This window comes from Engraulis encrasicolus, chromosome 7 (assembly GCF_034702125.1).
Source record: "Engraulis encrasicolus isolate BLACKSEA-1 chromosome 7, IST_EnEncr_1.0, whole genome shotgun sequence".
NCBI lineage: Eukaryota > Metazoa > Chordata > Actinopteri > Clupeiformes > Engraulidae > Engraulis > Engraulis encrasicolus.
The window spans coordinates 14,201,747-14,328,459 of record NC_085863.1 but is presented as its reverse complement, the minus strand read 5'-3'; the positions used below and the strand labels follow the sequence as shown (position 1 = coordinate 14,328,459).

The 126,713-nt window shown below is 41.9% G+C and overlaps 4 protein-coding genes and 2 long non-coding RNA genes across 12 annotated transcripts; 1 reads left to right on the top strand and 5 right to left on the bottom strand.

Annotated features, from left to right (window-relative positions):
• Positions 1–6,788: 6,788 nt before the first annotated feature.
• Positions 6,789–26,259, bottom strand: erg (ETS transcription factor ERG). Of its 6 annotated transcripts, XM_063202911.1 has the most exons (10): positions 25,938–26,259; positions 22,118–22,341; positions 16,818–16,987; positions 14,272–14,475; positions 13,460–13,540; positions 13,097–13,171; positions 12,529–12,591; positions 12,231–12,287; positions 12,085–12,132; positions 6,789–10,196 (listed from the first exon to the last, which is right to left on the bottom strand). In XM_063202911.1, the coding sequence occupies exons 1-10, from the start codon at positions 25,953–25,955 to the stop codon at positions 9,670–9,672; spliced, it is 1,467 nt and encodes a 488-aa protein (XP_063058981.1). In that variant the 5' UTR covers positions 25,956–26,259; the 3' UTR covers positions 6,789–9,669. The 6 variants fall into 6 exon arrangements, with proteins under 6 accessions (XP_063058981.1, XP_063058984.1, XP_063058980.1 ...); XM_063202914.1 differs by lacking the exon at positions 13,097–13,171; XM_063202910.1 differs by lacking the exon at positions 25,938–26,259 and having other exon boundaries at positions 22,118–22,362.
• A 7,616-nt stretch (positions 26,260–33,875) lies between these two features.
• On the bottom strand, positions 33,876–51,720 carry LOC134452500 (uncharacterized). The gene is made up of 3 exons (XR_010035473.1): positions 51,593–51,720; positions 41,434–41,524; positions 33,876–33,957 (listed from the first exon to the last, which is right to left on the bottom strand). It is a non-coding gene; the product is annotated as an uncharacterized LOC134452500 (long non-coding RNA).
• An 8,506-nt stretch (positions 51,721–60,226) lies between these two features.
• On the top strand, positions 60,227–70,774 carry ets2 (v-ets avian erythroblastosis virus E26 oncogene homolog 2). Of its 2 annotated transcripts, XM_063202909.1 has the most exons (10): positions 60,227–60,435; positions 60,851–60,913; positions 61,547–61,664; positions 62,713–62,832; positions 63,484–63,684; positions 64,068–64,148; positions 66,009–66,236; positions 66,888–67,157; positions 67,732–67,850; positions 68,691–70,774. In XM_063202909.1, the coding sequence occupies exons 2-10, from the start codon at positions 60,869–60,871 to the stop codon at positions 68,904–68,906; spliced, it is 1,398 nt and encodes a 465-aa protein (XP_063058979.1). In that variant the 5' UTR covers positions 60,227–60,435; positions 60,851–60,868; the 3' UTR covers positions 68,907–70,774. The 2 variants fall into 2 exon arrangements, with proteins under 2 accessions (XP_063058979.1, XP_063058978.1); XM_063202908.1 differs by having other exon boundaries at positions 60,227–60,913.
• Positions 70,775–80,489: 9,715 nt separating this feature from the next.
• psmg1 (proteasome (prosome, macropain) assembly chaperone 1) lies at positions 80,490–90,042 on the bottom strand. Its single transcript, XM_063202377.1, has 7 exons — positions 89,813–90,042; positions 89,217–89,326; positions 88,658–88,815; positions 84,693–84,755; positions 83,304–83,502; positions 81,974–82,101; positions 80,490–80,644 (listed from the first exon to the last, which is right to left on the bottom strand). Exons 1-7 carry the CDS (start codon positions 89,935–89,937, stop codon positions 80,570–80,572), a joined length of 858 nt encoding a protein of 285 aa, XP_063058447.1. The 5' UTR covers positions 89,938–90,042; the 3' UTR covers positions 80,490–80,569.
• A 4,279-nt stretch (positions 90,043–94,321) lies between these two features.
• Positions 94,322–104,626, bottom strand: LOC134451716 (cytolytic toxin-alpha-like). Its single transcript, XM_063202118.1, has 5 exons — positions 104,611–104,626; positions 103,551–103,637; positions 97,009–98,427; positions 96,135–96,323; positions 94,322–94,359 (listed from the first exon to the last, which is right to left on the bottom strand). Exons 1-5 carry the CDS (start codon positions 104,624–104,626, stop codon positions 94,322–94,324), a joined length of 1,749 nt encoding a protein of 582 aa, XP_063058188.1.
• A 14,798-nt stretch (positions 104,627–119,424) lies between these two features.
• Positions 119,425–122,681, bottom strand: LOC134451988 (uncharacterized). Its single transcript, XR_010035326.1, has 3 exons — positions 122,655–122,681; positions 120,565–120,618; positions 119,425–119,981 (listed from the first exon to the last, which is right to left on the bottom strand). It is a non-coding gene; the product is annotated as an uncharacterized LOC134451988 (long non-coding RNA).
• Between the last annotated feature and the right edge of the window lie 4,032 nt (positions 122,682–126,713).

The following is a 126,713-nucleotide window of genomic DNA, read 5'->3' as shown; positions in this document are numbered from 1 at the left end:
TTCTTGGGCTTCTGGCTCAGGCCTCAAACATTGCTGTCAACCTCAAACATTGTTGTCCGAATATGTGTATGTATTTAGATTCATTTTCAAGGAAACATAAATCAAGTTAAATTTTAAGTTGTAAAATTCAAATGTCATTGGTTTAGAGGTCTTTGTTGTTGTTTTTAAGTAATGTTTAGGCATCATTCTTTATGCACATGTTCTTTACTTCTACAAGTGTTTAGGTAAGCCTACATTTCTTTACCTAAACAATAAACCCATGAAAGTCTTTGTAAAAATACTGACCTACCTTTACAACTCTTTCAAAGACATTTCCAAGCGACAAAACACCAGCCTCAGTCAGTGTGGAATATGAACCCTGTTTGGAAGAACATTACACAGAAAGAGAGAATACAAAGACAAAGTAAAGAAATAAAGGGCACAGCAGTACATAGTCTACTAGATTACATCACACTCAGCCAAAACTTTTAAGTGACTTGCTGTAATTTTAGCTTCAAATTGCAGTCCTGGAGCAAAAGCATGTCAGTTAGGGGTCTTACACACTAGGGCGGGAAAGCGTCGCGGAACGGCCACGTTTTCTACGGCGTCGGTGAAAATACATTGAAAGTTGAAACCTATCTGTCCTTACACACCAACCGGCGGTAGTCGGGCGTCAGCGGCGCGGGAGCCGGCTCCGCGCCGCGCTGCATTTGGAAAATAGAACTCGAGCGTATTTTTCACGCCGGCGACCGGCGGTGTCTCATTCAAATGAATGGCAAAGTAGCATGCTAGCTTTGGCTGTGGCTAGGGTTTTGAATAGGACTGGCCGCGCACGCCGACGCTGTCAGTGTGCAAGGCAGAGAAAAGCACGCCGGCCAAAACTAAGCAGAAAGACCGCGTCCGTCCTGCGACCGTTCCGTTCCGCCTTGGTATGTTTTGGCCCTTACTCTATGGATGAGCAGAGGGCTGGATTAATGTACAGGCTAGATATGGCTGCAGCCTAGGGGCCCCCACCTCCCAGGGGGCCCCCGATTGGCCAAAAGTGAAAAACTGCAGAATTGTGACAAGATGCAATATTGAAAACGTCATCTGTCTTGTTGAGTACAGTTTTGAGTCTTGTTAATACTCTTCCCCACAGTTGGTAGACATGGTATCCTTAATTCCTAGCTCATACTTATGTCTATGTAAATATGTATGTCTATGTAAAAGGGGGCCCCCACACCAACCTGTAGCCTAGGGGCCTCAGCTCAGGCCATCTGAATCCGGCCCTGGAATAGATAACCACCCACATTCCTTCTATTGACGTGAGCTAGGACTCGAGACAAAGTAAAGAAATAAAGGGCACAGCAGTATACTAGTCTACTAGATTACATCACACTTGGCCAAAACTTTGAAGTGACTTGCTGTAATTTTAGCTTCAAAATGCAGTCCTGGAGCGAAGGCATGCCAGTTACTGTATGGATGAGTACACTGTAAAACATTTGAAGTCAGTTCGACTTCCAAATCCAAGCTCCCGTGCTGCCTTAAGTTTGCATGTTAACTCAACAACAGGCTTATTTTTGTGTCAACTCAGAAATCAAAGTCTAGAAAGTTGATCCAACTACAATATTGTTGTTGTCTCAACATAATGTTCTTAGTCATCAAAGTTGATTGGACTTCGTAGCCATTGTTGGATGAAATTGATAGTGTAAGCTGAATTAAAAAGCCATTACAAATCATTTCAATTTAAGATTGGGAGTTTAAATAACATAATGATAGACATCATGCGATATATGACTTCAATTCCAAATTTATTTTAACTTTTACAGTACATTCAAGACGACTCACAGATTCAAGATCCCCTGCTGCCTTACATTTGTAAGTCAAAAAGTTGTAAGTCAAAAAGTTGATTCAACTACATAGTTGTTGTTCACGTTCAATGTCCCACATATTAATACATGCACAGACCATTAATACTTTATACCATCAAAATTCATGACAAATCAGCTAGCCAAACAGGGTACGGACGAAATTGTGGGTGCAGTAAGAAAACATTATGTTTTGACTTTTGGTAAGACTGATGGAGGGACACAGAATTTATGTAGAAAAAAACAAACTGTGGAGAGCTGTGGTCTAATGGTAGGGAGTTAATCTTGCAATTGGAAGGTTGCAGATTTGAATCTGTAACCATACATCAGTACCCTCATCCATGACTTCTGGGCCCTTAGGAATCTAATTCAAAAATTACTCCTCCAGGGACTATTTTACCAATATGCAGTGTGATGTCATTGAAAAGAGTATAGTACATGATGTAGTCCAAGTCCAAAACACTGTGTGGTCAACAGTCCATGTTTTGTGAACACACAAGAGATTCACAGTCTTTTTCTTCACATTGAGCCCAACTCGCCAGTTGGCATGTCCCTTTTGAAATGAATGATGACCTTGTGATGAATGATGATGAAGACTTGTAGCTGGCCTTTGTCTTTGATAAGCAGTCCAACTTGCATCCCTGTCAGCCTCAAGCTGCTCTTCACCATGAACCTGAAAAGATAAAAATAAGAAAAAATAACTTCTTATGTGTGAAACAGCTCTCTCTCGCTCTCTCTCTCTCTCACACACACACACACACACACGCACAGATAAACAGGACATCCCGAAACACTTTAAACCAAAGTACTGTATGTTTGCATTGTCTTTTTTTCAAAGTGTAAGAAAATGTGCACAGACATGAATTTACAGTTCTGTCTATTCTCAAAAATATGTCTAAGGTTTACACTGTGAGACCGGCAACAGTCCTTGGATGTGAATGCAACCATTGCAAATGAATGAATAATATTACAAATAGACCTGTATGTGGTATAGTGCGTTGCCATTAGTGCCAGGATAAGAGTGGATGTCAGTTTGAAAATAGATGGTGACTAAACAGTCACATGATATTTAATAAACACCTACTTAACGATGTAAAGTGTGTATGCATTACACCCCCCCAAACACACACACACACAAACAGTATATGGGTGGACTATAATTGTTGTTAGAGAAGAGAATGGCCTGAAAGAGCGGAGGTGTCAATTCTGGCAACACAGATTACCTCACCTACTGAATTTGCTTATCCAGGAGTTTTATCTATGTATGGAAAAAAATAGGAAAGCATTTGTAAATATGAAGACTTACAGCATACAGGAGGAATCCTCTGGAAAGTGTGGGAGTTGATGTAGAGTTGTGCAGTGGTTTTGGTTTGTGTCCTGCAAAAACAGATGAGTGTAGTTGGAAGAGATTATGATTACCTTGAATCCAAACCTAGGCACTAGAGTAAAACAAGAGTAAAACTGCCATTACGCTCTCTCTCTCACACACACACACTCTCTCTCTATCTCTCTCTCACACACACACACACACACACACACACACACACACACACACACACACACACACACACACACACACACACACACACACACACACACACACAGAAAATGGGCAATTATCTGTGTTATTGGGTCAATAGTATAACAGCATGAATGTTCACCAGAGGTGTCAATCCTGGCATAGGTAAAATACCCTACCACAGTTGCCTGTGCACCAGTTACATCCATAAGGTTATAGGACAGTATTTGTAAATTAAGTCTTACATCGTACTGGAGGATTCCTCTGAGTCAATGTAGAGTTGTTGTCCTCTGGTTTGGGTCTGTGTCCTGCAAAGACAGGTGAATGTAAATGAATTGTATGTATTACCTTGAATCACAATATCTGTACATAGTGATGGAAAACACTAGCATAGAACATATTGTATACATATTACATTCCATACAGTCTATAGAGTACAGTAGGCTACCAACCTGTTTTCAGTTGCTCTCTAACGCTGAAGAACCTCAAGACAACCCAGAAAGAACGGAAAGGTCCCATGAAGGTCTGCTAACAGTCTTGTGGAACACTGCAGTTAGCTGAAGCAGATAAATAACAGCAAATAAAAGAATAATGTATGAGATGGAGACATAAAAACAACTGTATGGATTACATTGCTCAAGTAACAAAATCCATGATTTGCATGTCATAGTCATTAGACAGATTTACCTGTATTACTCATTAAACAACACACTCCACGGCCTCAATGAGTGGTTCAGAATCCTCACAAATTCCTCTTCTGTGCGAATGTTCCCGTCAACTCCATCGTCAGACCCCATCATCCGTTGGTAGAAGCATGCATTTGCACCCTGTAGTTAAAACACAATATTTATCTTGTATTACTACGTTTTTACATGATTTTCATCTTGACTAATGTCGTCTACCGATTGTTATACAGCAGCATCGCGCTGAAAACATCGCTTCAAGAGGCATGTTGCCGCAATGGCTAACTGCACCTTTGAAATACAGCCAGCAATGTCCTTCAGCAGTAGGCCTACATGAGTTTGACTTCGATTAAAATGAAGTAAATAAACAGCCAAGATTATACACCAATATGTCCTTTTAGGGTAGTCTGAACAAAATTCCACAGGGTGACTTTCTAAATAGTAGTTCTAATGCTGCGTAAAAATGGTGCGTAAAAAAGGAGGGGGTCCCCTTTCGTAACGCTGCCGTGTTCGGACACAACCAAAGAACTAGCATAGCAATCTGACGATTGGCCATTTAGAACGACAAACTCGTGAAATGTGGATAACCTGCCATTTGCAATAAGCAATTACCATTTCGTTCACGACACGAGATTACACCAATAGACTACATTAAACATTTAATATTGTGCAAGCAACATGACTAGTGTTTTAGGTTACAGTGAGCCCACCACATCAGAGTTTTTTTTTTGTTTTTTTTTAAGTCTATCCTTTTGATTTTCAGTTCAACCGAGAGGCACATGTTACATTATCACTGATTCTGACGATTAAAACTACTTAACTTACCGGCGAAAGACTGCCTGCGACTGTGGCTCAATTGCCATGAAGTTTCCTCCTCGAGAGTACGAGTTTCCTAAATCCATTTGACGGTTGATGATGTTGAGGTCCTTCACTCGTAATTCCATTGCCTACGACAGTCTTCTTCCGCGGTTCAGTGCAGCTGTGATTCCTTATTTTTGCATGAGAATCGAGTTTCTCTGCGTTATTAAGCTATTATTTCTTCAGGGGTGGCTCATTTGACTCAGCAAACAAAAGTTCCAATTTCGTGCATGCGGTTGATGTTGCTTAGCCCCACCTCCACAGTTTCCCGGTTATTTTCATTCAAACCCATGACTTTCTAAACCAAGTTCAATCAAACTATGGCAGTTCAACTCAATGGATTTCTCAGAGTTTAATATTCCCGCCTTCCCCCCCCTTTCTTTTTTTCAACTGCTGACTTGCCAACCTAAGTTCATTCAACACTTCAAATCTGCCATAACTATCAAATAATCAACACAATAGGCATTTGTAAGTTGTATTAGAGGAAAAACTTCCTCTGTAAAGTTAAAGATCAGGGACTTATCAGAGCTCATTGTGTTGAGGAGACCTAGAAAGTGGTTTTAACTAAACGAGGCTGCAATGTTTTACAGTGTAGATAACCACCCACATTCCTTCTATTGGCGTGAGCTGGGACTCGAGTCTGCAAGTACCATTAGGCCATAGCTGTCCACCTACTGCAGTAATACCAGACAGAGTGTGTTCCAGAAATGTTCTCACTACCAATAATGTGTTTCTAATAAAAACAGCAGACCATGGTCTGAGCTGCCACAAACGTTTCTTAAAAAGAATAGTTAGGCTTACTTGATTTGTAATAGTAGTAATTGTCGGGGCATTAGGTGACCCAGAGGTGAATCCAACAGTTTTGCTTCCTGTTTAATATTGTTGATGTTTTCTGTTACATGCATGTTGTTTAACATTTTCTTTTATAAGACACTGTAGAGGAAAGTATTTTACATCATTCCTGAACGGTAAGATAAAATTAATTTTTCCTGAAGTTCACCTGTTTGCAAAAGCCGACACTCGAGTAAAAAATATTACACAATCTACGTATATCAGTCCATTAACTGTTGTTTATAGCCATTTTCTACATGTTGTTTTCACTCTTAAGTTAAACAATTCAAGGGAAAGTCTAATTGTGGAGTGAAAAGAAACCAAAACTGACGAACAAAAGGAAATATCATTATCTATTCACAGTATCCCCTTCAACATCACAATAGGATTTAGCAAAGCAGTTTTGAACATCAGAATTAACGTGGTAAACTAACAAGCGAGTGTCATCAAAGTTTGGTTGTGTTTTCGCGGTATGAACACAGCCATCATGAAACGCAGCACAGACAATAGTAATCCTCCATCCATTATAACCTTCAGAACAAGTAATGCTAACTCTCAATGCCCTTTAGTTCTTGTTGCTGCTGCTATTGTTATGGCAACAGCAGTATGTGTGTTGGGTGAACATGAGAGATTAGCAGGGCATGTTTGTGTGCATCACAACACTCAACATTCTTATACAATGACAAAATGAAAAAGCTTTTTGGCTTTAAATATTGTTTATTGGAATGACAATATTAAAAAAATCATATAATTTATTCTTATGAATACTGTCTCCTTGCTTTTGTAAAATAGCTGTATTTCTTTCCAAAAGTTAAACGTACAATTTTTTAATAAACGATGCTTCAACATAATTGTTTTTTTTTTCCTGAACATAAAAAATAAACATAAAATGTCTTCTTGGGCAGACTTACAAAAAGTACAAGAAAGAGAGTTTATTTCGTAAACATGTGTATAGAAAGCATCAAGTTCAAGTTGAGGGGGTACTCCAGAGATGTGGTTAAGTATCCACTAGCCTGCTGGTTAACTATATGTGTTCTCATGGGCGGTTCTAGACAGGGGCCAGGGTGGGCCCCTGTGGATTACCTCCTGGCCCCTGTTGTGGCCCCTGTGCTGAATATCCAATGACCACGACATGATACACATTTTTGTATCTTATATACTCATAACAGTAAAAATGTATCTCTTTGGCTAATTCATTCTTTTTGAGAAATGTGTCTGGGCGACGATACATATATAAGACGTTGTTTGGACTGTTTATCACTGTAACACTTTTATCAAGAGAACGCAAAAAAACTTTTAAAACAATTTCATCAGAAGATTTGGAGCCAATCATAGGTTCAGGATTTCTTTTCCTGCCAAGCCCCTAGTGTGCTACTGGGGAGATTCCTATTGGCTGAAACATGTTAACCTATCCAAGCCCTACCCCCCAAGCTTACTTTCTGGAATACCCCCCAGATTTCAGAGTCCAACTTTGGTCAAGAAGTTCACAACATTTATTACAAAATCCAATGGTCCTTGGCTGACTGAGATCAACTCATCATGTTAAATGCATAAGTTATATATTCCTACATAATAAAAAGGCTACATGTATACTCAGAACTGACAAACGCACAGCGTTCGTGACTCAGAAAACAACAATAATAGTGATAATAATAATAACAACAATAATAATAATAAAAAGTTGGCACTTTGGTCTACCATACGTATGTAGTGGGCTATATGGTGCTCTACAGATGGGTAATTTGTTTCAAACAAATCCTCACCTTCGGCCCTGCCCTGCCCCACCCTACCCCCACTAAAAAAAAGTTCTACATATCATTGTATAAAGCCTCCAAATTCAGATTCCAGTTGTTCTTTTTCCCAACCCTTTACTGTAGGTAGGCCTATACCTACTGGGATTGATATCTGTGTACATGTAAACTGCCTTCATATTTCATAATACCAGTAACACTGTAACATGGTACAAGGAGATCACATCATATAACACATCATATTAACATTGTGAATTCCATTGCAATAACGCTATAGTAACATTGTGAATGCCATTGCAATAATGCTATAGTCACATAGTAAATGCCATTGCAATAATGCTACAGCAACATTTTTTTTGTGCATTCTGTAATCCCTCATTTCAAACCTCCTGATCAGGGGCGGATTAAGAAATTATGGCCCCCTGGGCCAGACACTGTCTTGGCCCCCCATACCCCCCCAAAAAACGCACCTCTGACCCCGGTAATTGGTGACCCCGGTAATTGGACACTACGATACAACGACCCGGTAGGCCCGTTCATTAATCCACCCCTGCTCCTGACTTGTACTGACTTATAGGAAATACTGCAAAGCTTAGAGTTTATTTAGAGTTTATACTTGCCTCTCTATCCCTCTTAAAAACCGGCTATCACTTCACTGTAAAACCGCCGGAGTTATTCTGCATTTCAAAATAGCTTTTTTTAAAGAAGTATTTTTACACATACAATGCTGTGTAACTGTTCAGTTAACTGCTGAATTAATTGCCACATTTATATTTGAAAAACAACAGTCACCATTCTTTCAAAAGCATCCAACATACTTGTATTGCACAGCTTACATTCTTCACAGCCTTTGGTCTGATGATATTCTTCCAAAAATATGTTTGTAATTAATAAATTACTAAATGTATTAAATTTACTAAATTAATAAATTTGTTGTTTTTGGAAAGATATCTTCCTTCTCATAATGCTCTGGGCATTTCCAACACACCCCACATTCCTTTTCTTGTCTTTGCAACATCCTTTCAACCCCTACAGCGTTTTCCCATTCAATAATACTGTACAATACATTATACATATTCACATGATTGATTGCACACTTTGCACACTTAGAGGTTCAAAGAGGCTTCCCATGTTGTTTTGGCACAAGCCTCAAACTTGGCATACTGAGTTGCATGTTAAGGCCCTCATGAAGGCACTATGGTGGCCCTACGGTGGCCTAGCAGTAGGTCACTCGTCTGCTATGCGGTCGACCCGGGATCGATTCCTGGCCCAGGTCCTTTGCCGACCCTTCCTCGCCTCTCTCTCCCCACTTGCTTCCTGTCACCATCTTCACTGTACTATCATAAATAAAGTAAAAAATATCTTTTAAAAAAATGAAGGCACTACGGTCAGACACACACAGTTGTCTGCAATTAGACTTCTTTTCGGAGCTTAAGCGTCAAAAACAAGTCCAGTTGTTCACTTTTTACCTACAGGCCCTTTGGATTACCATTACCTGGATGAATGAGAGGGAATCTTAACAGAAAAAGGGCAGTTCTCCTGATGGTCTTGACCTCATTAGGCCTATTGCCATCCTTCAGTTTGAATATTATCCTATACAGTATATCCTCTGTATTCCAGATCCTTCCTGTGCACTCTCAAACCCACAACCTCACAGCAACTCCCATATTAAAGGCACTATTGCTACCAACCAGGCTAAACAGCTAGGCTATTAGCTCAGCTGGTAGAGTATCTTTTTGACGTGTCAGCAGGGAGGTTTACTAATGTTCAAGTTGGCATCTTACCTGCTTACATGCGCACCTGCCCAGGTGGGAGGCCATGACCTGGACGAATAAGAGAGAATGTTCACAGACATAAAGTAACCCCCTCTTGGTTGCCTTGCCCCCCTTAAGGTTAATAATAAAATGTCCTTAACACTGTTAATGTGCTGTTAACAGTGCCTGTTAATTTAATGTGCTATTAAATAACTGGGAGCATTAACAGTGTTGTGGACATCTATCATTCACTTTAAGTTATTTTGTTTTGTCCAGCACCTATGCCACTGATATGCGCGCATTCTCTGTTTTCTTGGACTTGGCCCCATGAAGCCCATGATGTGATGTCTCCTCCAGTGTTGAAGATGCCCTGTGTGCCCTGTAATGCGCAAGGTGCGCCTGCACCTCGTTAGTAGTAGGTGCCCAGGTGTGAGGAGGACACGTCGGCTAGTAGTAGGTGCCCAGATGTGAGGGCATGTGCGCGGCCGGGTGTCGGCTGTTGGGGTAGATGGGCCCCGTCGGCGAACTCCAATAAGGATTCGGGGCGGCGAAAAACGCTGACGAGGTGACGCCGGGCAAGCCCTGAGGGTGCGAGGAGACGAAGTTCATCTTCTGCTGGTGCGCGTGGTGGTAGGTGCTGACGTAGGACAGGTCGGCGGGGTACTTGTACATGGCGGAGTCGGGCGGGTGCGGCTGCAGCGCCTGGGCGATGCCGTGGAAGTCGAACTTGTAGGCGTAGCGCTTGCCGTGCACCTTGGTCATGATGTTCTTGTCGTAGTAGTAGCGCAGCGCGCGGCTCAGCTTGTCGTAGTTCATGTTGGGCTTGCTCTTGCGCTCGCCCCAGCGCCGCGCCACCTCGTCCGGGTCGGTCATCTTGAACTCGCCGTTGGTGCCCTCCCACGTGATGCAGCCCGCGTTGCCGCTGTCCGACAGCAGCTCCAGCAGGAACTGCCACAGCTGGATCTGACCCGAGCCTGAGGAACGACAAAGACAGTGCTTAATTTGAGGGGGAGCAAGGGGGAGCTAGCTCCGGAACCTCAGATCAGAGCTCCGGAACCTTGGATGGAACCTCATGGAAAGACCGCTTGACAAATTAAGCACTGGGCAGACAGTAAACTAAATCGGTGGTTTTTTTTTTTTTTGGGGGGGGGGGGGGGGGGGCTTTTTGGACTTTATTATGACAGGATAGTATGAGAGGAGACGGGAAACAATTGTGTGAGAGAGAGATAGGGTAGGGCTGGGAAATGACCCCGGCTGGACTCGAGCCGGGGTCCCCGTGGGCATGCACTGTAAGCCCAAATGTGGGGGGCTTAGTAAATCAATGGTTTCCAAAGTGGGGACCGGGGAACCCTGGAGGGCAGCGAGTGGGTGCTATGTTGGAAGGTAAAGTATGGCAAAACAAAATAACTAGTAATTAAATAAATTGAATAACTAATGCACACCAAAATAAAATAAAACAATATATAAGCCTAACAATATTCCCATTCGTTAACCCCTTAAGACACGGCATTATAAATTATCTGTTACCAGAATGCCAATGACCAAGTCGTAATGTATTTCTAAAGGCCCCGTGTCAAGTCATACTAGTTTAGTACTATAGTACTGTAGTTAACTTTCAATGTCTATTACAGCGTGCCACAGGAGGTACGGCGTGCATTAAGGGGCTACTAACTGCATTATAATAATCTATTGCAGGGGTGCTCAACTAGAAACTGAAAAGATCCACTCGCCAAATTTCGTATGTTTCCAGGGTCCAAAAAAGTCGCTACGGACCGATGCAGAAAATAGCCTCACTCGCTGGCTGCACTGGCCTCTTGCTCACTCACTGAGTTGTCAAAGTGATGATACTTTTATTTGTCATAAGACTGGCTTCGCAGAAATACACCTATAGATCGCATGGCAGCGAAATCTCATGTATAATTTATACATATTAAATACAGATGGATTTTGTCTTGGTCCGGATGACATTGCGTTTGGGTCCGCATCCGGACCTGGGTCCGCCAGTTGAGCACCCCATATCTATTGCATCTCTGAACATCATTGCATTACACTTGGCTGATGCTTTTATCCAAAGCGACTTACAGTTCTTACTGGGTATACAGTAGTACAGTCTGGGGTTAGGTCAGGTGGCTTGCTCAAGGGCACTTCAGCCGTGGAGAGAGGAACACACAATGGCTACCCCAATTACACAGTACCTGCCCCCGTCACCACATCACAATTATTATCATTATTATTTTATAAATATCCCAGTGAGGCAGTGACTCACAGACCTAGACTATGGTAGTGAAAGGCGTTGCGGTGCACAGAAAAAATTGTGAGGCACGACCCATGTAAGGGGGGCTTCGGCTGGAATCAACCTTTATACAGTATGGGGGCCTTGTCATGGCAGTGGTGTAGTCTACGTAGAACGCAGGTATACGGAGTATATACACTTCACAATTTCAGGGATTTCAGTATACCCACTTAAAATTGATTGATCCATTATTTAGAATGGCACAAATATATACAGTATACCCACTTCAAAAAATGCTCAAATATACAGCATACCCATCAGAAAAAATAAGACTACACCACTGTGTCATGGTAACGTTTATGATGGTAACCTCATGGTAACCTCTAAACTAAATTATCGGCAGTACTATCAGAATTGAATTAATCAATGAAGCAGTACGGAATAAAAAAAGTATTTCACCTTTATTTACTGATATTTTGATCCGGTTGATGATGATATCATGTTCATATCAATATTTTAAACCACTTTAAAACGGCTCTTCCAAAAACCTGATGAAACTTCATGGTATGCCAGACTTCGAACACACAATTAGCTACATGTCAGTCAAACTGTTTAAAAAAAAATCTTACCTGGATTGGCAAGCCTGCTGCTGGTGGGTCCCAGAATTTGATAAGGGTCTGGTGAAGAAATTAATATGCAAATATGAAATATATTATTACTATTCATGTCAAATATTATATCAATATTAATATCATTAGACTTGAAAAACACAAACCTAACTGAGGTCTCTGCTCCTCTGCTTTTGTCACGATGGCTGGTGGGTTTTGGGGGCCTTGAAGGGTTAAACATACGGCAGACACATGGACAAAAAATCAATCCCTGTCTTTATCACACTCATTCACACTCACACTCACACTTACACTCACACACACACTCACTCTCACTCTTGCTCTCGCGCTTGCTCTCGCTGTCTCTTTCTTTCAGGGAGAGGAGAGCCCAAACCGAGAGGCCAGGGTGACTCTCCAGACGGGTCTCGTATTCCAATAGGTCAACACTAAGGCATTTTGACTTACTTTTGGAGGTAGCTGCTGGTTGGGTGGGCCAAACGGACCGTCTCGCCACTTCATACGCCAGGTCTGTCACAAAAGGAAAAAAAAATAAAAAATCAAGAATATAGTTGCAGTTTCTTCAGTCACCCATAGAGGGTGCTCAGAAATCATAGTGGGAAACGAACTGCAATATTGGGTTTCACACAATAAAAATCCCTATGAAAAGTTGCATGTCTGCAAAATCTGGACACTGAGCTAAAGCATCCTCCAGAACACTGAACCAGGGCCGTAACCAGACATTTTCAAATACCGAGGTCAAATACTGCATGCTGTACTGCATACTGTACAATTAGAATGCTTCAAACTCTTCAATCAAACTCTTTCGTTTGTTTTCATGAATCACTGCCTTGAGGATAAATGGGGATGGAGTGGCGTATACAGACTGAATTTATCATTGTTGAACATATATCGATTTTCATCATAGATTAATTTACACTACTAAAAAAAAACCCACAGGACATGACCTCTGTGTCCTCAATGGTAGTTACGGCCATGCACTGAACTATGATGTAATGATAAAAGCACCACAAACCTGGCCTGGGGGGGAGCCTTTGGGCTGTGTCGCTGGAGTACACTTGAGAATTTGGAAACATAAAAGTCGCGCCTCCTGCAAAACAGATATGAAGTGTCTGTGTGTGCTGTGCAGTGTCTGTGCTTTGCTTAGAACACTGTTCAAATATTCACCCCTGAATTGTAGTTGTTATTGGTATGAATTTCAAAAAAATGATGAAATATACAAATCACTGTGCATTTACAGTGCAGAAAAATGTATTGCAACGTGTACTGTTGAGAAACCTAGTGCCAGAAATATATTGCCCACTGGGTTATTTAAAAATGTAACGCTGTATGTCTTTACTTCACAATTCTATTTTCAAGTTTTAGGATGTCAACTGACCTGTGTTGCGGGCGTGCATCATCCGTGGGGAGTTTTGCAGGGCCTTGTCAACATCATCTGAAGTCAAGTGAGGAAGGGGAGCTGACAAACAAAACACTCTTTTTGACATTAAATACTAGAATAACTAAAACACTAGACTAGACTAGGTTGACATCTTCGATAATATAATTTGCATGTCCGCCAATTATGCTAGCCAGTAGATATTAGCCATAATTATATCATTTTAGCCATAGATATAATTTCTATAGGCCTAATGAGAGCTTTAGAATTGCCCAATACTATTTTTTTCACCATTTCTGTTACTGCAACTGGACTCAGTAGTAATATCGAAACCAGGGGCGGGCAACTGGACTCTGATGCATTTTCCAAAAAAAATTCATATACATGTAAACAGCGTCTGAATGTTACCACTCTCTGAGATCTTAGTATAGAGGGGTCACTAAGGGGTTCGCTATAAGCCTGCTACATGCTGAATGCAAATGCACTCTGACTCTCTCTGAAGTAGTGGAGGGGTCACTGGGGGTTCCCTATAAACCTGCCATGGTACATGCTAAATGCAAGTGTAAAGAAATCCCTCACATTGTCCATTCCACCAACAAACTTTTAATACAGCGTTTTGGTCATCCGTCCTTCTTCGGTCGAAATGACCGAAATGTTGTAATAAAGTTTGTTGGTGGAATGGACAGTGTGCGGGATTTCTTTACACTTGAATGACAACCCCACTGGGATAATAATATCCTATGCATCTGCCCAACTACAGAGGTGTGCAAATTAAGCGTCTTCTTGAACATACTAAAAGCAAACACACTCACTCTCTCTGAGGTAGTGGAGGTGTGAAAGGAGGATCTCAGCGCTGTAGCTCTGGGTGAGCCTCTGGAAGTCCTCCTTGGTCATCTTGCAGAGCTCCTTGCCGTCCACGTTCTGGAAGAGGGAGATGTCCACCTCCAGGAGCCCATACTCCTTCACTGCCCACTCCAGCCACTGGCGCACATGCTCAGTAGACCACAGGCTGGGGTCTGAGGAGAGGAGAGGAGTAGAGGAGAGTAGAGGGGAGGAGAGGAGAGGAGAGGAGAGTAGAGGGGAGACAAAGCGAGGCGAGGCGAGGCGAGTAGAATAGAATAGAGTAGAGTAGAGTAGAGTAGAGTAGAGTAGAATAGAATAGAGTAGAGTAGAGTAGAATAGAATACAGTAGAGGAGAGGAGAGGAGAATAGAGTAGAATAGAGGAGAGGAGAGGAGAGGATAGGAGATGAGAGGAGAGGAGAGGAGAGGACAGAGTACAGTAGAGTAGAGTACAGTATAGCATAGTAGAGTAGAATAGAGTAGAGTAGAGTAGGGTAAAGAAGAGTAGAGAAAAGAAAAGCGGAGGATAGAACAAAGAGGAGAATGGAATAGATCAGAAAGCATTAGCTGCCATTGCACAACAGTGAGACGCACTACAAGGGCGATAATGTACTGTATGCTTTATTTAGTCATTTGTATTTATGTAACAGGACTTGACATGGAGCATTACTGAATCTCTCTTCTGACGCCTTGTACAGATACGGTACATTGATGATGTCTAATGATTAATGAAAGAATCCCAGCTTTTGGCTGTCCGTTGGTAGTGTGTACAAAAGATCATGAGTTGAAAACTGGGTTTGGTCTATTCAGGATAACCTCAAGATTCATTCTAAGAACACATGTTCAAGCTAATAGGGTTGCATGTATTGTGTTATCGTGCAAAGAAATGACATTGTAAGCTGTTGAATCCAAATCAGTTTAACACTCTCTATTTTGTAAAGGGTTGATGTGAGGTGTTGTCTGCTGTGCTCACTGATAACAATCCCATCCTCACCCCTTGGCTTGGCTTGGCTTGGCTCGGCGGCCCGCAGGTTCACACATTCTCCACGCCTGTTGTTGGATCTCCGCCATAGGAAACGGTCTAGACGAGGCGAGGGGCTCACATTTGCAACAAACACACTCCTGTGTGGCGCAGAAGGCCTCAGGAAGCCGTCCTCTGACAGCTGAATGCCGGCCGAGCAGGGAGGCACTGGGCCCTTATCAGAACCTTGCCCTTAAGGTGACTCGCCGCCGCATAAATTGTCGCCCCAAAGTTTGTGTTTTTGCAGAATGTTTCGCAGAATATTGTTCAGTATTGCTATGCGGCGTGCAATGCATACATCTGAAAAGATACTATCTATTTGGCTTCATTTACTTCCAGTGCAACAGTACATTACATTACATTACATTGAACTTAGCTGATGCTTTCAATTATTCAAAGCGACTTACAGTTATTATTTTTCAGGGCATTGGCTACAGCCCCTCTAGCAATGTGGGGTTAGGTGCCTTGCTCAAGGGCACTTCAGCTATGGATGGAGGTGTAGGGAGAGGTCAGGGGGGATTTGAACCGGCAACCCCTAGACTGAAAGATCAACTCTCTAACCACTAGACCAATGCTGCCCCAGTACATCCCAAAAAGTCTTGGGAGCTTAGTCCTGAGTCAGCCGATGCTTATTTGAGTCAATAGTCAGTGACCAATGACTCTCGCTACCACTTTCACACTCCTGTACTGCAGGCCTCAGGAAGCCGTCTTCTGACAGCTGAATGCCGGCCGAGCAGGGAGGCACTGGGCCCTTATCAAAACCTTGCCCTTAAGGTGGCGCGCCGCCGCATAAATTGTCGCCCCAAAGTTTGTATTTGTTTTTGCGCAGTGGAATGTTGTTCCGTATTGCTATGCGTCATGCAATGCATACAACGCCTGATACTGATAATACACAATATCTACTGTATTTGGCTTCAGTGCAATTGGAACTGTACACATTGTCCCTCAGCGTGCAGGTGCATCACAGTGGAACATCATTGGAAAGGAGAAGCTGGAGCACACGGCAGCTTAGTTTTCAAGACTTTATTCTGTGTAGACTCTGAAGAAGGTGTAGCAACACCAAAACGTTAGGCGGGTGTTTGCACATAACAAAGTCTTGAAAACAAAACTGCAGCGTGCTACAGAATCTTTTTGGCTTCATTTCACTTCAGGTAGTACGGTACACAGAAAGTGGAGAAGACGTGCTCACACTATCGCCTAAATAGGCTACTTAACAATTCTTAACTGGGTGCTGAATCCCACAAAAAACTTGAATGAATAAATGAAACGAAGGACAGCACTCTTCAGATTTCTTCTTTGTTTATTCGCCCACGAACGTTTCGGGCAGAGCCCTTCTTCAGCGTGTAATGGCGTTTGCCAAACGTTTGCCAAACTTCAGAAGAAATCTGAAGAGTGCTGTCCTTCGCTTCATTTATTCAGTACTCGGAGTAAAATACAGCAAACTGCCACAGTCTGCTTGGCCTGTCTGACTTGATCACAATTGTTTGTATACGTACCCGCGGGCACAATGACCCTGCGTTCGCCGGCAGCCATGTTTTGTGCATGAGGCATGTGCTTCTCCTCCAGGTAGCTGTTGTAGGCCACAGGTGCACCCTCGCCTCCACCTCCACCTCCACCACTGCTGCCCTTGGGAGTCTTACTCACACTGCTCCCATCTGGGGAACTCCTGCAAGGGGAAAAGAGAGAGAGAGAGAGGAGATGAGTGGGTCACATAGAGCAAGACGCAATGGCACACAATAGTATTATAGACTAGGGGTGCAAATAATAATCGATTTGTATCTATGAATCGATCCTCCAGCTGGTGATTCCAATTCATCGATTCATCCACAAGAGAATCGATTAATCCATTTTTATTATTATTTCACTTCATTTTGTGAGGCCTTTTATTTTGCTCATGCCCAGAGGAAAGACCATATGTAGTTGAAGCTGAAGATTGTGCACATCCCAGGAGAAGGCGCAGGACAAAGGCTGACTGTACACAGTAAAAAATGCAGTGTTAATTCAACACTTAGAGAGTACTCTGGGACCAAATACACTCTAGAAGGTGTTACATAGACTCTATAAGTGTTGAATTAACACTGGAAAAAAATCCTGTGTAATATTACAGTGAGGATCTGCACACTTAAAAATCCTTTTTTTTTACCTGTCTCTATTTTCTTTTCTCTAAATGATAACATTAATAACAATAATACACTTTATTTTACTGTATTTATGTTTATTATTTTCATTTTATTTTTTATTATGTTTATACTTTTGTTTTTCTCCCAACTTAAGCATGCACCAATATTTTTAATACTTTATTTGCTCCCTCTCAGTTACTTGTCAGTCAGTGTGTTGTTGTGTTTGTGTAAGAAAAATGAAAATTCAATAAATAAACAATTGAAAAAAAAAATCATTTTTTCTTTGTTATTTTATTCCACGGCAGGATAGGACTGTTGTTGAAACCTCATCCTATATAGGGCTGCACAGTTAATCGAAAAATAATCAAAATCGTGATAAAATAGTGAAATCGAACTCATTATTTTAATCGTGATTTAATCGTGGCAATAGTGACCTACTTTTGAGAGCGTCCTTGAAGCCAGAACATACAGACAGGCTGGCGTTTCTGGCCAGAAATCTGTCCACTTAAGTTTCATGCTATTGCCTTTACATAATTATTACAATTCATTTTATTTTGCTCATCCCGTATGTTATTCATTCTTGGTTATATTTCATGTTATGATTTTCAAAAAAATCAGCAAAAATCAATCGTGATTAATAATCGTGATTATGATTTTGACCAAAATAATCGTGATAATGATTTTTTCCATAATCGTGCAGCCCTAATCCTATATATCCTTTATATCCTGGAATAAAATAACAAAAAAAGGATTTTTAAGTGAACAGACTCCTCACTTTGAAAAGACCATATGTAGACAATAACCGTCACAGACAGCACAGCAGAGACCAGTTACACCGTAAAGGTCACATACATTCACACATGCACCAATGCTTAGTCATGGCTTCACGAAAGAGGAGTCACTGAAGATTTCTTTTTTTTTCTCTTTTCTCTTCTTTCCTCCAAAGCAGAGCCCGAGGACATTTTTATATCTGATGCACCAGCGAATCAAGATGATCAGGTTGCTATTATTATTACGGCTGGAGAGTTGCCCTCTGGAGAAGAAGAGACGCCAGATGTTGCGGATTCAGGATGGAATGTCACATAACTTCATCTGGTCCCGTCTTGCCACAGCCAGGATTATGGAGAATTGGAAGTCACCGGGACTGAGACGGGACTGGAGTCTGGACCTGCCGGGACTGTCATGTGCCAACCAACTGTTGCCATGCCATTGCCCCTGGCCTGTGGGGAATGTGCAGTGTGTGTGTGTGTGCGCGTGCATGCGTGTGTGTGTGTGTGTGTGTGTGTGTGTGTGTGTGTGTGTGTGTGTGTGTGTGTGTGTGTGTGTGTGTGTGTGTGTGTGTGTGCGTGTGTGTGTGTTTGCATGTGTGTGTGTGTGCGCGTGTGTGTGTGTGTGCATGTGTGTGTGTCTGCGTGTGTGTGCGCGTGCGCGTGCGCGTGCATGTGAATGAATGAATGAAACTTTATTGTCATTGTACAGGTACAACGAAATTGGTAAAGTGCAGATGCTCACGGTGCTCAAAATCAACAAAGAAACCTATATATATACTGCATAAAAATAATTACGTTTTTAAAAAGTCAGCTGTGCAAAATTAAGTGTGCAGATTGCTTTTGGATGAAAACTGCCTTTTAGCCTGTTTGTTTTTGTACCCAGAGCCCTGTAACGCCTGCCTGATGGCAGCAGCTCAAACTAGTGTGTGTGTGTGCGTGTGTGTGTGTGTGTGTGTGTGTGTGTGTGTGTGTGTGCAGGGCCGGTTCTGGCTTATTTGGTGCCCTAGGCGAGTTTGATTTCTGGCGCCCCCCCCCCTACCTTTGAAAGAAAAAAAAAATCTTTCTTATACCTCACAGAACACAAGACTAATATCCTTAGTAAGCTTAACTAAATAGCATCAAGAACAATAACCGTTTTTCATCAAATGGATTTGTGGTTCTTTTTGACAGGCGACCAACACATCAGATTGAGTCGCATGAAAGTAGCTTCACTGTGTGGTGTGTTGGATGTGATGGTGGTGGGGCCCCCAACCCCAGATGAGAGGGAGGTTATCAATGTGTTTGAATTGTAACGTGAAATTGAAATGCCAGGAGAGTGATACAGTACATTTGCATGTAAAATGCATGTGTAGACAATAAGCCTACCAAGGAGGTCTGCATTGATCTACACTATCTACAGCATCACAAAGCATGGCAGCATAACAATTTTAATAGGCTAAGCTACACATTTGTGCTGTCTTCCAAACCAATTTCATTTCTGGACTGGAAATAGTGGTGCATTTGTGAGTAGGAGAATGAGAAGGGGGCTATCTATGTGTTTGGAGGGACAGGGTGAGAGAAAGGGAGAAGAGCTGTCACGCTATTGAATTTCATAATATACAAAATATAGTAAATAGCCTCACTTGTCTGCTGTGCATGGTTCTGTTACATGATTAATGTAGGCTATGTCATTCTGGTCTGGAAATTAATGTTTTTTTAAGCTTACAACAAGCAGGTAGGCCTAATTCATGTGGATGGAAGGAGATATGGCAGCTAAAATTGTTTTAAACATTGCACCAGTCTTACTTTACATTGCTTGTCAACCTAAGCAAGTAGGCTATTATGATATCAGGTGGGTGTTAGTGAGTAGTGAGTAGGCTACTAACAGCTACTTTACTGGATTTCATTGCTTGGCATACTTGGCTAATGTTAGCATGCTAACTAGCGATTTCTCTGATCAAAAACAAAGCTCTTTTTCTCTCTAATTCCAAATAGTAACCTCATAACTATTAGGCTTTCCATAATCACAAACGGTTGCTGATTAAATCACATAGTTCCAAAACAACCTCTGAAACTCCTGCATCATGCAATGAGTGGTTTAATGAGAACATAATAATCTCCATCCAGCAGAGCAGCACTACTGTTTGCGCTTGCCCCCTCTGTCTCTCGAGTGAGTCTCCAAATTCAAAATAGACCGCACGCTGTCACTCGTCCCGCCCCCTTTCTCAGAACTGTCTGTTTATTGGTTCACAGACTTCCCAGAGACAGTTGGAAGAGATATTACTATTGGCTGAGGGGCGCTTTGCCGTGAGGAGCGCTTTCGCCACTCTTTGTTGATTGCGACTTCATAAAAAAACTTCATATCGCAAAATTACGCTTAGGAGAGCGCCATTTCGGCGCCCCTTCTTCACATGGCGCTCTAGGCGACCGCCTAGCCGGCCTATGCTAAAAACCGGCCCTGTGTGTATTGCACAGCTTATTAATCCCTTCAGGATGTTCCGTTACTGGAATTGGGATTCTGCTCGTTTCTCATGGTGCACGCGGCGTGCAGCACATGGTAGCCATCACAGCACTGGACAGCACATAGAGAGCAATGTGAGGGGAGAGAGCAATGTGAGGGGAGAGAGCAATGTGAGGGGAGAGAGCAATGTGAGGGGAGAGAGCAATGTGAGGGGACATATTCAGGTTAGGATGAATTGTCTTAATGTTGCCAAGCAACCAAAAGGTCACAGAAAGGGACTGCTCCTTGAGCTTTCTTGAGGAAAAAAAACCCACCACACGGCTCCTGGTGTATGTAGGTGCCATGCCAGCTGCATGGCAGCTCTTGTGAGGCATTCAATGAGAGCTAAATAGTGCAATCCCTTGTGTGGAGTGCAGGGTCAGTAGGAATAAGACATGACGCAGTCTCCAAAGTGTATGCCATGTAGAAGAGAGCAAAAAGTGCAGGGTCTATTTTAGAGATGTACCGGATCCAAGATCCGGTTCCGGATCCGGCAGGATAATTCATTTTCTCAGGATCTGGGTCCGGCAGGATCTTAAGCAGTGGATCCGGTATCCGGCTGTTACCTAAAAATCAGGATCTGGTGCATCTCTAGTTTTTACATAGCCTAGGCTTTTCAGTCAATTTTCACAACCCCAATCTCTGCATGGAGTGAAAGCCCTTTGGAAGCGGCCGTTGCAGGCAGTGTGGCAGTAAGCCAATTTGTCTAAAAAATAGTTTGAGCAAATGTAATAAAAAGGGCCCACGTGTTCGAGTAGGCTATGAGTTTCAACCCTTTCGTAGGATCTGGTATCCAGTTCCGGATCCGGCAGGATCTTAAGCAGTGGATCCGGTATCCGGCAGGATCCTAAAAATCAGGATCCGGTGCATCTCTAGTCTATTTGTTGGATAGCTATTGGATAGCTATTTATTCCTAGCTATACTTTGTAATTCACAAACGGTCTGATTACGCTTCTCTGGAGAGGGTTTTCAGTCGACCACCAGACGGGCGTTGTTACCCGACAATAAGCAAACGCACTTATTTTTTTATTATCTTTATTTTTATGTTTATTTTATTTTCTATTTTATTAGTATTTTTACCTTATGTTTTATCTTAATGTTTTAAATGTTTTTTTACTCTAATTTATTTCCTTCTTTCTTCCCTGTTTCCTTTCTTTTACATTTGTTAACTTTGTGAAGCACATTGAGTTGCACCTGTGTACGAAATGCGCTATATAAATAAACTTGCCTTGCCTTGCCTTGCCTTAGGAGCATAATAACATACATCATGAACATCAACTATCAGCGATTGGTCAGAGCTCATTTCAAACCAGTGCTGAGCTCATTCCTCCCACCCAAGTGCTCCAGTTCAACGAGGATCCAGACCAAAAATGAATTATGAAGTAATGAATGTGGTCTGGTAAAATCAAGCTATTACTGCACCATACCTGGAGCCGTTGACTTGGCTACTGCTGTGGCACTCCATCTTGATGGAGCTCCTGGCGGGCAGCTGGTTCATCCAATCAGGCGGTTGGACTGGGGGACTGATCTTGGTGCTCTGGCCGTACTCGCTGGCGGAAGAGGAGGCGGTCATGTCGGCTTTGGGATGGTGAGACACACCGTAGCCACACTCGAACAGTGACTGGTCCTCACTCACCACTGACAAGGCCTCCTGGGACAAGGAGAACACCATTCACAGTTTAAGGACATTAATGTATACAGAGGGTCCAGATAATGGCGCTTGAAGGTGCACTGTGTAGATTTGTGGCCAGAGTAGGTATTGAAACTGTGCTGCCCATCTTTTCATTAATATTTACAAAGTAATAAACTAATAATGTACTTACTAGTACTGTATGACCAAAGTACCAAAGTTTTGCTGCTAAAAATGTCTATTTCTGGAAATTCAAAATGGCGGACATGGAGGAGATCCCTCTTTTCATGTATGAAGAGTGCAATTTTCAAAGTCATAGCAAAACCTATTATTGTCAGTCTAACGAACCAACCTGGTTTAAGACAAGACAGCCACACCCCTCTAGAGGACTTCAAAATTGTTCATAGTCTTTTCAGCGTTTGTTAGATCTCTTTTGTGGCCCATTTTCCGAGAGGAGAACAAAGTTGCCTAATAATCATGCACAATAATTATGCCCTGATATATGGTATTAGGCTCCTTCTATCACACTGTCTCTTATTATACAAATATGCATGATCTGGAATGCGTAGATCCAATAGGTGTTCATGTCCATAAAGGGTGGAGGCGGACAATATGCATAAAATGGACAATATGGTCAAAAAACTTGCTTGCCTAATAATTCTGCACACAGTGTAGTTATTTAGCAAAACACTGAACATTAAATGCTTCATCACTGGGTTTCTCTTCTACAGCTTTCATACATAGTATGACACACAAAGATCATTCATGAAGAACAGGCCAGTGGCACCAGGTCCATGACTATCCCCATTCAAATATACAGTATTTAAAGATTAACAGAACGCATAAAAAAATGGCCAGACTCAACTCTGTTTAAGTCTCACAGATTTCAGAAAAGAGCCAATTCCCCTAAAACGTCAAGGCTTTAACAGGAATACAAACACAAGGTTCATTCATGCAGAACAGGCCTCTAAAAGTTGTGTCACATTGCGTTGCACCGAATGCCTACAGAGAGGAAGTGCTGCTCACGGGGCATTTCCTGCATCCAGAGTTCCTGGTGGAGCCGGGGGGATGGACGCTGGTATGGCGGCCGGCTGGCTAATGGAAAAAAGGAAGTCCTCGTCCATCGACAACAAAAATGTCTGATTGCGTTCTGCTGCATGCTGAAAGAGTCTTCAGAGTCACCGCTTGGCCTTCAGCTAATGGGGGTGTACCGTACGCAGGGGTGTCGTTCAGGGGGGTAACATGTGACTGAGTCACCAGGGCCCCATGCACGTAGGGGGCCCACATACAGTCCGATTTATGAAAATATATGGCTGGGGGGGGGTCCAGTGGAGCTGATTGTACATAGGGCCCAAAATGGTCTGCTACGCCCCCTGGGTGCACGGCAGGGGAGGGGAGGGGAGAGGGGGGTGAGGAGAGAAGGACACTCACTGCGGCACTTCCATCACAAAAAGTGAAGGGCATTAACCTCTTAGTAACGTCAACAGTGCAAGCTTGCCCTTACATTTCCCCCTTATCAACAGCATAGTGCTGCCGGTGTTGTTACAGCCAGCCAACTCCCCTGGCTGATTCCTTTACGGCGCTTTGTGGCTTCTACATCTGGCCAGCGCTGATTGCTTTCCCGCTATACCAGTGCTTCTCAACCTTTTTCGAACAAATACCCCCTGAACCTCATCATAAGCCTTGAAAAACTGAAAGAAAAGTCTGCGACATCAAGCTCCCGTTGCTCTTTTTTTAATGTGACGTTTCGGGCAGCATGCCCTTCATCAGACAATCTCATCATAAGCCTCCCAATGCCCCCTTGACCTCTACCACCTAACACCCCCTTAGTATTAAAAAAAAATGAAATGGACTAATGACTCCGAATGGCAAATAAGCACCACCCCCAGTCAGCTGTATCCTTCTCAACGCCCCCCTAGCGGTCCCCAATGCCCCCTGGGGGGCTGTATCACCCCCATTTAGAAACACTAGGCTATACTATAGGCTACTGTGAAACAGTGTGGTGTGGGGGTGATTGTGGCTGTGTGGGGTTGTGTGGGCAGCTTCTTCAAGTATGCACAATTAACTACCTATTACTGTAAGTGCACTCTCCAAGTCATGCTAGAGCACATGTTGACAGCACTGTGAGGGGGGGTTAAGGGCTTTGATTGGATGCTGATTACCTCAACGAGCTGTGTGTTGAAACCATTTACATGAATATATTCAAGTCAATGGCTGAAACATGTGAGGATAATTTAACAAAATGCTTTATGTTTCTGGGAATAAGACTGGATATAAACTATGCACACATGAATCAGTCATAACTAACCAATTTCTTTCAAAATAAATACATTCAAAAATAAATTAAAATTCTGTATTCAAATTCAATTATTCTCTATAACTTGTTAAGACAATGCATTACAAATTTACTGTTACCATAATGGCAATGACAAAGTCATTATTGAAGGCCCTGTGTATTGTCATACTGTAGCAGTGTAGTACTGTGGTAGCTAAATTTTCAATGACTATTACCGTGTTGCACTGGTGGGACGGCGTGCATTATTTATTGCAACAGAAGGTACATTACTACTGCTGTCATGTTTCCAAAACTCTAGTTAAGTGACTGTTTCCCCTGCAAGATTACCCAAATACTTTAACCCATTTTAGCCTGGAACGACATATACACTGCATTCAGGCTCTTGAGATTTGAGTTTATCATTAAAACTTTGGGTATGTTAGAGCTGAATGAACACAGTCTAATGCAAAATGCTTTTAAAAGGAACTTATTTCATATGTTTATGCTTCGGATGCTGAGATGTTTAGGTTTTAATAGGCAGAGGGCACCTTTACCCAAAAAGGGCTTAGGCTAAAATGGGTTAAAGGAATTAATATGACTGCTATTTTATACTTTTACGTCACAATGTATAATAGTGTGTATAATTTCACAATGAGTTACACCAGCAATAGGCAAACCACCAACTGCCAATATTGAAATAAAATAACAGATGCAGTGTTAGTTTGGAATGCTTGTCCCTTCAAGAATCAACTAAAAATGTTATGTCATACTGGACTGTCCACTCTACTATCATTGTTTGACATCTACAAGATTCTACAACACAAGACAATCTCCAAGGTCCTTACCACACTAATGATGAACTTAAGTAGCCAGGAAGGTAAATAGATATATAGTGTTTGTAATTGGGTATTTTCCCTAACATTTGGGATTGTAAAATGGTCTAATAATTATAGGTACATAGTTGTATTATGGTGTTTACAGAGTATGCTCCTTTGCGTAGTTAGAGAAAAATGTAACATTCAAAAAACATCACATTACAGGTACACATGGCAGAACAATGACACAAAACAGATACATCTTCCCTACTTCTCTGCTTCGGACAATTCACAAATAAGTCAACTAAATCTCCCAACATATGAATCCTCTGAAACAATGTTTTAAACCATTTTCAATTGTAGTTCGGACAGGGAAACAAATTTGTCCAGGGGACATCTTGCTTTACTGGCTTGGGTAGGGTGTTACCACCAGACCCACTCAATCTGATTGCGGCACAGTATTTGAAAATTCCTAACCCTCAAGACATCAACAAGTGTTTTAAAGTTTTACAAATCTTGTCTCTTACCTTGATGGTGCTTGCCATTGTCAAATAAGGACTGTCCAGTCCTTTTTATTTTTTTAAAAATTCAACTGCTATTCTGATTTTTCTCGTCTTTTTTCTAGTCAGACAGAGGGCAAGTTGGAGTTGTACGTACACACTAAGTGTTGTTTGGAGCGGATGAGATTGTGCTAACGTTGGGAAGTGGATTTGGCCAATGGCAGGAAGAGGATTCTATTGGTTCTGGCTAGCGGCGCTCCAAGAAACAGGATATTTGGGAGCGAGGAGATAAGGCCGCTTAAAACAATGTTGTTGTTGTGGATGATGATGATGAGTGTTAGAAGATTTCTGCTGCTCTTTCTGAGAAGGTGAAATTAGCAGGAAAACCTGCAAGAATGACACTTCAGGAGCACTTACGAGAGTATGATTCCAATAATGTGTGAACAACACTGGAAAAATATATATACTCGGAGTCGGACAGAAAACTGCACAAGTATGTGAATTTCGTCCTGATAGAAAAAAAAAACAGAGGAAGAAGCTAATAAATCTGGAAACCACCTGAAGTGGAAACTGACATCCTCCAAGAGCTCTAATGATCTGGTGCTCAGTATGACATTTGTTTCTGCAAATGTCAACTTTTCGGGGTTCATTTTCTTTCAACAGTCCTGGCAGCCCACCCTATTTGTATCATGTCTTAGCGTACATGTTATTCCTCTTCTCCTTCTATCAGTCTTTTCTTTCTGTCTGTCTTTCTTTCTTTCCAACACTGTCCTTTCCATCTGTTGTTGTCTTTGATATTTTATGACCTTGAGCAGGAAGCTGCAGGGAAATGGCCCCTGTTCCCCTTTCTCTCTCTCTCTCTCTGTCTCTCTCCGCTCTCTTTCTCTATCTCTCTTTCTTTTTCTATCTTGCTCTCTTTCTCTCTCTCCCCCTAGTTACTAGCTTGTCCCTCTCTCTCTCTCTCTCTCTCTCTCTCTCTCTCTCTCTCTCCCTCTAGTTACTAGCTTGCCCGTCTCTCTCTCTCTCTCTCTCTCTCTCTCTCTCTCTCTCTCTCTCTCTCTCTCTCTCTCTCTCTCTGTCTCTCTCAGGGTGACTTGGCCTCTGCTTGTGCCACACAATGGCCTACTGCACTGCACTGCACTGTTCTGTGGTGGCTGGACTGACTGCAATGGACTGACTGGGCAAGGAATAGGGCCCGGTCACTTTTGGCTTAAAGGGGTCCCTCATAATTAACGGCACAGAACTGACTCACCGGTGGGCCCTGCACTCTCGTGGGCCCCTATTTTCAGAAATGTAATTAAAAAAAAAAAAGTGTCTTTCTGAAAATAGGGGCCCAAGAGGGTGCGCAGCCCACCGGGAAATGCCCGCTATGCCAGATGGCCAGTCCAGCTCTGCTGACTGCTCTGCTCTGCTCTGCACTGGACTGCCCTGGCCTGGCCTGGCTGCACTGTGGGCTGGAAATGCTCTCTCTCTCCCTCCGCTCTGTGGGGTTCTGGGAAACTGGGCAGGGCCCGGTCGTTTGCACGCGCTGGAATGTCCTGGTCAGCAGCAACACACCTTTAAATCTCCGCTTGCTATAATTATTACGGCCGCCCGTCACCCTCGTTTCCTCTCTTTTCCTCTTTCGTCTGTCACTCGCTGCGGCCTGCTGGCTGCCTGCTGCTTGCTGCTGTCCTGTAACAGGGAGTAACACCCTCTAAACAAATACTCACGTAACAAAAACACAAAGATAAGAGCAGAGTTTAGTTATTTCTCCAAATATTTCCATCGAATCTGCCACCATTACCCTCATTATTTTGTTATCAATGACTGAAGAATAGTTATAGTAGACTTACAATCCAAGGTAAGAAATTAGCCACTCAACACAAACACCTTTAAGGACATACTGTAGTGGAACTGAGTTTCGATTCAATTTCCTGTAATTCAAATTCACTTCAATTCAACATCCTGTAGGATGTGAGGAACCAATTCGAATTAAAATTCAATTCCACTTCCTGCATTTAATTAAATTCAGTGAACAATTTTAAAATGTGAAAAAATGTAAAACATTACCACTGAAAATACCATTGAAAAATTATAACTCGGATGTTGTAGTCGGCAACAAGCTCTTTAACCCTAACTGATGGAGTAAGTCATGTAGATGGGTGGCAGCTACATACATGGCCTATGACTCTGTATGTAGCATAAATGGAGCATCAGCATCAGTTCAGACAGGCAACAATACTCCAGTGTTGGCCTCTTCTGACCTGGGCCAAACAATCAGGGGACTCCTCTGAACAGAGCCATACCTCCACATTTAAGTCATAACGTATTCAATAAAAATGTCATACCAAAATTGTATCTATTCAGTTTCTTGACTTTCCTGGACGTGACAGGACGACTTGTCCATCACCGATATATAACTAATTTATTGCAACAGGAGTGGAGCAGCATATGAGACCAATAACTCTGCATGAGAGTGAATCACCCTGGCTGGCCAGACGGACGGCTATATTAAAAGCAAGATTTTTTTTTCCGTCCATATTTCATCATTCTGGCCATCTGTTGTTCAGCAAAACACTTGCCCTGAGGACTAGCACGGGATGAGACGGCTCCTCGCTGATCCTCATATGGTTTAGCTTTCCAGCATCTTTGAGCATCTTGTGCTAGTACTGTAGGCCCTGTGCAAAATAAATGCTGCAATACCAAAGAACGGAGACGAAACACATTTTTCGACTTTGGGTTGTACCCAGTGGTGTAGTCTACGTAGAACGCGGGTATACGGTGTATACCCACTTCAGAATTTCAGGGATTTCAGTATACCCACTTAAAATTGATTGATCCATTATTTAGAATAGCACAAATATATACAGTATACCCACTTCAAAAAATGCTCAAATATACAGTATACCCACCATAAAAAAGTAGACTACACCACTGGTTGTACCTCTTCAAAGAATACACAGGAAAAAGCATAGATTTTGTAAAGAACCAGTGAATTACTATAATTTATTATACGATCAATAAAATTACTGTAACCAGGAAAATGTCACAATAAGACCTGAAGTCATTAGAAAAGTGGACAGAGATTTTTGTAGGGCAGAATCAGGGGCGTAGCAGCAAATTGTGGGCCCTATGTACAATCAGCTCCAATGGACCCCACAGCCATATACTGTATCTGCATAAATCAGACACTGTGTGGGCCCCCTATATACGTACATGGGGCCCTGGTAACTCAGTCACACTTTACCCCCCTGAACAACACCCCTGGGCAAAATTCACCCTTAAAGGGACACTGTGTGAGATTTTTAGTTGTTTCTTTCCAGAATTCATGCTGCCCATTCACTAATGTTACCATTTTTCATGAATACTTACCACCAGCATCAAATTCTAAGTATTCATTATGACTGGAAAAATTGCACTTTTCATACATGAAAAGGGGGATCTTCTCCATGGTCCGCCATTTTGGATTTCCAAAAATAGCCATTTTTAGCTGCAAAAATGACTGTACTTGGAACTTACTAGAAAATATTTGTTTATTACTTAGTAAACTTTCATGTAAAGATCAATTTTGGCAATAGGCAGCCCAGTTTCAATAAGCAGCATAGTTGCAGTACACTTTTTGACCATTTCCTGCACAGTGTCCCTTTAAGGGCCGTACACACACATCGCTGCTATTTGCTAGCTTCTCGCTTGCTCGCCTACTCGCCTCTCTTTCATGGAACGTTCGCTGAAAGTTCCCGCGGCTTTAACTGCCAATGTACAGGCGAGAAGTACCGAGCTCTGCATTCTAATTGGTTACTCGCCTCGCTCGAAGTTAAATATTTTCAACTCTGCATCGCTTGTACAGTACTCGCCTACTCGCCAGCGAGACTCGCTAGAACACATTGACATTCTATTGACTTCATTCGCTGAGCGAGTAACTAGTAGCGACGTGTGTGTACGGCCCTTTACAGTACATGTAGTGAGAGAGTGGGAAGTGGTAGACCACAAGAGCTTGCCGACTCAGCAGCCGAGTGGGAGGTGTGGGGGTGGGGGTTGTGTGGGGGGTGGGAGGGCTGTGTGTGTGTGTGTGTGTAATGCCATCACTCAGTCTGAGTATGTAGGGATGTGGCATCACATAAACTTTGAACTAGTGAGCGGTGCCCATTGCTTCTTGTGTGTGTGTGTGTGTGTGTGTGTGTGTGTGTGTGTGTGTGTGTGTGTGTGCGTGCGTGCGTGCGTGCGTGCGTGCGTGCGTGCGTGCGTGCGTGCGTGCGTGCGTGTGCATACGTGCATGTGTGAATGTGTGACTGTGCGCATGCCTACGTGTGTTCATCACTATAGTCCTGCACTCTGCTAAAGGGAACCTGTCATTTCTCACCCCGGGATCTCTGAGTCACCACCCGACAGAAATGCACTTCAGGACACGGACACCACGTGGAAGAGATAATAAGGGAGAACATTTTAGTTTTAGAATTCATAAATCACTGGATATTTCTGCTTTCTGATGTCCTAGAATAGGTGTTCCCAACCTTTTCCAATTTGGGGCCCACTTGAAATTTTAACAAATGTCTGGGGCTCACCTCAACTTAAATGAATAGTCAACAGTAACACATACACAAATATTATTTTGATTGTTAGAAAATGATTTCAAGGCCCACTTGGAATACCTTCAGGGCCCACCCAGTTTGAGAATCACTGTCCTAGTAATATATATGTATTCTTGCTGTAGCCATTCAAATTTCAGTGTTGAGTAGCACAGTAGTCAGAATGCATTGCTGTTTTGGATAGTAGCACAGGTTAAATATCCCCACCAGTAGGGGAGTGCTGTGGCGCAGCGCGCTAAGCCCCCCACATTTGGGCTTGCATGCCCAAGGGTTGCACCCAGCGTTCGAATCCGGCCTGGGTTGTTTCCCATCCCTACCCCACATCTCTCTCCACATTTGCTTCCTGTCCTGTCTGAAATAAAGGCAAAAAAGCCCATAAAAATACATTTAAAAAATATCCCCACCAGTAGCAATGTGTGGGTGCTTTCCTGAACCCACTGCCATCGGCTGTGATGACCCTAATTAAGTCCTCCTAACCCAATTTATTCCAGGGGAACTCTCTCTGTAGCTACGTAATTCACTGCCAAATGGTGGCCTAGAATGTAAGCGTCAGCTAAATGTAATGTAATGTATGCTGCCATAATCCCTCGCACAGTACTACTCCTGGTGTTGATCTACGTCTCAAAATCACTGTTGTCCTTGGCGCCAGCGAGAGGCATGAGCTGTGTGGCACATGGCAAATGTGGATTGCCTTTATGGGCCTTTTCACGTGTCAATGACTATGGCAGATTACCAGTAAGGTGCAACAAAAAACAATGTTTACGATTGAAAAGAATGACATGTACCGTAGGTCTACATTTGCAATTCACAATCGACATGGTCCAAGTCATTTAGTCCACAGGACTCGTGCTGCCCTCATGGGCCTTTTCAAGAGTCAATTGGTATGGCAGATTACCAGAAAGGAAGGAAAAAAAACCCAATGTTTACCATTAAAAAGAATTAGCTCTACACTTGCAATCCACTATGTACATGGTCCAAGTCATTTAGCGCCTGGGACACGTGTGGCTACATTACACTGCGAGTGCTGTGAGCGCATACGCAGACAGAAAGAGGCCGTCTACCTCAGACTCTTGGAAAATAAGCTGAGCAGTGTCTGGTGGATGAAACACAACACTTTTTTCTTTCTTTTTAAGAAAAAGAAAAAAAAGCTGTCCCATAGCAGTGGAATTTCACTTCTCTACAGAAATCCCCCAGAAGCCAGCCTACCGTACCCAGTTGCCTTTAGAATAACACCACTAATGGCCCAACAACTGGCTCTTTCAGTCTGATGTACGTACGTATGCCTGGCTGGCTGGCTGGCTGGCTAACTGCAAGAACTGGCTTCAGCCTCTGCCACCGTCCCACAACAAGCCCAGGAATGAGAACTGACTACTTGAATGTTTCATTTGAGGAGAATTACACTCATTACAGAAACACTGTATCACACTTTTTGAACTAAATAAAGAAGCACAAATATGTTACATTTTGCAGACTTACTTCAACACTAAGAGTGCTAAGGTACTCTACTTGAGTACTAAAATGCCATATCTGTGCTTAATTGGAGTATTATTTTTCCCTCCTGTACAGAGGAGTTAAAAGTAAAAGCAGAATGTGACAAATAGCGCTTTGAGTGCTCAAAGGAGTGGAAAGGCGCTATACTTTGTATAAATGCAGTCCATTTTACCATTAACTATGTAATATCATGTAGGCTACTGGTGTTGCACTTTCACCATGAATTTACTTCTACTTTAATGTTGACACATATTATCCTGTTGTCTAAGAGTTGAATTTGGACTGGAATTTGGAGTTAACTTCTAAGTCCTCACCAGGAATAAAAAAGTAACCTGGTATTTACGGAGGACAAGAGTATTTATACTTATCATTAGATTACAGAAGATACTTGGTCCAGAGGTTTACTCTTACTGCAGTGCTACTCACAAAAACAAGCAACTTTTTTAACAGGAATGTTTAAGCTTTTAACAAACAGGAAATGTCCTCTATAAATCAGGGCCTGCCGACCACTGGTCAGAGTGCATTGTTATACTTCTCTGAATCATAGCATGTGACAACTACACTGACAAAGCGTTTCAGCAGAAATGTTTGCCTGCGCCCAGTGTCTTGCTTACAGAGGCCACACACTGATTACAAGCTTCTGAACTTCATAGAGACGGACAAAAACAAAGAATCGCACAAGCAGAGGGGTCAGTAAGTACACACTTGCACGAGTGATGCATGTGTGCTTGAGTTTGAGTGTGCGTGTTTGTGTATGTGTGCGTGAGCGTGCAGTGTGTGTGAGCGTATAGCGTGTGTGTGCATGCGTTTCGCCCAGCACTTCATAGTTAAGGCAGCCACTTCCAAAACAAACACTTGGCACCTTGACTAGGTCCTAGATTCTGAAGTTGAGAGAGAGAGAGAGAGAGAGAGAGAGAGAGAGAGAGAGAGAGTGAGTGAGTGAGTGAGTGAGTGAGTGAGTGAGTGAGTGAGTGAGTGAGTGAGTGAGTGAGTGAGTGAGTGAGTGAGTGTGTGAGTGAGTGAGTGTGTGTGTGTGTGTGTGTGTGTGTGTGTGTGTGTGTGTCTGTGTGTGAGATCTTCAAGTAGGCCTATTCTTGATCCCAGGTCATTACCCCTCACTACAGGAGGAGCATTTGACAATAGGGATGCAAATTATCGATTAATTCATTAATCATTAGTTGATAGCCTTATCGATCGACTTACGATTAATTGATAAGCGGCATTTTCCCCCCAAAATCTCAATATTTATTGGAAAAAAACTACTATATCTAAAAAAATTAATTAAAAATTGAGATAAAATACCACATTTAAATGAAATGGTGATTTAAATATTCCCACCATCCACACCCCTCTTCACACACACTCTTCACATGTCCATTTCACCTGGGTCTCTTGTCAGTTGAATTGTCGATTAATTGCGATTAATGTTTTTTTATCGATTAACGCATTGATCGATTAAAGTCGATTAATCGATTAATCGTTCGCATCCCTATTTGACAATATGCTGTAGTTGTGTTGATTTCTGATTTTCCTTGTCCCACCCTCATCCAGTGGCATTTGATGATCCAGTGGTATAGAATGTTAGACTAAAGAACAATTCCCCAATTACATGTTAAACTTTTTAAAAATCTATATGGAATATTCTTGCTTTTTAATGGTATGGTGGTCACACTGATATTCAAATCAATATAATGCCATTATAATAGTATAAGTTACCAAATATGATGGAATGTAATGGTAAGCACAAATAGAAAGACATAGTGACTCTCTGTTGCAGCAGGCTGCCTAGGGGTGTCAGAGACAGAGAGTGAAAGGTACAAAACCAGGATGAGAGAGGAAGGAGAAATGGAAAGGTAGAAAGTCTTTTCTTTAGGAAAGAAGCAAAGAGAGCTAACAGTAGGTCTTACCTTTGAATGCTGTGAAGCTTTAATGTCCCTTCTTCCTCCACACCAAGCACATCTGGGCAGGCCTCCACTAGACTTCTAGGCCTGAAAAACACCACATGCAGTACAGTATGTCACATACATGAAGTGACAGCCCAGCTGGAAAACTACAACTCCCATTGTCATTGTGAAACAGCACTCCACAGCACACAAGTGAACACTGCACACAAAGAAATTGCATATATGCCTCACCCGTGCAAAGGGGAAGGGCACAATGGCGCCCGAAAGGGAGCAGTGCGGCGGGACGGTATCATGCTCAGGGTACCTCAGTCATGGATGAGGATGGGGGAGAGCACTGGTTAATTACTCCCCCCACCAACCTGGCGTGTCGGGATTCAAACCAGCAACCTTTTGGCTAAAAGTCTGACGCCCTGACCGCTTACCATTACATAACATAAGAGTCTCTGGCGTTTTTAGATGTAGATGTCAGGGTGGCGCTATCAAAACTAACGCACGATTGTGTTAAGTTGGTACATTGATTAAAACATTTAGATGCATGGAATTAATGTTTTTTATAGTATTGCAACGCAATAATTTAAAGGGGTATGCCACTATTTTGGGGCTTAATACAGTTTAAATCGTTGACCAGGGTTTATAAAGGTGGTAAAGTGTCTTATTTTTCATGCAAGCCATTGTCTTGCTTTAAGACAAGTTAAAAGAGGGAGCATGTCGCTAAGCTAGTGAAAGTCAATGGATCCGTGTAGCATGCTACATGCTACAGTGATCCATTGACTTTCACTAGCTTAGCTACATACAAGACACCGCTTAACATGAAAAATGAGACACTTTACCACCTTTATAAACCCCAGCCAACGATTTTAACTGTATTAAGCCACAAAATAGTGGCATACCCCTTTCATCATTACAGTTATTAGCTGTGATTGCACCATCTGACTTCTGCTAATAAATACCATTAACCCAGCAGACCTGAACCATGTGACGCTACAATGTGTGATCACTAGAGATGTACAGGATCTAAGATCCAGTTCCGGATCCGGCAGGATAATAGGGTTTTTCAGACTATCCGGATCCGGCAGANTCTTAAAGATGGCCTCTCAACGTCATTTGATTAATATTGCTGTGTTCCCCATTGTTATTGAATGTGTTACGCGTTGGTCCTGTTTTAAAAAACGTTCTGGTTGCTTTGTTTCAAGCCGTTTTTGCAAGCCAGCAATGTGGCTTGTGGAGAAACGAGAGGGTGTTCCGTGTTTCTCGTGGAAAAGCGTCTCTGATTGGCTTACTCTTCCTGCTCTCGTGGAAATGCGTCTCTGATTGGCTCAGTCCTCCTGTGCCTGGATAGAATGTAATTGGAAACAGAGTCGCCACTTCTCCGGGTGGTACTGCACTATAGGGGCGCCAACGGAGGCGTGCATGCTCCATTCAGGGCTGTGCTCTTTCGACAGCGACCCCTAGGCGAGCTACAGGAGTGGGCCAGCTACCAGAGTGGGCTTGCTCTATGGATGAGGCTTTGTGCTGTGTGTGTACCTGAGAGTAGCAACCAGCTGATAGCTAAGCTAAGCTAGATTTCGGGCCACCAGACGTTGCTTGTATTGAAAACAAGCAGAAAAAAATTACTCGACATGTTTTTAGAAAAATGGATCGACATAAACCTTTGTGGGCAACGCCTTCTTTCGACGTGACGAAACACAGAAAGGCTTTCGTGATTCGCTCGTTTCTCTGCATTATTGATGTAAATTGGGAAACACCGGGAAACACAGCCAGGCGAGGTGACGCACCGCTATGAGAGCCTTGCAAGTGAGTTTAACTTGGGGTGACCGTCCGATCTTCAAAAGGAGTGAGTAAAACTGAGTTTTATCGGAAGTTGGCCTTTAAGCAGTGGATCAGGTATCCGGCAGTTACCTAAAAATCAGGATCTGGGGCATCTCTACTTTTTAAGTAGCCTAGCTTTTCAGTCAGTCTTTCACAACCCCAATCACTGCATGGAGTGAAAGGCCTTTGGAAGCGGCCGTTGCAGGCAGTGTGGCAGTAAGCCCATGATTCTTAAAAATAGTTTGCGCCAAAGTAATAAAAAGTGTGCGAGTTGGCTATGTGTTTCAACCCTTTCGTAGGATCCGGTATCCGGTTCCGGATCCGGCAGGATCTCAAGCAGTGGATCCGGTATCCGGCAGGATCCTAAAAATCAGGATCCGGTGCATCTCTAGTGATCACAGCACATAGTACTCTCAGCCACTCATCAGCCAACCTGTGCTCCACTCCTTGGGCTAAAGCCCTTTACATACAGTAGCTCAAAGTACAAACCCCAACTCCGATGAAGTTGGGACGTTTGGTAAACAGTGAATAAAATCAAAGTGCTATCATTTTCAAAGCATTCAATCTATTCATTAGATGGAGAATAGTGAAAAGACAACATATTAAGTGTTAAAACCGAGAAAAAATATTGTTTTGGGGAACATATGTACTCATTTCTAATTTGATAAATCCAACACGTCTCAAAAGAGTTGGGACGGGGATCTGTGAAATTTAGTAAACATCCAAATAAGATAAAACAACAAAGAAGAACATTTCAAAATGAATTGTACTGACGGACAATATAGGTGTCCAGGTATAAGATCATCATAGAGAGGCTGAGTCACTCAGAATTAAAGATTCAAAGGGAATAATTACCATAGTTATTACATACATTTTTGAATTCCCTTTGATTTACCACAATTGAGTGTATATAAGACATATTTTTGTTACTAAAATCATTGTATAGGTTCATGACATCATAAAATATATATTGGCTGTAGTCTCACTCTAATTCCTGGAGTGCTAGAGCTATTGAAAATTGACCATATTAAGAATGCTTAATGCATGAAAATGATAGAGGGGTGTAACATTCTCCTAAGCACCTGAGCTCACTTGAAATAGACCCAGAAGACATGGGAAACTGTCCTTTGCTTACAGAAGTCAGCAGAAGTTGTAGAAGTCCATTCTTTTTGACAATAATAGAGCATTGCACATCCTGTGCTACAGTAAAAATGGACCATCCAACTTGTGTTAGTGCTAGCTTCAAAAGTCAGCCTCCATGATGGCATGCGGGTGCAGTAGTGCATTGGTTAAGATGTTCTCACTCATCTGTAGAGTTAAATACAGTGCTGAATGGTATAAATGGGTTTTAAACAGCATGAAAAGCCACTCATGCATTATATTTTGAAGGGAGATCTTCTATTACTGCCACATAGTAAGGTCAAATTGCATTCTCTACTATGTTTTAACAGTTTGGCTCCATCATAAGGACCAGCAGGTGATAAAATGGTGGGATTTTGGTCAAGACCTGTCACACTGTAAGCACTACAGAAAGGAAAACATTGCAAATCATGACAAGGAATACACCCACCATTTAAGCTGGTGAAATCATGTCCAAGATAGGAATTAACACTGTTTTTTATATAAAATCATCTCATCGGTTAATGTATTTAACTGTTAAGTGTTGTCTTTTGTTTCGTTTTTAGTCTTCCTCGACATTTGCTGCCATTTATTGTCCCCGTCCCAACTCTTTTGAGACGTGTTGGATTTATCAAATTAGAAATGAGTACATATGTCCCCCAAAACAATATTTTTTCTCAGTTTTAACACTTAATATGTTGTCTTTTCACTATTCTCCTTCTAATGAATAGATTGAATGTTTTGAAAATGATAGCATTTTGATTTTATTCACTATTTACCAAACGTCCCAACTTCATCGGAGTTGGGGTTTGTACAAACATAGTCTACATAGGGCTAAAATCACAGCAAATAGTGGGTGTCCCGAACATGTGTATACAGTACACAAGAGAATTTGAATTTAAACACCTACTTATTACACTTTAATTATTTCAAACACACCCTGCATGTCTGAACAGACCAACACACACAGCCACCACGGCACCAGCCACACTTCTCTACGGCCACAGCACAGCAGCACAACACATCACATCACATGAGCAGACTTGTCAGCACCTCGCTCACAGCTTGGCAACTAAACTCCGCGGAGGATCTGCTGCTGCCTGCTGCTGCTGCTGGCCCTACAAATGACAGAAATATCTGCCCCAGCTTCTCTGCACATGTGGAGGGAGAGAGACTAGGGAGCTTCCAGCACCAGTGAACGTGACCAGACCGCAAGTTTGTCCCCTCAGTCACACAACAACCCATTCCCATATCCCCATTCCCCATCCCTAGCCATCCTTCCCCACGCTATGACAAATGGCACAAGCATCTGCCCAGCTTTTCACCACATGTGCAGGGAGGCTGCTTCAAGTCACATCTATTCAAGGCAGACACATTTATCTGTATAGCACATTCAAACTATAGTAAAAAAAGAGTCTTTAATAACAAATAAAACATTGCTATCAAGAGTAATGATTACACAACAATGACATAATCCATAACAAAATATAATGTGACGACGTTACTCATTTCAAGAAAATAGTAAATAGACAGTATGAGGTTTTTTATGGCTAATGTGGTCAAACAATGTTCAATCCAATACTAATACCACTGCTGCTACAGCTACTGCTACTACTACTACTATTACTACTACTACTAATAATAATAATAAATGGAATACTTATAAAACAAAACAGCAAAAGAATCATACACTTCTCACATTTCCATCTCTCTCTCTTTCACTTCCCAGACTTCTGACAAATGGAAAGAGCACGCAATCTACAAATCTAGAGAAAGGAAAGGTCTACACAGTCTCATCCATCTGACCCTAGGAGCGCAAATAAAATTCCTGAATGCCAGATTTTTTGGATCAGTAGGCTGCAGCGTCTGGCCTGGTTCTTCTGGGCCGGTATTCGGAGCGTGGAGGCTAATGCTCGACTGCTGCCTCGCATAGGCATGGGATCAAGCTTTTCATTTAGGAGGGATCTACAGGCCTCTGGGACCCGTGCTCGCATGTTATTGTGGGGATTGAAGACGCAATGCGTAACACAAAGAGCGAGTAGCAAAAGCTCACTTTGCTTGCATCCATGCAAAGCCAATTGCTGGGAAGCGCCAAAATCTCATGATTGGCGAAATAATATTTTTGTTTTTTTGGGGTATTTTTAGATGATGTTGCAATTAATATTTGTGCTCCATTAGTTACCACTAATTACTATCAGGGCTCTAAATTAACTTTTTCCACCACCAGCCAATTTGGCTAGTAGACATTTTTTCTTACCAGCCAAACAGAAGTTCAACTAGCCATTTTTTAATCTTGCCCAAATAGGCTATGCGTTAGGCTAGTTGTGTTTTTATTATTATTATTATTATTATTATTATTATTGTGGTTATTTTATTCAAATTTCCACAACACATAAACACTATAGGCCTACATACTAGGTCTACAATAAGCATATTATATATACTTTTTTTAAACTTCTGCTTTATTTTTTATCTTATTTTTACCTCTGAAAACAATGAATCACCAGCCACACATAACAGACCTTTAAACCAAACACACAGCCAAACACGACAAAACCTCACACTCCAAGGAGGGAGAAGAGATGAGAGGAAAAGAAGAGGAGGAGAGGAGTCAACACACACACACACACACACACACACGTTGTGCAATAATGGATATGATGTCGTGTGTGCCTATTGTGTGTTCATGTGGCCTACAGTATGATGCTATAGGCACCATTATTTCCTCCAGGAGCTCTTCTCTACCATGCGCAACAAAATAACAAGAAACCTACGATATGTTTAACTAAAAGCAAATAATATCACGGAAATGTTCGCTTCCTTTGTTACTTCCATAGCGTAGCCTACTCGCATAAGGTCTGCCCTTCTTTCCGATGGCGTGGGCTTTCCAACTTATTTGCGCCAGGACTTGAAACATTTCAGAAGACAACTGACAGCTACGCTCACACTACTCTGACAGCCCGTTCTCCTCCTCTGCCCTTGTCGCTATTTCGTTACACAACACTCCTGTTATTGAAACTCTTCGGTCAGGTCCTCGCAGCTTAAAAAGGCAGCCTGTTAGAGCAAGGTGCCGGTGCCGGTGTCGGTGAATGCTAATAGTAACCGTAGTCCTAATAGTGACGTTAAAAGTGGTAGCGCGAAAGCGACAGGAGCAGGGGAGAGCTGCCTGTCAAAATAGTGTGAGCGCACAAAAGTTCTGAAATGCGTTCTGTCCTGGCGCGCGCAACAGCAGCACGGAGTGGCTGCTGCTTCGGAAAGCTCACGGTGGGGTGGGGTCACGACGGGAGTGTTATGGGTAATGTAGGAAATCTCGCCTTATCGTTGTCATACAAGCCGCCGTTTACCGTTCACAATTTACTGTAGGCTACTCGGGCGCTACTAGCCAAATGGGCGGGTAGGTATTTTTTTCCACCGGCCAAAATTAATTTTCACCCGTGTTTGGCGTGTTGGCGTGTGTTAATTTAGAGCCCTGATTACTATGTCTGGTTTTGAATAGCCTGTCGGCATCCATTTAAGATGAAGATGGCCTGCGCTTTGTGGACGCAATGTGCTGCTACCTGACCCTTTTTTTATAAAGGAAAATCACATATATCACACTTTGTCAAGGTAGCCACCTTGACAAGAAACACCTACCAACTTGACTAGGGCCCCTGAAAAGATAGAGATTTCATGGTGTGAATATCATTTCCAAAGTTGCTTAACCAAAAGAAACACTTTTCAGATCATATTTCAAATGAAACTGCACAGCACATCATGCCCACTAATGATAGTTACTTGTCTCTGATGTTGACTAACGCCCCACTACCTTGACTAACGAAAATTCTGCAGGAGACTCTGTATCCTTCCAGTAAAATGATCATACACAACATAGGTACAACAGGTCTGACTTATACCAAACGTTGTAGCACTTACACACTTTCATTTCAAATCAGCAAATCAGTTCCAGCAATCACCCTTTGTCAGTGTGAGTGGAAAATAAATGTAAAATAAAAATAAGATAAATACATACTATGTAAATAACTAACACATTGCGCTTCATACATATGTGAAAATGATAAAATAGGCATCGTTTTGGATTCAGAGGACAAATTCCTGCAGACTTGTACAAATTGAGACTCACATATAGAGTTCTAGGCAGGGGCTTTACGGTAAGTACAACTTAAGGCTTAAGTAATACTTAAATGTTTTTGGGAAACGCAGAACTGAATGGTGTGCAGAGTAGATACAGTAGGTATGCCACCTTAAAGGGGTTTGCCACTATTTTGGGGCTTAATACAGTTAAAATTGCTGGCTGGGGTTTATAAAGGTGGTAAAGTGAATTATTTTTCATGTTAAGCGTTGTCTTGTTTTAAGAAAAGTTAAAAGAGGGAGCATGTCGCTGAGCTAGTGAAAGTCAATGGATCCATTGACTTTCACTAGCTTAGCCACATGCTCCCTCTTTTAACTTGTCTTAAAACAAGACAACGGCTTATATGAAAAATAAGACACTTTACCACCTATATAAACCCTGGCCAACGATTTTAACTGTATTAAGCCCCAAAATAGTGGCAAACCCCTTTAAGGGCTGAGTGTGGTGCAGTGTGGTGCCGTGTGGTGCAGTGTGGTGCAGTGTGGTGCAGTGTGGTCACTCACTTCTGTGTGTGCTGAGGGGTCCAGAGGGGGTGAGGTCCTCTGGCAGGCATCTGACACGGCGGCCTCATACACACGCTCACATCCAGCAGAGCTAGACAACACAACACAAATCACATAGAGGAACTCAAGTCAATACTAATCATCATTCATTTAGTATTTTTTTGAAGAAAAGTCAAAACGATTTTTGTAACTGTCTCTGTGCGTGCGTGTGAGTGTGCGTGGGCCAGGTAACACTGGAGCACAAACTTAACTATATTCGTCATGCGATTTGTCACAAATTTATCCTAGGTCTGCGTGACATGGACCCCAGCTGACATCTTGTACTGTATATTGACATCTTATATTATGATTACATCCTTATTGCTTAGACTCTACCCAGAAAGACCTATGGCGCATGGCTGTCTAGAAAGGTGAACCATTCTGTCCCATGGATAGAATACATCTCTCTCTCCCAGAATTCACATCTGGGAAACATCAGAGCTGACACAGACAGTTACAGACAGGCAGACAGACAGACAGACAGACAGATAGACAGTGTGTCTGTGGCCAACGGTAGCTAGCTAGTGGTGCGCAATTACTCACACAGCAAGGCTAATCACAGGCTGTGCTTCGCAGATGAGATGCGAGCCACAGATTGTTTATTATTTCTATTTCACACCCTAACATAGCAACGCAGAGACTGCAGTGCTGAGTGTGAGGTTTTAAAGATCATTTTTGAGAGCCAAGCATCGCATTCGAGAGCCAAGGAATGTTACAGCAGCACTGAAGAAACCAGGCGTTCGAAAGAAGTAAAACTGCTACAAAATCACATGTACAGTAGTTTTGTCAGAGTCAGAGTGTACTTTATTGTCCCCAGGGGGAAATTTGTCTTGGGCTTCACCCACTGCATTGTATACAGTACTCGTGCACTGAATTGTATACAGTACTCACGTACACACATACAAAATATTATAGATTATAGCAGGGCTGGATTAAGAGGGTCTGAAGCCCCTAGGTTACAGGTTGATGTGGACCCCACACAAAAGGCAAGTTTCGCGACAAGTGTACATAGACAGTGTCATAGTTACAAGCTAGGAATTTAAGATAACATGTCTACCGATAGTGCTGAACAAAACAGATACATTTTTTAAATTTTGCTTCTTGTCACAATTCTGCATCTTTTTTTCACTTTTTGGCCAATCAGGGGCCACCTGGAAGGTGAAGGCCCCTAGTCTGCAGCCACGTCTAGCCTGTGCATTAATCCGGCCTTGGCGTCAAGGCACCAGAGAGCTTCCTAACAAGCTGCCTCAGTAACATATATAATATGGCACTTGCGCCATGTGCTACAGTAGCCTGATTATCATCAACTTTCAAATCTCTTCGAGACTTGGTCTGACCAAGAGCATAAGAATTAACGTTTCCCAAACTGCATGGCTGACCCGCCTCTAGGCTATAGGTTTGCTACTGGTTAACTGGTCTCCAACAAAGTGGGTGGAGTTCCCAATTTTTCTGGAGATCAGAAACAATATTTGCATTGCTCTTGGCCTGACTAGAAGCAACACTGAAGGTGCTGCGTCACTAGGAAGGCGTGGCCTGGCTAGTGCTGCAGTGCCTGCCACAGGGTGGTGAGTTCAGTGAGTTTGTCAACTGGGCCCAGGACCATGCGGGTGCAGTTCAAAAACCAAACCTGTCTCCACCCTTCCATAACAGGACCCGAGACAAATAATTTGCCTTACTCTGTCCCTGTGCTCTGCCAAAAAACATTAAGACATGGTGTGTCATAATCAGGGCTCTAAATTAACTTTTTTTCATCACCAGCCAAAATGGCTAGTAGATGTTAATCTTACTAGCCAAACACACACTCACTAATGTGTCGAAGTAGCTACTGGCTAGCTAATTAGTTTTATTTTCTACCAGCCAAACTTAATTTTCAACAGCATTTTGCGGGTCGTTGCGGTCGTTGCGGCCGTTTTGGCGGTGTTAATTTAGAGCCCTGGCCATAACAGCAGCTGTGAAGATTGTGGGTGTCTGTCACCCTCCCCTCCAGGACATCTAGCATCTAGCACATAAAGCCGCCTCATTTGCAAAAACCCTCTGCAATACAGTCACACAGATCAAGCGAGCTGACAAGATTGTGTGCTTCACAGGTGATCCCACCCATCTGTCCAACAGTCCTCCCATTATGCGCAAGAGCCCGCTGGCAGACAACAGTAGGCAGACGGACAACTTAATTCACCAAGCTGTCAGAAAGCTGAACTCTCTCGATGCCCATGTCATTGCCTGCATTCTCTTTCCCATCAGTCCTTAGAATATCATTGTGGGGCAGCCGTGGCCTACTGGTTAAGGAGATGGGCTTTAGATCAGAGGGTTGCAGGTTCGAATCCCACCCTTCCAGTCCCTATCTCACTCCATGGCTGAGGTGTCTTTGAGCAAGGCACATAACCCCACACTGCTCCAGAGATTGTAACCAATAGGCCTACCCTGTACATAAAATAATTGTAAGATAAAAAAGTGTCTGCTAAGTGTAATGTGTAAGGGTTAACGTTCGGCGAGAAGGACGCTACCGTGGAATAGCAGCACGACAGAGAGAATCTTTAGACCCCGACATGGAGCGGAGGGGTCTTGTTCTCTCTGAATTGCTGCTATTCCACAAAGCGACCGACTCGCCGAACGTTAACCCGCTTATTATATGGATATACTTAAATGATTCACACATGGCGGGGACATTTCTTTATTTAATGTTAAGTTTATTATAATTTTTCATGTCAAAAGATTGTTGCTGCGCAGACCGGACCCCCTGCGGAGTGATATGAAACATTCGCTTTAGCAGTAAAAAGTCTTGTTGTCATTGACAGCGGTCTGATATAGACCAACTCGTCCTTATCTCAAATATCAGACGTGCGAACGTTGGGGAGCCCCATTGAAATGAATGGAGCATTCGACCGATGACGTCACACCATATAATAAAATGTAATATTAAACTGCTGATATTCACCACCATGCTCTCTCTCAACACAATGACTCAAGCCACCACCTCACACATACCCTGAGTTCCCCAGAACTAGACAGACAACACTTTAGAACAAGGTTGGCACCTGCACTGTACTGTAAATGAGCTGCTGTTGCTGCTGAAAGAGCAGCATCAATGACATCTAAGTAGCAGTGCTTAATGCTTCATGATTAAGGAGTCTTGGGAACAGAGGGTTGCGGGTTTGAGTCCCACTCTACTAGTGGGAGGAATGTGTGTGAGTCTATCCCTACAAGACCTTCATGAATGAATGAATTTATTTGACCATTCTTGACATAAAACATGGAACAGCAAACTGACCCATACATTAAAAGAAAGAAATATTCAGGGATGACACAAAAAAGCCCTAAGGCTTATTTCCATTGTGGTCATCCATGGCTAATGGCCCCTCAGCAACACACCTATCCCCAAATTGTTCCAGGGACTGTAGTCAATACCCTGTACCTAAACAATGGCACTGTAGAAAAGTAATGCATTAAAGTCCAGTGTGGGTAGTGTATGACTGTCCTCTCTATTCAACTTGTATCTACCCATCTTTGCCTTTGGCAGAAGAAGATAATCAGACTCATTATTGTCAAGTCCCGGTGTTGTGCAGTGAATAATAGACGCGGCGACAACTGGAAGAGTCTTACGTTTTTTATGCAATAAAACTCACATCAACATCAGCGTGAGCAGTAACCTGTAACAATCTCATAACTACCCACAAGCCCGCAAAGGTCATACCCCAAGTACCATTGGCTACACAAACACTAGGTGATCATGGGACATGTCGTCAAATATACTACAATTATTGACTGAAGCTGTGCACCACTGGTAGAGCTGCTGAGAGAAAGTGGAACAACTAGGGCTGGGCGATATGGAAAAAAACCTATATCACAATATGGATTACTTTATATCACGATAACGATATATATCACGATATAGCACAATTACATACGTTTTCAGTTATTCTCTTTATTTACTGTTTATTTTTTCATGTCACAAAACAACCTTTCTTTAAAATGGAAATTTTTATTCTTATTTTTACAGTTACATGAACTTATAGTGTGTATTGTGACAACATAAAATGTAATTAAATGATATTCAATTGTGTAAAATTGATCAAAATTATTATCACGATATAAGCGATATAGGAGAAAGGTCACGATATACACTTTTATATCGCGATAACGATATATATCATCATATTGCCCAGCCCTAGGAACAACTGCTGAGGGAAAATGGGTATATTACAGCAAAACCTTTCAGCAGCAACTTGCCTCCTTTACACAGACAAACCCATGTGCTCGCCTCTCAACCACTGAGGTCCTTTTTCACGGACCCACTGCACTGACTGACGTCTGACTAAATTGGCTGATGAGTGTGTCGAAGTGCGGTCATTGGCCAATTAACCATTGGATAAAATGGTACGGCATGGAAACATAATGCGATTAAATAGGCTTTAACAAGCCAACAACAATCTATTAATCGGGTCTTTCCAAGGACCTCCTGCTCTGACGATGGGCTATAGGCCCGCTCTAAACCGTGTGGTAACAATCAGCTGAGACACTGCCGAGAAAAGGAAGTCTAAAATTAGTTTTTACTACCTATAATAGAAGATTTATGGGATGGTTTAATTTGCAGTCTCAGGTCTCGAAAAACTTCAGCTCGCAGGGCGAAAATAAAATCCCTGGCCAACGTTAATGGAGGCACTTAAGAGGAGACTGGAGCTATCAACACGCACCGAAAACATGTGGACATGTCACCCTGCATGGCATGCACATGTGCATCTAAGCTGGGCAGCTAAGTAAGAACCACACATAAACCAAAGACACACACACTGACAAACATAGACACACACACGTGCACAGCACACACACACACACACACACACACACACACACACACACCCTCTCTCTCTCTCTCTCTCTCTCTCTCTCTCTCACTCTCTCTCTCTATAGCATGAAATATGCATAGAAGTGTAGACATACACACACATGGTTTCAATTAGACAGCTAGACCTCTGCGCTGTCTGTGCCGGCCAAGAGTGAGGTTTACCACTTCATTCCTTCCCACTCATTCAGCCAGTGAGTGCTGCTTTTACGGCCCCACCAGCGCCATTCCTACGACTTTATACAGTAGCTGTTAGCACTCTGATACGCTAGTCAGCGCTAGGAGGACTACAGTGCTAGTGCTAGGGTGTGTTTAAGGGCAGAGGTGGACTTTCCATTAGGCAAACCTAGGCAATTGCCTGGGGCACCGACCAAATCTGTATGCCTGGGGCCTGTATGCCTCTGCCTGGGGCCCCAGTTCTGTCACACCAGTCGCAGTAAACACACACAAAAAATAGGCTGGATCTTAATTTGCCACTCAAATAAAGTAATCAAAGATACTTTAGACAAAACACTTAAATAGCACCATAACACAGAATTTGTATGTCTATATAATGATTTTGAGGGCCCCCTGTTTTCATTTTGACTAGGGCCCCAAAATGGCTAGATCCGCCCCTGTTTAAGGGTGACCGTTTCCATGTGACTTAGCGATGAACAAATATACAGAGGAGACACAGGAATGATGAATGACACCTTGGTTTTGTTCACTTTTCCAAATTGGACCACATGTAAGCCATTTAGACATTCTTCCCTTATCAGTCACATTTTTGATCATTTGGAAACAGAAGCACTCTTATAATATAATAATATATAGCACTCTTACAATATAATATAGGCCTACCATGTTTTAAATGATACATTATAGATTATTTGTAGCATGGTTCTCACCAGACCTCTCTGTGTGTGTGTAGCTCTGGAGCTCTGTGGTGGAGCTCCAACACAATATCAATGGAAGCTTGCATTCTGGAGTCGCAGTATAGATTATATATAATATTTACGCTTTAGAGAGCAACAGTAAACGTTTTTTGAAGGTATTTGTTGGTGGCAAGGACAGGCAGAATGCGTGCTCTCCCAGACCTAGTAGTGGAGCTCACAAAGCTGCGCGGAACTACAGGTTGAGCAAGAGCCAGGCAAGATTATTATATTATTATTATTAGTGCAGACGAGTATTGTCACATTCTAGATGCAAAATAAGATGCTGAATGAAGTGTGTGGAGCCATCTTGCAATTTGTAGATTTTTTTAAATAATAAAATATTCCCAACCTCGGGATTCCCCCCTTTCTCTGTATGTGGCCCCTGGCATTTGCCATCTTGTAATAAAATACAATTAATTATTTTTGTAGAGGTGGGGATGGGAAACACCTTCAGCGTCTTCTATTAGTCAGGCCAGAAGCAATACAAATATAGTTTCTGAGCTCTAGAGAAATCGGGAACTCCACCCACTTTGTCAGGGAACCAATCATCTTTGAGCAGCTCCAACGGCAATGGGTAGAGGCATGTCCGAGGCAGTGAGGTGGTTTAAGCAGAGACGTTCTAGGAACTAAGAACATGTTTGGTTCAAGCTTTGGTTTAAGACCAGTAGCAAACTGAGGGAGGCAGGTCAAGCATGCCGTTTGGGAAACATTTATCATTATGGTCTGTGTCAGACCAAGTCTCGAAAAGACATTTGAAAGTCGATGATAATCAGGCAAGAATGCTAACACAATCAGATAGTGCCAGGGAAGAGAGGAAAAGCTGGACTTTTAACTTACAATTTCAGCCATGTCTCCTACATGGGGAGGTAAAGTTTTAGGGCCCATTTTAGGTATCGTTTTAGTATTTGGGCCCAAAGACAGCATCAGGAGAGATGAAGATCCAGGATTCAATACTTCATTGCCGAGTAACTTTTGTAAATGACCAGCGAACCAGCATAATATTGAGAGCGAAAGCTGGTGGTGTACAGTAGTTGACAAAAACCAACAAGGTCGACATCTGCGCCTACACTTTAGACCCGTGTATTGCTTGGCGCGTCCACTCCCAAAAAGTAGTAATCACTTGAGGTAATGAAAAAAGGAGGCGCACACAAGACTTGTGTGAAGAATGTATATTGTAGCCAAAAATGTACAACAGAAGTCAGAGGTTCTGCAGCAATAGACGTTTCGGACCTGGTCCATTCTCAATTTCTCCAGTACAATACAGTTTTAACCTCTGACTTCTGTTGTACATTTTCGGCTACAATATACATTTTTCACACAAGTCTTGTGTGCGCCTCCTTTTTTCATTACCTAAGGTGTACAGTCAGAGATTCTTTAAGTATATAGAGATATGCCAACATAATAGGTTTCTATGGGCACCTAACGTGACCAGGTTCCGGTCTGCCTAAAGGGGCGTGTCATAATACTGTCATAATACAGTCCTTAGGTCTGCCTAGGTCTGCCTAAAGGGGGATCCCCCCCCTCCCCCTTGCAATAATAGAACCCGGAAACAATGGGCCAATGGAACCTCTCTCTCTCTACTCTCTCAGGTGCAGTAGTTCCCATAATCCCCTCCACTTGTCAGCTCTGAAAACTCACTCATGGCCCTGCCGTGACTCCAGTAGGGCACTGCACTGCTGCTCTGCATGGCAACCTGGATTTGATTCTGGCCTTGGTCATTTGCTGATCCCTCCCCATCTCTCTCTCCCCACTAATTTCCTGTCACAAGCTTCACTACACTGTCCTAATAATAAAGGTGAAAATCCCTCAAAAAGACACATACATTAAAAAAGAAAACTCACTCATGGGGCGTGAATGCAGTGCGTTAAGACGAAGCCCCTTTTACATGACATTGCATTATATTACATTACATTTAGCAGACCCTTTTGACAAAAGCGACTTACAAGGAGGACAGTCAAGCAAGTACAGAGTGAAGGGTCAGTACAAGGGGCCCCTCTTATTCAGTCAGTGTCACCAGAAAGGCAATGACCAAGTCGTAATGTATAACTAAAGGCTCCGTGTAATATCATAGTAGTATTATAGTACTATGGGTTGCAACCGTTGTGTATAACCTAAGCTTAGTCTTTTCAACAACTGTTTCAGTGTGACAGTGTTAACCAAAGTCGAGAATAAAGTTGTTGAATAAAGTCTGCTATACTTAACAACTCCCTTTTTCCTCTTTTACTGGGAAGAAGAAAAAAATGAAAAATAAAAAAGCAAAATCTGTGAAGACTTTCAACTTTATTCTCATAGTTGTCTGACCTTTTCGTCCTGCACCAGCAGTTTGGAGGCACACACTACTGCCGCCTCTTCACTTGAGTGAGAGTCAATCAATGCACCTTTCGAGATACCTACACTCAATGTATGTTAACCCCCCCCCCTCATGCTTTTAATGCTACATCATAGTTAGAGCAGCTGACGCAATTATCCAAAATGTCTTACAGTAAATTAGGTTCAGGAGGATATTGGTTACACTCCCTGGAGCAACTTGGGTACCTTCCTCAAGGGCAGTGCAGCTATGGACGATATGGATTTCAAGCTCACAACCTTTCCAATCCAAGACGAACTCCCTAACCATTTCGCCAAGGCTGCCCCACTCTTTTCATTCAGTGCCAGGCAGCAGACACAAACATGATGATGTCTATACTGTGCATACTGTGATTTTCGAAAGGCAAGTTTGTTTTGTGATGTTCTGTTGGGTCATCAGTCCCATCTGCACACTTAAAAAAACAGATTTATTCCATGGCATAGAAATCATCTAGTCTCTTGTCAGTCTGTGTGTGCAGATAATCTGAAGAAGACCTCAATGGTTGAAATGTACCTTAGTTCTACCATGGAATAAGTTAAATCTTGAAAAATTGATTTTAAGTGTGCGGACACCTCACTTTTAAACTTCAATCAGTCTGTGAGGTAAAGAGAGAGGGTCCGAGGCTCTTCACCTCAAGTCTCTCCATTTGGACACGATGAGCACCTGAAGAGGTTTTTTTTTTAGACCTACCCCACAGACGCACCTTATTCTCTCTCTCTCTCTCTCTCTCTCTCTCTCTCTCTCTCTCTCTCTCTCTCTCTCTCTCTCTCTCTCTCCAGTCAGTCTTTGTTCTGCACCTTTACCTGGGATGTGCACACTCTTCCCCTTCAACTGAAGTGTGATATCCAGCACCCAGACCATGCGGCAATTTTAGGGATAAATCTCACTCAACTATTAAAGTCTCATTTAAACAACGGCCGACTCATGAAGGTGATGAGTTATCTTTAAATGTTACTTATGCCTTAACACTGACATAGAGAATTATTCAATGAGGCTGACAATGGTTTGCGTGTGTTTTCAAATTGACATACATGCATAGGCGAAATAACAATAGATAAGAATGCACTTAGGCCTATAGAATTTTTAACAAGACATATAAAAAGGTGACTCGTGTTATATGATGACCACTTTGAACGGACATACTGTAGGCTATAATCTTGCTATTGTTGAAGTGCTATGTAGGTTGTTCACAAAGCTGTGACCAGCAGGTGCCTCTATGGTAGGCCTATCCTGAGACCAACCCCATCATGGACATTCAAAATGTTGTAAATGTAATTCATAAAATGCTCAATTTATACATAGCCTATGTCTTCTCCATGGGTACTCTTCTCACGTGTGTGCCATTAAATGTGGGAATTTAAACTGAAACTGAACTGAAACTGAGGAAGGTGTTAGAGAGGCATTATCATCCCTAGAACTGAATGAGCTCTGTAATTAAGTAGTTCTTCAGAATGAGAAGTGGGCAAGTCAGAGATTTTATGGCAGGGTTATATCTAATCATACCCCTTACCATATGAGGCAGATCAAGGACACTCAAATGTTGTCAGCTTATTCATCATGATTATTTGTTTGTTGTTGTTGTTGTTGTTGCTGTTGTTGTTGTTGTTGTTAGGCTAAGGGGTGATAATAAATGAGCAGTTATGGACTGTGGGCGCTTAATACAGCACTTGACACAGAGAGCAAGTCAACCACCCTGAATTCTTTAAAGCAGCACAGTAGCCTACAACAGACAGCATCACCAAAGGGCCACTCAGACAGATGAGTTGAATCATCAGCAAAACAAACGACTGGCAAACTATAGAATAAAGGATAATAATTAAAAACAAAATCAGCCTTCCATGTGTACGTGTGTCTGGCAAGTAGTCTAAAAGCCTTGCTTGACACACGAGCTGATTTCGTTAGCGGGGAGATACAATTTTTACTAACAATTCTGACACAAGAACCACACTTCAACAAGTCAAAGCTTGTCATAAACAAAGTGAAACTAGACCAAAAAAACGTATTAGGTTAAACACTCACGTTTTGAAGAAATGAACGCTGTCCTTTCTCGGGGCTGTCGTATTTGTATTTAGCGTGAAATAAACCAGCCTAATGTAGGCTATATGCGCCGCTACCTTATGCCTGCCAGATGAGCAAACCTAGAACTACTGCATTCACACAGAGCGCAGCTTCGCGCGCCTGGAGGGACTGAGAAAAGTGGGGGCGTGCCACGAGTAGGCGGCATACTTGAGACACCTTTCAGGCATTTTAATAACATTTACTCAACATTGTCAACTGAGTTGCAATTACAACCGAGTACTTTGACAATTGGTGAAGGAAGCCTTGTGGAAAAAAGGTATCCAAATCGCTTAGGAACGTAACCATCACTAGTGACGACGTCTGCTGGCTACACGAGCGTTTCCATTTGTCATGTGTTTATTATCCGAGTAAATAACCAAACATCTGCCTGAAGAGCGTTAGATAAAAATAGAACAGTAAAGGTCATTTGAAAAGAGTAAAGGTCAGTTCAAACGGCCTTGTATCTGTAATGGTAGTTTAATGCAAGTTTCTCTTGTCAAAATATAAAATATACTGAAATAATATAGGTATAGGCTGTAAAATAGGTAGGCCTAATTGTGCTATTGGCTGAATAGACAATCCTTTTGTCATATCAGTAGGCTTAACATGTTACATTATATTCGACATGCCTTACTTAATAGGTTACATTGTTACATTGTGATATAAAAATATCCTTGTTTTGAGGCTTTTAGGCTTATAGACATTGCTGTTGGGTGGATTTGTTCAAACAAAATCACTGTCCATTTGCAGAGGTTTTGAATATTTCACTTTAAAAACAATAGGCCTACCCTTGCCATATGTGCAGCCAACTGGTTTTAGTGGCAGCTCTGGACTGGGTGTAGCACACAGTGTACCACTTGTGACGGAGGGGGTGTTTTCAGTGAAAGCTGCATGAGGTTATTTTAGCTCCAGACATGTTTACATTTCTGTGGTCTAGTCTCTAACTTTCCCTGTTTTTTTTCTTCTTCTTCTTTTTCTTTTTCTTTTTCTTTCTGTTCTTTTTTTCTCATTTCAAAATGCTCTGCGATGAGTGCTGGCCCACTGCCCTAAAGCAGCCAGACATTCCTCTAGTCTGCCAGTGAGCAGAGAGAGAGAGGTGGGGGGTGGGGGTGTGAGGGGTGGGGGTGGTGGAGGAGTATGATATGAAAGACACATGCAGGGACCCCCGGCGCACCGCACGCGTCTGACTGGGTCAACAGTGACACATTAGGCGGATAGAGAGGATTGGCGTCATGTTTATGTTTTCCTTCACGCATGTCAAAACCCTCATAGTAGACACACTTCTTTTAACAACACTGAAACAAACTAAAACACTGAAAGCGAACGACCTAAACAAAATATCCTCATACCAAAATATAACCTGGTGCGAAATTAGACGGAGAGTGTCTTCCTGTAGTTTCAGACTTTTCAAAATTTCATTAAAGACTAAAGTAACCCATTATTCCTTTGATAGACAATCACTTATTTTACAATTTATATAGGCCTAGTTGTAGCCTATTTCTCCTATGAGGTAATAAAGCCACGATATTTAAGTGAATTGAAAGCCCAACTGGAATTACAACTCCCATTGTCATTGTGACACAGCACTCCACAGCACACACAAGAGAACACTGCACAGTGCACACAACGGAATTGCATTTATGCCTCACCCGTGCAAGGGGTATGACTGTTTTGGGTAGAGGTATGGCTCTATTGGCCATTTTGTGACACATTAAAAATTCAGGGGATGGTGGCAGAATGTCTTGCTACATAGGCCAGGTGACTCTCACGTAGCTCTTTCAGTGCCATTGACTTGAAAACGAGTCTTTTCAGAATGTATGGCACAGTGCCAAAGACATGATATCAAGTCAATTACGTTTTTGATGGGGGTTGGGGCCTAACACGTTGATCTGGTATGTTTGTTGTTCACATGGACAAAGAACTCAATTTTTTATGGCTCTTAAAAAATCACTCAAACGTTGAAAAAAGCCTGCACCCCCCAGTCTGAATTTGAAAATGGCTGGCACTTAAATAACAGCTGACTGGACGGGGAAATTCAATGTTTGTTCATAACTATACTCAGGGCCGCTGACAGCTTTCGCTGGGCTTAGGATAAAGTCACCTGAAAGGACCCCCTACCCAATAAATACAATGCAATTGGAACCCAATTCTGGCCCCCCCCCCACCCCATCTCTCTGGGCCCGGGGCAACATACCCCTTTGTCCCCCTCTGCCGGCAGGCGTGCCTATACTATCGGTCAGATGTAATCAGGGCTCTAAATTAACATTTTTCACCACCAGACAAAATGGCTAGTAGAGGTTAATCTTATAGGCCAAACGCACACTCACCAATGGGTCAAAGTGGCTAGTAAGTTTTCTTTTCTACCAGCCAAAATGAATTTTCACCAGCATTTGGCCAGTTGGCTGGTGTTAATTTAGAGCCCTGGATGTAATGCTTTTCATGTAATACAGTGACATCTAGAGGCGAGACCAGAAAACACAGCTCAGTTACACAGATGAGGTGTGAAAGCCCACATGGCAGACTCCCATTGCCATTGTGACACAGCACACCACAGCAGCACACAGCGCTTACTACACACAACAAAATTGCATTTATGCCTCACTCGTGCAAAGGGGCAGCCCCAAATGCTGCCCCAAGGGAGCAGTGCGGCGGGACAGTACCATGCTCAGGATACCTCGGTCATGGAGGAGGATGGGGGAGAGCACTGGTTAATTATTATTAATTAAAGGGACACTGTGCAGGAAATGGTCAAAAAAGGTACTGCAACTATGCTGCTTATTGAAATTGGGCTGCCTATTGCCACATTTGATCTTTTCACTGAAGTTTTCTAAGTAATAAACAAATATTTTCTTGTATGGTCCAAGTACAGTCATTTTTGCAGCTAAAAATGGCTATTTATGGAAATTCAAAATGGCGGACCATGGAGAATATCCCCCTTTTCATGTATGTGCAATTAAGTGCAATTTTGCCAGTTATAATATACTTAGAATTTGATGCTGGTGGTAAGTATTCATGAAAAAGGTAACATTAGTGAATGGGCAGCATGAATTCTGGAAATAAACAACTAAAAATCTCACACAGTGTCCCTTTAAATGTATAGGTCTGTGTTACCATGGCTCTGTGAACAAACCTTTTCGTTAAACAGCCTGTATGTCAAATCAAAACACATGACAAAGTTCACAAATGTGCATCCCTTGGTGCAATATCCGTATTGAAAAGGTAAATGTGGAGTTTTTCCTCACCCCTTTTGCCACCAGGGGCCACATCTGAGTTTCACTGTGACTATTTATCACTTATACTGACCCTAACCCTTGTGGACCTTATGTTGCCTGTTGCCACCAGGTGCCACAGCGAGTTTCACTGTGACTATTTATCACTTATCCTGGACCTAACCCTTATGCCTCTTTAATCTCTACTCATCTCTTCTTTCAACTCCTTATTTCAGTTTCTTTTCAACTACTTATTTATCTATCTAGTTATTCTATTCTGTTTAGTTTCCTCTCTTGTATTTTTGCTATTCTTTCTTGTTTCTGTGTATCTTTATACCTCACTCCATTATTTTGTATTTTCAACATTGTTGTTTATCCATTTGTTACACACTTTGAGCTGCATGCCTTGTATGATATTGTGTTATACCAATACAGTTTATTATTGATAAGAAAATATGAAATGGAATTAAATTCAATGATAATTTGAATGCACAATAAAAAATACCAGTATACTTTGTTTGTGTCTTTTTTTATTACAAGACCGGGTGAGAGAGTGGGAGAGAGAGATGGGGCAGGGCCAGCAAAGGACCCCAGGCTGGACTCAAACCTGGGTCGCCATGAGCATACAAGCCCACAAATACCAGTATTAGTATAACTCTTAACCCCTTAGTGCAGAGCACATGTTATAACCTTACTTTCACCAAAATTGTAATGAGTATGTCTTAATATGTTACTTAAGCCTCTCAGAAATGTTATAGCAATGTTATGATGTAGGAGTATTTTCAGCAAATAGTGAATAGGCCTACAGGCGACCCCATCTGCAGTAAGAGGCTACAGAGTTGGCCCCACCGTCAGAGATTCTTTAAGTATATATCTCTCTACTCTCTCTGCTACCGTGACCTATAATGGTAGGCAAAGGTGTAGGTTTGGCTCGAAAAGTGGTGGGGACATTTCAATGACAAATTGTCCGGATATGCTGTTTTTGCATTATATTTGAGAAAATGTGGTGGGGAAAAGCTAGGTTTATCTGAAAAGTGGTATGGACATGTCCCCACCACCCCCCCCTAAAATTACGTCCATGATGGTAGGGCACTCGTCTGCTACGCAGCCAACCCGGTTTCGATTCCCGGTCCAGGTCCTTTGCCAGGCCTTCCCTGTCTCTCATCCCATCGCGCTTCCTGTCTGTCCCTCACTGTACTGTCTCATAATAAAGGCTTGAGAAGCCCCAAAAAATACTTTAAAAAAAAAGAGGCTACATAGTTGGCATTAACTCCATTCAGATAACATTAGGTCTCACTCAAAAACAGTGGTGGGGATTTCTGAAAGTAGCTTATTTAACCATATTGTTATATACACACTGTATTGTATGTAGTGAGAAGAGTGGAGGGGGATTGGGGAATGAACATGTTTGTTTGAAAGAAAAAAAAAGGAAATCGAAGCTTTCAATGTTAACTGTACTTTCCTATGTGAAATCAATAAACATATCTTTAAAAAAAAAAAAAAAATAGTGGTGGGGGGTGACATGGTTCAGCATGTACCACTACCACGGGGACCGGATTTGATTCCGGACCAAGGTTGTTTCCAAAACCCTTCCCCATCTCCCTCTCCCCACTCATTTCCTCATTTTCACTCTCCACAGTGTAGTAAATGCTCTATGTGTTTCAAATACTTAATCGACTTTGGCCTCTACTACCAGAATATTCAGTGTCTAAGTCTGAATAATTTCAGCACACTATCTATCTATCTATCTATCTATCTATCTATCTATCTATCTATCTATCTATCTATCTATCTATCTATCTATCTATCTATCCATCTATCTATCTATCTATCTATCTATCTATCTATCTATCTATCTATCTATCTATCAATAGCAAGTGGCATGCTTCCGTTTTGTTCCACTTTAATTTCTTGTCACAGACAGTCAATATATTGTTGAGATGGATAGTCCCTACAAAAAGTTATTGTCCTTTTTATGCTTGTTTCATTACCCTTGTCAGTGAGTTTTATTTTGTCTGGTGATTGTGGACAATGCTGTCGGTGCTTTATGGGTGGACCAAACAAATGAATGGGTTTACAGCTAAGGCTAGGAGAGAGAGAGAGAGAGAGAGAGAGAGAGAGAGAGAGAGAGAGAGAGAGAGAGAGAGAGAGAGAGAGAGAGAGAGAGAGAGAGAGAGAGAGAGAGAGGGATAGAGAGAATAGAGAGAGAGAGATAGAATGTGTGCTGCTAGCATGTGTGTATGTGTATGCTTGTGGGTTAGCGTGTATGCGAGTGTATGTGAGTGTTGAGTGTGCGTGTGTGTGATTTTGACAGGGGGTTGTCACCGTGGTGAGAGATTCCCTCACTGATATGCTATGCTGTGTTCCACATACTGATCTCATCTGTTGGTGACGAGTCATCATGGGGGGAGTAGTTTACAGTGTATGCAGGGCCGCTGACACCTTTGGCCAAGTCCGGGACAAAGTCCCTCCCGACTCACTGTAGGACCCAATTCTGGGCCCTGTCCCTCCCTGGCTCCCGGACAACTGACCCCTTTGTGACCCCCCTGTCGGCTTCCCTAAGTATATGAATACCCTTCCCATGTTGTATGGCTTTGAAATGTAGGCCTATTTTCTGTACACGTGAGTGTACATACGAAAATGTTGTCATTGGATGCGTCATGCAGAATTCCAGCCTCAGGCTCATTTACAAAAGCTCATCCTCTATTCTCCTCCTCTCTTTGCATCCTCTCCTTTATTCTCCTCCTCCTCTTCTCCTTGAAGCGCCCCCTGTCAGCCTTTTCAGGGTGACCTTGTGCTCTCTGACAACCGCCCCCATCAACTCTAAAGACCCTTCCTGTCATGGATAAATGTTGATGTGCAGGCATTGTATTAGAGCTATATATCTGTAGTCTCCTGGCAGGACTATAACATAGTAATGAAAACAGACATTTTTGGGAAACACATTTTCCCCAGGCCTGGCATCGACTTAGCCAAAGATATTTAATATTCTACTCTTTCTGTGTTATCGCTGGCCTAGTGGTCTTTCTTGTTCTTGAGTGCAAGTTCCTTCCTGGTTACAGTTGCTCTCTGAGGATCCATCTCAGCTCATCTCCTCTGGGTGGCGTAGCTGACATTCTAAAACCAGATTACATTCCATTGTAGCCATAGCAACGTACAGTGAATTGGATACAGGAGTAGGCCTACTAGTCCCCCTGGAGCAAGTTGGTGTTGCAGACACCCTCATCCTGGGCAGCACAGCGGATGAGGCTGAGGGTGCAGGAGAACACTGAATATTCATATTGTATGTTATTTTAGCATCATTTTAAATGGTATAGCCTCAAAATCCTGGGATGCTGTAATGGTCATTGAAAAGACTTTACTAACATAATAGCCTACTGCACTACTATGATAGGCCTATTACTATTACACTATCATACGAGTATTTAGTAATACATTACATACAACTTGGTCATTGCCATTCTAGGAACAACACATTTATTACAGGGTATGTGTATGAAGGTGTGAAAGGAGTGAACAAAAACGTGAAATGGGAACTTCAATGGTCATGCAGAAACGCTGGTCCAGCCATTATATCATCCGTGCAATGTAAGTTTGCTGGGCCATGTGCTCCCTTTAGACTAATCAAAGTGTAGACACCTTTGGCATTAATAAAAGCCAGTCGCAGTTCTCCATTGGTTTACTCCCTGGGTGAGATGCTGTCCAGAAACTCCCGCAATCCCCCTATGAGCACTATGAGCCCCATGTTGGCAAAAGCGGATGCCTGCTCCTGTCCAACCATACATTGCTAGATTGTTATACATAGCCTATCATTTGAAAGAGGAGAATCTCAGCTTTCCAATGATGTACGGCACTTGCCTGTACTTACTTAGGCCTACTTACCTGTAGTGGGCAACTTGTGGATTATTTTTTGCCCACTTGCCTTTGTAGGGCAGTAGAGATGCCTACAACTTGAATTAGAAAAAAATACCCGGAAAAACATTGGGTGACCCCAAACGTTTGGATGGTAATGTATCATCCGTACAACCTCATCATCCTCAGGTACAGTACATGTACCTAATGACCTATGTAGCCGAGGATCTTTTGGAGAGGAAAGTCGCACTGAATTCTCTGTGTGACTTTGCTAGTGCCTTGGGAAACTGTGCAATGTTGGTCTTGACTCTTCATTGAAAAGTGTATGATATTGTTTGAGAAGCGTGTGTTGATGATGTAAATAACTCATATGACCTCTTATCTTTGGTGTTCATGAAGGTTGGAGCAGGCTTCACCCAACATTTTTTCTCTTCTTTTAAGGGTGCTGACCAATATATTGTAAAATTGAAAGATAAGAGAAGGTCGCACCATGCATAGGTTTCTTTATTACACAGATGCGTTTTGGCGTTCTGCCTTCCTCAGTGTGCAGAATGCCGAAACACGTCTGTGTAATAAAGAAACCTACGCATGGTGCGGGCCTTCTCTTATTTTTCTCTTATCTTTGGTGCACATGACCCAGACTTTGAGGTTGAATCTTAAAGGATAACTCCAGCCAATTTCAATTTGCAGTTGTAATGCTCACACTACCCTGGACCTGTCAGTCCCTTTTTTTTCTTTCTTCAGCCTTTTCCCGAGATCCTAGTCATTGTAATGGGGGCAGGTGTTTGTTTACATTTCAAAAAAACATTCCCAGAAACATCCAAAAGGTTATGCAACATCAGCAGACAGCAAACAGCGATACCTTTTGGGAAAATATTTGGAGTAGGCCTATGTTAAGATTGTTTTAAAATGTTAACAAAATCTGCCCCCAACTCATATGTCGGAAAGGGCTGAGCAAAAAAATACAGCATCACCGGGTACTGACAAGTCAAGGGTAGCGTGAGCAATAGAACAGCATATTGAAATTAGCAGGAGTGCTCCTTTAAGCGTAGTTGACCTCAGTGCTGTAAGAAAGGTATACCCAAAATTCTACAACTTCTCCTTGAGGATGGTGGAAAACAATTGCTGAAGCTTTTGGGCCTTTGCATATTTGTTTGGTGATAGTAGTCCAATCAAATCAATCAACTCCCAATGAGTAATACAGTAGAAGTAACCTCAGAGCAAAATATTCCACAGTGCATTCCAAGATGCTTTGTCAGCACCAGAAACATTCTAGTGATAATTGGGGGAAAACTGTGTCAGGGGGGCAACTTCATAAGAGGAAAATAAAACACAATGGAGTATGATTGGGTCAACAGTTTATTGCTGAGTGTACCAGTAAATTGCACATTAAAAAGCCCCTCCTTGGCCCCTTATCGATGGGTACATACGAACATGAAATCTCTTGCTGTGATTACTGGAAATTTCGCCAACAAATGACTTGGCTCCTCCCCCCACACCACTCCATGCGCTCCGCGAGAAAGCTCTCCGAGAAACACCAAGAGCAGAATCACTTCCTCATTGCTGACAGAGAGTCTTCTGCGCGGACCTCACCACATCTCAACCTGAGGATTATTTTGTCAATTTCATCATCGCTAGCCACTGCATAAGTTCTTTGTCAACACTAACACCGACAGAGGCAAACGCGAGTTCCCCTCGGACTATTTATTTACATTTTCACAGAGGAGCCGATCAACTCAACAGGTAGGTTGGATATTTCCCCCAAACCAGGCGCGCGGCTTCACGTTTTTAGTCAGCGCATTATGGTGGTACCCTGACTGTTCTTTTTGCCTTGGGTTAGTTGGATTATGCGGTAGCCTACACCGTTCGCAGCATAAGAACCAATCTATTAATTATAGCATGATGCTCACACGCAGAGATGAGAGTTCACCATTTCCACCACGACGTCGTTTATATAATCATTCCCATCTGGAGATGAATTTATACATGTTTTACATCGGGAGTCGCGTTGTTGTTTGTTCCAGTTGTTTGCTATGCATTCGGTATTAGGGTATTACAATAGGCCTATGATGTTTATCATGTTGAAACTGCGAATGTTTGTCATGTTGAAAGTGCGTACTGTCTGTAGAAAATAATAGTTATTTCTCTTGAATCACAGAGTTCAGTGTGCTTCAACATGGAACCAGTGATGGCCCTCTCATCCGGTCGCTCTTCATTAAAAGTAAGTAGTTCCATCTTGCAAGATAAAAACAAGAACACTTATAAAAGCTGTTGCTGTGATTGGAAGCGAATAACAAAATTAATATTCTATTGCGCATGGAACATTTACTGCTGTGTTTTATTCGTTTGGAATGATTCTATCTAGCCTTTTATGTCTATCTATAAAACGAAAAATTAATTAGTGAAATCATTAGGTGCTGATCTAGGTGTAATTTGGCATGTAGGTTGGCATTATTCTTTGTGGCACACCCACGCAGTGTTGCTGGGTGACTGCCAGTCCTCGGGGTGTGTTTTGAAATCATCGGAAAAGGAAAGCCATATATGGTCATGCTCTCTGTACTAGCTGTGACAGGCCGAAACCCAGATAAGACAAGTGATGATGTTTGAGTTGTAATGGCAAACACATTCAAGGGTGCGCCCTGGGGCTTTCCCCTTCGCTTTACAAGCAGATGGGGCCTAATGGTAACATAACATGACGCAAAAAAATGTTTGCTTTCCACATGAATGATTTTAAATTAGGGTGATGATGGGGTTGTGTAGCTAGGCCCTCCAGGAAATGTATTGTATAGGCCTCATTCTTAACAAAGAACAGTACATGCATAGGCACATCATTCACATTTGCATTTTTTTTCAGCGCCAGAAGGCCATTGACATGTTCGAACACCCAATGTCGCTGTTCTGTGGGTATCAGCTGCCTGAGGAGGAGCAGTCAGTTCAGGAGGTGCCGTCGGGGCTTGATTGTCTTGTGCCTGGTGAGCAAACTGCACCCACTCACACCTTTTTTATTATTCAAGGCAGACACTGATTACTATCACACCATTCACTGATTAACTTCTGCATTTCACACATTGTACTACTGACTGCTGCCCTCACACCTTTCACTTCACAGTTAGATTTATGAAGGTGGGATGTGAAAACATTTTGAACTGAATTTTAGGGAATACAACTCAATTTAATCCTTTATCGATATTATTTACATAACTTACATTTATGAAGGTGGGATGTTAAAACATTTTTAACTGAATTTTAGGGAATACAACTCAATTTAATCCTTTATCGATATTATTTACATAACCTAGATTTATGAAGGTGGGATGTGAAAACATTTTGAACTGAATTTTAGGGAATACAACTCAATTTAATCCTTTATCGATATTATTTAAGAATGTTTTATCGATTAGATTATGTGCATACGCTAATAATCTACTCTACAGTATGATTATATTGCATTTAATTATGTTTAAAATATCTGGTATCTTATTTATTAATAACTTCACCTGAAGGTTCCAAATAGAGGTAGATTCTTTGTACTGGACATGTAAAATAATGTTTCTTAACGGGGGCTCTGCAGTCCCCTAGGGGGGCGTTAGGGAGCCTTAGGGAGGTGTTGAGAGGTTGCCATTGAGGGGCATTAGTCTATTTTATTGTTGAGAACCACTGATGTAAAACTTGGCCGTGAAATCTGATAATGCTAGTGTGGTTGTGTTGTGAACAGAGGCGCATCTTGCCACCAGGCAAGGCAGTCAGTCGCTTGGGGCCCCTGGATGGTGAATGACAGCCCATACTGTACTACAGTAGTGGTGATTTTGGTTCAAATGTTCATTCTTTTGCATTTTCGGTTGGGGCCCCACCTGACCCTAGAATCGCCTCTGGTTGTGAACACATGCTGAAGACAACAAGGCACTTTGAAAAGAAGGCCGAAGGCCAAAAATCTTTTTGAGGAGACCAAAAACAATATTTTTTACTCTTTTATACCAATAATGAGATGTAATAATAAAAAAATCTTGAATCTTGTTGCAGAGATGGATGCGTGCTCAGTGCCGCTGCTGACCCCGTGTAGCAAGGCCGTGATGAGCCAGGCCCTCAAGGACAGCTTCAATGGCTTCGGCCGCGTGCAGCGCATCTGCGGCATCTCCAACGGTAGGCTGACCTTGGCCTTTCATGCACCGCACGTTTTATTTTCCAAACAGCGCCAGGCCAGCTCATACTGCTGGTATTTGACAAATGCTGTTTTTCCGCTACCAAAAACCAATGTATACAATGCCAAAAGATGCCAAAGTATGGCATACATTATTTGAATACATATACAAATGTAGCAGCAATATATTGGCAGAAAATACACAACATAGTTTGTTGTAGTTGAATTAATTAAAATAACATCACAGGTAATTTGTAAGTACATAATAATAATGACAAAGCTTATTTCAGAAATGTCATTTTTACAAACATTTGTTTCACTTCAAGGTATTGTTAGCCTCTCATCTGAGTACTCGTAATGATGAGAGGCAAGCCTACGCGTAACGATTACAGGCGATTCATTCACATACTGTATTTGTATTGGGGCAGTCGTGGCTCAATGGTTAGAGCACTGGTCTTTCGATCAGAGGGTTGCAGGTTCAAATCCCACCCTTACCAGCACATTCATCCATGGCTGAAGTGTCCTTGAGCAAGGCACCTAACCTGTAACCAATACCCTGTACCTAAAATAAATGTAAGTCGCTTTGGATTTTTTTAAAAAAAACGTCAGCTAAATGTAATGTAATGTAATGTCTCCATGTGATGACTTTACAGACCCCTACAAGTGGAGCAGGCAGCACGTGATGAAGTGGCTTCACTGGGCCGCCTCGGAGTTCAGCCTGACCAACGTCAACTTCTTCAAGTTCGACATGGACGGCCGAGAGCTCTGCCACCTGGGGCGAGACAACTTCCTGGAACTGGCCCCCGACTTTGTGGGCGAAATACTCTGGGAGCATCTGGACCAAATGATGAAAGGTGAACTAACACTGTTTGTGTGTGTGTGAGAGTGAGTGAGTGAGTGAGTGAGTGAGTGAGTGAGTGAGTGAGTGAGTGAGTGAGAGAGAGAGAGAGAGAGAGAGAGGTAAAGACCACCATCATCTTTTGTACTGTGTGTGTGTGTGGGTTAACAGAGACAGAGTCTTAATAAATGAAATCAATCACGCTGAAGCAAAAATAAAAACTGAGGTCTTGGTGCCAGCATAAATCTGGGATTAGACCTGTTCAAATTCTGACAAGATGGTGAAATATGTCAAATCTTTTTTCAGTTGAAAATATGAATTTATATATTATTTTTGGACTTGTTGTTATGCATGTTGCTATGCATCATTTCTAAACCCATGATGTCCTCTTGAATCTAGCATGCCAGGACAAGATTGAATCGACCGTCCTTACTCAGGCGATGCAAGCTGTGCCCACCTGGATGACCAAAGACATTGTTGGTAAGTCTAGATACATATTATCAAGTTGTATCAGATGTATTTGTATTATTAGACACATAGTATCAAGTTGAATCAGATGTACAGTGCCCTCCATAATTATTGGCACCCCTGGTTGAGATGTGTTTTTTAGCTTCCAAATTTTTTTTTTTTTTCTAAATAATATGGGACCTTAATGGAAAAAAAGAGAAAAATCCAACCTTCAATACAAGTGCATTTATTCAGTGGGGAAAAAATCCCACATAAAGAAATAATTATTTGACATCAAATAATGTGTGTCACAATTATTAGCACCCCTGGTGTTAATATTTTGTACAACCCCCTTTTGCCAACAAAACAGCACCTAATCTTCTCCTATAATGTTTCACAAGATGGGAAAAGACAGAAAGAGGGATCTTCAGCCATTCCTCTTTGCAGAATCTCTCTAAATCATCCAGAGACCTGGGTCCTCTCCTCTGTACTCTCCTCTTCAGCTCACCCCACAGGTTCTCAATGGGGTTGAGGTCAGGGGACTGAGATGGCCATGGGAGGAGCTTGATTTTGTGTCTGGTGAACCATTTCTGGGTAGATTTGGCCATATGTTTAGGGTCATTGTCTTGCTGAAAGACCCAGTGACGACCCAGCTTCAGCTTTCGGGCAGAGGGCAACAGATTTTGATTTAAAATGTCCTGGTATTTCAAAGCATTCATGATGCCATGCACCCTAACAAGGTTCCCAGGGCCTTTGGAAGCGAAACAGCATCACTGACCCACCCCCATACTTCACAGTGGGTATGAGGTGCTTTTCAGCATGCGCATCTTTCGTGGTACGCCAGACCCACTTAGAGTGTTTGTTGCCAAAAAGCTCAATCTTGGTCTCATCTGACCAAAGCACACGGTCCCAGTTGAAGCACCAATACCGCTTGGCGAACTCCAGACGCTTGCGTTTATGATTGTGAGTGAGGAAAGGTTTTCTCCGTGCATGCCTCCCAAACAGCTTGTTGGCGTGTAGACAGCGCCTGATGGTTGATTTGGAGACTTTGTGACCCCAGGATGCTACCATTTGGTGTAATTCTGTAACAGTGAGCTTTGGAGATCTTTTGATTTCTCTTACCATCCTCCTCACTGTGCGTGGTGGCAAAATAAACTTGGGTCCTCGTCCAGGCTTGTTTACCACTGTTCCAGTTGTTTTGAACTTCTTAATTATTCCTCTCACAGTGGATATGGGCAGCTGCAGTTGAGTGGCAATCTTCTTGTAGCCTCTGCCTGACCTGTGTAGGTCGACGCACATCTGCCTCACTTGTATGCTGTGTTCCTTTGTCTTTCCCATGTTTAAGAGTGGATAAGAGAAATGGCCTCGGTGTCACGTCATATTTATACCCCAGGGAAACAGGAAGTGATGAATTACTAATTAAATGTTCCTACATACTCTGGTAAACTTTGTAAACTACTGTAGAAATGACAGAAATGCTTCAATTATATTTATTTCCTGGGAATTGTTAAGGGTGCAAATAATTGTGGAACAGGTGATTTAATGAAAAATAATTATTTTTTAGTCAGGGATTTTTTTATTTTCTTACAATTCATTTGAGTTGAAGGCTACATTTTCCTACAATTTTCAGTGTGACAGTATTCTTCTGCAATAAACACTGAATTTATTTTAAGGCTTTTAACACATCTCAACCAGGGGTGCCAATAATTATGGAGGGCACTGTATTTGTATACACTTGTCATACAAAAGGATGATTGTTATTTCATAAAAATAGCAATTTAAAAAAACAAATAGCAAAAATATATATGTAATGTAATACGGCTGCAATAACATTCACACGTAAATGTTTAATGTTGTCACTTGCTAACCTGCTTGTTTTTCTTTCTCCACAAGGGTTTGGTTTGGAAGACAGCCAGTCGTCCTTCCAGGTGCCTGATAGCAGCTTGTTGAGGGAACTGTTTGAGGCCCCAGACGAAACCACGGCAACCGCATCAGTACCAACCGCAGAGCCGGAGTACTCCATGTTTGCCAAGCCCCAGCTGAGCACGGTGAACATCGGCTACATCAGCAGGAGCCAAGAGTACGCCATGACACCCCTGACGCCTGCCATCTCCAAACATAGTGAGTTTATTGCACTGCTCCCTTCCAATGTCAATACTCCAGGGGGACTGTCACTTGCCTGATTATTGTACACTTGTAATCACAATTCGATTTGAGTCTGGCCAAAGGTGTTGCGTCACTATAGGAGGGCGCAGCCTGGCTAGACTGTCACTGTACTTACAGTAGTTCACTACAGGTCACTCTTGATAACAGTTCCAGCTAAATGCAATACAATACATCTTGCACTGTTATCTGAAGAAAATTTATGCGTGATTCATAGTTCAAATGTCCATGATTCCAAACGTGAAAGCCCTATCGTGAATCATGTGATTTGACTTGATGATCTGTCTGATTATTGTCTAGACAGGCATGCATGCTGTATTGTTCCTATGCTGGCAAATTGAAGTTTCAGTGATGTTTATTATGTACAGATGTAGATAGCTAAAGAAACAGTCTTGTGGCCCTGCTGTGGCCTAACGGTAGGGCACTGGGTTACTACGCTGGCGACTCGGGTTTGATTCCAGCCCGGGTTATTTGCTGTTCCCCGTTTCTCTCTTTCTGCTCATTTCCTTTCCCTTTGTAGCTGTCCTGTCGCAAATAAAGGCATTAAAAAGCCCAAAAAATATCTTTGAAAAAGGAAAATCTTATTTGGGTTTTTTGTTTCTGTTGCAGTTTCCTCGCTGGAGCAGAGCTCGATGGACAGTCTTGATGGCCTGGACGGTGTCCGACCGGAGTCCATGCTGCGTTCGTGGGGCAGCCAGTCCTCTCTGGCCGACATGCAGCGCGTCCCCTCGCAGGACAGCTTCGACGACGAGTACAGCGCCGCTCCCTTTGGCAAGCCGAAGGAGGGCCTGTCTTTCAAAGACTACGTGCTGGGAAGGAACGAGCCCGTCGAGAAGGGGAAACCTGTTATCCCCGCGGCCGTATTGGCGGGATTTACTGGTGAGTCAAAATCTTAATGAGAGGAGCAAAACGCACACCAGAAACAGAGGTGCTGGCAACCAGAAAATACAACTGCAGGAGGAGAGAAGTGCCGCACACTCTCAAGTTAAATAAACAGTTTTTAATGTGACAACGTTTCAGCCTGTCGGCCTTCTTCAGGTCACGTGACCTGAAGAAGGCCGACAGGCCGAAACGTTGTCACATTAAAAACTTTTTATTTAACTTGTGAGTGTGCGGCACTTCTCTCCTCCTGGAGTCAAAACCTTAACCAGAACAAAAAATTTACAAGCAGCCTTGGGCATGAGGATGAAAAAAATAGTGCTAGCTACTAGTGCAATACAGTGTGGTATTTAGTGCACATTCATAATGAATAATACAGTATGTGTGCATATGTGTGTAAATGGAATTGTTGATTGCTTTACAACTGTGTGCGTTTCAAAATCATCACATTCATATGACAATGAATGACTAATGGTTTGAATTAGTGTGTGTGCGTGTGTGTACTGTAGGCTATGTAAGTGGAATTCCCGATTGCATATCTCTAACCTGTCTCTGTGTGTCTCTGCGTCCTCAGGCAGTGGCCCCATACAGCTGTGGCAGTTCCTGCTGGAGTTGCTGACTGATCAGACGTGCCAGAGTGTCATCGGCTGGACTGGAGACGGCTGGGAGTTCAAGCTAACCGATCCTGACGAGGTGAGAGCCAGCTGCTTTTCCACCTTATTATCCACGGGTGAAAAGGGCGAAACCATTACTATGTGGGTAGCGGTGGCTAGTGTTAAATCGTACAGAAGAAATACTGGAAATACTGTGGTAGTGTAACAGAGGTGTTCCCGCGCAGTCCATCCCCCTCGGGGCTGCAAACTTGCCACCTCATCAACGCATCGGTTCGGCAATGGGAGGCTTAGTGCGATACCGCTGAGCTAAAGGGCCGGTCCGATAGCCCAACGTTACCGCACTGTGTTGAGGCTTCGGGAGGGAGGTTTACTAACGTTCCACGCCACACTCAGCTAGAACGTTGAAATGGGAGGGTTACCTGTATAGTGCGCATGGTAATAAGGTGGATATGATGGGCGATCTGGATTCAGAAGCTACTGACTAGTCCCACAAGTTACGACCCACCAAGATAACTTGGTGCACTTAAAAACAAGTGGTTTCAATAAGGGATAAATACCTACCTGGATTAAGAGTTTTGCCAATTAGAATAATCTTTTTTTCACAAACAGCTTTGTACTAGATAGCTTCTGGAGCCAAGTTGCTGATTTGTGACCAAAACCATGCTTTCAATAATAGCAAAGCCAGTGTTCTGATGGCATTTTGAGTTGAACTTCCACATAGTGTAAGTGTAGTCATGAAAAGTTCAGGTCGGGATGGCTAGTGGAGCAGCAGTATGCTGTAGTATTCGGATAACTCATAATTGTTACTGTAAGTAGCTGAACCTGACAGAACATGCAGAACTATCACAACGTATCAATTACAATAATTGTACTGCTAATACGGTAATAATTGTAATCACGTTTTTTTGTGGTTTTACAGGTGGCTCGACGCTGGGGACGGAGAAAAAACAAGCCAAAGATGAACTACGAGAAGCTGAGTCGTGGTCTGCGCTATTATTATGACAAGAACATCATCCACAAGACGCCCGGCAAACGCTACGTGTACAGATTTGTCTGCGACCTGCAGAACCTCCTGGGCTACTCGGCTGAAGACCTGCACGTCATGCTGGGCATTCAGCCCGACACAGACGACTGAACAAGTCTCACTTGTAGTAGTCTCGCAGCTGAACCAGGGGATGTTTTCTGAAAGACTCCACCTGGAGATAACAGGAGGACTTTTAAGGGCCTCCATTTTAAAAGTAGCCGAGGTTCATGATTCTGGGTAGCGCCTCTTTGGTGTCTCTACAGAGAACATGAAGAGAGGCGTGACTTCCAGACCTGTTCCTGGAGAGTTACAGACTCGCAAGAGAGGGAGGGGGAAGCTCTTGGTTTGGAAATGTACAATCGCTGTTGCAAGCGCTGTTTTTTTTTTAATAGAGCGCCCTTGTTTTCTCGTCAACAGGAACGAGTGAGAAAACAGGATATTGTCTCATGCACTGATTGCGATAATCACTGTAAAAACTTTTAGACTGCTGATAGAATTCGCCTCCTGGCTGGTGGTGAACACAGGCTGGATATCCATATTGCAATGGCATGGACTGGAGGATACCTCGAGGAATATAGTGGAGGTTGCCATAACAGCATGGGCTTTTAAAAAACAAGGGATCTTATGCCAAGTGTATCTACGCCTTTTCTTGGAAGGAAGGAGGGCTTTAAGAAGCTGTAAACCCGTATATGGATATTTTTGAAAACGTTTACGTTTTGGCGTTGCGTTGACACGTAAATAGAGTTTTCACGTAAACTGCATCTTAAAAATTTGGATTTAAAAATATCCCATTTAGGGGGCTAAAATACATCCGTCATAAATGAGTTTTTAATTGTTATCCACATGTCACGTTTGCACGTAAACAGACAAAAAATATCCACATTGAAAAATATCCGGATACGTGTAACCAGCACCTAAGACGGTTCTTAAATCTTTAGTGAGTTCACTGCATGGGCACAGGAACATGTTTACAGTCACAAGAAATGGATCATACTTGTGTCAATGCTTTACAGCAGATGCTGTGTGTTTTTCTTCTGTATTTGCCAATGAACAGTGGCATGAATGCTGTACATGAATTTGTTTGCTTTTTAAATTTCTCAGGCCAAAGTGAAAATGTGGACGTGTGGTAATTTTGTTGTTTTTCTGAAGAGCCCTTTACCGTTTTGTACCAAAGCTAATTGTGATATTAAGTTGACGTCACACATTCAGGCAATCGAATGTTGTAATTGTAATATATGATATGTGCCTCAAAGCTTCCCTGCTGCTGTAAAACTGCTGTTTGAAACTGAATTTTTATTTATATTATGAAAGTTCTCAGATTGTTTAGATATTTGCTTTAATGGCCTTCTGAAAAATAATTACAGATTCTGTTTTCCAAAAAAACACCTGAATGCTGATATATAATTGTAATTTATATGATGTGCGTTTACTGCTTCAGTAACAAGCTCCATAACTGCATGTGAATGACTACTGTTTCAAGATGAGGACGCAAGGTGTAGGCTACATGCCTGGAGCTACTCATTTGTACTCAGAGCATAACATGCAAAATTGAATGTAATTCAACTACAGCCAGTTCAACTGTTTGTATTTCATGGATATTAACGATGCATCTGTATACAGAATAGGATATGGATTTAACATGCCTGTTGGAACTAAAATGAGTTGTTCAGTTGTATATTGTGTTATTTTATAAAAGCACTATTTTTATATGACTGGTTTTATTATTCTGTGTATGTGTATGTGTATTTTTTTAAAGGGAATAATTACGGACTGTTGTGAAAGAGGGTCTACAGAGTTCTTATTTATTTTGAAAGGTTATTTTGAAAGGTTTGAAAGGTTACACCTTTACATAAACATAAGCCATATTAAGCAGATACCTTGTAATAATTAATTGTATTTATGCCTACATCTCTGGCGGTGTGGTGTGTATGTGTATGTGTGCCAGCTGCAAAATGTCAATAAAAACTGAATGTCATCAACTTTGCCTGTTGTCTAGTATTGCAAAACTATCTTTAAAAACTTGTATTTTGAATTATTAGCAGACATATTAATAGACGTTCTTTGTGGTTACTTATATCAGAGACGGTTCTACTGTGAACCGACAAGAAACTGCTGGTGTTCTATTGTTGATGGACAATTAAACAGTCTAAATGTGTGGCAACTAAAGGCGACGGCGTACGTGCAAAAACAGCATTCTCTCCCATGCCATGCACGGGTTGCAACATGTACCGTGCAGTTTACCGTAGAAAGCTTTCTGAGAGGGCCTACTGGTTTATTTCAAACAGAGCTTGACACCCTACCCGTGGGCATATTGTGTCAAGGTTGTGAAATCGTTTTTTGTACAACCTGTCATAAACAAACACTTGAAGACTGCACCGTTTCCCAACACATTCATTAAGAGGATTGTGAAGAGTATTCATGACAACGCTTAGTTCAGATATCAATACTTTTTTTCCCCTCACTAGGTTTATATGCTCTCCATAATGCGGTTCAGACTCATACAAAAACATAAACACGTAAACATGACACTCTTGAGACTAAGAGATTTGTCCATGATTATTATGATATAAATTATTTAAGCATTGAAATGAACTCTCATAAAGGATAAATGCTTAGCCTTCCTTCCTTGATAATCTCTGGGGGACATTTGTGCATTGAATATGTTTAGCACCTTCTTCATCCATTCCATCCTAACAGGCACAGTCACTCTGCATAGAGAGAGTTCACACCTCCCTCTCATTGGTGAGGCGACCAGTGTTCCTGTGGAGACAGAGAGGAGATGGGGACATGTGATGTAAGGAACAGCTGATGTGATAAGTATTAAAGAAGAGAGAGAGAGAGAGAGAGAGAGAGAGAGAGAGAGAGAGAGAGAGAGAGAGAGAGAGAGAGAGAGAGAGAGAGAGAGAGAGAGAGAGAGAGAGAGAACATCGTCTTTGGCCATCTGGTCCACAGATCACCCTCTTCAACACGTGAATTCTAAGAGAGAACAAAATGGCGTCCGAATGATGGGTGGCCTCACCATGGCACAGAAGAAATTCTGTGGTTCTTTAGAGCACACTGGGTGAGGGTCAAGGTTAAGGATTTATAAAGAGAGATTTTCAGTGGCAGTACATTTGAAAGCAGAGAAGTTAACACAGATATGCACAATACACACTACTGTATTTGTAGATGCAAATGCTGGATGTTGAACACAAGCAACCCCCCAACCCCCGCACGCACGCACATGCACAGGCACAGGCACAGGCACAGGCACGCGCGCACGCACACGCACGCACACGCGCACACACACGCGTGCGCGCGCACACACACACACACACACACACACACACACACCTTTTCTGCCTAAAAGAGCCATGGGAGGATGAGCTCGGTAAATATTTTATAGCATTCATCACCTGCTATGTAAAATGCAAGGCATAGGCAGCAATATTCAAATCTATTAGAACACAAAGTCCAGTCAGTGACAACAGTTTGAAAACAATCTCAGGATTTTCTTATGCACCAATAATACTGGGGGCAAATGTAGCGTTTTTTTGAGATAAACAATGAAGCCATTTCATTCCCACTCATTACACTTTATGCTCAAGAAGAAAACATCCGTCCACACAGGATCATTAAGCATACAGCTGACAAATAAAAATAGATGGTACTTGTGTAATCTCTTGCTTGTTTTGAAAAAAAAAAAAATCATGCCTGCCATTAGGCTACTGTATATAGTAATGGTATGTTGGCATACAATTATACTCACAAACGTGTGAATGATCAAAACTTTATTGCTTGTGACTTAACAAAAGTTCTGTGTGTGTGTGTGTGTGTGTGTGTGTGTGTGTGTGTGTGTGTGTGTGTGTGTGTGTGTGTGTGTGTGTGTGTGTGTGTGTGTGTGTGTGTGTCACTCTCTCGGTCTCTCTCACACACACACACACACACACACACACACACACACACACACGCAATGGCAAATCAGAAAATCATCTTGCTCCTGTAGGCCCCAGGGGCCTCAGTGGCACCGTAGCAGAGGGCAGGGCCCGATTAAGATGACCTGAGGTCCCTAGGCTAAAGGTTGCTGTGGGCCCCCCCGGAGGACAAATTTAGATATACAGTGCGTCATAATTATGAGTTAGGAATTAAGTATAACATGTTTACCAACTGTACTCAAAACACCCGATGATCAATTTTTCTTTCAAAATTGCATCTTGTCAAAATCTGCAATTTTTCACTTTTGGCCAATCAGGGGCCCCTTGGCAGATGGGGGCCCGTACGCTACAGCCATATGTAGCCCTATGCGTTAATCCGTCCCTGGTTAAGGCTGAGTCACTCTCAGGAATCCGCTGTGTGTACCACTATGTCCACATCCGAGAAACTCCACAGAGGGTGTGTGTGTGTGTGTGTGTGTCAAAGTGTTAACTCAGGCTATTAAAACCACATTTACACATTACATAAACAGGAGTCATTCAGTAGAGAACTGTACATGAAATAACAATACCCAAGGTGTGATGAAAAGGCAATGATATGCAATCGGCTTTTGCCCAGGCTAGTGATATGCGGGAGGCAACGGTGGAATAGACACCAGGGCTTGACATTAACTTATTCGCTTGCCAGCCACTATGGCTAGTGGTTTTCCTGAGTCACTAGCCATTCAGCTATTCTACTAGCCACTAATTTGTTTTTTATTTTATTTTTATCATGACACTGTACATCTTAACCTCAGAGGATGAGGTGCTTAAAGCAAAAAGATGAGTGCATGGGTTTCTACATGGAAATAAAACAATAAATAACTGAGCTTCTTCTTGAACTTTAATACAAACAATTGATACAAAAGGGGCAAAGTGCAGAATATATGCTATTCTGATATGTCTTACCATAGAATAAGCTGCCTGCCAAATGTTACCTGAAATTGTTACCAGCCACAGCCAAATTTCACCAGCATTTGGCCGGTTGGCAGGTGCCAGTGTCAAGCCCTGATAGACACCTACAGAATCTACTTTGGTATTACCCACATGGTCGTGTGGATTTCAAACCATTCACTAATGTTAAAAACTATTCAAAAGTATTACTCCAGTTGGCCTGGAGTCCGTTTCTCGATTCTTGCCTTTGCTAACCGTCTTAAGTCGGTCTTGAGTTGGTCGTAAGTTGCTCTTGAGTTGGTCTTAAGTTGCTCTTGAGTTGATCTTAAGTTGGTCTTACGTTGGTCTTTAGACGCAAGACCGACCGAAGTCGCGACCAACCTTTGGACGTACGTACGTACGTTCTCAGACGAGGAAGTCTTCGGAAATGCTTGGAGTGTCTCGCCCATAGAGGTAGAAAATAACACTAGAGAGGACCCCGCCCCCCTTTTTACGGCAATCTGTAGCGGCCATTATCTGTAGGTAGATCAGAGAAATGGAAATTAACGGAGAACGAGGCTCACCTCTGTCAAAAATGGCTTAATCATGTGAAAATGTCCATCAACACACTATACAAGGACAATAGTTGAAGTGTGTTGCTAACTATGTTCATAAAATATATTATTTGATTTTTAAATGTATTTTATCGACTCATATGATTTAAGTAGATATTTAGCCTGACATTTCAAATCTGGTCTTTGATTAAAGTGTTACTTCATATTTAGACAGTTTTAGTTAATTTCTTGACAGGGGTGGGCGTGTTCTCCATTGACTTGCATTGCCTGAAAGTACCTACACTACCTACGGAAGTTGGGAAGCTCCAGCTGCCATTTCCCAGTGCTGTCGCAAATTGCTGTGTCCTCTCTAGTGTTATTTTCTACCTCTATGGTCTCGCCTCAGCTCGGCTGCATTGGTCGCAAACAAAGTAGTGACGGCGTCATGATTCACGTGGCTGTCAGATACAATAATTACAACGCTATCAAAGTCCACAAATATTTGTCAACACAACCGTGCCCTCAAAACCATCCCTCTTCGACAGCATAAACCAAATAATGCATTACATGTCACAATGTCTTATATTTTATTCCGGTTTTGCTAAATCAATTTACGATAAGTCTTCAGTAGGCTACTTCTCTCAGAAACCGGTGGTTGGTGGATGAGTGGTTGTCATGCCTTGCCGGAGGGTAATAGCAATGATTCTAGACCCGAAGGGATAAATGTATGCATGGACTTTTAAATCTCTAACATCCATAATATTCTCCTCTGAGTCCGCTTCAGTTCTAATTTTCACAATATGTTGTCGCAGTGGGAAACAAATACCCACGCGCGCACAACGTGGTCGGATTGCGCACACATTGTGAACATTTCTACTATGTCATTGTTGTCTATAGACTACGCTACACGAACTCCAACCCATCGTGGGAAAAAATGCAGCTTAATGAAATAATGTGAGGATAGCCTACTCTGGAAGGCATGCGACATCACATTTGAATCATTGCACATTTACTTAACGCGGCCCGCTGTCATATGCGCGAGGCAGATGGTTGAGAATATGGACACACACACACACACACACACCACACACACACACACAATGTCGCGCTGTCTTTGGGTCTCTGTTGTGGGTCAAATATATGTCTAACCGTTGTTACCCATATCTCTAACTTGAAGTGACTCAAGGCGCTTGCTGGAGAAAGCTCAGTCTTACTATAGGCTAGTTGATCAGATGTAGGCTATTTTTTTAAGCTTAAACTCTGTAAACCCCAAGGGATGCCTTCGGGCTGGCCTCTGACACTGCCAACACCCGAACGCATGTAGAAGAACTCTAAGTGCGAGACAACAGCGAGGTCCTTCCCCACGCAGAGTGGACAGTTCAATGATGTTTGAAATGATAACTGAAAGGAATCGATCATTCTAAAATAGGCTACAAGAAAAACAATTGCCATTATGACCTTTACGCGTAAAGATGTGCAGGAAGGGATGATGCACGGAGGGTCCGTCAAACACAGTACACATGACATCTCCATGAAAGTCGTTAAATACTTGTCAACGCAATCATGTCACCGAAATCCATCCCCAATAACCAAATGTCGGTCTACATATCACTGTAGCATAATCACTCCAAATAACTACACAGAAATTGCCGGTGAAAGCGTGATGGCATGTATACTATCCTAATTCTCACTTGCTGGTGGTAACTGGTAGCATATCCATTTCGGCTGAATTTTAAATTAAGCGCAGGTGCCTTATCTGCACAACAGTATATCCAGTATATCCACTTCCACTCATCTCTCTCTCTCTCTCTCTCTCTCTCTCTCTCTCTCTCTCTCTCTCTCTCTCTCTCTCTCTCTCTCTCTCTCTCTCTCTCACACACACACACACACACACACACTGTGTGTGTGTGTGTGTGTGTGCATCCAGGCTGGCGCGCGCGCAATTCGGGCATATTCGCAACTCTCTGCCTCCTCTCCCTGGTGCGCAGTGACAGTGGACCGTGTGGCTGACGCCATTGCGAAGTTATTTGGCGCGATGTTATTGTGCAGTGATATGTACAGCGACATTTGGTTATTGGGTGGATTTTGGGGGCATGATTGTCTTCACAGGTATTTAACGACTTTCATAAAGATGTCATGTGTAGCCTACTGTGTTTGACGCACCTTTCAATCTTCCTGCACATCTTCAGGCACAATGCCCTTAATTGCAATTTTTTTTTCTTGTGGCCTACGTTGGACGTAAGGACTTGCTGGCAGGAAGACGGCATACACAACCAAATATATTTAAAATTGTCTAATCATTGGACATTTTGTGTGGTAAAAGTTAGACGCTTGTGCACTTGGTGGCAGTAATCAATCACTGTCACTTGAACTCTGCCTGAACCTGCCCCAAGACGCTGAAATGTCAGGAGCAAGACCAACTTAAGAACAACTGAAGAACATCTTAAGAACAACTTAAGAACAACTTAAGACCAACTCAAGACCAAGTCGGAAGACTGTCTTACGAGCGACTTAAGACCTTGGTTACAACGTTGGTCTTAAGAACGAACAAAATGGCTAACGTCGTTAGCAAAGGCACTGTCGAGAAACGACCCCCTGGATGGCACAGTAAATGTCATTCGGGACACCTTTTCACCGCAGCGAGAAACGCAATACATTCAGAACTCAATTCTCTGGATGGCTGTAGTCGTTGTGTTTGGAATGTCATAAAATTAATTTACCTTGGCTGTGACGTCAGGTTTCCATGCCAACCAGCCCCAGGTTAATTAAAAGGATCTTTGCACCATGCCTTTATTGCTGTTTTCAGAAGGGACAATCTGGCCAGGCGCACACTCGATATAAAACAATGAATACTGCCATATCTTTCACCCTGTGGGCGTAATACTGCAATTCCAACAGGGGACATCTACACAAAGTAGCCTACAGATCATATCATCATTGTTTTATTATGGTTAAGGACAGGGAAGCCGACAAGGGGGGGTCAAAGGGGTCAGTTGTCCCGGGCCCAGGAAGATGGGGGGCCCATAATTGGTCCTTCATTACATTGAATGTATTGGGTGGGGGGCCCTTTCAGACGGCTTTGTCCTGGGCCCAGCCAAAGCTGTCAGCTGCCCTGGTTAAGGAGATCAAGAACAGAGCTGGTAAGCTGGTTAACTACTACACCAGGTTAAGTTAAGAGGTAAATTATCTAATAGAAGAGCCTGGACTCCTCATTTTAAGAAAATGAGGACTCCAGGAAACTCAGTCTACAATCACTTAACGAGTTACAAAAACCTATAGCAGTTAAAATTCAGTTCATCTTGCCCACAGACATAATACAGTGATCACATCCATTTGTTTTTAGGTTAAGGAGATAAAAAAAAAACGTACAGCTCGGCCCTGCCATGACCAACCGGTAGGGCACTCGTCTGCCATGCGGCTGACCCGGGTTTGATTCCTGGCCCGGGTCCTTTGCCGACCCCCCTACCCGTCTCTCTTCCAATCAGCTTCCTGTTCACCTCTCACACCGTCCTATCAAATGAAGTCGAAAAAAACCCAAACAAACCTACAGCTCATGTCATGAAACATAAAAAAACTGAAACTAACAATACACCAACAGCAATAGACCCAATCTGCAATAGATCATTGACAAAGTGGATTACAGACACTATAAAAAAGATGTACCAAAACTGGTATCTGATGATTAATACCACAGTAAAACACATTCAGGAGGAGCATGTACAAGAATTGTGAATTACTGTATGTAAAATCGGATGACTAATTAACGCACGTACAATAAAATAGTACACAGTGTATCTTGTCAAAAGCCGTGGGCATGGGAGATGATGCAATTAAGGAAGGATGCACACAAAGGGGAGATTATGTTCACGTTATTGCAACATGACGGACTACTTGGACCATAAAGTGATGTCCAAACTGGCAGTTGCGGTTGACAAAAGGGTGACCTTGACCTTGACCTACAGAGATAACAGCACACACCCAAAATGAGCAGGTTATATAGCGTCTACAACTACCAAGGAATCCTATTGAACACAGTTTAGTGGTGTGGTGTAGTAAATGCAGCAAGATAAAAGAAAGTGAATTCTTCAGTCTCAAGTGTGTCATGTAGCTAAGCTTTTAAAAATGACCTTGCCCATTGTGCATACATACTTTAAGTTTTGAAGTACGTATGCACATGTCAGAGCAAGGTCATTTTTTAAAGCCTCAATGTTTCCCTTCAATGGAGAGGACAGAATTTTAATAGGGCTGCACGATATTAGAAAAATATGCAATACACGATATATAACATGACTGTATACCGCGATATCGATATTACCCGCGATGTTTATATACATATATTTTTCCCTCTCTACTTGTCATTCTACACTTTATCATGTATACAACAACTGAGAGCAATGTTTTATTTCCAACATGATTTTTATTAGGAAAAAACATCAACTTAAAATGGCAACCTTTTTAATACCTTTTTTAACCTTTTCACCAAATTTACTGTTATTAAAAATGTAAAACTTTTTTTGAAGGCATCGTAATTTAACCAACTTTTGTGATACGTGTATTGCAAGTCGTGATATCGTGATAACGATACATTTTCGACATATTGTGCAGCCCTAAATTTTACAAAGACGGAAGTGAAAGGAATGTTTTGGACATAAAGTCTCGAGGTTGAGAAGTATTTGGCTGATGCTGCAACTGTTGCGACAGAGCGAGAGGGAGAGGGGGAGTTCCCGTCGATGAAAAGACACGAGTGGAATACCAGAAATGTACACAGAGGAGGACTGTGGTGAAATGCTGTTGCTCTTCTTGACATCAATGTGGTGTGTGTGTGTGTGTGTGTGAGTGTGTGTGTGTGTGTGTGTGTGTGTGTGTGTGTGTGTGTGTGTGTGTGATGGAACAAAACATATGTTTAACAAATTTGTGTGGTCATCAGGTGGGAAACTCTTAATTCTAGATTTTTTTTTTTTTACAAGTTTCATTCTTAATGTGATGATTGGCATCACAACCCCAAGCAGAAAAGCTGATAGAGCGATAACATGGAAATTCAGTTGAAATCCAGTGGAAATCCAACATGAAAATAACACCAATTATTCAGGTTAACCGAATCAAGTTGAAATGATTGATATGATACGAAATGGCAACCTTTGGGCTACGAGTCTGACACCCTAACTGCCCAATGTGTAAAGAATGTACACAGTCATTGTAAGAAGTGGATTTATTTTTAATGTCACTCACAAATTCTTAATAACAAATAGATGAAGCCCAATTTGAGGGTGATGGGAACTCCTCACTTTCAAAGTCTGTACAAAAGCATTAAATTGTTTGAATATAATACTTCACCACGGCTATCTTGCCAAGTTGACATTACTGAACATAGCCTTTTCTGTATACAGAAATGATTACAACCAAGGTTGTAAATGTGGTGATTTCTGCTGAGAAATACCGCAGGATGGTAGTTACACTCAGCAGTGACTACAGTAGCTCACATTTTGCAGCTAGCGCCTGGTGGATGTCAGTGGTACTGCACTGTGAAGGGTTAAGTTTTGATTTCACCGGAAATGTGATGAGATCTGATAAAAGCAAATGAAAACCTGCACATCACAGGACCACATGGGACACCAGTCACATATCAAAATGGCAGCTAACACACAATTTACACTGAGGAGCAGCCCATAGTGTTTGAAACGTCAGTATGAATACTGAAAAGAGTAAAAGACAAGAATAGTGAGCGCTCTAGTCTTTACTCCAGGTTGAAGGGGTGCATCTGGTTATTCCTTTTAGGGCTTGACAGACTTTTGAACTATATCCAAAACACTCTCCTTTGAGTCAAGGTAGTTTAAGTATTAAAAAAAAACCCTTTACCTCACATCAGTGTAACATAAAGGATTTTTAAATACTAAAACTACCTTGACTCAAAGGGGAGTGCTTTGGATACAGTCCAAAAGTCTGTCAAGCAATAAAATGAGTACTTAGTTGGAAGCGTGAGGATTTTTCCTTTCTACTTTGAGTCCTGCACCCTATTAATGCACAATTATTACAGTTCACCAAGAAGACCACATGATTCTCATATCTCCATTTTATGCTGTGAAAAACACATGAACCCTGCCCACTACTCAATAGGACAGACAGCAGCTGGCACAGTCTTGTTTTTGGCTGTGATTTCTTCAAGGGATTATGCCGGCAGCATCACTGATTCAACACTGATGGACAACAATATTGTGTTTCAACATAGTTGTTAATTGACCTTACGAATGTGTTATAGGAATACGCCAGAAAACATTTCTCAAGTGTTAAAAGCAAAGGTAAAACCAGTTGACAGCAGATGTAATTGAGCATTTTATTTTTGTGTAAAAAATATTAAATACAATGATGGGTGCTCAGGGGGGCGGGGCATGTTTACTGTTTACGTATACAGGTTGCCGTGCAGATCAGAGGCCTTTGTGAACTTCTGAAGGACATCAGCACTCGGAGGGTCCAACTGAACAAAAACAGAGACAGAATCACACGAACAAAATGTTAGAGATCAAAAACCATTACTGAGCTAAGTTAAAAATACAATAAACACATTATTCAATATACAGTATGTATTTTGCTACATTGGTCTGCCGCACCTGTACTTGGTGTTCCACTAGGATATTTTTGCTTGAGCAGTGACAAATATGGATCCAATCTACAGAGCTCAGTGCATGGTGATCTAATCTAAACTATAAACATACTGTACCTAAATATGTAGAAATAGATATAGTTTACCTAAGATCCATCTAAAAAAACTGTAAAAAAAAAAAACCATATAATACTGTTTTAAAGACAGCACATTTGTCCTAAAATGCGTGTTTCAAATAAAGACAGCATTACACTTTTTAAGTTGCTATAGGGGTCAGAGACGTTTTTTGGGCTCAGACGTCAGGTGACACAACGATATCTAATGCCAATAAATTAATTAGTAATTGGTGGTTGATTTGCTGCAATGAAAATGCTTTCTTAGATAGTCTACTAAAAACAAACAAACAAATAAAATCCATACAATAGTGGCATTGGCTGTCATTGCACCTCCCTGACGTGTGCTACAAGTTGAAACGTCACTGACCCAGAAATCACTCATACTACACTATACTGCCCCACACAGGCGAAGTGCAGTAACTACATATTTTGTCAAAACTGAATGTAGACTGAAAATTGTCCTCACAACATCTCTTTTATCTTGTGACAAAGCCTTGTGGTCCAAATTTGTCCCATAGTAGAGATATTTCTATGTCAACTTAAATATCAAACCTAACACCGTTTGAACATAGAACATAGTTTGAAGGCCTTTTTCTACTACATTACACTTCACTAACGCTTTTTACCAAAAGCAACTTACAGCTTTTTAGATACAGAGTATTGGTTACAGTCCCTGGAGCAAGGTGGAACTAAAGTAGGTGCCATGGTTAAGGGCACTTTAGTAATGGACAGAGGTGTAGGGAGAGGTAAGGGAAGGATTTGAACCTGCAAAACCTCTGATCCTGAGTCCACCCCACCTAACCACTTTTGCAATAGCTGCCCCCATATTTCTCAGTTAATTTTTTTCTTTGGTGGTCTTTTAGACTTTATTTTGGACAGGACAGTATGAAAGATAGACCGGAAGCGAACGGGCAGAGAGACAGGGAGGGGTCAGCAAATGACCCGGGCCGGGAATCGAACCCGGGTCAGACGCATGGCAGGCGAGTGCCCCACCGGCTGGCCATGGCAGGGAATATTCTCAGTTTATATGTTGGCGTAGCTACTGCCCTTTGCCCTTTGCAGGGCAGCAATAGGCAACAGGTTTTACCTTGATGCCCTTGGCTGAGGACACGGCGTGCCTGTAGGCTTCCATGGTGTCCGAGTCTGCGCTGATGACGTCACTGTAGTTCTGGTAGAGCACAGCTGGGATGCTGTGGACTTGGCAGTGGGAGAGCACTGTAGAACACAAGAGGTTACCGTAGATGGGTATTTCTATGAATTATTTATTAATTATATAAATGTATTAATTATTTATTCATTTCTATTATTTATAGCAGGTAGCAGGCTTCACTCAAGAGTTCTTTTAATTATTTTGAGGGCGTTGGCCCAAATAAAACGCTTCAAATTAAACAGAAAAGGGCGCACCTTGGATCAAATGTTTTTGTGTGTGTGTGTGCACAGACACGTTTCATGGGCCTTCTTCAAATTCAACAGAAAAGGGCACACCTTGCATCAAATGTTAAAAAAAAAAAAAAATGTGCACAGACGCGTTTTGGCGTGTGCCTTCATCAGTGAGGAAGGCACATGCCAAACCTTATCTGTACACACACACACACACACAAAAAACATTTGATGCAAGGTGCGCCCTCTTGCATCAAAAAATCTTTTATAATAATAGGTCATTGTAACTTTCTGGAGTTGTTGAGGGTCTGAGCGTAAACAAAGCCTAATGTGTAACTCTAAAAAAACTTTTTTTAAATCTTGAGTACCCTCTTAAGCATTTTTGTCATACCCCCGATTATCCCCTCTATATCTCTTCCTCTGTCTTTATGTGACTTTTTTTCTTCTTCTTTTTAATTAAAAAAAATAAATAAAAAATCCAGCGCACCCCTTGTAGTGTGCTTGCGTACCCCTGGTTGGGAAACACTGATGTAACTTGTAGGCCTACCATTTGAATTTTGAGGATTTTTTTATTTTTTATTTCAGGTCAAGCGGATGCCACACGCCCCTTTAAGCAGACCGGAACCTGTTCACCCAGAGCGCCACATTAAGTTGCCGTATCTCTATATATACTATACAATCTCTAAGTCTGTGGAACAGTTGGTTAAATTCGTGACTAAAACATGCAGAATAAGGTCACATCATATACAGTAACATGAAATAATATTCCTTTTTCTCTGATCTCACATTACATTACACTTAGCTGACGCTTTTTTATCCAATTCAACCATTTTTTTCTGTTTTGGTTTTTTTGTTTGAAGTGCAGGGTGTTGGTTACAGTCCCTGGAGCAGTGTGGGATTAGGTGCCCAAGGGCACTGCAGCCATGGAGTGCAGGAGGGAGTGAGAGGGTGGGATTCGAATTGGCAACCCCTCTGATCTGAAGCCCATCACCTTAACCGCTAGGCCACGGCTGCCCTCGATCTTCAGACGTACGTACCTGCTGCAGCTAGTCCGGTGACGATGTTGGGCTGCTCGAGGAAAGGACAGGTGACAGGCCCTTTATAAGCGCTGGAGCTCAGCGCCCGGAGGAAGGGGACGTCACTGCCATGGACGTAGTCCGGTGTCTTGTATTCGGCCACGGGCACGTCTGACAACACTGTGACCGCCAAGCCTCTTTTCTGAAGACACATGAACAACTGAAACATACACACAGACACACACACAGACACACACGCGCACGCGCACGCGCACACGCACACGCACACGCACACGCGCACACACGCACACACGCACACACGCATGCACGTGCACACACACACACAGACACACACACACACACACAGACACAGACACACACACCTTTGTTAGAGCTCGGACAGCACATGCCACATTTGTATTTCTATTAATGTCAGTCAAATTATTATTGGTGGGGGTGAGGAAGGGTGGGGATCTGTCGCGTTTGGAGCATATTACAATGTTTAAAGTTTTCAGACAATAAATAGGTAAAAGGGCCTGATGAAATCACAAGCTGAAATGATGGTGCAATAAAATGGTGGCATACAGTAAGAACACAGTACGAAGCCACAATAGATGGCATTACATTTGCTAAGGCTTGATGAACAGCTTTTTCTCCATAAAACCTCTAAAGTGACAATCTAGTGTAACCAGAGCAAGACTAAAATTATAAATAGAAAGGATAAAGAATGTGGTGCGACACGGATGTCTATTTTCTGTACAGTATTTTATCAGTGCAATCAGACTAATGTTTCCTCGAGGACTCTGATGAAGACGCACGTTGAAACGTTAGTCTGATTGCACTGATAAAATAATCTACAGAAAATAGACATCCGTGTAGCACCACATTCATTATCATTTCTATTCACCTTTTTCACGATATTGTAACCACAACACTTTATTTCTCACCGGTAAACAATCAAGAACCATCACAAGTAGAGACACACCGGATCCGGTTCCGGTTCCGGATCCGGCAGGATAATTGGGTTTTTCACAGGATTCGGATCCGGCAGAATCTTAAGGAGTGGATCCAGTATCCGGCAATTACCTAAAAATCAGGATCTGGTGCATCTCTAGGTTTTAAGTAGCCTAGGCTTTTCAGTCAGTCTTTCACAACCCCAATCGCTGCATGGAGTGAAAGCCCTTTGGAAGCGGCCGTTGCAGGCAATGTGGCTGTAAGCCAATGAGTCTAAAAAATAGTTTGAGCCAACGTGATAAAAAGGGCCCACGTGTGTGAGTAGACTATGTGTTTCAACCCTTTCGGATCCGGCAGGATCTTAAGCAGTGGATCCGGTATCCGGCAGGATCCTAAAAATCAGGATCCGGTGCATCTCTAATCACAAGTCATAGACATAAATACATAAGTGTTTACCTGTTCCGTCCACTGGAAGAGCTGATCTTCTGCCACGTAAGATGAGCACTGACAAATTAGTACCTAGAACATATGAAACTACATTAATACTTTACAACTTTAAAACATGAATTCATTCACATCACAAGTGTTTTTATATTATTTAGATGATACCATGAGCAGAGGTTCACCAATACTGAAAAGCCTAACGGCAGAGAACCTAAGAGTATCATCTTACCCAGTCTGCTAATAGAGAACATGAAACAAACAAAGAATTCTGTTTCATTACAGAATCTCTAATACAGTAACTCTTCAATAGGTACGTAGCTGCCGGCAATAGTCAAATCAAAATACAAACAACCTAGACATTAAATCTTGTTTCCCAAATCACTGCTCTACTCTGTGCTTGCGTAGCCTGGTTGCCGAACAGGTAGTCGTATTACCAAGCTCACCACAGAATTTCCATATACTCAGGCTTCTTTTTCCCCTAATTTATGTCAATTTCCCATTGAGTCCTCCATGAAGCCCTGGTCAAAATAGTGACCTAAAGGCTTCAAACAACAAATACAAAGACTAACAGAAACCTACAAGTAGGGCGAAAAAAATGGAAAAAGAGACATAAGCAGTAAGTGAAGCGTGCAAAATGAAGGAAGAGTGGTCTTAATGAAATGGTAATGAAATACTGTAAAAAATGACACTGTTCTGTGAGCACTGAATTTAAACTTTTTTTTGGAATGGAAGCGGGTATTGTCACAGGGTTTAGTGTATTTTGAGGTCTGTTCCGAGCACAAGGTGAACGCCGTTTCAGTAAGTTCTGTTTGTGTACTTGGAACGTTTTTTCTCCAATGGGCAAGTTTTTGTTAGTGGGAGTACAGCATACAAGCAGACTAGAAATACAGTGTGACAACTTTCCCAAGACGACTTGTGCAACAAATATTAAAATATGTCTATTCCTTCTTATAGACAGAGACAGTGTTGCCAGGCAAATTGGGCTACTTAGGATTGCTGTCTGTGGGAAAAAATGGATTTTGGAGAAAAAAATAAAATAAAAAAATAAAAATAATGTGCCCAATTTTTGGCCATAGAAATCAATTAAATTGGGCGGGATTTAGTGCTTTCAGGCGGGTTTTGAGCATTTTTTGCCTAATCTGGCAACCCTGGACAAAGATGTCCACTGAACCATCTGATGAAGGTTACAGTAATGTGTCCTGGTGTTTGCCCTCGTCATGAAGTGCAGGGCAGGACTTGTACAGGAAGGTGTTACGTCCTGCTGGGCATTGCTGCCTGTCCCACCTCCTCTGGTGCCCATGGGTCAGCTGCAGGGTCATCAGTCGGGTACCACCATTCACTAACGTTTCGCCCCTTTAATCCCGAAACGTTTCGTGGTGGCGTCTCCCTTTCACCCCTGCAGCTGATGGGTGTTTTCCCCAGAGAGGTACATCACATCCAACTTTTTCAGAGGGGATGTGCCAGCATGCATACATACAGTATCATATCACCATAGTCTATAACTACCATTAACATTACAAGTCTTTCTTTCTAACAAAAAAGGGAAACATTTTTTCAAACAAAAACAAAAAACTAACTTAGGCTTTTTTTTTTAAACAATCATCAGTGTGGGTGCCAAAGACAGCTCGTCATGACCTGGATATTTGCAACAGCTAACCCTCTCTACATGCCTGCCATCTAGTGTTCAAACAACATCATTTGAGCAGGAACTACACAGTACATCAGGGGGATTCAATTAAACGTCAACGAGGGCCAGTTTGTAAAATTCCTCCCAGTAAAGGGGCCGATGTATTATGTTTGCCGACTCCGGGGTACCGGGGTACCGGGGTACCGGGGTACTTCATTGAGGTGTGGGGTCTGGGGGTCCTCCCCAAAAAGTTTAGCATTTAGATGTAATATCCTACATTTTAACGTCTCGTGTCTCGTTTCAGCTCGATGCGCTCAACCCGTACTTTTATCTCTAAATTCCGAAAAACAACTTCGTATTTCAAGGGGCTTGTATTGGGGGCCAGAACCTTGACGTCCAAGGACGGCATCTGGCCCCAGGGCCGCCATTTGAACAGCCCTGCAGTACGAAGAGTTCAGATGCAAAACCCCCTAAGTGCCTTTTCAGAAAATAATCTTAATTCATTTTTATTTAATACAAAGCTATCAAAATTGCATATTTTTTATTTTATTTATGTAATAACTATTTATATGTATTATCAAGTACATGAATGTAAACCAAACCAACAACGGGGTTCTCTAAAAATATAGAAGTGCAGGTCTTCAGAAATGGAGTTAGGGGGTTTTGCATCTGAACTCTTTAGAAAATGTTGTACAATATTGAATGCTGCTTGTCGCAACTGGTCTCTGTGGTAAAAGATGCAATGTCAGTTAGTATGATTTCCCATAGAGATATGCTCAGGCTTGCTCATGTAGAGGCATAGCTTCCATTTCAGTCAGAGATCACAAAAAGTAGTTCTCGCAGGCGAGATGTTCTAAAACGTAAGAAAGAGCTGAAGAAAGCACATAAGAGTTCTGTGCCGTGTCATGTGTCTGAAATGACATTCCTCTCTCCACACACACTTACAGGTAGACAATGGGAAATTTAAGTAATTCATTTCCAGATATTATGCTATCCATCCACAATTATCATCTTTTTGCTGTATATATACCGTATATATGGGTCACGGCACGTGAAATCAGACAATTTGGGGCCCGACCGAAACCGAACTTGGTGTGCCTTTTTATTGGCAAGGTAGAACCCCAGAAATGCGTTTTCATGAATTTGGCAGCAATAACAGCCAAAGAAAGTCTGAAATTAAGAGTACAGGACACAATACATTCATTCTTGATTATTGATTATGACAGGCAATTTAAGTTACACAGTGTTGGTTTTGATGATGTTTAAAAGCTTTTTTCTGGCTCTACAAATTACAAAAACATTATGCTGTGCATGCTATGTAACAATCATCTGAGTATGAATTGTGAGATCTTGACATATAAAAATGGAAAATAAAAAAGCTTTATTTTAAAATGGCCAATATTTGTCTAAACCTGACTTGCTATGTCATGTACAAGTACAACACCTAAAAATATGGTGATTGGTTGAGTCATTTCAGAGATAATGTGAGTTATAGAGTGTAAAGCATGGGTGGGGAACCCATAGCCTAGCACATTATCTCTGAAATAACTCAGGAACCAAAGATGCACTCTCTGAATAGGGTAATAATATTATAGCTTTAGTTTTTCTTGGATATTCATTCTTTTATATTTTCATATCTTACAATTCATAGCCAGACAATTATTGTAGCTAATAATCGTACCCCAATTCCAATCATGTCTATTCAAACAAACTGCAGTCATTGCCTTTCCACCCCTCCCCGCTCTCTGATTGATTGGAGCCCAGACAAGATCTGGAACCCTTGCTGAAGGATAGAACACTGTATTTCAGATCAGAGCAAAGCAGCATGGGATTTCCTAGGCTAGCAGCACAGTCCAGTACAGCCTGTTTTCCACCACTGGTTTTCTGGTAGGTCTACAGCTCAACACAGCATGACTCTGCCTATACTCTGCCAACACTTGTTCCAGGTCATGTCTATCTTAACTGACAGAGTATGTTTTTTCTGTTTTTTCTGCATTGGTCTATCCCAACTCACAGAATGTCTTTTTGCACAATTACCTTTTCTACTTTTATTATCTCTACTATTTTATTTTATTTTCCCCGCCCTGATGACTATTCCTGTGTTATTTGTGTCTTGAAATGTCCATGTGGGCTTTTGTGTATTTGTGTATTTATGTAAGCTACTGGATACCTGAATTTCCCCCTGGGGATCAATAAAGTTACTCTACTCTACTCTACTCTATACTTTTTGATTTTCGATTGAGCTGTGCCTGTGTCATGCCTATTCGTGAAGCAAAAAGTGGCGGCCGAGTCGCGCTTCGTCGTGCTGCAGGCCTACCAGAAAACCCCCAGTGGAGTTAACTGTACTCACCGAGTCGTCGTCCCTCTGCTGGTATAATACACAGCCCGGTTCCCCCGGGGCAGGGGGGTTAGGCGAGGGGCCCGAGCCCCGACTTCTCTCGTTCCACACGGACAGCCAGCCCACCCTGTGCCAGCTCGCAGAGTTCAAGATGAACGCAGAGACGAAGCCTGAGGGGAGAGACGAGACATCACATGACACGGGGCCGTCAGAGTACCAATAGAGCAACAGAAAAGACATTTCCACTCTTGTTTGCATTCTTGTTATTTGTCCAATGTGATTTAAAATGTTATGTTACAAGAGTAGATTCAGCATTGTCATCTTTACACATGTTCAAATACAGAGAATACAATGCAGTTTGGCATCTAAGCGCAAAAAGCAGAAATCACTGTCTGTCAATATTCAAGTCAGTGGCAGAAATGCATGTATAAATGACATAGCGCGCTATTCAAAGGAATTTGAGAGGGTTGCAAGTGTATTAGAAGATCATATTCTATGGTATCAAAATGTTAGGAACTATTGATTGAGCTTCGACTGTCAGAATGATGCTGCTGACATTAGGCCTACCAACCAGTGGCATTGGTCCCCACAGCAACGATGAGATGGGAACAGGTGCGCTTCTTGTCACTGCTTCCCTCTATTGCTTGGCCTTCATCAGAACACCATTTCATTTGAACTTTTCTACAAGATAAAGAGAAAATAGGACACAGTAAAACAACAGAAATCCATGTGTGCCCATCATATAAAAACATACACAAATATCAAAAATCACTCTGATTCAACGGGACTGAGAATAGAGTTAATGTGCATCACAAATCACAGCTAAAGAAAAAGAATGATTGCTGTCACTGCAGTAAACCACAATAGTTGAGATGCCACCACAGAGCATTCTGCATTCTCAGGCATTTCCCATAGTGCTAGAATCCACGGCATCAAGGTGCATTAGAAGCTATAACTAGCTGCAAAAAAAGTCCTGATATCCACAATGACACTGCAATTCATGCTGGTTCGTTTAGTTTTCACAGACGGCATCAAAACGAAAGCAAGTTTTCTAGTCGTCACTTTACAATACGCTTTTGCTTTTCAAATCAAGACATTGCATAGTCAAGAAAAATATATACGCTGGAAAAAGTACCCTTTGAAAATCTTTGAGATATTAACCTATACCTTTTCTCTTCCAATTCTCGTCGGATTTCAACATCTTCCTCGTTCTCTTCCTCTTCATCATCTCTATCATCCTCTTCAACGGCCCGCGAATACACTGATAAAACCTCACCAAAAAACGTGGCCATGTCTGGAAAAGCAAAGTTTATTCTATTCAAAAATACTTAAAACGATGTTCAGACTTCTTATCACTTCCCTGTCATAAGCTTGCTTAGCTGCGTGAAGCAAGCGAAAATCGAACGTCAATCCGGATATAGAAAGGTGATTATATGAAAGTTTCAAAACAAAAGCATTGACATGAAATGGTCGCCAGACTCCAGCTGTTTCTGCAAACAGTAGGCTATTCAGCATAAATATTTGTGAACGTTTCATGGTTCAGCTTCAGCATATAGTACGTCCAACATATTTTGTACGTATGTAATAGAGATAATTATTTAATAGCCTACATTCAAAACCACTTCAATTAGAGACAATCTAGGCCCAACTCTCACATAGGCCTGCCCTGATGTAGTCAAAAAAGAATCATGTGTGAACAAAAAAAAATCAGTGTTCAAAATGGGGTCATCCCTATGTTCCCCGGGTCCTATGTTCCCCAGGTCCTATGTTCCCCTCAACCGGGGAACTTAGGACCCTTTTTTCAAAAAAGGGTTCTATGTTCCCCCCTGCTTCCAAGTAGACTGCTGCCACATGGCAAAGCGCAGGTTGTTGTTGCACCTCTGACAGGTTAGGTTTAGGGATGGTTTTGGGAAGGGCACAATTTGAAAACTCGGAAACATACAATGTGTGGAACATAGAACTCTATTTTTTTAAGAAAAAGGGTCCTATGTTCCCCGGTCCCATACAAAGACAGGGGAACATGGGACCCGGGGGACATAGGACCTGGGGAACATAGTTGGTACGCTCCCTTTAAAATAATCAGAAGTTTAGAGGTTTAAGATCACCTGTAGGACTGTAGGCTACAGTTTTTGCAGGGCATCATGGGCCTACATGTATGGCACTAATCAAAACTTTCCTCGTAATTTAATTTAATTGAGTTGAATGATGAAATCAAGTTTTAAAAAACCCTGCAGGACTTTTTTTTTTGCTGATGCCTCTGGGAGACATGCCTACTGAGAATCAGAGGGCCTCAGCAGTCTCAGACCACAATGCAACCAGCTGGCAAGGCTCATATCTCCAAAAGCACATGTGTCATGATGATCTGCAAACTAGAAGCTATTGTGACATTTTAGGAACAGACCACCCTTTTTTGATTTTCACATATTTGTAGTATTTCCAAGCATTATTCACGAATGTGCTTATCATTTTCGTCTATGTGTTTACATTGCCCCGTTTAACAGTATAGCCAAATTAGGCCTAGTAATGCAAGTCTATGGTACAAAATAAAACATCATCAAATGTACTTATGAACCACTTTAAAATGAATATAAAATTCACCAGAGTGTAAAGCAGCAATTTAATTCTGTCCAATGATCACTTGTGGCACTTGATGCTAAAGTTACCAGTTACTTCCAGTGATTATGCTAAGCTATGCTAATAATTCTGATGCAATAAATCTAAGAACTGAAAACACGTGAGAAAAAGAAATGATATGCACATTCATGAATAATGTTAGGGGATGCTGCAAATATTTGAATATCAAAAAAGGGTTGGTCTGTTCCTTTAAGCATGTGCGTGAGAACTTTGTACATAAGGCAGATATTATGAGGTAGTTATTGTGTGACTGATAACATATAGGGGGAGACCGGGGTAAGATGAGCCACGAGGTAAGATGAGCCACCCCCTTTTTCTCGAAAAAGGTGAATACATTTTAACATGTCACCACATTCTAAGGTGGTGGAAATCCTTTTCTAACACCTGTGAAAAAGTGAAGCATGTGGCAAATTTGACGAGAGAGATATTTGTGAAAATGTGTTTTTTTGCTCTTGAAGTGAATTCCATGTATATTCAAAACATGGATGATTTAGAGAAAACAAAAATAGTACAATTTCTGGTCTCATCATGTCTGAAATGTTACTTAATAAGCTACTATATGAGTGATATTTTAAGTCTTTTTGCACTTTTATGATAATTTTATGAGCATTTGTTTACATAATTTTGGTATCGGGGTAAGATGAGCCTTTCGAGACGGGGTAAGATGAGCCGCTTATCCTAATGGGATGTATAATGGTTGAACACCATGTTATGATATTTGAGCATAACCAGATAATTTCTTTCATATCATACCCAGGTGAGTTGAGATGAATGACTTTATGCATGTTTCAGGCGATTCAAACAATACTATTAACTTTTTTCTACATTACACTCTGCATTGTTCGCCATTGTATTCAAACAAAGCTGTAAGGGCCCACAATATCTATTTTTTTGTCATTGTTCTGCTGCTTTAGTTGTTTAGTTTATTTCATAGATTCATTAGTTACATTTGTTTTAATAAAAAAAGTTTTTTAGCTGAGATTTTTGCCTGGGCTCAATTTACCCCAAGCAGTGGCTCATCTTATCCCGTACACAGGGTAAGTTCAGCCACCTTAAAAAATATATTTAAAAGGCAATATCATTTTAACCATGACAGTTTATCAATTAGTTTTTGCTCTAATAGTAACAGGCCACTTTGAAATTTGGTATGATGTGAACATTTTGACCAAATACGTCTTCATCGCTTAGCTGTGACGAATTTTTTTTAAAAGTGTCTCATCTTACCCCGGTCTCCCAGTGTTTAGCAGAATTGGGCTGAATAGCAATATGATAATGTTCAATTTTTGTTCAATATGATGAAATCGGGAAAAAATGGAAATCTGTAACCATGTCTAATTGGTTCAATTTTTAACATTATTTAAAAAGTCTAAAAAGTGCAGTATTAATAAAATGTCGGTGCTGTCAGTTCCCCCTGCATTAAGTAATTACATGCAGTATGTGGCTATACCTGATTATCAGGGCTGGACTGGTAATCTGGCATAGGCTACAGGGCATTTTCCCTGGTGGGCCGATAGTCCTCGGGGCTGATGCTCTTGTTTGTTTATTTGTTTAACTTGTAATTTATCGCTTAAATAATTTTGCAGTAGGGCCTACATATACACGTTTAGAAGTTTGGGTTGGGGGTGCCCGGCTTGTCTTGGGCACAGGTAAGAAAAGGAAAAAAGTGAAAGCCGAAAGGCTAAGGAGGTGCTTTAAGAAAAAAAGGTTAAGAACTTCTATTCCACATATGCCACATATGCTGTTTTTCGGTCCCTGTCCAGCTCTGATGATTATTAGCCTATGTTGAGATTACATAGAAATGATTACCATGCAACCACCGTAGCCTACCAACTTCTTTTGATAGGGATGCGCGATACACATTTNTTCACTTCTTATCCGATCCCGATACCTAAATTTGGATATCTGCCGATACCAATACTACTTCGATCCAATACCAAAACCACATATATGCATGTGTGTCAATTGAAGTAGGCCTGAGTAGGCTAAATGGTCAGAAAAGGAAGTCAGAAGAACAGGAAACCAAGTAACGAAGTGAAAAGTAAGGAGTACAAAAGTAACAATCCCACCCTGAAAAAATAAGCAACTGTAATGATTAGCATTACACCTGACTCAAGGTCAGTATCAAAAATGTTGGGAAAATTCTTGCTATGTATGAACTATACCAGTAATGACCGCCAGAGGGCAGACCGCCATTAGGGCATAGGAACATTCTATGTAACCTTAGCAACGGTTAGTTTGATAATAAACCACCTGATCCAGCAAGAAGTGGTCCTTCGCGCTCTGTGTGTCGGGTAATAATGTTTACTAGTTGATACTAAAGGGAGCAACACAACAATTCCGATCCAATCTGATCTCTGAATTATGTTGATATCATAACCCAATACCAATAGGCCTACAGTATCAGATTGGCCCCATCTGTAATTAGTGATCCATGCTGTAAAGTGTCACCAAACATTTGTCAACATTATCAGCATCATGTCACCAACATTATCAGCATCATATTTTATAATGCCAGTAGTGTAGTCTATGTTTTTCGTAGTGGGTATACTGTATATTTGAGCATTGTTGGGGTGGGTACACTGTATATGTGCTATTCTAAATAATGGATCAATCCATTTAAGGTGGGTATACTGAAATTCCTGCGTTCTACGTAGATTACACCACTGCCCGACAAACTGCAAGCTCTTTTACCTTAACTATCTGATGACTATGCATTTGACCATTCAAGGTCACTGGATGCAGAATTGACCAATTAAATTATTGGGAATGCTCAATTAAAATACATGTACACTTTTAGAAATAACATTTTCAATTAACCATTTGATCTGCCGTTTTCTTCTGTCCAAATGTAGGCCTAGGCCTATTCCCAATATGATAATATGGCAGTTTGTTCATAAAGAATAGGGATAACAACAACACAAGGAAGGAGAATCAGTCACTTGGAGCCAATGAAAATGTTTTATTTCAACCAAACCCATTCAACACTTCAGAATCAGGCCTATGTCAAAGAGGTTTTTACCGATGTATCTCTAATGTCATTTCTTATGTTATTGCAATTACAACTATAACAGATTTTAGATCTGTAGTGACAGTAGAAAGCTGCATTCACTCATAATCACACCAAAGCAAATTCATAATTGCATATGCAGAGTGCCACATGTTGCCGTGTATGCATTGTGTTTAAATCAAACAGCGTATATATCCACCAAATGACACCATGCCATTTGTTAATTTGACTTGCCAAGCACTAGTAACAACTATTACCTATTCCAATAAACAATTATATATATATATATATATAGTGTATATATATTCCTCTTTTTCCCTATCCCCTTACTTCACCTTCACTTTCTCTAAGTAATCCAAGAATTATTTTTTTTTGTAATATTTTAACTTTGTCTTTATTTCTGGTTATTTGACAATGTCTTCTTTATTCCTTGATCCTTTCCCCTTTTTCATTGCGATGACTTATAGGCCTACTTTTATTTATGTGACGCCCATTGAACTGCAGCTGTGTGTGTGTGTGTGTGTGTGTGTGTGTGTGTGTGTGTGTGCGTGACTGCAACAGCAAAACATTAAAGGGACACTGTGTAAGATTTTCAGTTGTTTATTTCCAGAATTCAAGCTGCCCATTCACTAATGTTACCTTTTTCATGAATATTGACCACCACCATGAAATTCTAAGTATTCATTATGACTGGAAAAATTGCACTTTTCATACATGAAAAGGGGGATCTTCTCCATGGTCCGCCATTTTGCATTTCCAAAAATAGCCATTTTTAGCTGCAAAAATGACTCTACTTGTACCATACTAGAAAATATTTGTTTATTACCTTGTAAGCTTTCATGTAAAGATCAAATTTGGCAATAGGCAGCCCAGGTTCAATAAGCAGCATAGTTACAGTATCTTTTTTGACCATTTCCTGCACAGTGTCCCTTTAAGACATTATGTAGTCTTGTGTAGGAACACATAGCAGTTGTCACATGTAAAGTTAACTGCCGCGTAGAGGGGCTTGATGGGCAATGGGGAGGTGTACGTGTACAGGTGTGTGAGTATGTCAGAGGAAACACTGTAGAACGACACTGGCTATGTCTCAAATGACGCACTATTGTCAGTACACTGACAGTCAGTGCACAGTGCACACAGTGCACTGAGGTCTTTAGTGCATAGTGTTGTGAAAAATTTTGAGCACTATGCACTGTGCCCTTGCTGGAAGTGACGGCTGAGCATGGCATTAGCTCGCCAAAATATGAGTTGCCTACTGTTTACAATGCACAGCGTCTGGTGCTTCTATTTCCATGTCCTTCACCCCAAAGGACATCAATCACACATACAATACTTTGGTTGGCATGAAAAGGTTGGTGTCCCATCAACATTACTTACAGAATTAGGAGACTGTTGACCAGACTCTTCTACTGAACTGAATGCCACATTTCCTCCATGTCATTGTCAACATGGCCGCCGTTTAGTGCGTGCAGTGTCCATCATTCAAGCACTGCATTTTCCGCCATTGTTAGGGGATCATCCTGGCACTTTCAGTGCACTGGCTCAACTGAAATTTTCAGCGTGAGTGCCCTAGGCACTGAAAAACAGTGCACGAAGTGCACAAGTGCAGCATTTGAGACACGGCCACTGTGTCGGCCTCTGCATCAACATACACCCCTACCCTTCGGGATCCGGTGCAGGGTATGTCAATGAAGAAGTTGTTGTCCTGTAGGCATGAAAAAGTGTATTTGTCTGTATAGCATGTCAGAGTAAAATTCTTAGCAGAAAATTCATAACATGGCCCTCCGTGATGCGGCGGCTCAACTATACTGCTTTTGCAGGCTACCCCTATCTCCGCTTTCAACCCACCCCACTCAAACTCAAAGTAGTGACGTCCAGTCAGAGGCTCCACAGTAGAAACGCTGGCGGAGAGTATGTATCTCCCGGGGTTGGCAGGATATGGCTGGTCCGAGTCCACACACGCCGCAATCTTGTTGCCATTGGAGAGTACGACACGTGTGTTGGCTGTGCTTTGGTCAAATGTGAGGTCACAGGAATCTACAGGCAAAACCAGAAAGCAACACAACATCAGGTTATATTCTAAATATCAAAATATAAATACTCGATGCTAAAAAAAAAAAAAAAATCTTCCCTCGCAATAATGTTCCGATCACAATGTTTTTTTTCCCTGTGTGTGTGTGTGTGTGTGTGTGTGTGTGTGTGTGTGTGTGTGTGTGTGTGTGTGTGTGTGTGTTTCAGGTGTGTGAATTAGTAATTCAGAATCGAAAGGTATAGCTCTATTTTGACAAGTTGGCAACCCTAATGTGAAGTGAAAGTGAAAGCCCACCTGGGAAACTCCCAACTCCCATTGTCATTGTGACACAGAACTCCACAGCACACAAGGGAATTGCATTTATGCCTCACCCGTGCAAGGGGGCAGCCGCAAACAGCGCCACAGGGGAGCAGTGCGGTGAGACCGTACCTCAATCATTCGAGGAGGATGGGGGAGAGCACTGGTTAATTACTCCTCCCACCAACCTGGAGGGTCGGCAGTCAAAACGAGTCCAACTTTGGGCTACAAGTCTGACACCCTAACCACTTACCCATGACTGCTCTAATGAAACAAAGTTATGACAGTAAACCCCTTCCACCCTCCTTTTTTACCACATGCCCCACATCACCTTCATTTTCATTTCCAATACACTGAATTTATGAAGTCATGAAAAATCTGACGGAAACTCACATAATTGTTGGATGTTCTTCACTTGTGGTTTCATGAGGACTGCGTTGCGATACCAGCGGACAGCAGCTCCTGGGTAATTCGGGTCTGCAATGTAACTGATGACTTTGTGCTTAGTGGGTGCATTGTTGAAAATATTGATAGAGGAATACATAGCCTCCTTCACGTGTGGGTTCAGGTACCAGGGAACAGGGTTTTCTAGGTACTGTTTAGGGGTACTGCTAAGGGCACCATCTTTGAAGCCGTCTGCCTCTTGTGAGATTCTTTTCAGGTATGGTTCCTCATAGCTCAGTGAGGTGAAGCTGAAGACGAATGCATCTTTGACATCTGGGTCTGCCAGAAACATGTCAAGCTCACGGCCAGGAGGTTTGATGTCGTACTGGAGCTTTTTGAGATGCAACGTTAGAGTGTTGACCTCTGTCTCTTTGTCATCCAGCCACTTCTCCATGTCGCTGCCACTGAATGCAGAGTCATTTCGGGTCTTCAGAAGTTCCCTAAAAACGGCCTCCTCCTTCTTCCCTTCTCTTATAGCCGGGACTAGGTCAGCCATTTTCCTTAGCATCTCAGCGGTGAAGATCCTCAGACCACTTTGGAACTGCTCAAGCTTACAGACGATGTCTTTGGCTTTGATGGCTTTGCTCTTCCCCAGCAGGTCATTGGTCCTTATCTCGGCCTGGTGGAAATCATCAATCATCTTCTCCGCCTCAGATACAAACAGCTCTGAGATCATTCTCTTCAGCTTGTCCTGAAAACTGCCAAGTTTGCTGAGAGGATACAACCAGACCGTCAGAGGTACAGCCTTCTCTCCCTTCTCCCCGAGTAGACTGGGCAGCTCTTTGTAGGCCTTCACAGCCTCCTCAAATGTAGATGGGAGATTCTTCAGACCAAAGTCACCATAAAACCTGCAGCTGAAGTTCTTCACCTTCTTCTTGTCTTCATCGCTCATGTTCACGCTTCCTTGAGCACTGACGTCTATGAATGGGATCTTATTGAGCATCACACTCATTTGTACTTTGACATCTTGCTTCTGTGAATCATCACGGGCTGTTTCTTGGAATTCCATCAAGGCATTGGCTCCGTACAGCACCCCAGCAACCACATGGGTAGCATCTCGCATGTCGAAGGCATCAGGGTTTGGAGCTTCCAGTTCAGATATCATGAGTTCTTTAAACTCGGTGGTCACGTGGTATTTCAGGGTGGTTCTGCACTGACGAGTTGAGGAGGTCTTCTGATTGAGGTAGTTTGCAGATGCAGATACTTCCACTATCCCAGCGAGGAAGCTAGCCTTCACTGAGGTGCTCACATCCAGAAGATTCATCTTCTCACTAAGTGACTCAGATGTTGACACCTGGAAATTTGTATTAGGCTGTGGAGTGACTTGCGTCTTGCTCTTCATGTCCTCAGCCTTCCAAAGAGTTATTCCTAAAATTAAAACACCAGCAAGATTACCAACACTGACAAAGACTTATTTTTACTTCAATGTCAATGTCAAACAGCGTTGACTTGGCCAAGGTATAAAAAGAGACTCATGCTGAGTTGTTGTGGTGCACTTCGCTGATGCACAATAAATCTAGCTTTAGCATCAGTTCTGGCAGGCCATGGTATACATGGGTTCTCATTGTTTATCAACACGACATTATGAAGAGGGGCAAGACACTGGCTGCCAACCACGTGAGCTAATTTTTTGACCGACAGCGGTTTCCAACAATCAGAGGTTGAGTTGTGCGCAGCTAGGTTCGCGCAGTCAGGTTATAAACAAAATTTAGAACCCATGTATAGAGCTTGATGCTTATAATTTCTCAGGTGCACTCAGCTAATCAACTCTCCTCCCTCCTCAGCTATCAAATTTGGGGCCTTTTGAAAGTTCTCTATTTTGTTCCCAACTCTTGGCTGCTAGCCTCTTTGTAACCCACCACCTCCCCAGGTTTTAGTTACATAGAAGGTGTTTGGGTCAATTTGACCCGGGAATATAGAAAAATATTGAAAAACTCAATCCAAGCTCTCGGATTGAAACACTAGTGCTCTTATCGCGCAAGGTTGAAACATTGATGCACAACTGAAGGACCAAACAATTTTTTTTTTCAGATTCATGTTCCTCACTGAAAATGAGCCAAAGCCAGTGAATCTCAGTGTGAAAGAATAATAACGTATACTATTTTTCTCAAGTCAAAACCTGAAAAGGGTCAAAATGACCAAAACATCAGCGGCCCCCAACCACCGGGTCGCAGACCGGTGCCGGTCCACGGACTATTTTATACCGGGTCGCACGACATGATTTTTAAAATAAAAAATAATAAAACCAGAAGACATGCCTTTGTTATGCACTGCAGTGTAAAACATTCTAAAATATAACTTTTAGTATCGCCACATTGCATTAGCAAAACAAGAACACAAGAATATACATTTTCAATAACAAGCAAACTTTTCTGTGCGGTGCCGTCTAATGACTAGTTGAATGTCAAATTTGCCAGAGCTGCGAGGCCGCCCCCTTAATTCAATGCATGGATGCAAACAGTGGATGACTGCTGTTTTGGAGTGTCCGCAATTTTCTCGGGCTCTTTCTTATTAAGGCTTTTGAACGTTGCGAAGCAAACTTTGGGGAGCTATTTTAGAAGTCCACTTCTATCATTTGCAGCTATTTCAGTTTCGTGACAACAACGCCGTGTTACGAACGTAATTGCGTTGCGAACATTGAGATAAATAGAAGGTGGCGAGACATTTCTTGTTGTTGCAGCAGAGGAAGCTCCTGAAAGTCAGCGTTAGCAGAAAACAAGGCCATGACATGCAACCTTCCATCTTTTTAAAGTTTGGGTTTTTGACATAGGAAGCTACAGGCACTTGGCCGCGGTAGAATCACACACTGGGAATGCAGTACACAAACGCGACTTGAGGGCAAACTTTAGCGGTATCAAATTCCATCTTCCAACTATTTGTTGTTCGAAAATAAAACAATGACGACTGCTATGGAAACGGTTGACCTTGAATTAATAGGCCTAGAGGCGCCACTATTAGTTCAGGAGATAATCCAGCCATGCACTGCGCAAAATGTTCCTCAATGTACATAAATATGACCAGAGAACGTATATTCTGCATGATGAAAAGTAGTAGTTGGCTAGTAGGCTAGTAGTTTTGGGTCATTCCCACTAGTCCCATGACCAAGAACTGGCTCCACAAATTAGTGGGGTAATTGTTGTCAGTTTCTACTAAATAGGCCTACTATGACTAAATGCAGGCTGTTAGTTACACATTTTGAATGCCATTATATAGAATGGAGTGAAGGAAAAGGATTAGCTTATTATTAGGCCCTATTAATACTATTAATTAATATTGGGCCTATTAATAATAACAATGACAGAAAAATACAATAATAATAATAATAATATATATACAATTATTATTATTAGCCTATTATTATCACACATTATTATTATTATTATATATTTTTTTTATTATTACCTATTATTAGGCCCTATTATTATTTTTATTTTTATTATTATTATTATTATTAAAATGTGCGAGTTGCAACTGCCGGTCCATGGGGGAAAAATGGGACTCAAACCGGTCCCTGGTGCCAATAAGGTTGGGGAACTGCTGCTGTCCCCTAAATCTCTGCTTTCCTTTTAGTGCTAATGGAAAACCAGGGGACTCTGAACAGAGCCATACAGCAAAAATCTAGTTCATAACAGCTCAATAAAGAAATTGCATTCAGAATTTGTTGTCTTGTGTTTTCTTGACTGTAATGGACCTGACAGAAATGGAGTAATGCTCATGGTGACTCAGGTTTGAGTCTGGACTGGGTCAGCCATACCCCATCTCTCTCTCCCTATCAAGTTTTCACAGTCCTATCAATAAAGCCTGAAAAATATAGCCCAAATATATTATTAAGGGGCCAATGCTCAAAGAACAGATAAACCAGTGTCTCATCCAAATGTGCGTTTTTGTGTTGCTATGACTTAATGTACATTCTGCCAGTTAGTTAGACTAGTTCATGTGAAAATGGCAATTTTGATCGACTTTTTCAACTTTTGATTATTATGAGATTGAATTTCTCTTTGAGTGTTATTGTTTATGGATACAAAAACTCCACTGCCAATTCCTTGTGTTTAGAAGGTAGCTATGGTATATAAAGGTTGAACTCCCCCATCCCACTATTTTCTGTACCGCAAGGAGATAGAAAGCCTACAAGCACAAACCCCAACTCCGGTGAAGTTGGGACGTTTGGTAAACTGTGAATAAAATCAAAATGCTATCATTTTCAAAACATTCAAACCATTCATTAGACGGAGAATAGTGACAAGACAACATATTAAGTGTTAAAACCGAGAAGAAATATTGTTTTGGGGGACATATGTACTCATTTCTAATTTGATAAACGCAACACGTCTCAAACAAGTTGGGACGGGGATCAGTGAGATGTATTAAACATCCAAATAAGATTAAACAACAAAGAAGAACATTTCAAAATGAATTGTACTGATGGACAATATGAGTGTCCAGGTATAAGACCATCACAGAGAGGCTGAGTCACTCACAATTAAAGATGCAGAGGGAATAATTACCATAGTTATTACATACATTTTCGAAATTCCTTTGATTTACCATGATTGAGTGTATATAAGACATATTTTTGTCTTTAAAATCATTGTATAGGTTCATGACATCATGAAATATATGTCCGCTGTAGTCTCACTCTAGCACTCCAAGAATTACAGCTATTGAAAATGGGACCATATTAAAAATGCTACATGTGTGCAAATTATAGAGGGGTTTAACATTCTCCTATGCACCCGAGCTCACTTGAAATAGATCCAGAAGACATGGCAAACTGTCCTTTGCTTACAGAAGTCAGCAGAAGTTGCAGAAGTCACATCCTGTGCTACAGTGAAAATGGACCATCCAGCTTGTGTTAGTGCTAACTTCAAAAGTCAGCCTCCATGATGGCATGGGGTACAGTAGTGCATTGGTTAAGTTGTTCTCTCTCATCTGTAGAGTTAAATACAGTTCTGAGTGATATAAATGGGTTTTAAACAGCATGAAAAGCCAGTCATGCATTGTATTTTGAAGGGAGATCTCCAATTACTGCCACATAGTAAGGACAAATTGCATTCTCTACTATGTTTAACTAAATAGTTTAACTCCATCATAAGGAACAGCAGGTGATAAAATGGCGGGCTTTTGGTCAAGAGCTGTCACACTGTAAGCACTACAGAAAGGAAAACATTGAAAAATATGACAAGGAATACACCCTCCGCTGGTGAAATCATGTCCAAGATAGGAATTAACACTGTTTTTTTTATATAAAATCATCTCATCGCTTAATGTATTTAACTGTTAAGTGTTGTATTTTGGTTTGTTTTTAGTCTTCCTTGGCATTTGCTGCCTTATATTGTCCCCGTCCCAACTCTTTGGAGACGTGTTGTTTTTACATATTCACGAATATCCCCCAAAACAATAATTTTGGTCAGTTTTGCCGTTCTCCATCTAATGTAAGAATCAGACGTGAAAAGACGTGAAAATGGCAGTATTTTGTTATTATTCACAATTTACCTTGTGTCCCAACTATGGAGTTGGGGGTTTGTTTTATGCAGTTATAAGTCACTTTTGGGGGGAAAAAACATTCAATTCATGTGTGGTATCAATGCAGTATTTATTATTATTTGTTCAACGCACTTGTGACATTTTTATCTGCTACAAAAGTGAAATATTCCTTCGAAAGTTTTTCCCATGCTTATTGCAGAGATTTCCATAAATGTGTGCAGATTGTAGCATATCAAGTGTCATTTTGGTAGGCTACTTGATACTATTGATATAAACTTCTCATCTTGCCTTTCTTCTTGATTAGCCATGGTTTGAATAGAGTTCAGGAATTTTGAATATTTATCAAGGACTAAAAGGAATGCTGTAAAGGCTAGTCGTGGCCGTGGGAGTGCTTTGTTATGTGCCAATGCACCTGACCTCATTACGGGCTACATGCATTGCCCATGGGGATCATTTCACAGACCACCCCCATTTTGTTTCCTGATTGCTCTCACAATATCCTATCTAAAAATAAAAAAAATATCTAAATATATCTCTAAACTAGAAATGCACTCAGAGAGTGCAGACCTCAGCCAAGGAAGCCATTTGATAGAACATTTGACTAAGCTACACCCAATTTTTATTTGAAGTCTTTTTGCCTTCTTTTTGTGGAGTTAGAAACTGGAATGTCAAAATTCGCCCTGTCCGCAATTCAATTTGTGGTCACAAGGGGTGTCTAGATTTCTAGGCTAGCAATGGTGAAGAATCTTTTTTTAAATCCTGGTTCCAGTTCCGGTTCCGGTTCCGGTTCGTGATCCGGATCCCCCCCCAGAATTGAATCACTTGTTCCTTGGGTCATTTCCAACAACTCCACAAAGTTTTTGAGTTATCCCACTGACAAACAAACAGACAGACAGACAAGCAAATAGACAGACAGACAAACAAATAGACAAACCAACGCGACAGAAAATATAACCTCCTTGGCGGAGATTAAAAAAAACATTACAGGCCTACTAGTGAGTACCCACCTGGTATGAGTTGGTCATTGCGCGCATTGTAAAGCGTACCCAGGTCCAGAGGTCTGCTTAGGGCACTGATCACCAGTGTAGAGTCTCCTGCCATTGGAAACAGCACATTTTAATGTTAATCAAAATAAATCAGTAACCACTGTATGAATATACTGTAAGTGAATAATTTCTCCTGTGGAATTGGAATCAACATAAAATAATTATTCATTCCACTGAATGAATACAATCAAATAACCGAACCAAGGAATCACTCTTATTACAATATCAATGAAAATCAAAATGAATCTTTTTGGTGTGTGCATGTTGTATTCCGTGTTCATTTTTCACCAGTTATCACATCAATACTAATAGCTAACACACTGACAGTGTAACACTTAATGTCACTCAACTCCCAGTAGTTTAAGTCACACTGGGAAAATCCCGCTATCATTGTAACACAGCGCCCAGTGCACACGGCACACTTGCATTTATGAATCGCTTGCACGAAGGGGGCAACCAATGAGGGCCCTATTAGTGAGGTGGGACAGTGCCATGCTCAGGGGACTTCAGTCATGGAGGAGGATTGGGGAGAGCACTGACTAATCACTATCTCCCCTGCAGTGAGAGTGGCGGGAAATCATCAACCCTCAGGCTCCAGCTCAACACCCTAATTGCCAATGCCTTACGCAAGTGCCTGGGGTGCGGGCACACCCTTGGGGTGTGCCAGAGATTTCAGGGGGTGCACAGAATTTTGTTTGTGTTGAGGTTGTGACCAAAATTCTGCAAGCGAACATTATTATTAGGCGAAATCAAAACAAAATTTAAAACGTGTTTTGGTCCCCCATGTATTGATTAATTTCCCAAGCAAGAATCATAGTAGTTGATCACTTAAATCATTTGTTAGTGCATATACACATGAAGAAGTTTGGGGTGTGGCCACGTGAGGAAAAAAAGTTAAGAACCACTGCCTTACAATGCAAGTCAAGAAAATAATATTCACACGAGGAAGTCTGTAATGTGTGAAGTAATGTGTCTGCATCTGGTGTGCGTGTGTGCGTGTGTGTGTGTGTGTGTGTCTTACCTTTTAATTGTGCCATTGCTTCAACTGTATCAGTGTTGTGTCTGATGTGCCTCGTGCTTGAAGTCAGATGTCTACCAGATCGTCAATGATGGCTTGGATGGGTCTGATGCGTCTGAAGTCAGAGCATTACGGCAACCATTTATACAGAAGCTGGTGTCGTAACCACATGGGGCCCTGCCGCCACCTGGTTGGTTGAGCCGGCGTTCCGGAGTGCAGACCACGCCCAGATCATCAGTGTGTTTGCAGTCGTGGATGCCAAAGCCGTTATGACGACAGTCTTTTATGGAGCCCTCGGTACTTTAACACAACGCACGTTATCCATCCAAATAAGGCCTAAACAGACATCAAGGACTAGTTAGTTAGTGTGTGTGTGTCTGACCTCTCCCTACATCTCCATCCATGGCTGAAGTGCCCTTGATCAAGGCATCAAACTCCACATTGCTCCAGGGCCTGTAACCAATACCCTGAAAAATAATAAAGTCGCTTTGAATAAATGAAAGCGCCAGCCAAGTGCAATGTAGTGTGTGTGTGTGTTTGTGTGTGTGGGTGGGTGGGTGTGTGGGTGGTTAGGGGTCATGACCCCCATGCGGATTCCATATTGTGGTTTTAAGTGTGTGTGTGTGTGTCCATGAGTGCTTATGTGTGTGCGGGCCTTTGCGTGTGTGCCCGTATTTGTGTGTGTGTGTGTGTCCATGAGTGCTTGTGTGTGTGTGTGTGTGTGTGTGTGTTTGTGTGTGTGTGTGTGGATGTGTGTGTGTGTGTGTGTGCGTGTGTGTGTGTGTGTGTATGTGTGTCTGCGTCTGTGTGTGTGAGAGAGAGAGAGTTTGGGTAATGAGATGAGATGTCTTCAAGATTGGCGGTGAATGTTGCACTTATTGCTGCGCCTATTTATAAGCCGATAGAAGCTGGTGTCGTAACAGTACGTGGATGTGAATGTGCACATTCACACACACATACACACAGGAATATGTGAAGTCACACACACACACACACACACACACACACACACACACACGCACACAGGGCCTCTGATATGACTCAGATATGATAACCCAACACGGTTGAGGGTATATTCATTTCTGTAACCATTAGGCTGTTAAATAAAATCATATAGGCCTAGGTACAGTAGGCCTAATGGAGCAGCACACCTCATGCCTTAATGTAGCTACTGTTTACCTTAGCCATGATATTGGTCATATGAACACAACAAGGACGTCTTACTGTATCATTGGAACACAATCATTCAACCATCAACATTACATCATCCAATGCCAGTTGTTAACAGCATCCTGTTGGACTGGATCATTTTATATAGACATGGTTAAAGTATTGGTAACAAAGTTAAAAGAATAACATATTTGCTTATGTTAGCTATAGCCTTCATCAGGGGTCCCCAACCTTTCTAGTTCTGAGGGCTACTGGGGGCTACCCGAGGGCCACTGGGGGCTACCCGAGGGCTACTTTTGTTCAAAATCCTCTACTGATGTCTTGGCATCATTCTCAAATCACACTAGTATTGAATGATAATTTGTTTATAGGTTATAAAGTATAAATAATCTCATATTTAAATCAAGAAAAGTATCAACTGTGACTAAAATCTGTTAGTCGTCACAGTTTATTAACATCCTTGGTGGGCACCTCAGAAGCCAACGTTGGTGACACCTGGCCTACATACATATAAGAGTGATTCTACGATTCGACTGCGCTTTTGGTAAAAGCAAAATGTCAATAATCAGGGTTTTTTTTTCAACTAAATGACATAGATGTTTACATAGTGTATATATTTAAGTTTCCAAACATTGCCAAGCTTAATCTTAAATCATAAGCGAACATTTGCTTGATTATTTTGTCAACAGTGTTATGGACAAATACTATGTCATTTCAAACATACAGTATATAAAAATACTACAGAGTTGAAACAACATACGTTTGAAAGTGCTTATGTCCCTTAGCAATAATGTTGGCATTAATCTGTGCAACTGATATAGAAAATGTGATTGTTGAGCTTCATAAGTAGGATTTTATGATTCACTGTGATACAGACTGACACATTTTTCATTATAAATCCCTGTAACGTCTGATTTGAATTTAGTCACCCTCCTTACACAAGACTTCCTTCTCCAGAGATAATCCCTAGTGTCTGTTCATAGGATTTTTCCAACAGATAAGGGATCAATAGCACAAAAACACTTTCAAAACAGTCAACCGTGTTACTCAACTGTGTTACGGTCAACAGTGCAGGGGAACAAGTCGGCACTTTTTTAGGAGAAAAAACTGAGCAGACAAACCCATCTCCCTAGAACACAAATTATTTTGTTTGTTTGTCTGTCATTATGGAGATATACTCCTCCTCAACTGTCATTGCTAATTGTAACACCATTGACGGTAACACGGCTTGACATTTCAGCCATTTTTATGGTGTTGTGCTAACTGAGGACCTCAGAAGTTCCACCACAACACCTTAATCAATTCATGTATTTGTATGCTTTATCTGTGTTTTTCTACATGTGATTTCTAATTCAGATTCTTATGAATATGTTGATAACACAGTTGACAGGCAATTTTTGCGCTATGAGAACATGAGAAAGAATGGATTAAATTAAGGAAGGATGGAGCTCAAAGCTTACCAAAAAGTCTTCCCATATCCTGTCAAAGAGGTTATGACATCACGTGATGTTATTCCCAAACCATTACTGATTTATGGAGGGGGTTTCAGACCGTGACACGTTTAACACAGTTTAGTGGACAGACACAAAATGGCACATTTCATGTATAATTGAAAGCACAGTGATCTTTCTGACAGTTTTGTCATATTGTGATGATTACTGTGAATCAACACTTGCAATCGTCTTGGGCACAACAAGTTTCTTTACATGCTAATGAAGACTGAATCTGACATTTGGAAAACAGGACGGCATGAAAACGCCCAAAACCAGTATTAAATATTCATTCTTGCTGAGGGAAATAATGCCATGTCTACACTTTCTGTATTATATGAAAGATAAACGTGTGCTAATGTCCAAAACATCATTGGATGCAGTTAATAGTTAGTGGAATTGGCAAATAAAATCCATGGACTTAAAAGCGCAGCCGAATCGTAGAATCACTCATAAGTATATAGGGCCTACATATAAATTGTGCACTGTCATTTTGGGAGCTGCACTTTTCATTTCATTGAGGTTTTTCTGTTAAAGGGGAAATCCAGTGTAAAATGGCTTAAATGGTGTTAAAACATGATGCTGAGGGCTAAGTCTAGGCACCTGAACTCCATTTGTGCCTTACATTGAGAAATGCAGCGCTAGTTAGCCGATGATAACATTGGGCTTTTGCTGTGGTTCACCAGGGCAGGGTATAGAAGTAGCCATTATTATAAATCTCTACTTTCACCCATTTACGACGCTCAAGGTTGCCCAAAACTTCATTCTGAAGAGCCGCAGGGTTGTTGACATGTAAAACGAGGCATAGAGAACTTTGGTAGCCCACAGTTTCTTTAGAAACAATGTCATTCTTACAGGCTGCGCCAGGTTGGTCGATACAGCCAACGACAGAGTCGGTTTAGTAGAGATGTCCGACGTCGTTTGCGCGGTGCCCGTGGCATGCCGGTCTCAAAATCTACACCGTAATGAAAAAATGCTGTTCAAATAAACTTGCCGTGAGACTGTTTTTCATCACGGAATGCCAGCAGTTGATACAAATCTGAATACGGTATGTAAAGCGGTGTTTTCATAAGTGTTTCCCACAACACTCGTTCGGCTGTCAAAAGTTGCATGTGGGGTTTTCTGACAGAGGACCGTGGAAGTGGTCGCGAGAGCAATTGTAGAAAAATATTTGTTAAAACTGTCTGCAACTTTATCCTTATCTGATATAATTGTATTACCAAGGTCTAAACTTATATTGCATGTTTTGGTTTTCAACCTCTTATTACATCCCAACTCTTTCAATGAGCGCCAAAGTTTTTTCGAGTCATGTTTATACTCTGCAATTTTCTCATTAAAATAGGTTCGTTTAGAACAATCCACGAGTCTATTCACTTCATTTCTCATTTTTTTATACTCTATCCAACTCTCATTATCCTTATTTTTCCTAAATTGATCATATAATCTATTTCTGCTCCGTATGGCCTCGAGTATCCCATCATTTATCCATGGTTCTGTTCTCTGTTTCACTCTAACTTCTCTAAAAGGAGCAATCTTGTTTATGGTTTGCAAAAATAATACTTTAAAAAAATACCAAGCCTGATCAACATCTTTACATTGAATCACAGATGACCAGTTCACTTCCTTTAAACAATCAGAAAGTGCCTCTTTGCTATACCCCTTCATAGATCTAATTTTCATGGTGTTGTGAGCATTAAACGCAGTTTTCTTCACTTTCCTAGTGCAATAAATCATAGAGTGGTCACTTAGGCCATAGTGTATTACTCCACTGTTTAAAATTCTTGATTTCTCAGAAACTAGAATAAGGTCAATCGTGGTTTGAGAAGACATGCAAACGCGAGTCGGCTCTTTAACCAGCTGATGTAGGCTATGGCTACTACAAAAGTTCTTCAAAGCTTTAGACATTGAAAGTTCATCTCTGGCAACGTCCGTGTTAAAATCCCCGAGCAATAAAACTTCCGAATTTATGAAATCCACACATTTCAAGCATACATTGTCCATGTATAGTAAAAAAGCCGCACTCCCGGATCAATTTCTTGCAGTTTTAATACTGGGTTAGCATGGCAGACAGACAGACGTTTCGGCCTAAGCCTTCTTCAGCGTCTTTTCAAAAGACGCTGAAGAAGGCTTAGGCCGAAACGTCTGTCTGTCTGCCATGCTAACCCAGTATTAAAACTGCAAGAAATTGATCCGGGAGTGCGGCTTTTTTACTATACATGAACTTTGCTGTTTGCTCGCACCCAAAGACCTTGTAAGAAACTTTTCGGAGTTGAGCGCACTTTCTCTACTAAAAGCATATATTGTCCAACAGTTCATAAAACTACAACTACAACTACAACGGTCTGGCAATGGGAGACACAGTACGATACCGTTGGACCAAGAGACCAGTCTCCCAGACCAACGGCATCCACACTGTATGAGGCTTCGGGAGGGAGGTTTACTAACGTTCCACGCCAACTGCTAGTTAGCCTCCGTTACACTCTCCCCCTTAAACCTCACTCCCATCCGGGTCACGGCACCACTGTGACGGAGGTCATCTTGCACCTGTTCGTCCCCCTCGGGGATCGAACCTGCGATCTCCTCAACTACAACGGTCCGGCAATGGGAGACACAGTACGATACCGCTGGACCAAGAGACCAGTCTCTCTGTCCAACGGCATCGACACTGTATGAGGCTTCGGGAGGGAGTTTTACTAACGTTCCACGCCAACTCTAGTTAGCCTCCGTTACATGAGGAAGAGGGAGAGACAGCAGAACAGCAGTTAAATGCTGTAAGATTGCCTCCCCACAGTGCTTGTTACAGTCACTCAATAAAAGCTTGTGAGAGCGGTCGAACACAACACACACTAGAGAGGTAAAGTGCAGCCTTTGTTCTCCACTGGCTTCAATTAAAAAAAAAATTAAAAAGGAGAAGCAGCAGACAGACACGATGCAAACTCTCATCCCTTGATAACAGAAGCGAGAAAAGAAGTTGGTGTACACACACTGGATGTCGTGTTTGAATGTCAGGGTAGGACTGGGGATTTCCTTAAATGGTGCTTCTTGTTAACCGTTAGCTTGCCTTAAATGCGTGCCCAGTGTTGTAGGCCTCGTTGGCAGATAGTCAAATGGCTTCGAGATCTCTCCTGTGCGGTCATTATTCAAAACAGTTCCCTTCAGAGCTGGACTAAAAGACTGGCCAATAGCTTTTACAACCACCAGGCCATTACATTCTGAATTTGCAGGACTGCTGAGGAACATTATTGCCTAAAATTGTATCCATCTATCCTTTGGACATTTCTGTCTGTGTGTGTCTGTGTGTGTGTGTGTGTGTGTGTGTGTGTGTGTGTGTGTGTGTGTGTGTGTGTGTGTGTGTGTGTGTGTGTGTGTGTGTGAGAGAGTGTGTGTTTGAGCGCCTGGGGGGATGGGGGCGGGGGGGGGGGGTTCTGGGGGGGCTGCGGGGTGTCGAGCGTTATGCTCTTTATCTTTGTTGCACTTTAAGGGGGGTCAAGCACTGGTGTCACTTTTACCTCTTATTCACTTTACTTGAAAACCTGCTGCTACGAAGTATTATACCCCAAGCACAATTTTGGTGCATTTTTTGACAATGACAATAAACTCTTGAATTGAATTGATGTGTATGCCTATTCCTCACTGCGGTTGTACTGGTATGCACCCTGCCAAAAGCTCTAGGATAGTGAAGTAGCATGTCTGTTTCAGCAAACATTATGCTCATCAGATGGCCGTCAGGACAGTAACATCCATGCAGAATCATCGCAGCATATTGCAGGAAGAAAGTAAGAGACAGTGTAAGAGATTCTTCTTCAGCAGGCCCCGTCTCAAAAAAATCACATTTCTGAAAATAGGGGCCCATGAGGGTGTGGGGCCCACCGGTGAGTCAGTTCTGCGCCACTAATTATGAGGGGCCCCTTTAAGCCAAAAGTGCCCGGGCCCTATTTCTCCCCCCAGTCCAGCCCTGCACACACACAACGTTCTTTATGTCTGCAATTCATAATATACACATATCAACATGAAATGTTAGTCAGTCATGATCCACCAATGTGGGTCTCAGAGTAACAGCAGTTTTACGGACACAAACACACAATCTTCTCCAAATATGACAGCTACCAATAATGGAGGATATACAATTTGGCAGTGCCTTTTTTTGGCTGTGCCTTTGCTTTTGTCTGCAACATGTGCGAAGTTGAACTGGGACCAGCCATATCCTGACAACCCCGGGATATACACAATGTCTGCCAGCGTTGCTACTGTGGAACCTCTGACTGGACGTCACTACTTTGAGTGTGAGTGGGGTGGGGTGAAAGTGGAGATAGGGGTAGCTTGTAAAAGCAGTATAGCTGATTATGAGGTAGGCCATTATGAGGTAGGTCCATGGTTTGAATGTTCCGTTATGACATGGGGCCTACTGGTCTACAAAGCTGGTTCAGGATAAGTTGTGGTTAAGTTAAGAGGTAAATCATCTAATACAAAAATGAGGACTCCAGGTTCTTCTATTAGACGATTTACCTCTTAATTTATCCTGAACCAGCTTTGTAGTATAGGCCCATGCTGTCTGACATGCTATGTGGACAAAAGCCTTTCACTCCAGGACAACAACTTCTTCTTCTTTGACATACACCCCACCAGATCCCAAAGGGTAGAGGTGTATGTTGATGCAGAGGCAGACACAGAGTCCTTCTACGCAGGGGTGGGGAACCTATGTCTCAAGGGCCCTTTATCCCTTGAGGCCGTTTTATCCGGCCCCGATGTAATTTCAATGTTATGCAGCCTCACGTGAAATATGACATATTTTGTAAAAAAAAAATCTTAGAAATTACATTTGCAAAACAATTAAGTTATATTTTCAGGGGACCTAGTGAAGGTGTGGTCTGTTGTAAAGGTTGCCACCTTCAATAAAGCCTAAAGTGCAGAGGCTAATCCTGGTTTGTGTTCATAGTACGGCCTGCGGGGGACTTTATCAAATTTGAAGTGAACCCTCGAGTGAAAAATGCCTGTTCTATGCAGTGTTTCCTCTGACATGCTCGCACACCTGTACATCTAAAGTCCACCTGTACATGTAAAGCCCGGTCACAGTCGTACCTTTTCGTGCAAAGTTACCAAGCATGTGTTTAAATGTCTGTCAGTGCTGTCAGTGCGTCGGTCCCTAGAATCTTAAACACCTTTTCCCCCTAGCGGAACCCATAGAACCAGGGGTGCCGACAGGGGGGGGGGGGGGGGGGGACAAAGTGGATAGTTGTCCCCGGCCCAGGGAGAGAGGGGGCCCAGAATTGGGTCCTCATTACATTGTGTATTAGGCTGGGGACCCCTTTCAGATAACTTTGTCCTGGGCCCGGCCCAGAACCTCTAGCTTTCATCCATTTTTATTCTCCATGGCTCCAATTTCTCCATGGCTTTGACGTTGAAATAAACTACATGTAATCAATAGACACAATATATTACCTACATACCTGGAGTTGAATAATAAGTTTGGGTGTCTGGTTAAAACTGCACTGAAGATTGTTGCTCAACAGGATCAGGGATATATGCAGTCCCTCTTTGAAAAGGCAGTGCTCAGGGAGGCACTAAAGATCCTAGACTTAGAGGACACCTCACATATTCTCCACCATGAATTCACCCTGCTTCCCTCAGGCTGACGCTTCAGGACATTAAACTGCAGACTAAATAAATTTGAGAAATTATGAACTCATTTGTCCCAACTGCCATAAGACTGCTTAATGACAGATAGACACGCCATACTCAAGCAGTGCACAGTTCAATGTTTCTCTATGTTTTCAATGTTTTTATGTTTCTATGTTATGTTGTATGAATGTATGCTGGGTAGAGTACACAGTGCAGTGGGTAAAGCCCAAGACACATTTCCCCTTGGGGACAATAAAGTACTACCATAATTGTACAAATACACTACAAAAGTAACTACAAAGTGTACGAAGACATGTATCATACACATTATCTGTAGGCCTATATACCATGTAATTGTACTACCTAATAATTCTGTATGAGAAAACACTAAAATGGGCCATTTTCAGGAGTAAAATCATACATGTCATATTTTTTTTATATATAACTCTTTATACAGTTCTTTACCATTTTTACCGTATGAGGAGCCACTGGTTTGAAGGCGTTGCTGGGCAATGCTATCCTCCTTTACTACACTTTAGCACAAATACATTGCTTGTTTCTAATCTTTCACACCAACGCTCTTTACATGAAATACCACTGTGTGAAGTACAACAAACTATATTGTATGAACCAAATGGTAATCCAGGCACAGAAAAAGAGCTGTATTTATAAATCAGTCTATCAGCCTACATATGCGTGCACAGATAGGGACGAGGTGGCGCTAAAGCACCTGCCCCTTTGCCCTCCTGGACAAAAAGTTATTGAAAGTTCTTTTTTGTTTTTCCCACAATTGTGGTCTTTGTTGACATGATACTCTAGAAATGCTTAGCGATTAAAAGCGTGTGATAGTAATGCCCTAAAAAGCCTAGTTCAAGGGTCAAACTCAGGCCCGGGGGCCAAATCTGGCCCGCAGAGTCATTTTGTTTGGTCCACGGGATCTTTTCAAATGTGTATTAGAGTTGACCCACATGATCCATTAATATATAACGTAATAAAAATGAAATGAAATGAATGAAATGAAATGAAATTTGGTGTGTCACAGGAATATGGGTGGGCCCAGGCCACAACTCACACTCATATGCTACAGAGTATGTGCAGGCACACTCAATCTATGATGGAATTATGTTTGTGAAATTTAAATATGAGCATGAAGTGCTTATATGCACAATTTTAGTCCGTTTTGTAAAATAAAGGTTGAGTTTGGCCCGCGACTTTGTTCCAGATTATGGCCTTGGTCAATTTGAGTTTGATACCCCTGGCAGCCAAAGGCTCCACAGGTCCCGCAGCACCTGCTGACTGACTGACTTTCAACCATTTTGATTCTCATCTTCTCAGGCACATGTTCAGTACATGGTTGTAACTACCATTGAGTACACAGAGGTCATGTCCTCAGTATTTTTTTCAGTAATGTAAAATTGATCTATGATGAAAATGTATATGTGATAAACAGTGATAAATTCAGTCTGTAAACGACACCCCTATTTATCCTCAAGGCAGTGATTAATAAAAAACAAACTGTACAGTATACAGTAACACGCAGTATTTGAAAATGTCTGGTTACGCCCCTGGCTCAGATGAGAGAGAGAGAGAGAGATATCCCAACTGCTCCAGCTGGGTTGGATTTCTCCTGATTCTCAGCTTCCTGAATTTCTTTCTGTGCGGTGTTGAGTGGTTTGTGGCCAGGTGTCCCAATGACACCAATCCATATGTTCCGTCTGAAACACTTCATGGCCATTTAATCAGTACATTGACCACAACTACACATACCTTCATTACTGCTGAACACTGTTGCCCCATTTTTGCATATTGGAGCAATGTGGGGTTATAGGTACCTTGCTCAAGGGCACTTCAGTCATGGATGGAGGTGTGGGGAGAGGTAAGGGTGAAATTCGAACCTGAAAATCTGTGATCTTCAGTCCAACTCCCTAACCATTCGACCAAAGATGTTTGCTTTTGCACTGCTTATTTTGGGAAAAGGAGATGAGCCCTGGTCTAATGTGCCACCTGGCTTAAGAAACCCACTTCCTAAGACTTTTTGGTAGCGTGCATATTCTGAATGAGCCATTTTAAGAGAGATTAATGTAGATAAATCTGGTAATTACAGTGAGATTAATGTAGATAAAAACAATCTATGAAATGGGGGGGGGGGTGTTCTAGTTGTTGAAGTTGTCCCCACCAAAGCTCAAACCAAACCTATGCCCTTGATGTGAAATGATAACAGCATTTGGGTCATATTTTATTTATAGAGCCAATGGTCGAACCTCTGCTCCTTGCCAACACATTTGAAGTATTGCCTACCAGACTTTGGTATTTGGATGAGCCAAAACAAATATTGCTTTGATAGAAGATTAAGATTTCAAGATGTGATAGCACCACTCCTGATAGTTAGACTCCATATTATAAGTGACAAAAGGCTACTTTGCTTCCCTCCTCAGTCTTGTACAGTAAAGAGCCGGTTAGTTGGGCACATACTGCGCCCTGGTGGCCAAAGGCTGCATAGGCAACAGCTGCACAGTGACACATGAATACAGTAGCCACAGACATCATATGAACACTAGATGCGCCATCCGCGTTCCCGTCATGCAAGTCGAACGTCCGCGCATGGCGGCCATGATAGAGCAGCCTGTTGGCTCAACCAGTTGCACTGAGTTTTTGGTGATCCACACTCTTCAGATGGCCATAATTCCCTCATATTTACCTCAATTTTCGAAAAGTATGGTTTATTATACACTATAACAAATTACGAACGTAAGTGTTATGTTGATACTGCATAGTGATTAATATTCACGTTATATTATATTATATTACATTACATTATAATGTACATGGGCCTACAAACATGTATAATATGGTTTAGTAGGCTTATTCAAGTAATTAAATAGATCCCATAAACAAATGCATTTATTATTATTTTATATTTTGAGTAAAATAACAATTAAACGGTCCCATGTGTGCTACATTCTGCTTTGGGCTCGACAGCTCCACCCTGTGTTCAAAATGAGTCATGACGCTTAGAATGAAATTGTTGCGATGTAATCTCTCTTCCAGTACCTCATCTGTCGCCTTTAATTTGATGCAAATGCGATTAATATATGCCTTCCATCAACGTAATGCACAACAACGGTTAAAATGTGTACTTGCTATTGGTCCATCTCTATTTTTTGACAAATAAATAAGTGGGAAGCATATTGCTCTCCTGTGCGTTTTACCTCAGTCTGCACTTAAGTTTTAGGGAGCCGTACTATTTATATACACGTGTCAATATTTCAGCGAAATAACAGCATACATATTTCAGCATCTCAACGTCTGAATTCCTCAGTTAACTTCAGGTGTAACGGATGCTCTGTGGAGAGTTAAGGCTGCGCTAATATGGCCGACCTGTGCGGACGAGCTTGAAATACGCGATGACGTATCTAGTCTTCCTATATGATGTCTGTGACAGTAGCAGTCTAGTGAACACTAGTGAGTCTGGAGAATACCCAGAATGCAACTGCAACACCTGAGGGTGGGGGGGGGGGGGGGGGGGGGGGGGGGGGAGAGAGAGAGAGAGAGAGAGAGAGAGGTAGAGAGAGAGAGAGAGAGAGAGAGAGAGAGAGAGAGAGAGAGAGACAGGTACTGGCTATTTATATTATTATATTATATTATATGGGAAAGGGAAACCAATTGAGCAAAACTGTAATTAATGGCATGGATTAAAAAAAAGTAAAACATAAAACACCCAAACACTACCACCATCAAGATGAAGTCCAGTTGGAGTGCTTCCTGGAACTGTCTAGTTTTTTAAGATGGTGCTCTTTTGTGACAGGCTTGGTTGATTTCAAAAACGTTTTAGAAATACCAAGGAACTCATCTTCTATGTAATTAAAATGCCTTTATTTTGTTGGGCATAGCATGATTACACCTTGCACCTTTAAGGGACACTGTGCAGGAAATGGACAAAAAAGGTACTGCAACTATGCTGTCCATTGAAACTGGGCTGCCTATTGCCAAATTTGATCTTTACATGAAAGTTTACTGAGTAATAAACACATATTTCCTAGTATGGTCCAAGTAGAGTCATTTTTGCAGCTAATTTTTGGACATTCAAAATGGCGGACCATGGAGAAGATCCTCCTTTTCAAGTATGAAGTGCAATTTTGCCAGTCCTAATGATGAATACTTGACATTTGATGGTGGTAGTAAGTATTCATGAAAAAGATAACGTTAGTGAATGGGAAGCATGAATTCTGGAAATTCACAACTAAAAATCTCACACAGTGTCCCTTTAAAGCCTGGTACAGTATAGTCAAACTTCAAACACTCATATTGACTCTGTTAGCACAACTACACAAGGAACCCCCTTTAAACCCAGGTCTACTTTTTGTCCTGTCACTGCAAATGCTACTCTGAGTACCTTTACCAAGAAAGTGGACTTTGAAGTAGATAGAATGTACCAACAAAGAAAAAAAATAGACCCAAGTACTATAATTTAACAAAGCAGGAACGTTGTGCTCTTGAACAGATGATGAAAAATTATGATTTGATCATTAAAAGAGTCGATAAAAGAGTCGTTTTGAAAACCACCACCATCAAAAAAGACAAAATGAGAAAAAAAATAACCCTACAGCTATTAATCAATCCATCGCGTACAACTGCTAAACAATCTGATATCTGCAGTATATCTGTAGGCCTACTGCACCGTGAAGCAGGACTGATCAGCTGTAGTGTGTGTGTGTGTGTGTGTGTGTGTGTGTGTGTGTGTGTGTGTGTGTGTGTGTGTGTGTGTGTGTGTGTGTGTGGTTGTTTGGGGGAAAGATAAATACATAAAAGAGGTAAACAGACAACTGAATGATCCTGTGTACTATGAGGTTATGAAACACAACCCTACAGAGGTCTTAAAAATGGAGTTAAAAACCATACTGACTGAAGCTAAAGAAAATGACTGGATCTCTGATGGTGAATGTAAATTTCTTTTCAAAGAGTATCCTAAACTGGCATCTTTTTACCTTGTCCCAAAGATACATAAAAATTTGGAAAATCCCCCCGGGAGACCAGTCATATCTGGGATTGACAGTCTTACAGAACCTGTTTCAAAATACATAGATTACGATCATTAAGACCATTTTACCTCAACTCCCAGCATATATACAAGACACTACGGCTGTTCTTAAGAAGATACAGGAACTAGGCCAAAACATTTTTGAAAACCACCACCATCAAAAAAGACAAAATTAGAAAAAAAACAACCCTACAGCTATTAATCAATCCATCGCGTACAACTGCTAAACAATCTGATATCAACAGTATATCTGTAGGCCTACTGCACCGTGAAGCAGGACTGATCAGCTGTAGTGTGTGTGTGTGTGTGTGTGTGTGTGTGTGTGTCAGTGTTAATTTTGTCAGCATTTTTTGATTTAGTCTTAGTCACAATGACGAAAATCAATATTAGTCACAGTCATATTTTAGTCCTTGCCTTCCCAATTTAGTCTTAGTCTTTGTCTAAATGACGAAAATCAATTTTTAGTCATTTTAGTCAACACTGTACATAATAGAACTTCTCCACACACTGCTTCTCTTTTTAACATATATCATTGACTGTACAGAATAAACCTTCTCCGCACACTGCTTCTCTTTTTAACATATATCACACTGTACAGAATAAACCTTCTTCACACATTGGTGTTAAATAAAATAGAGAAAAAGAGAACCAGTGTAAATTTCGTCAGCTTTTAAAAATTTAGTCTTAGTCTTAGTCACAATGACGAAAATCAATTTTAGTCTTAGTCATTGCCTTCCCAATTTAGTCTTAGTCTTAGTCTAAATGACGAAAATCAAAAAAGGGCTTTGACGAAATATTTTAGTCATAGTCATGGTTGACGAAATTAACACTGGTGTGTGTGTGTGTGTGTGTGTGTGTGTGTGTGTGTGTGTGTGTGTGTGTGTGTGTGTGTGTGTGTGTGTGTGTGTTGAATGACCCACAGGAGCAGCATTTAGCTGTATAGAATGACACCAAAATTAGAAAAAGTGCTTATTTGAGGAGTTAAAGGCATTTTGGGACGAAGTCGGCAAACAGTCCAATGTTGACCTTTGAGGATTAATTTCAAGCAGGAAAAGAAGAATAAGAGCGAGCAGATTACAAATTTCGTGACATTCACATAGACGGTGTCATAATTACAAGCTCAGAATGGTGCACTATGCAGCAAATGGTCAAAAAAGGTACTGCAACTACGCTGCTCGTTGAAACTGGGTTGCCTATTGCTAAATTCAATCTTTACTAAGCAATAAACTAATATTTTCTAGTATGGCCCAAGAAGTCATTTTTGCTGCTAAAATGTCTATTTCTGGACATTCAAAATGGCAGACCACGGAGAAGAGCCCCCTTTTCATGTATGAAAAGTGCACTTTCCCCAGCCATAATGAATACTCAGAATGTGTGTGTGTTTGTGTGAGTGGAGGGGGGGGGGGGGCAATTGGCATATTGCAGATCTGAATTAAGCACACTGAAATTGACTAAATAAAACTGTGTGCTGACTTTGTCTCAAAAAGCCTTTGGGTGTCACAATTTTGGATTTTGGTACCAGTCTCAAACTAGCTTCACTGATGATTGACCACCATATAGCCAAAATCCAGGGTAGAGTGTGTGTGTGAATGTGTGGACTTTGTGAAGGAGGGTCATTGTATCAGAGATGCTGTAGAAGGCCAGCGTTCCTGCCCTGTGATCCACATACACTCCTATTCTGGAGCTGGCCACTAGAGTGAGAGGAATCTCTTTATCATCGTGTTTCAAAGTTGAGTTGGAGTTGAGTTCTAGCATCCAAGACTGATCATTACATCCAAACCCACGGTCACGACCCCCTCCTTTCTTTCTGATGCTTTCACATGCCACTGCTATACCAACCCACTCTCCACTCCACTCAACCTCCCAGTAACAGCGTTCAGACACGCCCTCTTTAAACACACCCTCTCTACACAGCACCTGAGTATCCCCCCCATCAAATCTGTCTGGTTGATCAGGATATGACTGGGCCTCATCTCTCCACTCCACCCTCATGTTCTCCTCAGACAGATGGAGTTGTGTGTGTGCTGTGTTTGGATCCAGAGTGAAGTGACAGGAATCTGATGGAGGAGAAGACAGGATAGAAAGAGGTTATTTCTATTTACTCCGTGTGTCTGTCTGTGTGTCGTGGCATAGTGCAATGTGCAACCTATCCAATGGTGGCACTATACTGTCTTCCAAAGTTATGTGTAGCGTAAAGCCAGTGGTGTAGTCTACGTAGAACACGGGTATACAGAGTATACCCACTTCTAAATTTCAGGGATTTCAGTATACCCACTTCAAATTGATTGATCCATTGTTTTGAATAGCACAAATATATACAGTATACCCACTTCAAAAAATGCTCAAATATACAGTATACCCACCACAAAAAAGTAGACTACACCACTGCGTAAAGCATTGCAACAAAAGGAAGCCTGAAGGAGTTCAGTGAAGAATTTGATGAATGTTCTCTGCTGTGTGTCATTTGTAATCTACATTAATCTAATACATACAGTGTGTGTGTGTGCACGTGTGTGTGCACGTGTGTGTGTGTGTGTGTGTGTGTGTGTGTGTGTGTGTGTGTGTGTGTGTGTGTGTGTGTGTGTGTGTGTGTGCGTGCGTGCGTGCGTGCGTGCGTGCGTGCGTGCATGCCCAACTCACAGCTTAAGAAGTCCTCTCTTGTCACTGGTTCAGAAGAAGCCTGGCCATCAAACACTGAAATGCATAAAATGCATGAAACCGCATATGAAATACATAAAAGGCATGAACAACACAAAATGCAATCATATGACGGAATGACAGCATGGGTCTAACAGGTTAGCACCTCCTGTGAAACAGACAGGTTAATATGGGGGTGTATAGTTTAGGTCCCTTAAGGCATGGCCAGATTATCCATGAGGGCAAGCGGCACAGTGCCCAGGGGCACCAAGCATTTTTTAGACCGGTGAAGGGGCATCACAAGACACAAACTCTATTATTCAAAATTGTGATCCCACTCATGGCTAAACTTGGATACAAACCCTGACTCCATAGAAGTTGGGACACAAGGTAAATTGTCAATAATAACAAAATATTGCTATTTTCAGAACTTCTGATTCTTACATGAGATGGAGAACGGCACAAAGAAAACATATCAGCCATCAAAACTGACCAAAATTATTGTTATGGGGGATATTCATGAATATGTAAAAACAACATGTCTCAAAAGAGTTGGGACGGGGACAATAAAAGGCAGCAAATGTTGAGGAAGACTAAAAACAAAGCAAAAGACAACACACTAATTACATTAACCGATGAGATGATTTTATATAAAATATGGTTAAATGGTGGGTGTATTCCTTGTCATGTAATGTTTTCTTTCTGTAATGCTTACTCTGTGACAGGTCTTGACCAAAAGTCCAGCATTTTATCACCTGCTGGTCCTTATGATGTAGTTAAAGTATTAAAACATAGTAGAGAATGCAATTTGTCCTTACTATGTGGCAGTAATTGAAGATCTCCCTTCAAAATATAATGCATAATGGCTTTTTCATGCTGTTTAAAACCCATCTATATCATTCAGCACTGTATTTAACTCTACAGATGAGAAAGACAACTTAACCAACTGCAACCCCATGCCATCAGAGAGGCACCCTTTTGAAGTTAGCACTAACAGAAGTTGGATGGTCCATTTTCACTGTAGCACAGGATGTACAAGACTATTATTTTCAAAAAATTATTGACTTCTGCAACTTCTGCTGACTTCTGTAAGCAAAGGACAGTTTCCCATGTCTTCTGGGTCTATTTCAACTGAGCTCGGGTGCATAGGAGGATGTTAAACCCCTCTATCATTTGCACACATGAAGCGTCCTTAATATGGTCAATTTTCAATAGCTGTAATTCTTGGAGTGCTAGAGTGAGACTACAGCCAATATACATTTCATAATGTCATGAACCTATACAATGCTTTTAATGACAAAAATGTGTCTTGTATACACTCAATCATGGTAAATCAAATGGAATTCAAAAACGTATGTAACAACGATGGTAATTATTCCCTCTGCATCTTTCATTCTGAGTGACTCAGCCTCTCTGTGATGGTCTTATACCTGGACACACATATTGCCCATCACTACAATTCATTTTGGAATGTTCTTCTTTTGTTTTAAAAAAAAAACTTATTTGGATGTTTATTACATTTCACTGATCCCCGTCCCAACTTATTTGAGACGTGTTGCAGTTATCAAATTAGAAAAGAGTACATATGTCCCCCAAAACAATATTTTTTCACTGTTTTAAAGAGGCCATGCCAATTGTTTTAAACCTTCTTGCATGATTATGTGTTATAACAGTTCATAATACGTTTTCCTGGTCGTGTTAATGTGAAAGAAAATTTTAACACTTAATATGTTGTCTTTTCACTATTCTCCATCAAATGAATAGATTGAATGTTTTGAAAATTATAGCATTTTTATTTTATTCACAGTTTACCAAATCTCCCAACTTCACCGGAGTTGGGGTTTGTAGTTAAGGAAGGTATCCTTCAATTGGAGCCTACAGCAGGATTAGGTCAAATTGGCTCTTTGCTAACAGAGTTCCATTCCAACTATTGGAATCAAAGCACTGCAAGCAGGCAGAAGTAGCCGTTTACAAGAGTGATAAACAGTATAAATGGGTATAAGTCACACAATACACGTATCCTAGAGAAAGCATACTCCGGGCATTACTGGTTCAATGTGTGTGTGTGTGCGTGCGTGCGCACAAGTACTCACGATTCAAGATCTGAGCCCCAGTTGCTGTTTTGAGATAAAGAAGAATTTGTTTGTTAGTACAGCACAACTGTTAATTAATTAAAAATAATAATTTGTGCACAAAGAGCTGCTGATGTCTGATAGATTTCAATATTTCTCAAACCTGCTGCAGATATGTTGACCATTTCCTCCTGGAAGATGGCGGAAGATCTCTCCCTCAGTCGCATCGTTAGTGAAGACACTGCTTTCTTCAGGGGCTCAAAGGAATCGCTTTGGTTGTAGGTCCATCTGGTCTCATTAGGGGGTGCCTCATCATTGATGGACCCCCTATTCTGTGTAAAGACCATTGGATCATTGGGTAAGTATTATCAAGTATTATTTCCCACCCTCAGTCTCATACGATAAGTGCTCATGATAGTAACATATGGATACAGTATATGCATTCTTTGAAATGTTTTAGGGATTTGTGAAACTATATATTTTTGGAATCCTTAGACCCTAAAGAGTCAGAAAAGCAAAGTTTGACAATTTTCAAAAGTCATAAAAGCAGTAATTTTGGGTCTTACAAAATGGACACCATTACACTGTTGTCACATAACTGAAAATAAAAATGTAAGGTAAATATTTGTAAAAGAAAAGTTGTAACACAAACAATTTATAAAGTTCAAAGAGTTAACCCCACAGAGTTAACCCCATTTTCATAGACTTTTCACTTTGAGTGTTTCTGGTGGCAGTTGGCAGGTAGGCGCTTTGAGTGCTCGAAGGAGTAGAGATCAGATGGGCTGCAAAATCCTCGCTTTTGCATGCACCCAAAAATAATCCCCATTAATCATGGCTCACTCTCCATGATGATCTTGGTAAGTAGCCATCGTAATAAACATTTTCAAAATAGATCTTTGGTTAATCAGTTAAATGACAAAAAATGTTTTAGTTGTTGCCTACCTTGAGGAAATAGATGGGATCCTGTGTCTGTGAAAGCTGCTCCATCTGAGCATCTCTCCTTTTCTGCTCAGCAATCTCCTGCTCCTGGTGCTTCTCAATTTCTTCAGCCCGACTCACTTTAGCCTTCTCCTGAGCTTTGATCAGATCGATCACCACAGCGCGCTTTTGGATCGTCTCATTTATCATCTCATTGAACAGCCTCAGACACTCCTCCTCTGCTGCATCTGCACCAAACTAATAGGACACAGACACAGACACAAACACAGACACAGACACATCAAATAAGGGTTTGCACAATGAGAAGGAAGTAGCCGAGATGACCAATCACAGCTCCTTTCATGAGTGAGGTTCGCGTCCGTCACCTAGGATTTTGTTAGGTGCGCAACCAGGCGCACAAGGCCTCTGGGTGAAGGGGTGTTTAAATAGGGAACAATTTGGTCACTTCTAACTTAACACAGTGAATTCCAGGCTATGTTTGGAATTTCAGCGCTAAAATCCCAGCCAGTTTCATACATTTTTTTAAAACATTTTTTAACAGCCACAGAATAATTTGTATTAGACCTACAGACCTACAGAATCTCAGCTTTCTATAGGCCTATGTGGAAGTGGTATATTCCTAGCTTCTTCCGTGCCGAAGTTAACCTACTTTAAGTAATTTTGAGTGAAAAGTACAGATTTATAAGGATGGCTAATTCGATGCCCGGATTAACCACAGCAAAAGCCCAATTAGTGCTTGACTTCGGATTGCAGGGGACCTATGAGGGTGAGGTATGTGGCAAAAGTTATCGCTCAGCATCACTAGTTAACACTACGTAACCCATTTCACACCGGATTACCCCTTTAAAAGACCTGTGGTAATAACACTCAAATACTGCATTGAGAGATAAGATGCAGAGAAAATATCCAAATCCAGATTGCAGGTGTTTTCATGATTTATGTCAGTTCTGTGCATGACATCATTACGTAAAACAGTTTTTTTTACGATTTCAGAGTGAACGCATGGGGAGTAAAAACGTGTTTTTTTTTCGATTTGGTTGTCAATGTGTTAAGGCACCCAATGTTCCCCAAGGTAGACCTGAGCCAAGCTCAGTTGATCTATATTTGAAAAGCCCTTATGGACAAAACTATTAGTAGGCCCAAGTGCTATTAATGTGATTAATTAATGGTTAGACTTATTGAATAAATAGTGTATTTGATCTGTTAAAATCATTTTTAAGTAGCTGGGTTGAAGGGAATCCTAGACTCTCGGTTTCCCTTCAACCCAGCTACTTAAAAATCAGATCAAATCAGATCAAATACGCTATTTATTCAGGGGTCAATGGGACTGAACCTTCTTACCTTGAAAGTTTTCACTGCCTTCCTGAGATCCTGCTGCTCCTTCTCCTTCGCCTGGATTATCTGCTGGCATCTCCTCTGGCTCTGCCCCAACTCCTCCTGGAACAGGAACCAAAGCAACACATTTTGTTTATGTATGAATCTGCAACAGTTAGTGAGGTGAAACTGTTAGACACAAATTCTTCATCCCTATAAGGGCTGTGGTAAATACACACCCGGCCCCGGATATCCGGGCACTCACATCCGGTAGCCTACTCACATCGGGTTGCTACAGTGCTCAGGTGACTTCCAGAGCTCTTTTTCTTCCCGTGTAGCTTAGCGCTGGATGACGAGGGAGGGACTCGATGTGCTCAGGGGGGAGGGAGGTGTCAACCAGACCTGCCCCCCTGGCACCTGCACACTGCAGTTGAACATAGGCCTACTTTTGCTTGGGCGGGAGTTACAATTTTTTTCTTGAAAAGACGGCACGGCAACCATCCGTGCGACTTGGTTCCACCAGAGAGGGTCTAGGGATATGGTTCCACTTCCAACATCAACATTTTAAAGAGCCCGAGTGATTAATTGTGATGTCGTGGCACCACGGATTGATGTAAAAATGCACCATGAACTTGTTTGACACAACCACATTTGCTCACACGATGTTTTAAGCTAGCCGTGCAAGTTAATGTAAGAATTTTACAAAACCGGACAGTCACAAGTTTACATTAGACCACTGGGCTACTTGTAGATGTAGATCGACATTACGGCCCTTAAATGTTTAAAAGCAGTCAGCTGCATCGCTGGGTCTGGACTGGAGTCTGAAGCTTCTCTGACAGACAGTGACAGAAGTAGGCCTAGTGCATGCATGCGTGGGCGCGCGCGCGCGCGCGCGCGCGAGAGAGAGAGAGAGAGAGAGAGAGAGAGAGAGAGAGAGAGAGAGAGAGAGAGAGATAATTCAGATGAAAAGTAGTCTCCCCGTTCTAATACCAAACGTCAGTGATGGCAACTGGTAAAAATGGAGTGCCAACGTGTGAGAATGTCTTACCTTTTGACGAGTACACTCATCCTTTGCCTCGACTATATCGTGGCCTCTACATCCCGTCACGCAGATGCAGCAGATGCAGATCTGGTCGGTGCGACAGAAAAGCTTCAACTCTTCGTTATGAAGGGCGCAGATCTTCTCCACATCTGCCATTTCTTTTTCTGTTTTTAATTTGAGTGCTAAATGTGTGTCTAAGTGTGTGTGTGCCTTCATTTGACTTGAAAATGACAGAACCCCAGTAGCCTACTTATAGGAGCCCAGGGAGGGAGGGGTCATGTGTTAGGGATTCACCAAACAGAGCTAGATAGGAGAGGAGAGGAAAGATAGGCTGAGGTGGGATCAGGTGAGGGTGGCTGTCTGAGGGTGTGGTCAATCAGGTGACATCATGTAGGCCTAGGCCTACACTGTAAACTCCAAAGTAGCCAGGTCAATGTACCTTCATAATTATAATCAATGTGACAAAATAAGTATGTTTATGCTTGGAAACATTAAAAGGAGACAACTCCATCACCATACACAATGGCCAAATTGAAGTGGCCAAAGGAGGAGGGATGGTCATCCAAGACACCACAACACACAGTAGCCCCTTAATGCCACATCCAGTGGCACACTGTAATAGTCATTGAAAAGTGAAGCATTCATAGTAGTATACAATACTATAACACAGGGCCATTCGTAAGGCACTACGACTTGGTCATTAGGCTACCATTTTGATAACAGCAAATTTATAACATGTTTTAGCTGGTGGAAAAAAGATCAATCCATGCTTGAAGTTGTCACCT

Coding starts and splice junctions, on each gene's coding strand:
- erg (XM_063202910.1), bottom strand. CDS start 22,362: ATGGTGTTCTCCTTGTCCCAGGAGGCCTTGTCAGTGGTGAGTGAGGAC. Junction 16,988..22,117: donor AGCCAAGTCAACGGCTCCAG/GTATGGTGCAGT, acceptor TTCCCCTTGCAG/GAGTTCCCCAGATGGGAGCA. Junction 10,197..12,084: donor CAGCAGGCTTGCCAATCCAG/GTAAGATTTTTT, acceptor GTCGTTCCTCAG/GCTCGGGTCAGATCCAGCTG.
- ets2 (XM_063202909.1), top strand. CDS start 60,869: ATGGAACCAGTGATGGCCCTCTCATCCGGTCGCTCTTCATTAAAA. Junction 60,914..61,546: donor CCGGTCGCTCTTCATTAAAA/GTAAGTAGTTCC, acceptor ATTTTTTTTCAG/CGCCAGAAGGCCATTGACAT. Junction 63,685..64,067: donor TCTGGACCAAATGATGAAAG/GTGAACTAACAC, acceptor TCTTGAATCTAG/CATGCCAGGACAAGATTGAA.
- psmg1 (XM_063202377.1), bottom strand. CDS start 89,937: ATGGCCACGTTTTTTGGTGAGGTTTTATCAGTGTATTCGCGGGCCGTT. Junction 88,816..89,216: donor TGTGGGGACCAATGCCACTG/GTTGGTAGGCCT, acceptor CTCTCCCCTCAG/GCTTCGTCTCTGCGTTCATC. Junction 82,102..83,303: donor CACCGGACTAGCTGCAGCAG/GTACGTACGTCT, acceptor TGTGTTCTACAG/TGCTCTCCCACTGCCAAGTC.
- LOC134451716 (XM_063202118.1), bottom strand. Junction 98,428..103,550: donor CAATGACCAACTCATACCAG/GTGGGTACTCAC, acceptor TTTTAATTTTAG/GAATAACTCTTTGGAAGGCT. Junction 94,360..96,134: donor CTACTTTGAGTTTGAGTGGG/GTGGGTTGAAAG, acceptor CTGTCACTACAG/ATCTAAAATCTGTTATAGTT.